Consider the following 121,896-nt stretch of genomic DNA (forward strand, 5'->3'; position numbering starts at 1 on the left):
TCAACCGATGATGCCATCTCCACTGCCCTCCACACAGCCCTCACACACCTGGACACAAAAGATTCTTACATCAGATTGCTGTTCATAGACTTCAGTTCGGCATTTAACACAGTCATCCCCCAACAGCACATTTTAAAACTGGACCACCTCATTGTGCAACTAGCTGCTGGACTTCATGACCAGGAAACCACAGGCAGTGCAGGTCGGCAGGTACACATCCAGCATCGCCACACTGAATACGGGGGCCCCTCAAGGATCTGTGCTGAGCCCCCTCATCTTCACTCTGTTGACCCATGACTGCACACTGTTGTACAGCTCCAACCTGTCATCAAGTTTGCATATGACATGTCTGTGATGGCTCTCATCAGCAACGACTGTGAGACAGACTACAGTCTGAAACGTCTGGCCTTGTAGTGTGAACACAAGAATCTCTCTCTGAACTAGGAGGAAGACAAAGGAGATTGTTGTGGACAATCAGCTTCTTCAGCCTGCTGCACTCAGGAAGGAGCCTGAGGGCCAAGACCAGCAGACTAAGGGACATCTTCGTCCACCAGGCTGTCAGGATGCTGAACCCTCTCCCTGCTCTGCACCACTTCCACACACACACCCTGGACTCTGACATCCCCCGTCAACACTTGAACTTTTTACACCCTCAGGAACAAGAACACAACCCCTTTAATCCCTTTAACCAGACCATGAGCTGCACTGTAACCATAAACATACATTGCACTGACTGAAATTTGCCTCGTCTATTTATTATTGTGTTTTATTAACTAAGTGATAGTACTTGTTTTGTTTATTGGTATATCATGTACCAAGGTTTGAGAGAACCATAACTTCAATTCTCTGTTTGTCCTGTACATGCTACAGAAATGACAATAAAGCTGACTTTGACTTTGACTAAAGAATGTTGCGTTTTGCTAACATTTATTATTTGAGCCTCTGACAACAAATCAGCGTCTACTTTCAAGACAGCACACAACAGCCACTCGGTCTAAGACAAAGACTGTTCAGGGTTGGAAATTGTGCAGGAAAGGAGACAATACAGACCCTCAGAAAGAACTGGATTAACACCAGACGTGTTTCTGTAATAAAAATCACAGCCTAGAACCACAGCTCATTACTGCAGCCACATGCTGTCCTCTCTAGACCTGATGAAGTTTTTCATGTATTTATATACTTATTTCAATTATGGATGATTTTTTTGTTTTTTTAAAGTATTATGAGCCTTTAGTGCTCTTTATTTGAGCAGTAGCTTGAGAGGAAAGAGGGTCAGAGAGAGATATGAATTGCAGCAAAGGATCCCAGGCCAGGACTTGGACCTGGGCCGGCTGCACCGAGGAGCTGTAGCTTCTGTACACGGGGTTGAGCTACACGCTGCCCCAATGATGGATGTTTTAGTCCAAAGAGCAGAGGGATCGTCCAGCTTGTGATATATATAGGCATCCATGATGCTTTGGGGGATACATTAGTGCACATTGTGGTTACTTGTAAGAATATATGCCATTACAAAGAAGTTTTTTTTTTTTTTTATTACTTCTTTTTCTCCTGAGACAGGGAGGTCCAGTTCCAGTCCTCGTGTGCTGCTGACCAGCAGGTTATTTGTTTTCTGCTTCAACACACCTGATTCAGATTAATGAGTCATTAACAGGCTTGGGAAGAATTTGACAGCAAGCTGTTCAGGAGATTCATTTCATTTAAATCAGGTGTGTTGGAGCAGGGAAACATCTGAAACCTGCAGGACTGCGGCCCTCATAGAACCGAATTGAGTAACCCTGAATTATTTTTTAATCATGAGACTAAAAAATATAACAAAAGAGGCTCTGAACTGTTGAGCACAAGACAAAGAAAAAAAAAGTGAGCTTTTAATAAAAATAGTTTTTTTTTACGCTCTGCATTTAACCTGTGCCTATAGATGTACTAGAAAGCAGCAGGCTGCCATATTTTGGTGCCAGGGGAGCAGTTGGGGGATTAGGGGCTCAGGGGGGTAATCAAACATGGTGGTTCACCTCTGTTGCCAGCCCAGGTCCTGCAGACCCAAAACCCTCTCTGTAATCATGAGGCTTCCTTAAACTAATGTAATCTTCATTGCTACTGTCAGACACATACACAGAGCCTTGTGTTTAGATAATTAACAAGTTATCGTTTTCTTCCAGTTAGATAAGATAAGATAACTTTATTAATCCCGAGGGGGGAAACTACATTGCCAAGGACGTTTAACACAAAAACATACAACATCAACACTACATTAATAGACTCTGCTACAAACCATTACAACATAACTGCAACACAGAACACAACCATTAAAACATACAAATACAATGAAAATCATAAAAGGTGCTTATTATAAAAGCACACAGCAGCAGGAACAAAAGATTTCCTTAAACGTTCAGTTGAGCACCGAGGCATCACCATTCGCCCACTAAAAGGGCTTTTAAGTTCACTTAGAACACTGTGGAGAGGATGGTCTGTGAAAGACAGAACAGTTCTTAGTCTGGTTCTCATCCTCTTGTCCACAATAATGTCCACAGAGTCCAAGCTCAGCCCCACCACTGAGCTGGCCTTTTTAATCAGTTTGTTCATCTGAGTTTTGTCTTCCGAGGTGATGCTCCCACCCCAACAAAGTACAGCATAAAACAAGACACTGGCCACGATAAAAGACAGACAGGAGCCTCCTGCTTACATCAAAAGAATGAAGCTTTCTCAGAAAGAACAGTCTGGACTGGGCCTTTCTGAAGACAGCTTCACTGTTCCTCCTCCAGTTCAATTTATGGTCCAGATAAACTCCAAGAGACTTATAACTTTCAACTATTTCAATAGCCTGGCCTTTGATGACCACTGGAGAGACTGTTCCCCCTTTTTTTTTTCCTGAAATCAATAATTAACTCTTGCCTTTTGTCTACATTTAGCTGTAAGAAATTGGCCTCACACCAACCAACAAAAGAGTCAATTTCTTCCCTGTAGACCAGATTATCATCCTGAGAAATCAGGCCCAACAAGGCAGTATCATCAGAAAATTTCTGCATCTGACAGGATGCACGACTTGAGTTGACATAACATGAGTTACTCTGTGCACAGATAACTTGCAAGTTTAAATGTCAGTACTGTGGAATTTATTACATATGTTTGTGCAACTGTTACAGCTGAGATTTGGAGCAGCAGGTGCTTTCCTTTGATTCAAATCCAATAGAAATGATATAAATGGTAAATGGTCTGTATTTATATAACGCTTTACATCATACATCACATTCACCCATTCATTCACGCACTGATGGTGGAAGCTGCCATGCAAGGTGCCGAACCACGACCCATCAGGAGCAGGGTTCGGTGTCAAGGTTACATAAACTTGACTTGGCCGAGGATCAAACAGGCAACCCTCAGGTTACAAGCCAACCGCTCTAGCTTGCCGAGCCGCGCCGCCCATTTAACCCCATATGGTCAAATAAATCAGTTTGCTATCAACACTGGATTAAGGTGTTTTATGTAATTAGACTACTGGATTCTAAAAGAAGAAGGGTGAGGCTATGTTACCTTTGTCATCAGCATTGGATACTGACAAATTTATGTAGGTAATTCCCAAAAACTATAAGTAGGGCAGCCAGCAGTGGTTCTCGAAACAAGAGGCAACAACAACAAATCTTGAGAAGAATTACTGGCCACACCGGTTTGTCTTCTTCCCAGAAGGAACAAGGAAATTCAACCTATTTTCATGCATAGAGCCCAGCACACCCATTGTTCATCTGTGTCTAAACTATTGTTTAATTGTATTAGATAAAAACAACTGATCCTGGAAGATGCCTGTTTTGTATTCAGACTATCTTTAGAAGCATACTCTGCTAGCTCCACTGAGCAGATGCCCCATGTTTGAAACTTTTCCAGCTTTCCATCAGACTGCACTGCTGCTGTTTTACATGAAGAACACACTGAAAGGATCTAAAACAAGCCAGCATGAGAAATCAGATGTGGAAAGCAAAATGCTGTTTGTTGTTTAGTTTAGCATCCGCACCTTTTTCTCTAAGCCAGTGGTCCCCAATCTATTGTTCTTAAGGACTTCACGGCCTTGTTATTATTTCTGTTTTGATATGGGACGTATTATCAACAATGTGGTGTTTTTCAGACATATTTCATTAATGAAATGGTTCAGAGCTAAAAGTTACCAGGATAGGCTTGAACTAGCTCCACTGACCTCAGTAAACCACACATCTGGACACACAAATAAACACAAGGCGTGGCCTAAGCAGGTTTTTGGATGCATGTTCTAAAATATTGTTGTATAGCATATTATGATTACCTCCATTTATTCACTTTACAACTTTGTTTCAAAAGTTTGAGTTTTCAGTTCCCACTCCATATGAAGAAACATCTGAATGATTACAAACATTCACTTCAACTTGTCACTGAGTGGACATTACCTTCATTTTAACAATCATGCAGGCTCTGAACAGTTAAAACCTTGCAGACCCCTTTGCTGTTTGGGGACCTATTAGGGGGGATCAGGGACCCCAACTTGGGAACCACTGCTCTAACATGATGAGATTGGAGGCTGATCTCTTTTGGCTGGCAGGGTTGCACCGTGGAGCAGTAGTTAGCACCTTGCAGCATAAAGGTTCCTGGTTTGGACCTTTCTCTGATGATTGCATGTTCCCTTTGCGTAATCAAGCTTGAACAGTCCAAAAACATGCATGCTAGGTTGATTGGTGTCTCTAAATTCTTCCTTAGGAGTGAGCAAGCATTTTTGTTTTTTCTCTCTGTGTTGGCCCTGCAAAGGTCTGGTGACCTGTCCAGGGTGTACTGTTGGAACAGACCCCCCTGCATTGGAATAAATGCATATAGAAAGTGGATGGATGGATGCTGGGTGGGTGTAAAACCTCCCACCTATTACCTTAATCGTTGCAACTAAAGTTCAGAGTTGAAGAACAAGATATTTTGCAAGTGAAAATGGTGACATCTGCTGGCAAGCATTAGGTACTGCACAAGGAATATTTGTATTATTCCGTAAAGATATACCAAATAAAGCTTATACGTGATATCAGTTGATTTAAATACTATTCTTGACTGATACAGTAGAAGCAAAACTGCTTGTTGTATTTAATCATTTTTTCTATTAAAAGATATTTCTTCTGCAAATATCAAAAAATTAAGCAAAACATCAAAAAGATTATTTGTCATGGTTGTCAGCCTACATATTTATGCTGCTTGAATTGATTTCTGTCTCATAAACTCATTTACATATTAATCTGACAGCTGAGACTGAGCTGGAGTCATCTTACAGACTTTAAAATGTTTCAAAATCAAGTCAAGACGTTTTTTATTATTATTTTTGTACATCAGATTTCATTAACAAGACAATTCAAAGTGCTTCACATAAAAACATTTAAATCATTATGGTGGGGGGGCAGAAGAATTATTGAAAAGTACATTAAAAACAAACTTTAAAAAGGAAATTAAATAAAAAAAAGGAGAAAGTTAAAATAGAATAAGATAAAATACAAGAAATAAAAGTTACAGTTTCAGGAATTAGCAGTTGTTTTGATAGAAACAGCTGAGAATTTCAGCAGACCTGAAGTTTTCTCAAAATCCAAACATATAACAAACATCTTTTAATAAAAGTTGAGATTTAACTGATGATGCTGCACATTTTGATGCACGGCCGACCCGACCTCAGTCACCTGAAGTTGGGTGTTGAGTTGTGGCTGAAAAGATGTGTGGCACTGAGGTTGCTTGTTTGCACTCACTCACCGTGCATTCATATCCCTTAATTTCACTTGACAATTTTTGTGATCTGCTGAGGGCGTCTTGCTACTTTACAAGAATTTAAAAACAAAAACTCACCATCAGTGGAGAAAGTCAAACTTCTTCATTACATTCATCACATCACATCAAAGTTAGTAACTTTAACATAAATGTTTTAGGATGATTTAATCTCTGTGTCCTGTAGTCTTCACACGAACAAGAGGTTCAATTGATCTTTATATGTAGTTTGAATCTTGGAATACCCATGAAGCAGAAACTCTGGGAATCACTGAATCATCCTGTGATGACATAATCCAAAATAAAGATAGACTTGTCCACATTGAACAGGAGGAACCAAAACTTGGACCATCACCCAGTAAAAAAACAAAGAAAAAAATACAGAAACTCTGCTGCAGACAATTAATGGCAAAAATAATAACTGTAACTGATACAGTGGTTAACATTCTTAATAATAAATGATTCAAAAGTAAGATATCTAATGTAAGTTTCATGTTTCACTAATGTAATTAATCCAGGATCTGCAGTCTCTACATCCCACCTCTGATTTCACCATCACATCTTGGTTCACATGCAAGTAGCAAGGAATCTCCATACTATGCCTCCTCCCTCAGATTTCTCCTTACACTGTGCTTTTTGGTTTTACCACAAACAGAATTTGGATTATATGAACATGTGACTTTTTAAGCCACCCTGTTTCCTGACTGCTGGAAACAATGAAACATGAGGAGAAGAAACTTTATCGTAAATGTACATGCAAATGTAGTAATTTGAAAATATTAATGACTGTAAAAACAAAAATTCTCAAGTTATGTATATTTGCCTAAAATTGTACCAAAAATACTTAAGTAGTCTGATAAAGACAACGTTATCACCCCATTGCACTTTATAGAGTGGACTGACTCTAATGTTTATGACCAGGCAAGTACAGCTACTCACTACTTGTCATTATATGAGCATGGCTGACTTTTATAACTATACAACAAAAATACTATTTTACGTATCATTTTCAGTTTTAAATTTACTGAAAAATCTTGTAGTTGTGCACAGTGACCACCAGAGGGCAGAATAACTAGCCTGCATAATTATGATAAGAATATAAACTGCATGAAGAAGATATGTGGTACATATTTATATGCAGTCTATGGATATCAACACATACTATATAGAGAATTAAACAGCAATACATATATATACTTATATATCTCTATATAATTATAAAATATATTAAATAAAATTTTGATTTTTTCTCGCAGACGCATTTTGATGACGTCAAAGCCGCCTTTCCACTCTTGCCTCGCAGCAGTAAACATGGCGAACGGCTAGCGGAGTCGTTGTGTGCACTCAGTCCTGGGAGCTCTGTATTTGCTTTTACGGCTAAAATCAAATACGATTTCATTTGTTTTTGGGTATCCAGAGCTGCATGTAAAGTTTGCAGCTCCCTTCACATCTTTCTTGAATAAAAGGTAAAGGAATCTACAGCCTCTGCCCTGGTGCTAACGCGGGCCTAGCTATAAGTGCATGCTAACGGTGCTAGCTAATCTGCTTTAAACGGTATTTGAAACATTTTATTTGTTCTCTGAATGTTTTTAGTTTCACATGTTAGCTTGAGTAATAATGCTTCATTCGGCATCAACTTTGTTAACCTGTCAGCTAACTGTGGTAAGCTGAAATGTACTAAACGGTGCACTGGTATAGTTTCATTGTGATTGCTACAGAATAACCAAAAAGGTTAGTAAAATGTTGATGGTGATTGGTTTATTCATATAGTTATTGTGTAAATACACAAAATGATGACAATCCCCCATGCCATTATATGAAACATGCTAAGAACATCCTTGTACGGATTTTATAAGTCAGATGATGGCTTAAAATGATCATCGATTTCTGTTATACCTGGATTGTTAAAGTTATGTGATTTTATTTGTGTCGTTACTGGCCATTTGACAGGGTAGAAAAAACGTCCCGCAACAATGGGGCGACGGTCAACCTCTTCCACCAAGAGTGGGAAGTTTATGAACCCCACCGACCAGGCCAGTAAGTACAGATCTCTCAAGAAAGCTGGTTCACTTGGAATTGATCTGTTGGACAACATTTATCAGATGCAAGCATCATGACTAATGTATGCTTAATGTCAACTTTACAGGAAAAGAGGCCAGGAAAAGGGAGTTAAAAAAGGTATGGCTGGTCTTAATTCAAAGTTCATGTATGTGATAGTTTTCATTATGTTTAATTTGGGGATTTTGTTTTTAGAACAAGAAGCAAAGGATGATGGTGAGAGCAGCAGTGCTGAAGATGAAGGACCCCAGACAGATCATCAGAGACATGGAGAAGCTGGATGAGATGGGTGAGGGGTGAAATCTGTGCAGTTTATGTATGTTTTACGGTTTTATAATATTTCATGTAATATTTTTTCTCAAGTTTAAAGGCTTTTGGATTTTTTTTTAACAATTTTTCATTATAAAATATATATGTTCCCTTCTCTGCAGAGTTTAACCCAGTCCAGCAGCCCTTACTGAATGAGAAGGTGTTGAGAGACAAAAGGAAGAAGTTGCGTGAGACATTTGAACGCATTGTTCGTCTGTATGAGAGAGAAAATCCTGATACCTACAAGGAGCTGCGCAAACTGGAACTGGATTATGAGACTAAACGAGGACAGCTGTCTCTTTATTTTGACTCAGTCAAGGTACGTTTGGGTGTTGTGGTTGAAGCCATTGTTTGGTTTTATTTCTTATACTTGTGTGTGTGTGTATTTGTTTCAGTGATACATGTATAGCATGTACAGTACTTTGCAAAAGTATTGAGTCACCCCTCATTTCTTTATATTTTGCTTGCAAATAGCTAGACTTCATTATAATCTTCTAAAATGGTTTTGAGCAAAAGTTGGCCAGACTTTCTGAGGGTCTTTTAGAATTTTTTCTTTTTATGTGGCTGCCTTTTTCATTCACTTTTAATCCAGTCCTTGTACTGGACCATTTTAGATAGTTATCCAATATCGGTGTCAGGCTCCAACATTAACCTGATTCCCAGGCCAGATATCGGGCTAAGAATTATGGAAGCTTAATCATATCAACACATGTTAATGCTGAATCTGTTTATGAAATATATCCATTAGAACTTGCATGTGTGTGTCTGTGCCTGATGGGGAATTACCTGTTTTTGCTACTTTAGTATTTCAGTAATCTGCATATATTTTAGCCTGGAAACATAATAAAAAGCAAGACAGCAACTTGAAACATGTGTAAAGTCAAGGTTTCAGGTTTCTAAGTTAAAGATTTGTTCAGCTAAGAAGGGAAGAGAAAATAGTGCAGCAGAGCAGTAAACTCAAAGCAGACAAAATGAAAGCTGACGGGATTAGCCCAGAGATAGGTTTATCTATTTCATCATTCTGGCCAATCAGTCTGTATTTGTCAAGAAAAACTCTGGAACAGTCTGCTAGCTAAAATGCTATAATCATGCATGGCAGTGCAATTCACATGAAGAAGGTGAAAGAAGACATGGGAATCTCCAGCTTGGGTTGTTTTGCTCATAGCTGCATCTTGTTTAACATGATGGGTTTATTTCACAGTGCCGCGTTAGCAACGCTTTCACTAAAATAGTACATGGTCAGTATTTATATAGCGCTTTTACCCAAAGCGCTTTATATCATACATCACATTCACCTATTCACACACGCTGATGGCGGGAGCCGCCATGCAAGGCGCTCAGCCACGATCCATCAGGAGCAATTTGGGGTTCGGTGTCTTGCTCAGGGACATCTCAACTTGAACTCGACAGGCCGAGGATCAAACCGGCAACCCTCAGGCTACAAGGCGACCGCTCTACCCACTGAGCCACACCCACTAATGCACGTAAAACTGGAGCTTTTTAAACATTCGCAACTAAGACAGTCCTGTTTGTAGGATCTTCAAACTGAACTAAAACTTCTTGCCAATAGGCTCCATGAAGACGTTCTGGCCAGATTGAAGAGCAGCTTCTACAATCAGAAGTCCCCTTCGGCAGAAACAAGTCCTCTGAGCCGATACTGCAGACCACAATCTGTGTGCAGCGCTGTCAGACTATCTAGTGTTCCTAGTATTTTTGATAGATTATGTACCTTACATATTAAAAAATCAGTTGTTACTGCTAAATTATAACTACTCACAGCATGAAGATAGCTGGTTTGAGCCTTTGCTCTGGAAGGTTTGAACAGTGGCCTTTCTGTGCAGAGTTTGCATGTTCTCCCTGTGCATGCGCAGGTTCTCTCCAGGTACTCCAGCTTCATCCCACCGGCCAAAGACATGTTAATTTGTCACTCTAAATTCTCCTGAGGAGTGAATGTGAGTGTGAATGGTTTGTCTTTCTATGTTGGTCCTGCGACAGACTGGCGACCTGTCCAGAGTGTACCCTTCCTCTCGCCTGCTAATTACTGGGATAAGTTCCAGCTTCTCAACTATGAACTGGAAGAAGATGTATAGAAAAAGATTATTATTGTTCATTGGAATTGAACTAAGCAGTATAGAAAAAGAAAAAAAAATTAATTTGATTAGTGTTCATCAGTTGCTCCCTTATTAAGAATTGATGCGTGGTTTATTACAGCCTAATGAAACGTTACATAGTAACACGGGGCTTAAAGTATTCCGGCACCGTGACGGATCTCCGGCTTTTCACAATGATTCAGAGAAAAAAAACTGTTAATTATGGGGTTATAGTGGTTGAGATTCTGAACTGGCTCTGAATTGTAGAAAATGAATTGAACAATGTTAAAGTCGGAAACTACACATATTCATCTGCATATGTTTTCAGTTTTCAGCAAATAGTGACAATATATCACACTTCGTTTTCTCTGCCGAGTTAACCTGTAGTGTGAAGGTTATCTCCGAGTGGACTTGAACGCAGCATCCAAGCTGATGGTTGTTTCACCGAAATCAGATTTAAAAAAAATGGAGAGTAAATTGATGAAGCCAGGGAAAGACGTCCTAATTGACAGTGGCTTTAGAGCCAAATGGCGCTGGGCATGGATAGAAGAAGGGGTGGAGACGGCAAGCTTTTTGGGAGCTGGTGCCAAAAACTAAGAGAGCCAGGTAGGCCTACTTGTTTCTGTGTTGTGCTCGAAGAAGCTGGTGTATGCAACTAGTGGCAAAAAAGTTCTGTGACTCCACGAAGGAGACCCCGGCAGCAGTTCGCGCTCTCAAAAATACAAGTTTTTTTTTCCCAGGTGTTGTGCTCTAAAGTGAATGTCTGCCAGAAGAACCAGTAGTCAAAACCTTGCCATATTTCAGCTTTCCGTGTAGTATGTCATAAAAGAGATTTGGAAAAATGTCAGTAGAGGGATCAAATAGGTGGTCCACAAACAGGACTGATAATCAGTGGCAACAGGTCTGATGGAATGATGACTCCTACCTAGAGCCGGGACCGCAGCATTACTGAAGCAGTTTGGGATTATCGGGACAGAGAACAGATCCAAAGTAGAGCTTTAGAAAGTCCTTCAAGAAGCCTGGAGAACTATTCATGAAGATTTCTTAAAGGAATTACAAAAAAGTTTGTCTAAGAGGTTCAGACTGTGTTAAAGAATAAAGGTGGTCATATCAAATGCTGATGTTTAGCTGGTTTAAATTATACAAACCCCATTTTTTAGTCCTATTTTAATTTATGTTCACTTATGTTTAAAAAACAAAAATATTACTCTACCTCTTTCTTGTTTTCCTTGAATTACTTCATATAAAGAAACGAGGGCTGGTTTAAGTTTTTTAGCACAGTACTAAATATTTTCAGAAACTGGCTTGATGTGTAAATGTAAATTTTCATTAAGGTCTTATCAGTCTTGACCAGCTGAATTGAAACGTTATCATATAATGTTGGGAATCAGTTATTGGAGCAGGAACGTTTAAGTCTATTATTATAATTGATCACATTATTTAGCCCATGTCTTGTGTGTTTTACTCTAACATAGGATATGTACTCCTTTTCAGAATGCAGAGTTAGTGGAGGTTGACAGTATCCCTTTACCAGACATGCCACACGCTCCATCCAATATCCACATCCAGGACATCCCATTACCGGGGGCTCAGCCGCCTTCAATACTAAAGAAGACCTCCACGTTTGGGTAGGCTTTTAATCTGCATTTGAACTCAGCATATGAAGCTGCAGAGTATTACCGCATCACTGCAACATGTTTCTGTCTTTTAGTAAAGGGCAGCTCTCATCCTCCACTGGACCAGCAGTAGTAACGGTGCCAGGTGTCCCACGTTTACCTCCAGGCAGGAAGCCTCCTGGGCCTCCACCCGGCCCTCCACCTCCACAAGTCCTGGCACTGTATGGAATTCCAGCTCGACGAACGTATGGCACAGACACAGGTGAGGTGCAATCAGATTCTGAGAGGGTCCTAAATTTTTTATTTGCTCTCACCCCGTTGTTTACAACAGACCACATTTCCCTTTATTTTATTTTCCTGAACAGAACCCTCCATTCCTGGTTTGGACAAGGACTCGGCTATGGATTTGGGAAGAGATCGGGACAGTGGTAGCGATAGCGATAGAGACGACTTGGATGACGACAACAGTGATTCTGAAGAGGACAGCGAAGAAGAGAGACACGAAGCGGGAGGCGGTGAGCAAAGAGCGCGAGTGGACCAGCACGATGACGACAGGGACGGAAACAGAAACGAACGACATGCTGGTGAGCATCTGCAGCATATTTACACACAACTTCATGACTTAAGAGTTGCCTTTATTTTATGCACTATTGATATCTACTTGTATTAGTATACATTGTCTCTAATTCTTTTTTCTACACTAGCTTGGTCGTTCTCTTGTTTTTTTATCATTTTATTGATATTAAGACTATTTTGTCCTTATTTCTGGCAGAAAATGTTGGCAGTCTTACAGCTTGAAGCAGCTTATGTGACAGGCATCTTACTCTTACTCTAATATATTTCCTGTCTCCTGCAGGACGCAGTGTACGTTTTGCAGATATACTCCCAGAGGCACCTCGTGATGGAAAAAGAAAGAAAAAGAGACTGGTGAAGAAGACCAAGGCCATCACACCTCTGCAAGCCATGATGTTGAGGATGGCAGGTACTGCGGAGTGTTTGAACGCTTCAGCGTAGCTGTTCACGCTGCATGTTTATGATATATACTTTTAAACTTCAGGTCAGTCTATTCCTGAGGATGAGGAAGAAGAGGAGGTAGAGGAGGAATACACAGATGAGTCAGACACCTCTGACACAGAGGACAGAGGACCACCAGGGGACAGTCAGGCTCACATTATGACCAGTCAGCATATGCCTCCTCCTGCTGTGGCAGTGGGACAGCAAGGACCTCCACCCATGCAAGGCCCGCCAATGACAGGGCCTCCACCACTGGGTCCACCTCCAGCTCCACCGATGAGGCCCCCTGGTCCTCCCTCTGGCCCACCTCCTGGCCCCCCACCAGGTTTGTTACACTAATTGGACCAAACATGGTTCCAGCTGTAGTCTGTGGTGGATTCATCCTGTTTATCTCGTTTATGCTCTTTAGGTGCTCCTCCATTCTTGAGGCCTCCTGGTATGCCTGGCGGAATAAGGGGTCTGATGCCTCGTCTCCTGCCTCCTGGTCCTCCACCAGGAAGGCCACCTGGTCCACCACCAGGCCCCCCTCCTGGTCTCCCACCAGGACCTCCACCGCGTGGACCTCCTCCCAGATTACCACCCCCAGCACCACCAGGTAGGCACAGATCTACAAGAGTTTTAATACAAGAAGGTACACTGAGTCAAAATAACACATCTCTTTTGTGATTCATACAGGTATCCCACCTCCTCCCCCAAGAGCGGGAGGGCCCCCACGTCCTCTAGCACCACCACTCTCCCTATTTCCTCCACCTCTCAACTCCAATGTGCTCAGTGCTCCTCCCAACATTGTCCAGAGGCAAAAAGCTCCAGGATCCAGTCAGGACGGCTCACAGAGCAACCTGCCCCCCCCTGCCATGCCTATGCGGCCGGGTGTCATGCAGATGCCCCCTCCTCCTGGGACAGCTGCTGCATCTGCAGGGGCAAATCCTGCCACCATCGAAAAACGCGCCAACATCACCTCTGTTGCAGCTGCTGGAGGTGGCCTGGCAGCAGGAGGCGGCTCTGGTGGCGCCACCATCTCCGCCAAACCGCAGATTATCAACCCCAAAGCGGAGGTCACCCGCTTTGTGCCCACAGCACTGAGGGTGCGTAGGGACAAGAGTGGGGTAATGCTGGGGGCGGCGGCTGGGCCACTTGAGAAAGTGGGGGGTGGTGCTGGAGGAAGGAGGGGAGATGAAGGTTTGGGAATAGGCCAGTGGCAGAAACAGCAGGTGACAGTGGCTCCAACGGGATCAGCTAACCCAACCCAAATGGCGGCCATGTCTCAGCCCAACATGAAGACTAAAGACCAGGTTTATGAAGCCTTTATGAGGGAGATGGAGGGACTTCTTTGAGACTCAAGAGTATTCATAAAAATTAGGTTTCATGGGTTCTCTGAACAGCAAGTGTGTTTATGATGTTTTCTTTGTGGAATTAATGGAGGTTCCTGTTTTCAGAGCATTTAACTAGATCAGTTTCTCTTTAACAAGGACAGACTGCTACACCATGAGTACTGGATTCAGCAGGCTCATAATCACTAGATCCAGACTATTTGTGTTATCAAAGTAAATGTGAACAGAATGAAATAATTTGACAAGAATAAAACATTTAAACATACATTGGTGTGAAGTTAAAGCATTTAGACTGAACACTGCTCTGAACAGAATCGCATTGTTCTGAAGTATGTTTTGTTTTTTACCCCACAACTGTGTTTTACTTCTACTCAGCTATTTGTCAGTTGTCCATGAAAGGCAGTTTTGTATGTTTGCAAACAGAAATGTAGAAATTTTGTCTAGCACTGGCAAAATCCATGTTTTCAAATGTTGGTCTGCAACTTAATAAATGGTCAAAAACTTGTAACTTCATGTTTCACTGTGACTGCCTAAAAGGCTATAAACAGCACATTAACAAAAACACGTTTAGTATGTGGCAATGTCATTTATTACCATTTTTTAACCCCTTCAGTCTTTGTTGACATTGAAAACCACTTGTCTTGACCCACCTCAAAGCCACCACAGACCCTCTGCTGGATCCCCTACCATTCATCTACAGAGCTAACAGATCTGTAGGCAGCGCAGTAAACGTGGCCCTTTGCTTCATCCTCCAGCTTCTGGACTCACCAGGATCTTATGTCAGTAGGACAGGTAGTAGTGGACTACAGTAATGCCTTCAACACAATCATCCCAGCTCTTCTCCGAAACCAGCTCTTCCAGCTGAATGTACTGGAGTCCAGTTGCAGGAGGGTTACAGACTTCCTGACAGACGGGATTTTGTGAGGCTGGACCAGCGTGTCTCTGATTCCCGTTTACAGTACCAGATCCCCTCCAGGTCCTTGTCCTTTCTCCTCTCTTATTCTCTCTGTACACCTACAGCTACACATCACTCTGTCAAACTCCTGAAGTATTCTGATGATAACACCTTCATTCGCCTCATCTCTGATGGGGACAAGTCAGCCTACAGGAGTGAGACGAACTGGCTGGTTCCTTGGTGCAGCTTGAACAACCTGGAGCTCAATGCTCACAAGACAGTGGAGATGATAGTGGATTTTCGGAAGGACCCAGCCGCTTCCCTGATGTCTGCAGCACTCCGGTGTCATCTGTTGAGTCTTTCCGCTTCATCACCCAGGAGCTCAAATGGGAGCAGAAAATCAACTCCCTCACCAAGAAGGCTGGACTGAGGCTGTACTTTCTTTGGCAGCTAAAGAAGTTTCACCTGCCAGTTAAGCTGATGGTGAACTTCTACATGGCCATCACTGAATCCTTCCTTAATTATAGTCTGGTTTACTGCAGCCACAGCCAGAGAAAAGGCCAAGCTGCATCAGCCATTCTGCTGAGAAGGTGATCGGCTGCAACCTCCCAACTCCAGCAACTTCATACTTCCTGGACACAGAAACGTGCAGCCGGGATTGCAGTCGATCCCTCTCCTGGACACAGACTTTTCAGTCCCTACCCGCTGGCAAAAGATACTGCTCCATCAGACCATACCACCAGAACAGTTTTTCCCTGCAGCTGTCAGTCTGCTGAACAGTGTCCCAACTCCCCCCAAGTTTAATTTTATGATTATTTGTGTGTGCGTGTGTGTGTGTGTGTGTGTGTGTGTGTGTGTGTGTGTACATATTTGAAAAACGGGTATTTTTAAATAGCCTTTTCTGTTTGTTTGCACTTTTTGCTTTGTTTTTGCACCTGACACCACAACAAATTCGTTGTACTGTAAATGCCCTTTACCTGGCAATAAAGCTTTTCTGATTCTGATTCTGAAATTATGGGCTATGCAGACACAGGTAATCATTTTGAAAACTCCAATATCCATCATCCATTGCGGTCCAAACTCAAACCTCTTTTCCGCGTCTGCGCAGTGCAGATTGATGACACGCTGGGACGAAAAGCATGGCGGACGACAGCCGGGAAAACGTGAAGGAACACGCAGAAGTGGTTCTTGAAGGTTCTAGTAATGATGATAACGAACAGCTTAATAACGGAGAAAACGGGGAGGCTCTAAAGACTTTCAAGGATTTGGTAGGTTTGTTTCCCGGAGAATTTAACATCGTATTTTAGCAACATTATCACGCAGCAATAAAGCTGTTTGTTAGCTAAACTAAGCTTAGTCTCGTGTAATCAGTTTTAAGAAATTAAACATGGCTGCTGTCAGTCAGTGTTTGAAAAACGGTTGTAAATGCGTTGTAGAACATTAAGCCCATGTTAGAAAAGTTTGTTTCCGTGTTTTTCCCTGACAGGGTGTTACTGAGGTGCTCTGTGAAGCTTGTGATCAGCTGGGATGGAAGAGCCCAACAAAGATTCAGGTGGAAGCCATACCAGTCGCTCTGCAAGGTGATGGATTACAGCTTTCTCTTAGTAAAGATGCCCCTAGTTCCACTTTGTGTTCATATCTGCTTACACCAAGAATCTATGCTAGTTTTACAGAGCTAAAAATAGTAATGTCAGTGTATAAGCACTCACAACAAGTAAAATGTCTGCCACATGTTACATTTTTATACACTGCATGAGTGCTAATTTATTATCATCTTTACTCGATCACCATTTTAAAATGGTGGTAAATTTTAAAATAAACTTGCGTCTCACATATAGATATATATGAAATCTTATATATCTATATGCCTATAGATATACAAAAACATTGTATAGATTACTTGCAACCATGAGCATTATCGGGAATAATCAATGAGAATTCCTAGATTTGCAATAATGTGTTGATGACTTTAACGTGAATTCCTAATCCTGTGTTCTGCATCTAAAACTATTCTTGAAACAAAATTATCAATTACAGTAAAAAGAAAGGACACTACATTTCAGTTCTTTGGTTTTATGTATTTTAATTTAAATATCCTTTTTTTTTTTATGAATTGGACTTTAACAGGTTCTAAACTTTTCTGAATTTAATTTTCGATGACGAACACATGACAAAATATACAACATTGTCATCATATTTCATAATAACTAAGCCCAAATGTAGAAACAGTGTGTGATAAAACTAGGACCATTCCTATATCTTCCTTAGGAACTGGAAAAATAAGTGGCAGCCAGATGCTGCTGATTAAATGGGCTTAACTAATCGATCATTATCAGTGTTAGCACCTCCACAAAAGTAGATGTTTTGTTAGTTTTCTGGTATGGAGCATTCAGAAGTGGGTTACCACAATGCCAATGGATTGAATATATCATCAATGATCTTAGATATGAAATTATTGTAACTTATCAGTCTGGGAAGGGTTATTGGGTCATTTCTAAATAATTTGTAGTCCATTATTCCAAAATAAGAATGATTATTTACAAATGGAAAACTTTCAAAGCTGTTTCTAATCTTCCCAGGAGTGGCCGTCCCAGAAAGTTCAAAATAAAATCAGACTGTTCAGTGCTCACAAAACATGGAAAACGACCAGAAATACACATCGCAGACTCGACACGCCTCAGTTAGCACATTAAATGTTTAACTATTTAACAGTACAATTAGGAAAACACTGAACAAGCATGACTTGTTTAGAAGGGTTGGAGGAGAAAGCCAATTTTCTATATAAAAAAAAGAACATGGCAACACAGCTTAGGCCTGAAAAGGACGCATTTGAACAAACCAAAAGACTTCTGGAAGAACTTCTGGCACTTTAGAGCCGTGTAAAGTTCACATTGCAGTGTGATGGAGGTTGCAAAAGGATGACGTGAACAGCCACAAAAAACTTGGATTTAAGGATAAGACCTGCAGTGTGAACGTAGTCATAGAGCGGAACTGAAGCAACTTTGTAAAGTGATCATTACCTCAAATAATAACTGATTAATAAATGCTGGTGTTGCAGTTTGGCTTCTTTTTTGTTAAATAAATGAACTGGTGTAATATGTCGTGTTGTTAATCTGAGGTTGACTTTAACTTTTTTAAGATCTGATAATACATAATTTTTTTTTTTTATTATTTTATTTATCCTGACATATTAAACCTTACGATTGAAAAGTTTTTTTTTTACATGACCGTATGTTCTGCTGCTGCTGCCTATCATGACTAACTCCTGTCTTCTGCTTGGACTCTTTCCTTGAACTGCAGGCAAAGATGTTATTGGCCTGGCAGAGACTGGTTCAGGAAAGACCGGTGCTTTTGCTCTCCCCATCCTCCAGTCACTTCTGGCTACACCTCAGAGGCTTCATACGCTCGTCCTCACCCCCACCAGAGAGTTGGCGTTTCAGATTTCTGAGCAGTTCGAGGCTCTGGGATCCAGCATCGGCGTTAAGTGTGGTACGTGCTGATAAGCAGCTGATCTGTAGCGGATGAAGAACACTTTCTCCGTTTCTCTAAATTGAACTGGTCTCACCTTTTGTTGCAGCTGTGATAGTTGGTGGGATCGATATGATGTCCCAGTCCTTGGTGTTAGCTAAAAAACCACATGTTGTTATTGGTAAGAGCATCAAGAAATCAGCTGTATTTGCAAGATTTTTACATGTAAACCAACCATTAAATATCCAGATATATTTTTCATATGCTTTGAATTTTAAGCTGTCAATCGACTGTGTTTTCAGCCACACCTGGTCGGTTAATTGATCACATGGAAAACACAAAGGGCTTCTCCCTCCGAGCGCTAAAGTTCCTGGTCATGGATGAAGCAGACAGGATTCTGAACATGGACTTTGAGACTGAGGTGGGTACTAGAATGATTTTTTTGTTTGTTTGTTTAAGGTGCCAAACAGTGATGAGTTGATGCCTTTAGGTCCAGCTGTGTGTCATCCTGGGTGCAATGCTTCAGCTGGAACACCTCGAAAGTGTCAAGAAACAACATTGTATGTCCAGTTTGCTCACACATGCAATCCTTTATAAGAAATCCCTACATTGGCTTACCTGAAGTCAATCTGTCAGTGATGGAGCTGCTGCATGACACCATGGATCCTTTTAATGGGAACAGCAGCAGAAAAGAAAGCATGAAAAATATTGAGTTTTAAGGAGTAGAAGTTATACAAGGTAGTAATTATATTCCAGTAAAATAGTCGGAACATTTAATGCACACTTAGTCCGAGTTATATTTACAGCTGGACTGGCCCTTTTAATTGGACCGCTGTCTTTATCCCTGGATGAACGTACGTGAAGGGATTCAGTGTATTGGCTGTTAATGTCAAGCTTTTTATGTGCTAGATTAGTTTTTATTTTTTACTAATCAAATGCTCGCTGTCCTTGCAGTAATTCAGTTTAAACAATTTTTTTCTGTACTAGCTTCTTCAGCTACTCAGGTCAAAGCCTGGGAAAGGAACCGTTGAGCATGCACAGAGCTCCTAGACTAATTTGAGTCCAGTTACATTTATACATGCATCAGCATTTCAGTTTAGTCTGACTTTGAGAAAATTTCTTTTAGTGTGTTATAAGATGGACTGATGTGTTTACATTTATGTTTAAAGGTTCGGTTTTACTCGAGCTAAAACCGGCTTTTCAAATCGAGGCTGATGCGCCTTCGTTATGATTTCCTAAAGATCTGATGCAGTACAGATTTTCCTCCTGCGAGCTTTTTCACATCAAATCATCACTGCAGCATGAGAGTGGGATGTTGAGATGCTTCTTCTAATCCCTCAACACCTTAATGATTTGTTTTAGGACACAGCTGGTGGGATAAGCCAGCTTGTTTGGGTAACATCTGAACAGGGGCTGACCGTTGCAGCCATGGTGGGACTGACATGTGAAAGGAGCTACTGATGACCTAGCGTAACTTTTACAGTTGGGCAGACAAAACCACATCACTTACAGGACATGGTAGACCTGCAACTGCTGGAAACCTAACCTAACCTAAAGCTATAAAAATCAAACTTGCTTAACTCTGCAGTTTTGAATTCATCCAGAGCCGCCTGTGTCAGGGTTCAAAAAGTCAAGGGCAAAAAGGACACTTTTCTGCTCAGTTCAGCTAAATTCCTATAAAATTATATGTCACAATGTGTGTATGATGTATATTTCTAAATATTTTTATCAGGTGGATAAAATCTTGAAGGTGATTCCCAGAGAAAGACACACCTTCTTGTTCTCTGCAACCATGACCAAAAAGGTAGCTGATGACTTTTCAGTATTTTAACTCAAGTGAATGCAACATGTGACCTCAGTGTTTACAGACCCAAAATGATCCACAGGAGACATTGTTGAAGGGTCTGTTTGCATATTCTAGCATTAATGTTCTCTCGTTGGCTAACAGGTCCAGAAACTGCAGAGAGCTGCTCTGAAAGATCCTGTAAAGTGCGCAGTCTCAACTAAATACTCTACAGTCGACAAGCTGCAGCAGTATTACATCTTCATACCATCCAAGTACAAGGTACTTGTTTCAGATGCAGACGGTCTTTGTACTGTTTGTAGAGATGATGGCTGAATCTGAAGCACTGTTCTGATCCACTGCTTGTTTGGTGGCAGGACTGTTACTTGGTGTCCATCCTGAATGAGCTGGCCGGAAACTCTTTCATCATCTTCTGCAGCACATGCAACAATGCCCAGCGGGTGGCGCTGTTGCTTAGGAACCTGGGCATCACTGCCATCCCACTTCATGGACAGATGAGCCAGGTACAGTTTTGAAGATGTGCTGACTGTTTTAGAACTTGGTGTAGGATGATGTTATTGATCAGCTGGAGTTTTGGGCCTAGAAATGTATTATTTATTTTCACAATCAGTTATGGTTTTATATTTAATACAAACTTATGAATCCATATTAGAAGAAACAACTCTTCTTGTTTATTGTAAATATGAAATATGTGATAAGTATCTGTCTCTCTTTCCGTTTGCTGGTCAGAATAAACGTCTTGGAGCTCTAAACAAGTTCAAATCCAAGTCTCGGTCTGTGCTGCTGGCGACCGACGTGGCCTCCAGAGGACTGGACATCCCTCATGTTGACTGTGTCATCAATTACGACATCCCCACTCACTCAAAGGTAACACAGAGAATATGCTTTATCATCGTGTTATCTTCAGGATCTGTTTGACTGATGTGTGATTTCATCTCTGGCTCTATCTGCCCTCCGCAGGATTACATTCATCGAGTTGGCCGAACAGCCAGAGCCGGGAGGTCTGGGAAATCTATCACATTTGTCACACAGTAAGAAACACATCCAGCATTTTTTTTTTTTAAAGCTGACGGCCAAGTTAACACATCTCTGTTGTCTAAGGTATGATGTGGAGCTTTTCCAGCGAATCGAAAGCTTGATTGGGAAGAAACTTCCAGCTTTTCCTACTCAAGAGGAGGAAGTAATGATGCTGGTGGAGAGGGTGAGCGAGGCGCAGAGATTTGCCAGGCTGGTAAGTCATCTTTGCTTTATGCTGAATTAGCTGCCGTTAGGGGGCACCAATGTACAAAAATCTGTTTATTTCAGTAGTGTAGCTTTAAAAGCAAACGTTGCAACTAAATAGTGCCACTAAATACTGATGCAAACATTCACTCAGTTTTATATTAATTTGATTAAGAACATTTAGAACAAAGAACAAACTATATGATAGGATGTACATACATTTTTTTATTCTGATCCCTATTAATCAATAAACATTAATAAAACAAGAAATTTCTTTTTCAGGAAATGAAGGAAGAAGGTGAAAAAAGGAAGAGGCCGAAAGGAAGAGATGGAGATGAAGATGACACAGAACAAGCAAGTGGAGTGAGGAAGAAAGTTAAAGGAGGATCAGGAGGAGGAGGAGGGAAGAAGAGGGGTGGAGGAGCTTGGAGAGGAGGACGGTGAAGAAATCCACCACTAATAGAAATGTACATAACCACAACACACAATGCCTTTCCTGTTTTTGATGTAAAACTTTAGTAACATGACAGCTTGTTTTCCACTCTTCAATATAGAGCCTAACAACTATTTAATTACAGAAAAAAGTGCTTTTTTTCCCCAACATGTAAAAGTTGTTTCCATTTTAAATAAAACTAAAGTGTAAATCCCAAAGCTGTGATTACATGATTCATGATTTTCTTTTTGCAGCAGATATTTAGATAATTAAATGCATGCACATCATTATAAGAAAAAAGCAACTTTATCTGTATTTTTTAGAGGAAAAGTGTTATGTGTGAGTTCTAACAAAGCAACGGTTGCAACGTGTTATTTTTTGGCTTGCAACAAATTGAGGGGTTTGTTTATCCCAGCCAATGATGGATGAGCAGAGACCGCAAACTGGGCGCCCAATTGTTTTTAGGCTGCTTCTAGTGGGTGTGGGCAATGCATAGATATTTTTGTGATAGGTTTAAAAAGAGACGACCAGCACGGCAAAGTGTGCCAACATTTTTTTTGTATCAAATTCCTTGTTTATAGACCAAATCAGACTGGTTGGCTCCGAAACATATATGGTTCTATTTGTTCCCTTGAGAGCCACAACAGAGTGGCGTATTGATCTGCGTGATCAGTATCTACGTGCGTACAGTCCGTCGTAGGCGGGAGCAGCAGTGGTCAAGTTTGCTCGGTTTAGGAGGGGCCCCACTTTAGAGAGGCAGCACTCCGTGCCTGCGGTGCACACCGAAGCACAAATACATGCTTGCGTCTCAGTTGCGTGTAGCATCTCGTTGCATTCAGGGGACGCATCAGGGGGAGATCGGAGTGCTCGGTGAATAGGATCCAACTGCTGGTTTGCTGAAAACACCAGGTAAGTTTGTTAACATGATGCGCGAGGAATGCAATGATGGAGCGCGTGGTGAACAGACCATCACTGTGTGGACGGACAGGTTTCCAGGAGAGAGGATTGACGGTTGCTACGGAAACTTAGTTTAACTGTTCACCCCCCTTTTTTATGTATATGTTGGTGTTGAGTTCACTGCCAACCTTTTCATGTATTTGACGTCCGTGTCGTGTGTCTTTCTGCATAACTATCAGAGGTAACAAACTAATAAGTCAAACGAGTAGTGGTTTGCTTGTTGTATGCTAGCTTTATGTTTCTTGTATATTTGGGTTAAACATATAAAAATACATAGTTTAAGCTAATTTTTGCTGTTTTTGTCCTAACGGTTGACCTTTTTTTTAACCACGTTCCCCTTTTATTCGCCGTGTAATCGCACATTCTTGGCACCCACTTTACAATTGGCTAGCTATGTCAGACGCACAGGTTTATTTCTGATGATATTACCCCAAATATATATAAGCGGACCCTCAGCAGCGAGTTTTATTCGAGTCCAACGACTGCAGTATGGGACGGGGGTTATTTTCTGTGTAGCAAGGTCTCCCGGAGGAGAAGAGGGGCTTTATAAATGAGCCATTCACGACGTCACTGTCCCGTTTGATCTGCTGCAAGAGCGTGCAGCCTGCGCACTATGCGCATTACTGTTCAACAGACCAGTTCACTGACCAGCCAACACTGTAATTATAAGTTATATATTTATGTGAGACTGAAACATTTGCTAAAATGTTGCCTATTTTTAACTTATTAAACAGGCTTTGAACGATGTGGTTTTCCTGCATCACAGTTTCTTCCGAATTTTGGATAATGTCATCAAACAGAATGAAAAGACGGTTATTGTATTAATTAATTTATTTTTTCATTAGTAATGGACAGATTACAGAATGGGGCTATCGGATCCTAACCCTAAATTTAAGAATTCAAGGGGGCTGTGGCCTACCCCAGAAAGAACCTTTATTAGTCTCTCAATGGGGAAATTGGATTGTTGCAACAGTACAGGTGCAGTAAGCAACACACAGGTGATATCAAACAATAACACACACAAATAATCAATAAAAATATATGTACAGTCATGAGACAACAAACACGAGAAACAAAACAGAGCTAAAAGAAATTAAACATAACGAGGAAACTTTAAATGACATCAAAATAAGCAAGGGATTGCTGTAAACAGATGCAAAATGAGCAAAAGGATACACAAACTGACAGAAAGACATAGAATGGCTTAAAAATATGTCAAAACAACAAAAACTAATCTAAAAACAATAATGCCCTGAATTATATTAAATGAATTACCTCTATAGTGACATTTCACATGTGAATGCATTTTTTTCCAGCATAGACATACCCAGAGAAACTTTGTTTTTATTTGTCTATAGACATGTTTTTTTTTAAGGTTTGAGGAATTATAATACAGACACATGTCCTTATTGTGTACCTTTATTAAGTCTATTACCGTATTAATACCTGTCCCCTATTCTAGGTGGCCACATTGCGCTGATAAATCCCAGATAAGATGTCTCATCGGAGTGGGCAAGAGGACCCGGAGCGGTACCTGTTTGTAGACCGTGCTGTCGTTTACAACCCGGCCACACAGGCCGACTGGACGGCCAAGAAGTTGGTATGGGTCCCCTCAGAGCGCCACGGCTTTGAGGCGGCCAGTATTCGTGAAGAGCGCGGTGAGGAAGTGCTTGTGGAGCTGGCAGAGAATGGTAAGAAGGTGGTGATCAACAAGGATGACATCCAGAAAATGAACCCACCCAAGTTCAGCAAGGTGGAAGACATGGCTGAGCTCACCTGCCTGAATGAGGCATCAGTGCTGCACAACCTGAAGGACCGCTACTACTCTGGACTCATATATGTGAGTATTTTACTTGGAGCCTTTTAAAAACGGCTTGTTTTTAGAGCTGTTTTAGCTTCTTGAACCTGAAAGCTCAGAACTCCGTTGGTCTGCACTGCTAATTTAATTGTCCATCCTGTTCTCATCTCAACATGATGGACAGGTTTTGTGCTTGCATGCGTCCAGATTTCTCATTTTTTAGCCATCTGCCTTTTGCATTCCTCTGTAAGATCTGATATTAATCAGTCTTTGCTTGGGGAGAGGGAGGGCATTGAGCTGTTAGCCCTTGTGAATGCCTCTTGACCACACACACACACACACACACATATTTGCACACAGAATGACTGACAGACCTCTCTTGTTTTTTTAACCATTTCCAGACTTGCTCTTCTTAGTGCCTCCTGGTTACATATTGTTACCTCCCCCATGGCTTGTGTCTCACCTCTGGTACAGGCAGGCCTTTTCCACAAACACTGCTGGTTTCAGTTTGTTTATTTTGTTCTGTGCTCCTACTGGTGGAGCTTATTTGATCACAGGGATGACATGACCCCCCTCGTCAGCAATCCTGCATAAAACTAGACATATTTGACAAAAAATGGAGGCGAAAACAAGAACATTTTTCTTGTCTAATGCTACGGTATACACGAATAAACTGGAAATACAGATATCTACATGTGAAGCTTTGTCCCAGGATAACGTTTTATTACCTTTAGATTTACTTGGGTGAAGTCATGGCCATAGTTTTGTGGTTTATTTCACTGCTTTGGTTTTGTCCCTGTAATCTAATTTAACCAGCAATGAAGCTGCTTTGTGATGTTCTTCTTGTGATCTCGACCCATTTAGTGGCATGTTTTCCAGGAATAGAATATGGGTTATCACCTGAGAGACTCTGGTTCAGGGACTGCAGAGCAAATTGTTGAGCTTATCTATTGTTCTTCCACAAGTTATGCTAAAACGTCACCATGGACTCTGAAAGAGGCGATAACTTGTATGTTTCTGCTGCGTTAACTTATGAAAATTATTATGGTAATATATTATAATTTGTCAATGCCAAGACAGAAGTTTCAGCATTTTCCCATATGGCTGGAGATCTAATCTCATTTCACCAGCTCAGTATTTTTCTCCTACATTTCTCTGTAATGCTGTAGTGTCATGGTTTTTTACTTTTTTGGTTCAGAATTGGCTTTGGAGCTTGTTAATTGTCCCCTTGCCTGTAAGAAATTAAAAACATGTGTTGGACTGTGTTGGTTTTCTATCAAGAAGAGAATTTTTTCCTTTTCAGCTCACTCTTAGAAGATGAAACCCCCCTACTTTCTAAACTTTTTTCATTACGTTTAACCAACCCCCCCAGAGCTCTACAACGTCCACTGCAGACATAATATAACGGCCCCCGCAGGCTGTGCTCTAAGTTAAGGTTATTGGGAAGAGTTATACTGCTGAATCTTTGGTGATCACCGTGGAAATATGGAAGAATCTACTTAAAGTTGTTGTTGTTGCTGTAAAGCTATAAAATCTTTTTATAGGTTTGGCTCTACTGGCCTTGCTTGTCCATCGCTCGCTCACTTTCAGATTTTATAATAGGACCTTGTGCTATTTGGTCTGTTGTGATTAGAACAAATAACAACCAGATTTTTAAAGAGATATGGGTGGTTTGGGGGATTTTAACAAGAAACCGTTTTCCAAATAAAACCAGTTCATGACACTTAGGATTTTGCAATTGCACGCCAGCTAACTTTTCTAGCAACTTGTTTATTGTCCCTTGTATCATTCACTTGATAAAAGGTGACCATGAAGGAAAAAAAATGCACATATTTCACTTATAGTGTGAAAATGATTCATACCTTTCATTAATTCTAAGCTTTAGTCACTCAAACATGATGGAAAAAGAACATCTTAAAATTAGAGCCTCTGAATAAATATTACACATGGCATATTACACAATGTTGTTACTTATTTAACAGAAACTTGGTAAAAATTCAGAAGCAATAAGTAGAAACTCAAGTACACCTGACTGATTTTACAAGGATGAAGATGATACGTATTAGCCAGGTTCAGCTACTTAAGTACACTTGACTAACTGATCATCAGTAACGACGAACACCTCTACAAAAGCAGAAATGTTGGTATTTTGATGGTCTGGAGCATTCAGATGTGTGTTAACATGATGCCAAGGAGAAAAGACATCTGCAGTTATCTAGGAGAATAATTGTTTCCTTAAACAAGGTCGAATTGCAACCGTTAGGGAAACTGCAAGGAAACCCAAAAGCTACATCTCAGACTCTACAGGCCTCAGTTAGCTTGTTAACTCGTAAGAACCCGACGTGACATATTTCTTACATACAATTTCTGAGACATTTTGCTTCAATTTATGGTATAAACTTTGCTCAAAATCCTGTTGAACACAATCTGATACTTGTCTTCTGTCTTCTAATAGATACCCAGAAGCAGAAAACCATATTATAATATTTTTAAAATATCACATGCTAATAAATGGTAGATACCCCCCAAAAAATGTTAATATTTTTGTTACATTTTGTTAAAGGGCCACATAAAAAAAAAAAAAAAAAAGACTTTTCTTACCATTTTTTTCATGGGTCGGGCCTTAAAGGATTAAATATTAAAGGCTATGACAGTATAATTAGAAACTGACTGAACAAGTTACATCAAGATTTCTGGAGCAATTTCCTGCAGACAGATGAGACCAAAGTGGAGATGTTTGATCATAAAGCACAGCAGCATATTTGAGAGCCAAACACAGCATACCAGCACAAACTCCTCACACTAACTGTCAAGCACAGTGGTGGAGGGCTGATGATTTGGGCTTCTTTTTTTGCAGCCACAGGACCTGGACAACTTGCAGCTATCTAGTGGATCATGAACTCTTATTCTAGAGTCAGTTGTGAGGTCATCTCTGACAGTTAAAACCTAACTGGAATTGGGTCATCATGCAGGACACTGATTCCAAACGCAGCAGCAAATGTACAACAGAATGGCTTTACAGAAGAGTGGAAAACTCTTCCGCTACGATAAGAGACTGATAACATGATTAAGAAAACGATTACTTCAAGTTGTCGCTAGTCAAGGTTGTTCTGCGAGCTATTGAATTAATGGGTGTACGTATTTTTTCACACTCTGCTTTCATGTTTGGTTTAGGTTTTACCAAATAAAGACAAGACCTGACTTTTTTTCTCATTTGGTCTTGAATCAAAATGCTTTATTTTTAACATTACTAACATTTTTTTAAGTTGCGACAATATCCTGTCTTATAGATTTCAACCAGACACCTTTCGCTTGCTTGTAAGCCCATTAGACTTGATTTCTCTGACCTACGCTGACTTTTCGTCTGGTTCTCTGCCGTCTGTCAGCTTAATCAGTGTGCAGTCAGTGTGCTTGTCGGGCCAGCTCATTTATTGTTACAGTTTTTTATCTGTAAGGTTGTGAGCCACAGTCCAGCCACAGAGCTACACACAAGGCACACTAGCCAGCCCACAAGCAGTCCTTTGTGCTGTTAGATAAGCCTCAGCTGTCAGAGAGCCTCAGCATTCTTCCATAGCAGAGAGACTGTCCGTCTGTCTGTCTCCTGCCGCCCACTTCAGCTCTGATGCTGCCCAGCTTCTCTTCTATCTCCGTCACCTCTATTACCTCTCCTACAGTTCCTCTGCTTCTCTCCTCCTGCTAGCAGGAATAACAAGATATATGCTGGTCTAACTTCTTCAGTTTCTCCAGCCTTGTTCTATGTAAAGTTTGATCTGTTGTTTCTAGATTTATTCAGTTGTCCTGCTACATCTCACTGTACTGATCATGTTACACCCAGTGTGAAGCATTTGTTAGCTTTATGAAATCAGTGGAGTTGAGCTCTATCAGGGAGATGGCCAAAGTCCTCTGTGCTCCACGCAGATCAATGGCAACCAGGCATCCTCTGCACCCCTGATTGGCCTTCCCAGCCTCCGAAGCAGAGTTCGGTCCTTCTACGTAGGCATGCTGCCTGACTGATCAGAGGCGGCAGATGGGCTCAGCTGTTGTGTCTTCTGTTGCCTGCGTGTTGCTCAGCTGTTACCAGGTCACGGCATCCCCTTCCCTGGATCTGATTTCACAGTGGAAATATCACCTTCTCTTTCCCCGACTGGGCCAGGCATTGCTGTTTGGCAGGCTGTTCTGAGTCAGTTTTCTGCACTTCTTGTTGGCAACAGGGTCAGTGAATGCAGCTCTGAATGCAGCTCGCAGCCACTTCTGCTGCTGGAGGTCTCCACGCTGCCGAACCCAACAGAGAAAACAGAACAGACACTATATATAGCAGTTCCAGTTTGCAGTTGAGGGGAGGATTAATTTTTCATTAGCCTCAAAAAGGAGAGTTGAGAGTTAGAATTTCAGCCTGCTGTCTCTCTCTGAGCTGTACTCCCTTCAGGTAGGGAGCAATTTACACAAAGGCTGAGTCCACCATTCAGTATTGGTTACATCTCTGCCTCTCCGTTCAAATGGACCTCAGGGAGCTCTGTCAGCTGGATCATTTCTCCACTCTTCCTCTCTTCCTCACCTACTCCTTTTTTCTGTATCAGCAGTACAGCATCAGTTGTCCAGTGCTGACTGAGGGCTCTAACTGTGCGGTTACGTAACAGCTACAGTATGCAGTATGCTCTCTGGGGGCACCTTTGTGAACCTATGGCTGCTGAGTCACTCTTGTTCCAGTGCCTCACTCAGTTTTAATTAGGAAGGAGTTGCCAGGATGTTTGATGCTTTGATGTGAAGAGATCAGTGTAGAACATAATATTTACATCTTGCGTTGTTGGTTATAATACTGTATATTTAGTGGAATTGGCAATAACAGAATAAATAGCTTTTGAAATATTAAAGCTTTTTAAAAAAAAGACTCAGACGTTTATCACAGGTGGCACTTATGTACTTTGTTGGTGAACTCCAGTCATCAACTGGCAGTCAGAAGAGGAGAGTTTAAGCTTCATTAGCTTCATGGGGATCTAATTTTCTTATTTTTGACACCTGTTCTATTCAAATTGTGCAGTGGAACAAACAAACATGTTTGTAAGACATATTTAATTGACCATGCAGGCAGCTTTTTAAAAAATTCATACTTGAAAGGGTTCATTTTGCTTTGTTTTTTTGCTATAGATCTATTTAAAAAGAGGTAAAAGACCTTCTGTTCTGTAGGTATGTGCTGTATGCTCACCTCTATGGTAGGCATACAAAGGTAGGGTGGGCCTAACATGCCAGTGATGAAGGCCACAGAACCCTCCACCTTTTCATCATCTCTAGGAGGAATGCAAAGGCCCAATAGCATCTGCAGAATGAGAGATAGGGAGCCATCGCCCCACCAGGGCCTGTCGCTCATTCCTGGCTGCCTTGCTGCCTGTTGTTTCAGTCTACAGCATAGCTGGAAAGCTCTCACATTCTCTGGAGAGAGATTATTGAGCTGAATGCAACACCATGGGTCAGAAAGTAGGTTAAGATCACGCAGTTCGCAATTCTTCAAGTTTTTAAATAAAATTTTGTAGTGCTGTTTTGGACCAGACAACTTTTTTGTGGCCTTCTGTTGCTTCACAAAGACGAGCGTCTGAGTCTCTTATCCCTCAAATCTGTCTGACGGTCTGTTCTGTGTCTGTCACTGTGCTGCATTCCTGTGGTTATGATGTAAGCTCCTGAGAAGTGTGTAATGATAAGTCTTGATGCACTGATGCAGAGCAGCTCAGATGATTTATGAGGACAGGAATGTCCAAACACCTGTATAAAACATGAATAAAGTAGGGAATACCTACAGCAGAATATTGCAGGGGATTTTGGCACATTTTTTGGCAGTATTGTCCACACATTTAGCTGTGTTGCTCATTCTGCAAATGGACTCTCCTTATAAGTTATACCTCATTGTAACAGTGACTAATCAGGCTTTCCAACGATGTATAATACAACCCCAATTGCTATTATTGAAGAGAGGAATTCACCTAAACATGAACTTCCTTTATACACTCAAAGTTCTTCTTAGACTTTCTATTCCTTAAAATCAATACAATTGTGATGCTGAGTTAATTTTCAGATTTTTCCTCCTCATTTATGTATATTTCTTATGTGTGTATTATTGTTTAATGTGTGCTTCCATTTTTTTTTGTCTTTTTAACTTGCAGACTTACTCTGGCCTCTTCTGTGTGGTCATCAACCCCTACAAGAACCTGCCCATCTATTCAGAGAACATCATTGAGATGTACAGAGGGAAGAAGAGGCACGAGATGCCTCCACACATTTATGCCATCTCTGAGTCGGCATACCGCTGCATGCTTCAAGGTAAAATTTACCATTAACTCGCCTCTTTGGTGTTTGATATTATTTGCATTCATAGAAGACAGTGCGATATCTCAGATTATTTTATTAGAGTATCATTACCTCCATTAACAAACAGATGTGGACGCAACAGGCCGTTTAATTCATTCATGCATATTAGTAACTGGTCTATACTTTCTTGGAGTTCAGTTTGCTTGCAAGGAGCATGGGGTTTGCCTGCATGGCACAGGCGATTAATGTGCGAAGATGGTGTGTAAAGTGTGTGTAATGTGTGTGAAAGGTCTCGAGATCAGAGAGGACATCACAGACTAATTCTAAGAAGCGGGCCATCATTAAGGAGGTCAGGTAGCAGATTAAGTTTCTGTTGGTTAATTGTATGCTATGGGAATGCATTGCTGCTTCAACAGTGCAAACAATGGGGGGGGAAGGAATTTAGGACTGAAGTGTTCAGTGGCATTGTTAATACTAAGCTGCCTCTCAGTGTTATTGGGCAGTGGTATGCTTAGGTAACGTTCTGGCTCAAAGTGGAATTATTTATTTAACCCATGAACTTTTTTTTTCAAAATCTTTGCAGCCTTTTTCCGAGCTCGCACAAACTAACACAGAAGTTTAGTTCTTACTGATGTTACTAGCACTTCATACACACTTCTTTAATAAACATTTATACAGTTTTCACTCTCAGATTTAGCTTTTACAGAGATTTAATTATAATAGCACAAATGACTTTTTCCTGATTGTTTAGCCATAAAGATATGCAAACCATTTTTGCAATGTCTCTGCTTTATAAATCCACACATTTTCCCTGCAGAAAAGGAAAAAAAAGCCTTTTTCTTTGATCAGGATAACAGTAACATGCTGTGAAGGTGGGATTTCCTGTAGCGTGAGTGGGGAGAGCTGATGCTCTTAATCAGAGGGATTTATAGAAAAAGTAAGAGGGACAGGGACAAGGGGAAGACAGAGGGAGGCAGAGAAAATAAGTTCTCTTAGCTTCTGTCTTCAAGTTATCATTAACTGGACCTGCTGCAGTGATACCGTAGATTTGGTTTCATCCTACACATTCACCACATAGCTGACTCATGCCTTGAGATGCAGCTGCTGCATACTTGAACTTATAGCCGCTTATGGAAGAGCTGGAGGCATTACCCATCACCTGTTTTTATTGGAGATGAATCATTCAGCTTGTTTTGATGGATTTGTATTGAGGCCTGCATCCCTCTGCACCTTGCTCTGTGTGAATTAAAAAAATGTCACCATATGAGCATGACTGTTAAATCAAGACCGAGAAGACACAGGACTTTAAGCCACACTGGATGCTGATTTTTGTTGACCGTTTTTGAATCTCTGGTGTAGAAGAACCGCTGTATTAAGCAGAACCTTTATCAGAGCCTATCAGTGTTTAGACAGCTTCACCCATTGGCTGTGTGCAGTCACTGTCACTAGACCAGCAGCTCTGGTTCCTCCCTTTTTTTCTCCTGAACACTGTTTTGCATGTGCACAATTTGTTTTATTTTTTAAATAGCTTTATTTAAATTAGCACTGCTTTTCTGATATTGTTTAGCATTTGTAGTATTGTTTTAACAGATTCTCCAGCAGGAAAGTGCAAAATTTCAAGGTTTGTGCATTTGACTGATGCTGGACTGGCTCCCTGTCATTACTAGCCTTGAACCTAGAGGGCTGACCATGATCAAAAACTTTGTTCAAGATCTTTTAGATTTCAATATATTTTAAACTTTTCTCACAAGATGATGCAATTTTTGTGAAAAGTTAATGAAACATCTATATAGTCTATGATTAAAATACATCCATCATTAACAATCATTAATTTACATCTTTAATCACAATGACCTGTTTTCAGGTGTGGAGTGACCCACCCACTCCTCTCCACCCCTCTTTCTTAGCAGGGTCTGCCTTTTTAAGGCGAGTTGTGCTCCATAAACCTGATGTTAAATTATTACTATATAGCAGAGCATATAGTAAAAACCCTGAGAGCTCACACAGTAAGTTGAGCTCATACTACCACTCACCAAACTGAGGCTATGTACACATGTACACAGGTATTTTGATAAAATCACATTTTTCTCTTTGCACGTTTTGTCCACATGCAAACTCAGTTTTGGGCACTGAAAACAAAGCTGTAGGACTAACTCTTGTTTCTGTGGCAACAGCATATGTAGCCTAGATACATTTTACTAATACTAATTTTGTGAATTGGACTTTTTACACGTTTCTAGATATAGAGTCAGTTGTTAGCTATACTGCCATCACAACACGTTAATGAAGACAATGCAACACAGAACAACGCAACTATTTTGTATTTGCCGGATTTTTTTATCTTTTTTTGTCGGGCTCCTGATTGGCCAATGTGGCTTCAGAGGTGGGTTGGACCCCGGCCTTTTGGTTATGGCATGTTTCTGCTGACATTTCTGTCATGTCTGTGCACTTTCACATAGAAAGACAGTTGGTACCGAAACTTTTGTTTATTTGTTTTTTTTTAAGGTACAAATGTCGTGAGTAAATGGTCCAGGTAGATAAAACACCACACCAGCCTACTGACTCCATAACCAGTAGGTTATCTGTTGGTCCACTGCTTGGTATTTGTTTTAAAAACTGTTGCTTATATAGATGGGGATTTACTGAGGTGGCACGTTTATTTTTAAACTGTTGGGTATTGGTATATTAGTTAAATGACAAATGGGAAATCAGAGCATCCAACATCTGACTAGGAAAAAACTGAATGCCAGCAAGAATTTGGATTCCACACTTGATATTACACATTAAAAGTACTGGAGTGCATCTTTAGATCATGTGTTTTTTATTTTTGGTAAACCGCTGATCAGAAGCAAAATAGTTTTGACTTCCAACTTTACAGTTTATAACATGCAGTATAAACTACGCAGTATCATTTATTCCCTCAGTTTGTTCCCCTTTCATTCTTATTACAAGGTGTTCCACATTGTACATGTATGTTTAGATGGAACCAAGGATGGATGGAACAAAGGACACACAATCCCACCATCATATTATCACTGGGCAAGGTGTTTGTTCTGGGTATATAGGACACCTCTCTAGTGCCACCATTCTTCTCTCTGACCCCCCTTTTCCCGCTCATTCTTTTGGACCCTTCACAACAGCCAGTGGAATGAGGTCAGCACCGTTCCAGCTTTCCATACCATGCTGCGCTAAATTCTACAAGCTGAGTCATTGTCAAGTTGTCATAGCTGTCTGAGCAGCCAATTACCCTCCTCTGGACACCCATTAAAAGGGATGCGTCACCGTGGATACCGATGTGTGTATCTGCGTGAGATGAAAATAACCTTCCCCTGGGATCTTGAACAAAGGTGTCACTTGGTGAGTGTATTTCAACTAGCTGCAGTGAGGTGCTGTTGTTTGTGTTATTGTTTGAGCCTCCTTCAGTCTGTTAAATCAGGCCACTGTCTGAACAGACTGTGTCCCTGAATGCTTCAAAGCTCTTGCAAACTATTTGGGATCTCCTACTGTTTTATAATTGCTTGCTTTCTTCTCTCTGTGAGTAAAGTAGCTGGCCTTTCTTACTTCATATTTCCCAGTCCTTTTCTCTTTTTTCTCCCCTTTCTTGGCTTGGAAAACACTGAAGAGGAAAACTCCCCACATCCTTAAAGACATTTTGGCAGCTTTTCACTTAACAAGAAAAAGACAAACCACAGCTCTGCTGGATGCTCCATGGCGGCTCGCTTTGCTTCCTAAGTCTTTGTTGAAGATACACATTCACCTGCTCATCACTTCTTGGTGTCAGGTCATAGCCAGGGTAGCTGTAGTTAGTCTGCATGACAGTTTGTTTCTGAGTTCAGCTCTCATTCACTGATTTGCTTATATTTTTGTGGCTGCTCCTGACAATGCGTGCGTTTTATTAGCTTTTTCTACCATGAAAGCTGTGCAGATCCTTACATTTGGAGCAACACAGATGGCACTGTAGGCACAAGATGTTCTGAACTGACAACAGGAGAAATCCAAACCTCTGTTTGTTTCTATTTTTTTCTTTTTTCTCTCTTTTTTTTGTCAGGGTAGAATTGGTTCACCGAAAATAGTGTGTTAAGCATGACCAGTGATAAAATGTTCAGGTTGAGGTAAATTTATTATTTGTGGTTTGGACCTTTTTTTATGGGAATATTTATTTTTAATCCATTAACATTTGATCTGTATCTGGATAAAGAAAATCTGATGTTAACATAGAGTATGAATACACACAGATCACAATGATATTTGAATAAAATCTGACTCAGCGTCATCATATCTATAGGTGGTCTCAGTTTGTGTTGTGATTGGACGTAAATCTGTCTTATAGGCTCACTTGTGTTTGTAAGATAGAAAACTAAGATTACTGTTTTCATCTTGCATTGTGACCTAGATACTCCTACATATGAAATATCGATTCAGCAGAGCAGAGAAGTCAAAAATGATAAAAACACAAAATCATACAAGCCCATATCTGAAAAAGTTGGAGGAGTATGGAGAAATTTGAAACCAGCTCAACAATTCACATGTTCACAGGTCACTCCTAAAGAGAACAAGTTCTTGTTCATTTCATGCTTTTCTTATCACTCCCTTAAATTCTCCTCATGTTGTACGGAGTGTTAGGAAGTACTGGAACATCAGAGGAGATTCATCCACATCTCTATATGTCTGTTTTATTATGACCATCAAAGCACTCTAAATCATCCAGCATCAAACTCAATGTTCACATGGCAGCAGATAAAATCAACATGTAGCCGTGTATGATAGAAGCAAGGACCGAGTCAGCCTTCTGCACCAAGGCCAGAACAGTTGCTGCTGTTCCAAGCTTTCTATCAAGTCCTTCAGATTCAACAGATTCACTTAGTTTCACTCGTTCATAGCTCTTTTCTTAAACTTTTTCTTTTAATACTTTGATTTTTAGTTTTGTCAGGCCTCTGCTGTGAGTATTTCTGCATAGATCTATATTAGTTGTGTAAATCGAATTCACGATCAGAAAAATGAACATCGCAGATGAACAAGCTCATTTTAACATGTTTAACTGTAGGAAGCCTTCGTCAGGTACTTCAGTTTGAGCTGCGTTTACAAATTCAACTTCAAGCCTATCTTAACCTTGTGTGGTTGTGATTTAAATGTGTCTGCTTGGACGCGTTTACAATGGACCTTCACACATTCTGGTCACACCAGTCAGTACTCTTGATCCTGCTGGAAGAAATGGATCATTTGTGTCCCAGAACAAAGATGAAAAGGACTGTCCAGATTTTATCAGTAAGATGTCTAAAAAGTTGTCCAAAAGTCATCCAAGAACCAGGCTCTATGATGGAGGTTGTGTCAGAGCTCTTAGCAAAAGATCATTTACACTTCAGTAATGGCAGCATTAATGCTAAAAACCTTAATGCAATTTTACTGTCTTCAAGTCCACATATTTTCCAGTGACATCCATGGAAACCATATTAAAGACTTGTCTGAGCAACTGGACTGTTCTGTCTGCAATCCTGATGTGTCCCCAACAATGACCCTGTAACAATTTTTTTCATGTGTTTGCAGGATGAATGGAACAAAATAAATCCTGAAACACTTAATTGCTTGTCATCCTCAAAGCCAGAACATCTTTTTGGTGCTGTGAGGGGGAATAAAAACCTTACTTTCATGGTAAAAATGTTACTGTCTTGACTTTTTGGAATGTGGTACAGAACAGAAATGCAAAAATGGTTGTATATTAATAAATAACTCATGAAAGAAAAGCATCTTGGCTTCATACTGACATCAGTAAAACTGAAGTAAATTGTTGTGGGTATTTGTTTTGCATTTTCCAAATCACTTCCAACTTATTTCTGATTTGAGGTTGTAGAAAGCAACAGAACAATCAGGAGTGGAAAATGCTTTGGAAATGGAGAAGTTTGTGGAATGAAAACAACGGAAAAGAAAGAAGTAATGTCGAAAGTTAACATTTTTCAGATAATGTTGACTTACTAGGATTAAAAAAAATGAGACATCTGGAGGATTGCTAGTAAAGATCTGAGAATGAAGAGTTTGGGATTCAGAGGAAAAAAATGACCAAAACTGAAAAGCAGAGCACGAGACGGGCAAGAGCAAAAGGGGTGCAGAAGTAAAAGAGTTTATGGGGGAAACGGTATAGAGGTACAGGGGAAAGGCAGAGGGGGTGGCCTGCATTGTGCCTCACAATGGGGGCTTTGTGCAGTCTGAAGGGGGCTGGAACCACGGCGCTGTGTGTGTGGGTGCAGACACGGAGGCCTAGAGCAACAGAGTTCCTCCCTGGGAAATGAGGCCGCTTGTTGGGGCAGTGAGAGCTAGAGAGTAGGGCTGCTGAAGGGTGCACCCAGGGTCTGAGTGACAAGACAGGTGTGTGTGAATGTATGCCAGGGACTTTTCACTGCTCTGTTTGTACTGATATGTTCAGGATATATCTTTCAGACAAATGGAGACGCATGTTCCCACACCGAGCCTTCATGTGTATGCTGTGAACACTGTCTCACAGCATCGTGCAGAAATACACTTGAGCAGATGCATCTTTAATGACAAGCAGCTGTAGAGTTCATACAGGATAAAATCATATTTCTCTTTGGGGGTCATGCACAAGTTCTGATTTATGATTATAGCTCTCTCTTACTAAACCTGGATAGGATGATGATCAGAGGGGCTGTTTTATGTCACTCATCATGCAGACATCTGAGATGTTTTATGGAAATCCATGAAACTTGGTTTCTTTACCCATTTTTTAAAAATCGATTATTATTGTAGACATGAGCACATTTCAGTCAGAGTTGAAAATGTTCTTGGTCAGCTCAGCCTTCAGGTTGCAGGTAATGTTTGCGTACTTTGCTTGAGTTGACACGTGTAGATGGTTGTCACAGCTGTGCCATCATAAATCCCAGTTCTGACCTGTGGGTGTCTGTGACATAACCGAGGTTGTGAGGACATGATTTAAGGTGGAGTCACTGTCATGTTTGCCCTCGTTCTTAGATAGTGTTGTCATGAGAAACACATAGCAGTGATGCCTGAAGCCTCGACACAACAGATAGGATTACCTGGCTGATGCCAGGCACCCAAGACAACCCACTGAAGGCCAGGAACAAAAAGCAACAAGCTGTGACCACTTCATCCACTCTTAATCTATCTTAATCTCATCCGTGTGATTAGACCTTGCTAGCACCAGGTTGGTCCCCTTTTACCTTCAGAACTGCATTAAATCTTGGTGTGATATATTCAACACAGTGTTGGAAACATTCCTTAGAAAATTTTTCTCCATATGTAGAATAAATGTTGGCTGTGGTGTTTAAATCATGCCATGTTGGTGCTAAAGGGTCCCCACATCATTACACCCCCACTACTAGCCTGAACTGTTGATACAAGGCAGGATAGATCCACGTTTTCATGTTGTTTCTACCAAATTCTGAGCCTACCATCTGAATGTGGAGCCGAAATGGAGACTCAGCAGACCAGGCAAAGTTTGTCCATCTTCTGTTGTCCAGTGTTGGTGAGTCTGTGTGAATTGTAGCCTCACTTTTATGTTATTAAGTGACAGGAGTGACACCCGATGTGGTCTTCTGCTGCTGTAGCCCATCTGCTTCAAGGCTGGACGTGTTGTCTGTTCAGAGATGCTGTTCTGCGTAGCTTGGTTGGAACCAGTGTTTATTTGACTTTCTGTTGCCTTTCTATCATCTCTAACCAGTCTGCCCATTCTCCTCTGACCTCTGACAACAGCAAGACATTCTGGTCCAGACATCTGCTGCTCACTGGATATTTTCTCTTCTTCTTCTTCTCTGTAAACCCTAGAGATGGTGTGAAAATACCAGTAGATCAGCAGTTTCTAAAATATTCAGACTAACAACCATGCCACCTTCAATGTCACTTCAATCCTCTTTCTTCCTTATTCAGATGCTCAGTTTGAACTTCATCGAGTCATCTTCACCATGTCTGCATGACTAAGTGTGTTGAGTTGCTGCCATTTGATTGGCTGATTAGATATTTGTGTTGTTTGGGTGTGACTGGCCTAATGAAGTGACCAGTGAGTGTATTTACGAACTTTAAAGTAGGGCTGGGCAATGTTATAATAATATATTGATATTTCTTGATCACGATGTAGAGTTTGTTAAGGCCGTCAATTTCAACAGTAACTGATTCATGTTTTGCCCTTCATCAACCGTTTGCACATTATATTTGTTTTTCGTCATTTTTACTTCCATATTACCGACGTAGTGGGCCCGGTTTTTTATCAACTACTTCCCAACTTCCAACTACTTTGGGAAGATAATGTGAGTTTTGTTTCAGTCTCACCATCCACTTTTGTAGTTCCCTTTGGCTACACTCGCCTATGTTTCTTTCTCTGTTTCTTTCCTCATTTCACTAGTAGATCCTTTCAGTATTTTGGGTGGTTTTTTTCTTTGACTTGGCTGTAAAATGTGTCATGCCTATCACCGAGATCAACATAAATTTACTTACAATTTAATTTTAGATCATTTTATCTTACTGTAATGTGAATATTTTATTGCTACATTTTTAAGTGTTCATTTCATGTCCACTTGTTGCTGCTTTTGTGACCCAGTTTGACTCACAGCTAATTTAATCATTCATCAGTTTCATCAGATTCAGTCATACCCTGTCACGTAGTATCACCGAGTCCCTGCTGCCCCTGTGTGTCTGGAATTCCTGTGGGGCTTAGCACTGTTAGAGGTGCCAGAATAACACACACAGGAAAACTGCCTTGTCCCGTTGGATTATGGCAGGCCTAGCCATCACAAAGAACCGCTGTGGACCAAACAAGTCGCCCAACGGCTACCATCTGCAACTGATTACATTGCCAAATACTTTCTGCCACATCTCCTGCAGCAGCTTTCTCTCCCCTTTCATTGGGGTAAAGGCAACACCCAACAACACAAGGCTAATTTTACTCTCTGTAACATCACCTACATGCTACATTCTGCCAGCATGAACAATGCTGTGTGTGTAAAACCTTTGGTTCAGACATCACCTCCAGAGCTACATAGTCTTTAATATATTGAGGCAAAAACAATGCAGTGGAGAAAGATTGTTACGCAGCAACAGCGAAAATGTCTAATTATATTAACACGGTACCCTGAACAGGTAATCTATTCTGACAGTGACAGGCTAGCAGAGCGGATGGATGTGATGAGGGGCGACAGCAGCAAACAGTTAGGGAGTCAGTGATGTTGCACAGGCATGGGTTGAACCTAGGGTGACATGGTTGGGTCTTTCACTTCTCTGCAACTTTATTTTTAATGTTTAGACATGTGGAAATGCTGAAATCCTGATTCAAGATCGAATCACAAAATCAGGGTATTTATCCAGGCTAATAAAAGGATGATCTGAGCGATGACAAGGATGTATCAGCCGCAGAGAATAGACTCCACCCTCAGCCACTATTGTGGGAAATGAGAACACAAGTGTGTGTTTCTGCTATTTTGACACTGCTGGTACTTTGTCTGGCATGACCACTGTGCTCAGTGAACCAAAAAAAGTAGATTATGTTTCAGTGCTGCCATGTCTCTCCCCTCTCCATGTGGTACTCCACTGTTTGTATGTCATCTCTGTTTTCCTTGTGAAGACTGCTTGCTCTACTAAAAATCAAGGTTAAACCTTGTAATTATGCCCATAAGATAGTTTTATTTAAAGTTCTACCAGGAATTTAATGAGCAAAAGCAGCCGTCAGTGTAATAGCTGAAGATTTCTGCAGAGTAACACAGTCTCAGAAAAGCAACGTCAGACATAAGGCTTGGTGGTATGGTTAAAACATTATATTAATTTCATTATAAATTCACATTGATCCTAGTGTTAAATAAACTAAGTTGTGTGGTGTTTAATGGCATGCATTGTAGCTGTATTCATATGTATTTATATGCATTTACAGATATATTGACGTAAATTAAAGAGCACCAGCAGTAGAGGAAGCCTTTCCTCCTTTCTGTCTGACCCTGAAGTTGCTGTATTTTGTGCTTTCCTGAGAAAAAGGCTCTTAAACCATGTGGAAAGGTCTAAATGTTGCAGCAAAAGCGCTTAAGTAGCAAACGGTGTAACTCAACAATCCTTGCTTCTGCAGAATTGATTTATTTATCTCTGCTGCTTATAGACGTGAAGGGATGATGTAGCGTGAATAAGTGTGGGCCTTTCCCCAAAGATGCAGAGAGAAGGACTGAATTGTTGTGCTGCACACAGCTCTATGGTAAAAAAAAATGTTGCTGTTAACAGTTTGGGATGACGAAGGTTCAAGGTCCGTTCTCAGTCTCGGTCCTGCTTTTGCTCTTCTTATCAGGTCCAGTCATTTTCCGACACATGTAGTCAGTCTGCTTCTCCACTTGTAGCTGAGACGATGTTTTGCAGTCATCCACCGAAATTACGTAATATTTATCAACAAGTTCAACATATATTTAACTTTTATTTAACTTTAAGACCATTCTATCATTTTATCAGTTTTTCCGTCTTCTGACGATCAAACTGATAGAACAATTTATCTATTTGAGCTCTGGTCACAATTATTTTGCATGTTCTCTCATAAACCAGGAGTAGGTTAACCGAAGGCTAGGAAGGGCTAGCGAAATAAGGTGCCAACTCCAGATGCTGGGATTTGATCTGTCCAAGCGAGCAGTTGTTGGCCGTTAACTGCTAGCTTCTGGAGACTAGCTGTGTCTGGTGGACAGAAATGTCGGCCTTGGGGCCTTTTCATGAGGAATATTTAGTATAAAACATATCCTGTGAGCTAAAAATGCATCTAAAACCATCTCTTTATTTCTTCCAAAGCTACTGTAATTATATTCTCCTGTAATGATAGCTGTCAATCAAAGTCAAGACAAACATCTGTATTGGTGTGATTAGGCTTAAAATGGACCAATCATGGGATGGTTAGTGCAGTCCTTTGTCTCCCCCACAGCCTCTAAAAAGGCAGTTTGATTTATGTGAGCAAAAATCAACTTCAAGAGCTCCTGAGAGGATGTAAATACCTTCAAACGGTGGTCTACTTGACATTAATCAGATGCAGTAAAGGGGGTACGACTAAGTCTACCTACATATTGTAACTTTCCCACTTGAAAATGTAATGAATTTCCATCCCTCTGTAACCACATACATTTTCTTTGCAGCCACACAGCTGCCACACATCTACTGAACTACAGATATCGAGTACATCAATGCAGTGATATTAAATTCTTAAATTTCAAAGAGTCCTCTAATAAGCTCAAGGTTTTTTCCTCCCCAGTCCAGCACCCATCCTTGTGAAATATGCTTTTTCACTGTTTTCTCTCACTCTAGCGTTCTGTCCCGTCTCCCCCTTTTTTTTTTCCTTCCAGACTTTTCTCGTTTCATCCCTACATGAGAAGCATTTGAAAAATGTGCTTTGTGGGACTTGAAACGGGGGAGACTCCAGAAGCCTAAATGGTCTGCAGAGTCCAGCTCAGTATAACACAAACCCACACAGACCTGAGAACATGAATGTTACACAGAAGAGTCTACTTCTGCAGATTTAGATGAGGGTTCAAAGCCAGTGTTGCATTTTTTTAATCACTATTGCCTTAGTTTTTTATGTCATTTGCTATGAGGGTGTGAAGCAACAAATCATGTAATAACTGCCAATCGTGTGATACCTGTCACCAAGGCCATTTGTTTTGTTTAATTTTTCTTTTTATATTTCTAAATTAAAGTTTATTGTCTATGTTGTATGTTGCAGTTAAGTCCCAAATTTTAGTGTCAGTTCAATAGTTAGAGTTTCAAAAGAGGTCTGAATCATTAAAACAATTTCCTCGAGAAATGTTTGAAAGAAGTTTTAATTAAATGTTTGAAAAGGCCGGGTTATCTTATTTGACAATGCTGCATGAAACTAAGACACTGGCATGAAATTATAAATTTTTAAATATAAGCACATAATAAATGTTTTAAATAAAGATTTTGTCTAACAAATAATGGAGGAGCTGGCTCTCACATCCATGAGAAGAAGAGAGATTTTTATTACGTTATCAGGCTTTATTACGTTAAAAATAGGAAAAATGATTCTGTTATTACAGATTGAGAGGGGAAAAAAGAGACGAGAAGGGTGAATGAATTTCCCAAAGAGGAAGTTCAAGGTGTAGATGGTGATAAAAATGTCTTGCCTGCTTTTATGTGTAGGTGTGTGTTGGATCTATCTTTGCCCTCACACACTCTCCCAGGTGGTCCCTTAAACTCTGCTGTCACTTCCGAGAGGGTGGGGACATTCCACAAACCGTTATGACCGTCTATTTCTGTCTGTGATCTCAGCTGCCAGTTGTAGCCACTATCCAGCAACTGGACCAGAAGTAGTGGAACATCCCTGAAGGTTTCATCTGCAGGAATGTCAGTGGGTGACTTGACAACATCTCTAGCTGCAAATCGCCTATTTCGGTGCTGTTTTTCTTCTTTGTGTCCTGACTCAAATGTGCCACACTGACGTCTTCCTAACTGCTGTTTCCACCCCCCCTTCATCCTGCTATCAGGTCCCTTCCCACCACACCCTTCTATTCCTGACCACGCTCTCTATTCTCTCTGGATTTACTGTAGTCTCACCAGCCATTTGTTCATTTGCAGATGGTGTGAAAGCGATGCATCACTCCAACATGTACTACACTGCTACCTGCTACTCTAGACGCTCTGTTACTAACCTGCACTGATGTTACTTAACCACAGTCACTACAAAAAACAACCTTAAAACTTCCATTTCCCTTTAATGTCACCTTTTTTTACGCCACCAACTCCTGTTCCATACCCCAGAGGCCTCTGTGCTGGGAATGATGGGAAACCAGGACCATACGAATTCCAGCACACATACATACCCTTGTAGATACTGGTGCATGCAGAGGGTCAGGCATCTCCATGGGGATTTCTGCCCTTCTGTTCAAGTGGTTCTCCAAAAGACAGCTGGTTCAACAATGAGTACAGTTGGGCCATTTACTGGAGCTTCTCAGTAGTTGCAGATGGTCATACAGTAAAGTCTCTGTATGTTGGTCAAAATCTCCTCCTGATACCCACTAACTTCTGGCTTTTTAAGCACAGTGTTTAAGTTTTTAAACAACATTCAGTCCCATATCAAATGGTTGCATTAGATGCAGGTTTTAATGGACTCTAACTTGGCTCTGCATCAGTGGGAACATATCACCTGGGTACACGCACTAATTTGATGCAGTCAGGGCATGTAGTAATAGTAGTAGTAGTGGTAATGTATGACGCAAGTAGTAAACTAGAGTTCTTATCTCGAAGAGCCTTTGACAACAAACTAGATTGTGGCCCATGTTTACAAGTCATTATCTATTTATGTATGTATTTATTTCTATGTATAAGTATTCTATCTATTGATGCCGTGGTTTCCTGTTAATTAATGGTTAATAACTTGCTCATTTTTTCTTCTTCTGACCTGTGGCCGACACGTCCTGAATGGGTTTGGATGTTGCTTGTGGGCTTTTTGTTGTTTTTATGCTTTTTTACATTTTTTTATGTTGAGAGTTGAAATAAAATTGTCCGTTGGGGATAAATAAAGTTGTTTTGAATTGAATATTCATTGCTATTTTATTTTATTTTATTTTTATTTTCTTCTTTTTTTGCACATTCAACTGGTCCACCTGCCGTTACACTTTTGCACTTTTGAGTTTGCCGTTACACTTGTTGCTACAGCCCCATTGCTATTATTAGTTATTTAGTATTTAATGGCATTGTATTTGATTGTCTTTTTTCTTTTTTGTTATTTTTTTTACTTATTTCTTGCTGTATTTATTTGGTTTTTATAGAATTGTAAATAAATCCAGGTGTTAAGGGGTTAGGATTTGAAACTTCTGTAGTGTTGCTTTAATGGGCCTGTGACAGTGTTTGAAACAAACCCATTTAAGAACACTGCTTTTGGTATAAAAACAATCTAGGCGAACAAATGTGCATTGTTGTATCCAGGTGAGCTTGAATATCTCAGCACACTGAATGTTCCTAGTTTTTAAGCACCTGACTGCTGAAATTTAATAGTTATATCATATACTGTAAATTCTGCTGTTTAATTGATGGTTAAAAAGCCTTTTGATGTTAATTAAAATCAGAGACCTGTCTGTTTTTACCTACTTTTATTCGTTCACGGTGCTCCAGACCAACTCTCAACAAACCAAAAAACTGAAACGTATGAGCTCCATATTTCTTTTGTTTTTGCAGCTTTTGAAAAGTTTACTTCAGATTTGCTTTGTGAAGCACACCGCTGGTGCATGTGTTCCTTCCTATCTTACAGATTATATCTGCATATTTGATACATTGGCTGTCTTGAGCGAATCAACACCAGGCCTACATTCCCTTCATACTGAACACATTGTTAGACGAGGCTTTCCAGAATCTGAAACCATAATCCGGATGATGTCATCTGAGGTTTCTCGCCATTATCCTGAGGCGAGCATTTTCTTTTATAACAGAAGACTGCCTCCTTTTTCTTCACTTCTTTTAGCAGTGTAGATGAGGGGAAGTGATCACTCGTATTCTCTTAATAACTGCGGTTATGGAGGAGTTATATGTTTGTTTAACAAATTAAAAATCCAAACAACTGTAGGAGGATGTTGCGTTTTCGTCCTTAGAGGTCTGCGTCTTGTTTTCCAAAAGCTTGAATGTGACATTTATACACTGCAGGTATCCTCAGACCACGACACTTTCCAGATCACTACTTCCACTGTCTGGGAATGTGAATGAGCTCTGCCTCTCACACACACATCCACTGAGCTTTGTTTCTCCGATCTTAAGTAGCTGTGGACCCTGTTCTGCCTCAGCTCTAGATCTTTACGAGTAATCAGGGCGCCATATTTATATCACCACTCATGCAATCATCTTATTCTACTGTGACTTGGGAGTTTGTTTTGTGCATGAGAGTGTGCGTTTGTGTAAGTGTGGGTGATTCTCCAACATGTAACAGTTTATGAGAAAGCAGCCTTCTGGCTATCGCTCAGGATTTCTCATGTGTGTGAAGTGGTTGCCATGACGCTAGAATTTTCACTGTGTGCTGTTGCGTTTTACGACTTCTTTTATGAAGCAAATTGTGAGCGTTTGAGCTTCAGTGTGGAAAAAATGTGTCGCGTCCAGTTGCAAAGATCTCAAAAGGCCGAATGTCATGTTGTAGAGCCAGCTTGTGTTAAATAGTTTTTGTAGCTGCATATTTCTAATCAGGAAGTTGGGTTATTTTTGGTTTTGATTAGATAAATAGTGTTGATTTAAAAGCATTAACGTAGATCATATTGCAGAAGGGGGCAAAGATGTGTCAGATTTTCCTCTTTTTACCAGTGAGAGATGCATGAAAAGAGGTATAAATGAAAGCATGGATGGTTTGAAAGCTGGTGGATTCACATCCACAGAACTACAACAAAAGTTTAGAACTATTAGGAGAACAATGTGTGGGCTAGACTTTGAGCTGCAGCCATATTGCTGAGGACCGTTGTCAATAAATGGATGTAATCATGATCTTCGAGCTAAGAATGTTTTTGCATACTAAGGTCTGGTTTCAGCTTGAGATGTGGGGAATGTTTTTGGTGGCTGTGGGTAGGAACCCTGAAATCTTTTCAGCCTAGATTTTCAGTGTGAAATGCTGTTTCACCTCATGTGTATAGCTGATAGCTGCCCAGGAGTTAAAGATAACCTCAGACTTGACTCATAGCATTTAACAACAAATTAAGAACATTATCACAATAACAACAAATCAAGTATAATTTTACCACTTAAGGCTGAATGTTTTAGGTCGATGCTGTTTGTCTTCCAAGAAAAAGAGGGATCTTTATGCAAAGCAGAAAAGTTGAAGGCATTTTACAGTGGTTTAAATGAAAGAAAATAAAACTATAAAGTATGGGACATAGTCAGACGAGGAGTCAGACTACGTGGCTAAGGCCATGTAGGTTAAATATGGTTGATAAGAGAGGGTTGTGGTAATGATTGGGGCTCTCATTGGATGGGGGGTGCTCTGGAATTTAAAGAATGAGGGTTTGTTTTATCCTCATGGGGGATAAATTATCAGCAAAAAAAAGGGAATCCTACTGTGCCAAATGAGCCCACCATCTACTGAAAGAGCCTGAAGTTAGATTTGTACATATGCTCCAGTGTCATATGTCCATCAGGCGTGACATAACACGGAGTCCAATATGATCTGAGAAAAGCATGTTTCCATTTTCTGCACACATGATTTTAATGTATTCTGAGCCCCTAAAGTAAGGCTTACAGCAGCTGTAGACCCTCTAAATATGTCTAAAAATGGCTGTTACACAAATCAATAACATTGCTTATTGAATGTTTCCTTGATTTAGACCCTGATTTGTATTTAGTCTTTGTAAATAAAATGTGGCCTAACCTAGAACTTCCCATTTCATTACCTTCATTATTGGCTGTGAGTTGTTTTCAAGGAAATTACTAAAGCCATAACGATGTGGTTGAATTAAAAGCATCTGTAGCTGACGGAGAAACGAATTTCACCTCCTGCAAAGCACAAGTTTGTTGCTGTGAGAGTAATCCTGCTTTTACTGTGCGTGAAGGAGGGAATGAGGAAATGAGAACAACTGAGGGGAAAGGGAAACACAAAAGAGGTGAAGATTTAGTGAGGCAGTAATGAGCTACTGGAAGGGAAAGGGAACGTTCAGTTTGACTGGTTCACTTACAGTCTATATCAAACCAGCATGGTACTGTGGGTAAATATGACCCAGTAGTTAGTTGCCATGGAAATATAGGAAGCAGCAGCAGCCAAGAGGCCCACAGTAGCAGCATAAACCTGATGGATATATCCACATCACAAACATTCACAGAAGAATGATTAAACCCTGAATTCTAATAAGGTGGAACACTGTGTAAATGAATGAATAAAAACATACTATAATGATTTGCAAAAATTTAATATCCAAAATTTTATTAAAGACAAAACATTAAAAAACATGTCAGATATTGAAAGTAAGACATTTTACTATTTTATGGTAATTATTAGCTCATTTTAAATTTGATGTGAGCAGACTGTCTCCAAACAGGTCAAACAGAGCCAGTTTATTATTTTTAAAAACCCACTGTAAACATATGGGAAGGGATGAGACCTGCTGTTGGACCTGTGAAACAGGAATGTTGTCCCATTTTTGCATGATATAGGATTCTAGCTACTCAGCAGTCCTGGAGCTTTTTTGTATTTTGTGCTTTTATGTTTTGCCAAATGTCATAAAACTGCTCTGAATTGCAAGCCGGCCAGTCAGACATGTTTTCAGACATGGTCTTGCTGACATATGCAACATCTACCTTGAAAAAGACGTCATCTGCATAGAAGCACATCTTGCTTTTACACTCGTTCCTTTCAGCATCGATGGTGGCTTTCCAGATGTACAAGTTGCCAGTTCCATAATGCAGTCTTTTTATGGAAATTCTGATAACAAGCTGGATGGTTCCTCTGGTCTTCGGACTGGACTGGAGATTTGGTTAACCAATCACAGAACAGTTTTCTACTTTGCCTCACTTTATTTTATGTTCATATTTGGCTTCTTCTTTGGAGCTTAACCTGCATACGTGGGCGGCACAGCAAGCTGTGTTCACAAACAATTATTTCTGGAAGTGTTCCTCAGCGCATGCAGTGATGTCCATGAGCGATTCATGCCTGTTTAAACGCAGTTCTTGTCTGAGGAAGCAAAGATCTTGGGCATCCCTTGATCTTCCAAAGTTCCTCCAGTGGTCTTTTATCTTTTAAAAGATTAGTTCCTGTTATCACATTTAAGATGAGCTCATCATTAAATAGTAAATTGTCTCACTTCCAACAACTGATGTGTTTTCTATGCCGCATTCTGTTTTTATTTTCATTATTGGAATAAATATTTCTACAAAGAATCCAACAATAATATCTGCAAGTTAGCTTAAGCACAGTTTGGCCAGAGAAGTTAAGCTCATCTTAGCTTTTTCTGATCCTCCATAGGCAAGATTAAAGGGACAGTTTAAAGAACTGAAAGTGTTTGATATTTACTGAAGAATGGAGGGTCAGAGAAAAAGTATGAGGGCATCAGAGATATGATGGGGAAATAGATATATGATGAGTAAAGAATGAAACAATGTCCATGGGTGTGTATGAGTGTGTATGTGTTGTTATTCCCATCCCTTCTCCCATCCTATCAGCTAGATAGTTTTGTTTACAAGTAACTTGTCTATAAACCCATTCGCACATCTCAGGCACACTTTCAGAGGTCCACCTAATCTTTGTTTGCTTTATACAAACACGAAGCAGAAAAGCCCATCTATCATTTCATGTCGGGTCAGGCGCGGCAGTAGGTGGTGAGGTCACCTTATTCTTTCCTACCGATGAGAGGCAGACGCTTCCAGGAACATCTTTACAGGCCTAAATGACACATTGTTGTATTTTTTTCCTCTGCTGAGTCACTGTCTGCATCCCAGCCTTTACAAACTAGTGACAGCTGCTGTCAAAGAGACAAAATATAGTTCCTGACTAGCTGAGGTGTTTGTGTTTGTTTTCAGGAAGGACTTTTCTGTCACGTGGTTTAATTCACTGACTGTAGTCTAGTGGTTTTTAACAGGAATACAACATTAAACAATGTTCTCATCTTTTGAAGACTGCAAACAGGTGGGAATGTCGGAAGCATGAGGTCACTTATCACATCACTCCTTTGTTTTATGCTGTTTACCTATGAGTGTGTGTTTGCTTTTAATATTCATGGTTTGTTATAGTGCCTTTGTCCAGTGGGATTTGTGGTCTTGTGAAAATTTGCCTTATGTACATCTGATAAGCATCAGATGTCGAACTGGCTTTATAAAAAGAAAAATGAACAGGAAGAGTAATCAAACTTTGACCCAAAGTCTGCCTCATTATCAAGGGAGATCAAAAGATATAAAACGAGCAGCTCATTTATCATCCACTCTAAAAAAAAAAAAAAAAAAAAAAAGTTGTCATCCAGCACAAAGTGTGCATACATTTATTTTATTATAGGCTTTTTTTTGCCTTGTGTAAAAGCAAACTTTCACTGTTCATATAAAGACGAGCAAAGGTCCTGCAGATGCAGCTTTTGTCACCTTAAGGAAATTTACACTTGAGTGCGCAGACAAAAGGTAATTTCTGTGGTGAAAGATAACGCCTCAAGGCTTACGCCAGATGTGAAAACTGACACACATCAACAAAGGTGTGAGTACATTTCTCTGGCAAGCCCTTTGGCTGAACCCCTCATCTCTTTGGAATGGAAGGCTATTAGACGAGCTGCCATATCTCTGGAGAGGAAGTTTAAACCTCGACTCGGCTCGTCTGCACAGGTGTCGACACCCTTAATAAGTCAGCAGTGAGGTGTCCATACTTTAAACGCCACACGTTTTTAAGCCACAGGCCTTTGTTGCTCGCAGAAGATGAGATCATTTCAGTTCATTTACTAATGAAAAATGTGATGTCAAGTTTTATTCTTGCCGCAGCGTACGAGTAGAGTTTAGCAATTTTAGGTCATGACTTCAGGATGCAGCCATAATAAACAGCTACTACAAGACATAATTTATATCAGATGGCTCCTCTCGTGAACAGCTGACTACTTAGAGTCCATTTGTGGGAAAATAGTTTTGCTAATTAGTTTTATGTGAACCAAATTAAACAAAACATTTTTCTTTAAAATGACAAAACAAGGCACTGACTTTGGTAGTTCCATTTGGTACTTTTAGAAGAGGTGTTAAGCTGGGTTATATGGCAAAAGCAAAGATTTACTTACGCTTTGCCACACAATTACTGTTTGTGCTCTGCCTCTGCTTTACCAGGGTGAAATGAAATAGTTTGAAACATTAGAAAAACCCTAAAGAAGTAAAACCAAACTCCGAACAAAGCAACTCAAGTTCAACTTTAAGAGGAAATGCTTCAACCGTGACCACATATGTGATTAATTGTGTTACCTAACATCCATCTATCATCTCTTCGTATAAACATATTATTTGCCATAATGATTTCTTGAAAATAAAATGAAAAGTAAGGCTTAAACATGTCACAAACTGATTTTAACCCACAGATGGTGGCGTAGCTTTGAGTCACAGCAGAGTGAAAAGTGGTTTTAATATCATATGAATGATAAAGACGGCAGTTTGTTGCTGGTTGTCATTGTTAAAAGTGCACAAGGTCATACAAAGTTGAGGTCACCCCTTCCTGTGGGCTGTGCTTACTCTGTCATCTGGACTTGGACTAAGCTCCTCAGTGATGAAAGGGGTGGCAGCTTCGGTTACAACCCTTGGTGTCGGTTTATGGCCATTGCATAGCTTAGCTTAGCAGAGTAGTGTGGATTCTGCAGGCTGGAAATGGCTGTAAAATGTACTTTCAACACACTAATTGGTGTACAGGAAGCAGTGTTTGAAGTAGCATGAAGTTTTTCATGTGGAAACGCCCTTTACTGTCCAGTCTTATGTAGTCTATTCCTTTTTATTCTGTCTGCATCCAACAGCTTAATTATAAAAGGTCATTTTTGTTACTATTCTAGTTAAACTGAAGGACAACTAGTTTAAAAAATGCTCACTGTGCTTTTCTCTTAACAGACCGTGAGGACCAATCTATCCTTTGCACGTGAGTACTGCAACTCTTAACTCTCCTAATTCCTTTCATCTTCTCTTCTCTACTCCTGAGGTTTATGTTTTTAAGTGTTTGTGGTAATATAGCAGTTCAGTGGGCTGTTAAATGAAGCTGTCTCAAGCTAAAGACGATTTATCACCTCACCTTAACCGGCGTATCAAAGGGTATCAGTTCTTGTCCTAAACAGTTATAATAAGAGCCCTTAATCATGACTCCTGCTGTTCCTTTAAATGTGGTTTTCCTGCTTCTTTTATCTCAGTAAAATAAGTCTTTTTCCATTTCCCTCTATGCTTCTCTCATCCTCAGTCACTTGCCAAGTGCCCATTTTCCTGCTGTGTGTTATTTAAAGACCAGTTTCAAATAGCTTTTTTTGCGGATTCTGGGTTGCACAGCGGCTCTACCCAACACTGAGGGAGTTATGAGTGTGGTTTGGTGGCCTGCCCTCATCCTCCATGGCAGAAAGTAATTGAGTGCCACTCTCTTTCAGCATGACACGGGCTTGATGTTGCCAGCAAACAGACAAGTTGCATTATCTGCCCTAAATTTTTTAAAAGACACGCCCTGTTGATGGTGAAGCAGTTTTGCCACCTGATTCAGGTGCTCAGTAGTTTAAAGAAACAACCTCTCTCCATCCAAGGAAAAATATCTTTAATGCAATGAATTGTAAGTTGCACGTCTGCTCTTGGCCTAGCATAGGTCTGACTCTTCCCTGTCATAAAATACAGCAAAAATCCAACAAAGCATGGCGTCATGGCAGGTTTTGCAAAATTATTTTAGTTTCTGTTCACATTAACATTGTGAACAGTCAATTTTTGTTTGTGTTCTTGTAATTACCAATAAAATATTCTGTTATAAATGATTCTACCTAGGTAAAAGCTGTGAAGGAGAAATCAAAGCAGTCAGGAAGACTATGTACTTATATAGACGTCCTTTACATTACAAGCAAAAGAAATCAGATAAATGCTCTTTTGAATGAAGTTCATTTTACGATGCAGTTCACTGTCAAGTGTCAGCGACATCTGGAAACACATACCTGAAAAGGAGCCACTGTGTCATGTCATGTTCACATGTTAAATCCCAAATATTATGACACATAGCTGCCTGAAGGATGGAGAATCTGAGGAATCTCACATGTGAGAGAGAGAATATCTCAAAGTGAATCATCCCATTGGCTGTAATATCTTTAAATGATGTGCATTTTGCCTGATACAGAAAAGATTTGAAGAAAAATATCATTTAAAATCTTCAGTCAGACATTTTTGTAAACATACTGCCAGGCAAAGAAGGAAATGCTTCCCAGTTTGACCCATATTCCTATGCTCAAATTCTGCATTCGAGGACTCGCCCCTCATATTCTAGTGTAGCATCTAAAACTGCTGTCTACTATGTGCATGTAGGAGCTAATAACCAGCTACACTAAAGCCACTGGTATGTAGCTAGATGTGGTGTCACTGGACTGGTTTTGCTGTTGGCCTGTGCTCTCTGGGCTCTGGGACCTGACTGTGGGAACTGTGGAAGGCCCTGCCTGAACACAGCTATCATTAGATACAGCCCAAAAAGCAGGGCCTGGAAACTTGGGAGACTGGCCCGCCAGACCGCAGCATTCTCCAGTCAAACTAACAAATGGATTGATATAAAAAAAACATCAACAACAGATATTCTGATGGTTATTTACTCCGGGAGTCTTTACCATTCATCCAGTCACAATAGACCACAATAATGATAAGTAACAATTATTTTGGTTGTGGTTTCATCTTACACAGATTATCTCTTGTAATGTGACATGTGATTTACATCAATGACGTAAGCTTTCATTTTTTCTCACTCGTCGCTGTCCGAATCCTTTGTTTTTAGAGGTGAATCAGGAGCTGGCAAGACCGAGAACACGAAGAAGGTCATCCAGTACCTGGCCCACGTTGCCTCCTCACACAAAGGACGCAAAGACCACAACATTCCTGTGAGCCTCACTGCTTACGCTTCCCCTCCTCTACCCCCTGCCAAATCTGGGCCTCCACTCTTTCCTTGTCCTCTCTTCTCTCCTTTTAAAACTCATCCCATTTGAACTATATTGACTCACTTGTCCATGATGTCACCTTCAAAGAAAAACCACATGGTGTGTTTGTGAATGACCTTTTTCACATTGTTGTTAAAGAAATGCAATGAAGATTGATAACGCTTTCATGCTTTAGTTTAGCTTAGCTTAGCAATATATAAAGAAGTGTGTGCGTCTTCTCATCTAACATCCTTCCAGAAAGCAAACAAGCTTCATCCAAAATATTTTATTTAAAAAAATGTTTTAGTCTATAGCTAACCTAATAGATGCTTGATTCCATCCAGTGTCTTTCTGCAGCAGTGTAGCCGGTAGGGTGGGGAGGGGTGGAGGGATAATATTCTGTTTCCTTGTGTCTTGACGTAAGCGCTTCAGGTTTTAACACTTGCATTTGTTTATCCGTAACAAACAGCCCGAATCTCCCAAAGCATTCAAGCTACAGGCAAGTGTATCTCTGGCTTTCTTTTGAAAAAAAAAAGAAGAGTGTGTGATCCATTTTGATATCTGTGTGCATTTGCATGCCACTCTCTTTAAACCTCTGCTTCTTTCATAATGATATTGACGGACTAATCTAAGCTTCTTTCATTATGAGGTATTTGTTTGTGCTGGCTCAGTCTTCTCACATGGTTATTTGAAACTCAGTGAATCTGCCTTGAAACCGGCAGGCTTGTGGTATTAAAACACTTTGTTTAATCAGTTGGTTTGGGTTTATTAGAATTAAGATGTTCTATTAGAAACACATGTCAGTCAAATACCTGCTATGAATGTGTTCATATGGAGCCTGAGCCTGCGTGGCCTGTAGCATTCAGCAGTGTGCAGATCAGATCACAGCCGCACTAAACATCTCTCCTCACACTTTATTTTCCCATATTACTAAAATGAATGTTTGTCATTAGAAACCAAATTTTAAAAACTAGTCTTTGCCTTACTCATGCATGTTTTCCATCAGTAATAAGCTTTAGATGCATGTTTGTAGAGAATTTCAGATAATCTCACATGGATTTTCTGATATTAATTCACAATGTTTTGTCCCAGATTAACTTAGGTAAGACCACTCAGCCTCTTCTGGCACAACTACATCTTTTGTTTCTTTGTTTCTCCACAAAATTGACATTTTTTGGCTTTTTTCATCTGGCTACTTTCCCTTCTCCCCCCTGATGTTTCTCTGTCATCTGCAAATCTAATAACTGCAGAAGTTGAGGGAGTCTTATGAGTCCTATCATCCAACATTTTTGAGCAGACAAATACCTGTTTAATATGCTGTGTTTCAGCAGCTGAGAGTTGGAAGCTGCCACTCAGTGCGTCAGCGCTCCCTGGCCGGAGCGCACCATCCACGCTGACCTCCTTAATGCCGCTTTCCCCCTGCATTGCATTACAGCTGCCTCTGGGCAGGGGCCAGAGGAATGTAGGGCCGAGGATTAAGGGAGAAATATATGGTGCGGGAGAGGCGACTGGAAGGAGGTGGAAATTACTCAAAGCAGACTAGAAAAGACCTGACTTTCATAATCCTCTCAATGAGGATGTCAAATGGGCCATTTAAACAGACGTGTATGCATGTCTTTGTGAGAGATAACACTGAGAATGAACTCCTTTGTTATACTGATGAGCTACACCGTTAACACTTTTAGACACAGCAGACTGAACAAAGACAGTGAAAGAAGTTTTCTTAATACTTATATTGTTGCACTGTGTTCCTTGACTTATATGTCTGGGGAGGTAAATGAAATTATTTAGAGCTCAACATTTTTGCAAAATTCTATTTCTGGAGTTTGTTTCCATATTTAGTTGTACTGGTCAAGTTGACTGTTTTCCTAGTTTTACTATTTTATTCCTGTTTTTTCTCAGAAAAAAAAAATAGTGGCGATCCAGGGATGCTTATTCAGTTTAGCTCTTGAGTACTCGTCTGCCTCTGATTTTCTTTGTTTATTTGATTTTCATTGCTCTAATCTGCTTTAATCTAAAGCATTTGGACTGTGCCTTTGGCTTTTTGGTGGGGAAGAGTAGAGATGCAACAAGGAAAGGAGAGGATATCTGAGCAAGGGTCCAGACAGCCAGTAGTTGCAGTGTTGGTGTTTATCTCAGTCTCTGTCAGTATTATTTTTCTGCTATTCTATGCATAACATTTCAAAAAGCCTGTAGGTAGTCTATCTTATTAGATGATGGCTAAAACTGGCCAACCTACAGGAACAACCCGCCTGGTAAAACTTGCTCTGTTCCCTCTGAGCTGGCAGAGTCCAGAAGGGCCAGTTAGGACTATTTTTGTACTCCTGGTGCCCTGGTTAGAGGAAATGGTGTCATGTGTTAAAGAATCTGACGATTTGGGTTCCAGAATGCTTCATCTGCCTGTTAACTCAGGTTTTAGGATTCTGGAGGCAGCTGCACGACCATCCTGGTGGTACACCTTTCGGACACACCATATATGGTAAACGATCACAGCCAGAGGAATGTGCAGACCAGAAGAATGCTCTCACTCATCAGTCCAAGCTAAAACCCCCTCACCATAGCACATGTGGCAAAACACACTCACTTTAGTGCTTTTGTGGTTTCACAAGCTCCATCAAACTGTTTGGTTGTCTTGGCCTCTCAAACTTGTCGAGTTCCCTTGACAAAAATCACGTTGTACTGCAGTTGACTCAAGCAAAGCCAACAGAGCCATGATGAATTGCTGGCTGTCTGAAAGATTGGCTTAACATACTGACTTGGCTTCATTTTTCTCTCTCTGTTTTAAATAATTGATTTAGTCTTTCCAGCTTGTTTATGTTTAAAAAAATAAATAAGTGAATCAGATATAGTGATAGAAAAAGATCCAGTTTGTGCAAGGAGTTATAAGTGTCTGACAGCTTCTTACCTTTGTTTTGTTTTTTGTTTTTTTCTACAGGGTGAGTTGGAGCGCCAGCTCCTGCAAGCCAACCCCATCCTCGAATCATTTGGCAATGCCAAGACAGTGAAAAATGACAACTCATCTCGCTTTGTGAGTTTACATTCTTTAAACGAGAAATGGATTTATGTGTTTCTTAACTATGTACACAAAGTCATATTTATTACCCTAACTCATGAAGCATGTTTTTATTATCAGCGAGCCTTCTAATGTCACACAAACTCAAAGAAATACCATCAGTTTGCATGAGCATCATTAGAAAACGTCTGTTTCCATGCTAGTTCGTGATCTCTTGTTTAATCATTAGATGTCTTGTTTTACATTGAAATCAATTTTATAGTTTTTATAAAGTTTTTATAAGTTTTTATGTTTATAGACTGTAGCTCAGCTGACACACCAGCCACGTCTTCCATAGCTTTGCAGATTAACAGAGTGACCAAAAATTAAATAAATTACTAGAGCTTCTTAAGCTTACAAATCAATTCCCTTTATTTTAAATGCTAGCCATGCAACCAGCAGGAAGTTCCTGCTCCATGCCTGGAAATATTCTGGTTCATAACTCCTGTAAACCACAATTTGTTATTTTTGTCTTGGTTTTTCATATAAAATGTCAATTTGTGAGCTTTTGAGGGTTTAGTAGGTGGATTGAGTTACATTTAGACCAACCCATGGCTCTTAGTTTGCCTTGTTTTTAAATTTTACTCTGAGTGAACGTAGTACCAGCCTTCCCTTCAATCTGACCACAGAAAAATAGTCACCGTAGGTTTTACTATTTCTTAGATATTCATTTTTGGGTTATTTTATTACATAATTTAATAAAATATTTTTTAAAAACATGTGTATTTTATACAAGTAATAAAAAAAGGATGCCGTGCATCTAATATGATCTGTGTTACTAGGATTTCAACCATTTCAAGCTTTTCAGACTTCTTGGTGACTGAGTTAACCACGTGGCTGTGATTAAGCGCCTTGGCGTTCAGGTCCTCACCATTCCTGCTGTTTCAGATAAGAAGCAGTGGGTCCCGGCAGACAGATGGAGCGCACATATTCCCACACACTTACACACATTCACCGTCAGGAAACCACAGACATGCCTCAGATTCCTTCTGACCTGTTAACCTGGTACTTCCTAATAAAGGCATTTTCTTCCTATCTGCATGTCTGTCCTTTGCAAGAATCCACAAAGTGGTGTGTAAAAACCCAAAAGGAGGGAAAAATAGATAGATGACAGCTGCAGACACACACACACACAATTATGCCAGCATGCAGAGAGCAGCCTTTTAAGTTGAGCTCATCTGTTTTTTAACATAAATGTGTTCGTTGTTTCCTGCAGGGGAAGTTCATCAGAATCAACTTTGACGTCACAGGTTACATCGTCGGGGCCAACATTGAAACATGTATCCTCACTGCCGGGCCGAGCGTAGGAGCAGACGGATGAATTGGTGTTTAAAACACAATGAGGAGGGCTGAACCAGAGTGCAGACTGAGTTTAGAGAGCAGTGGGACGGTTGTGCGACTCACCACGGCTTAAGAATGCAGCTTCCATTCTGCATGTTCCCCACGCGAAGCTAGAGGGCATTGAACTGTAAAGAAACAAAGCTTTCTTTGTTATTCCTCACTTTTATTAAAGCTCATTATTCCTGGTGAGGAAAATAACCGGAAAACCTTCTGAGATTTTTTTTTTTTTTTTATAAGGCTTGTAGACATAATTTTGTGGAAATCTAGGAATTTAAGAAATATTTTTAATAAGATTTTTTTTTTAATGGCCCCGCTTCTTAACCGTCTTTTCTCTTTTATAAGATGACAGTTTCATTTTCCCCTGCCAGCCCTTAACTTTTGCTCTCAGATCTCCTGGAGAAGTCGAGGGCCATTAGACAGGCAAAGGATGAGAGGACCTTCCACGTTTTCTACCGCCTGCTGGCAGGAGCTGGAGAGCATCTTCGCAGTGAGTGTCCCAGGAGCAAATAAACAAAAGAATCAAAGCAATGACAGCGAGATTTCCTTTGTGTGCTTGTTTGCTTCAGGCGAGGAACGGAGCTTCAGAGAACTGGTTTATATTAGAACCAGTGCAGCAAAAACTGCCTGTCTGGTTTGCTTTTAATTGACCTCACTGGCACATTGTTTCAGGATGATGCAGAAGATATTTTGTGAACAGTTGGGTCCAACTATTACAACATATTTCCCCTGCAAACCGATTAAGTATTACTTAAGCCCTCCGTGCACTGCACAAACAACCTGGATACCAACAAACACAGCTCTTTAATTTAAAAGATTTGATTGTTTTATGGTGTTATTTATTTAATCTTTTAACTTAAACTTTATTGTGTTTGTAATGAACAGAAAAGGATGGAAATAGTAAAGAAAAACAAAACAGAGGATGTTTTACAAATGATGTGTCACTGAGTAACGTTGCAATTTGGAGGATGAGCTCAACATACATTTGAAAAATTATCTATATATATATATATATAAATAAGTAGAGAAAAATGATCCAGTTTACTTTGCCACAGAGTTATGTCTCATAATTCAGGAAATAATGGATATTTTAATGCATTAGAGTTTTCCACAGCTGCTGCTCTTTATTATAAAGTTCTGTTAGATGGGTCCCTTCCATGTGGTCTGCAGCCATCTTTCAGTGGATCTGCATCCTTCTAATTCACTGCTATCAGTCTTTTTTCCACTTGTTAGAATTAGCTGGTGAACTTTAGACAAAAGTCCTTCAATAAAAGAGTTCAACATGTGTAAAGCCAGCTCACAATGAAGAGGATAGTCAACAAGTTCAGCCAAAGCTGTAGAACATTTTCCCAGAATGTTTGTATTTCTCTGCATGACCAAACCATGTGAATAAGGGTACCCTCGCTCACAGTGCTGAGTTAGTTTAACCCATATTGTACAGTCAAATGTGGATTTCCAGATGGGAAGAGTTTTACAGACATAATCCCATTCAAGGATCTGCCTAAATCAGTTTCCCAGTTCCTCAGAACTTCATTTTCTGAATATTTTCTGAAATATTGTTCAAGAATTTATATGTTTTTGATGTATTTAAAAAAAAAACACAAGTTGAAATTGTTTTAACCCCTTTTTGTCAGTGTTTGCACAGTAATTGATGTGCAATGCTTGTATAAATATATAGATGCTATACATCCACATTACCAGGAGAGAGTCAGCTTAAAGCTTAACAAAGCCAATTTTACGAAAATAAACGGCAATTCAAACCACAAGCACTTGAATAGACAAATGCTGAAAACAAGTAAACAGGGCTTTAGAAACAAAGAGACATAATTATGCTAATACACTTCACAAACACAGAGTCTAAACTAAAATCAGTTCAACATGTAGGAAAACACATATAAGTAGAAAAAAAGAATGTGGTGATATAAATGCCTTTAGATGATTAATTATCCTTAAAAAGCTTTTTTATTTTCTTCTCCAGCGGACCTCCTCCTCGAGGGTTTCAACAACTACCGCTTCCTGTCCAATGGCAACATTCCCATCCCAGGTCAGCAGGACAAGGACAACTTCCAGGAGACGATGGATGCCATGCACATCATGGGTTTCTCCCATGATGAGATAGTCTGTGAGTACAAGTTCCAGATGTGCTCTGAAACATAGCACATCCTCCTTTCACAATAAAACAATTGTTTTTCTTCTTCTTTTTTTTATGTGTTGGCATGACCTTCCTTTCATCTTGCCCCCTCTTTGCCAGGCATGTTGAAGGTGGTCTCGGCGGTGCTTCAGTTTGGCAACGTTGTCTTTAAAAAGGAGAGAAACACGGATCAAGCCTCCATGCCTGAGAACACAGGTAAACACTCCACATCTGTGAGAGGACTCTGACCTTCCTGCTGATAGAAAACAGCCTGCACGTATTACGTGCCGTCATTATTTTCTACTTTGAGCATATGCTTCAGATGAAACATGACTATGCAGAAGATATATTATGTGACTCTTCATATAGGAATGCTTGTAATGTTTGGATCATGTCTGCACCACCAGATGCTCCTAAAATCTCAGCTACATCATTGGCACATAAGGCAAAAGTTGAATGCATTTTATAGTTAGTAATATTAAATTAGCTGTCGCATTTAACACGATGAGAAGAGTTTAGTTAAAGAAATCCCTTCTGAGGTCTCTGACCAGCCAAGATTTGCATTGTGTGGGTGAGACCACACACCTTTGTTAGAACAGCCCACTTCCACCTAATAGTCAACAAAGCCTTGGCCGAAAATAAGAAATTTAAACTAAAAAAAACCCAACAAAAAAGCAGTTTGGTTATAATTTTATTGGGCGGTTATTTGGGTGGAAGGGTGTTAGATACTTTGTAATAAATACACCCCTTTTTTTATTAGTTTAGAGCCAATATAATGACTTAATTTTATTTTTCACTCATATTTTGGTTCTTTAGCTGCTTGTTGGTGTGAAGTCTGTTTAAAACATAAAATCTTTCATTAATTTAAAATATGTTTTACATTAAAGTCTAAAAGTTGCTAAATCTAGCTAAATGAGTAGCTAAATGAGCATTCCCCCCATGCATGATTGTGGATAGATTTGCAGTGTGTGTTTAAATTAAAATTATAAGGGTCAATCTTACCATTCATATGCGAGGGTATAAGACAGAAGCAGGAAATTAGCTGATGTTGTGTATCTACCTTCTGCTTCAGAAGTATCTGATTTTTAATTCAGTTATTTCATCATCACATCAGCTGTAGAGACATACGATAGTGTAAATTTAATATTATAAGAACTAATGTTATCTTCTGTCTGCTGGTAAAAATGTGTATTTGTTCAGTAAGCTGAGTGCTTTGTGTTTTCTGCTTCTCTCAGCGGCACAGAAACTCTGCCACCTGCTTGGGATGAACGTCATGGAGTTCACCCGAGCCATCCTCACCCCCAGGATCAAAGTGGGACGAGACTATGTGCAGAAGGCACAGACTAAAGAGCAGGTGAGCGGTCAGTGTGGGTCAGTTCATCTCTAGATTCATTTTAATTTAATTCAGTTCACTTCAGCTTTATTTGTGTAAGGCAAGGCAAATTTATTTGTATAGCATATTTCATGTACAAGACAATTCGAAGTGCTTTACATAAAACATTAAAAGCATTACAGCAGGGAGCAGCAACGACATTAAAACAACAAAGTCATCTCAAGGCACTTTACAGGTGAAATTACTTCAACCAGTTATTGGATTACACCTCAAAAAGACAGGAAATAATGATAAATATCCCTTAACAGTTTCTAAAACTTGGGTTAATATTTTCTGTCTTGTGTCATATGATCAATAGAATGAGATAAAACTGCTGGACACCAGAACCTGGGACTGCTCAACACTTTTCAGTGAAAACCTTTCATATCAAATGTTATTGCATCTGTTTATAAACTAAGATTCTGCAGTCATTTTCTCAGCTGTTAAACCTGAGAAAGTTGAAGTTTAGTCTGTTCTTTCTGTTTAGACTATACATAAAATCTATAACACATGTTTGGACGGGCCGTTCATGGCACCTGGCTAATTTGTAGCCAGTCTGATGTCCTACTGAGACAAATCTGCGTCCCTACAGACTATAAAACAGCATTACCATGTTTTAAGTCATACACTGCCCTGCTATCTCTCAGGGTTATTTATTATTAACATTTGTGTGTCTTTGCTCTTTGTCTTACCTCAGGCTGATTTTGCAGTGGAAGCCCTGGCCAAGGCGACGTACGAGCGGCTGTTCCGCTGGCTGGTCCACCGCATCAACAAGGCCCTGGACAGGACCAAGCGGCAGGGGGCCTCCTTCATTGGCATACTAGATATCGCTGGCTTTGAGATTTTTGAGGTGATAATGCTTTATTACAATCTTTCATGGGTCTGTAAAGATAAGAAACTAATTTTTTTTTTTTTTTTTTTATTTATTAAGTCAATATATGCCCAATTAGGTGCAGATTTGATCATAGTCTGACTTTGGCTTTTCACTTTTCTTCCAGCTGAACTCATTTGAGCAGCTTTGCATCAACTACACCAACGAGAAGCTGCAGCAGCTCTTCAACCACACCATGTTCATCCTGGAGCAAGAGGAGTACCAGAGGGAGGGCATCGAGTGGAGCTTCATCGACTTTGGCCTCGACCTGCAGCCCTGCATCGACCTCATCGAGAGGCCGGTCGGTGGTCCTCTGTCTGTACATGCGACTGCTCGTCTTCTCTGTAAATGTCCAGCTTTTGACACAATATGTCTTCCCAGAATAATCCACCTGGAATTCTGGCTTTACTGGACGAGGAGTGCTGGTTTCCCAAGGCCACAGACAAGACGTTTGTAGACAAAGTGCTGCAGGAGCAGGGAACGCACACAAAGTTTCAGAAACCACGACAACTCAAGGACAAAGCTGACTTCTGCATCATCCACTACGCAGGAAGGGTACGTTTATAAGATAAGATGAGATAAGATAAGATAAGATAAGATAAGATGTAAAAAATTGAGGAGTTAAAAATAATCTGTGTGTAATTTTGAAAACTAACGATGTCACTTTTCATGAGCTGAAGTTTTTTCATGTTATGCTTTTTTGCGCAGCAGCTTTGCGTCTTCCTCGTCTTTAGTGCAAACTAAGCTGGTCTCATGGCGTAGTTTCCCAGGTCACAGCATAAAAACAAAAGGCCAGTTGTTGTTCTGCTGCTGCAGTAAACCCACATCTGGTTCAGATTGGTGAGACTGAGTCTTTGATGCCTGGTGGTTACATAACTGAAGCTCTGAACTTTCACCTTTGTGTGGAGATCTGGCATCTCCAACGGGAAAAATGATCCACCTCAACATTCCTGAGAAGGTGCCTGTCAGTCATAAGTCTGGTATTACCTCTGCGATGATAGTTTAATTATGGTTTACCTGCGTCTTCTTTTCTTCTTAACAACATGTATTTGCAAATACAGAAAACAAAGAATCAGTCCTGGACTTTATCCTTACCACCGCAAAGAGGTCAAAATGCAAGTTTATTCCCGATCCTGGATCCAGGTTTTATTCGAATTTCACAAAATAAATCCTGAGTGACGGTGATACCGAAGAGGAAAATAAGTGTAAACATTGTGAGTTTGCTTTTCCAGGACTCTGATTAAACCCACATGCAGATCTTCAACTCAGATTACTGCAAGTGTCACTTCTGTTCTGTCTTAATCCAACACTCTCCCCTGGAAATCACATGTCTGAAAAGCACACACAAGTCATTACCGTGTTTCAGTGAACATGATCATTCCACAGGTCCTGACACTGCCACCAGTCAAATGCAATGAGCAGTTAATACCAAACACACACTTTAGCTCTTTTTCATATTTGTAATGTCAGTTTTGCATGCAGCTATTTCATGAGATTTATTAAAAGTCTGACAACTCTTTGGATGGTCCTGGCGTAGCACACTGCACATCTGGTGCCGACAGAAAATCCAAACCACTGCATGGTGGTATGCGGAAACGCTGTTGGAAACAGCAGATCTTAACTGACATTTGAGACATTTGCAGAGGCAGCTGATCAGGGACTAATCTTGTAACAGTGTATTTAGATAATATTTAGATTTTTACGTTGACATCGCTTCGGTATGAGAGTGAGAAAGAAAGAGGATGGGAAATTAAAAAAAGCTTTTCTGTGGTTTGCTTTTTCCGTGTCAGTTTCCCAAATCTTATGTAACCACATCATAACTGAGGTATTTTCTTTCTACTTGAGTCCCTGCCTTAGCATATTTCTAATTCTGACCATTTGATGTAATTTTAATAAATTTAACACTAGAACAGCCTCTATTCTGTAACTACTAGAACAGCCCAAGCAGCTACTTAAACCCTGGTTAATTCCCTTTATAAGTATACAGCTAAGATAATGTTACGTTTAATAATAGCTTAATAATCCATCTATTTTCTATACCACTTACTCTAGTCCATCGCAGGGCCAACACAGAAAGACCAATAACCATTCACACTCACACCTAGGGAGGATTTAGAGTGACCAGTTAACCTAGCATGCATGTATGTGGACATAAGGAGGAAGCTGGAGTCCCAGGAGAGAACACACACATGCTCCATGCAAACTCCACACAGAAAGGCCTCTGTTTGATAAACAGGAGGCTCAAACCAGCGACCTTCTTGCTGTGAGGCCACGGTGCTAACCACCACACCACACCACTGTGCAACCATAGCTAAAATAATGTTTTATAAAATATAGAAACAATTTGTGTAGCCTAAAAAAATATTTGTAGCTTAACAAATAACAATCAGCAGGTGGAATACAGTAATTAAGAACACAGAAAAACACGAGTCAGTAACAAGAGTTATATGAAGGCAAGAATATTTATATGACCATCACTGTTTAGGCTATGATGTAAATCTCCAGTCAGATGACACACAACCGCTGACATGCCAACAAAACCTCGGACCCTCTGCAGGTGTCAGAGGTTTTATTGTTACTGCAGATTCTCCATACCTGACCCCGCCTCCTTTCAGGAGTCTGCCACAACTTTGAATTGTGTTGCAGTCCACTTGTTTCACCTGCCTCACTGGTGTTTCTCCAGTATAAACTCCACCCAAAGTTCCTCTGGCTGCTTCTGTGGAAACGTTCTTTGAGCTGTTTGGGTGCCAGTGCTTGAAGATGATGTGGGCATTTACAGACTTTTATCGTCCATTCATTATAAGTACCAGACATACAGGGGAATCAAAATGCTGTATTTATTCCTACAAGGTTCAGTATGATGTAAAATATATCAGTGCGGCATCTCCGTGTAGTACCCTTTACTGAATATATTCATGTCATCTGACCCAGAAGTCTGAAAATAATCCTGTGTGGTCCAAATGAAATAGATAATAATTAAGATCATCATACTTCCTCTGCTCTTTATTTACTAAATATAAAAAATAATTTAAATGAAAATTCAGACAGTTTCAGAAAAAGCCAGAGACCAGCAAGATTTTATGATTTTATTTGACAAAGTTATTATTTTTAATTGGTCAAAATGGCCATGTTGTTCCGTTGTGGTGTTCAGGGGAATGTAACGCATCAGCACATTTATTGACTACTAAAACACTCATGAGTGACTGTGTGTCTGTAGGTGGACTACAAAGCTGATGAATGGCTCATGAAGAACATGGATCCTCTGAACGATAACGTCGCCACGCTCCTTCACCAGTCCACCGATAAATTTGTGGCTGAGCTCTGGAAAGATGGTGAGAGTCTCTTTTGCTGTTTTTTGTGAAGCTGAACATCATACTGACAGGTTTCATTACACAAAAGTAGTAATAACTCAGCGAATTGTATGTTTAATAAAAGAAAATATGCTTTCTCCCCCCACAAACAGAATTAGTAATCTTAGCATGCGGACTCATCCAATACATTTATATCCCAGAGCTGGATGTTATTAATATCACATATTAAACTGTATGTTGCTTATATTCAGGAAAACGATGATGTAACATTTTCTGGACTAATATGAGAAGCTGTGAAAACACTGATGTACTCATACTGTCATATTTTAGTTGAAGAACTAACATTTGCTTTTCAGTCCTCTGGTTCTAACATCCTCTCAGTGCAGATTTATGCCTGTGGGAGGATGAAGGATGGGTGTTTGTGTTTGCACGCCTGCTCTCTTTTCTCCCTCACTCTCCTGTCTTCTCTCTCTGTTGCTGTAGACATTCAGACGTTTCAGAGAGCCTCTTTCTATGACAATGTGTCTGGGCTCCATGAAGCTCCAGGTGAATGATAGTAACCTCTGTGTGTCGCACACTGCTTCTCGTCCTTCCCTGTCCTGTCACAGCTGCACTCTGCACCCACCTGAAAGCTCTGCTGTGGCTTTGCATGGCTCCAACTTGTGTTTTATTTAAAACCTCTGACTCTAAAAATGTTCATTCCTCTGTTGATGCTAGTGGCTCACTGCCACTGTGAATGTTATAGCAACTATGGCTTAAATGTCAAGTCATGTAAGGCTTTAGAAATACTGTATAATATAATCAAATGATACAGCTGCTGTCTAAAGGCTGAAATCATAAGACTATAAATATGTTTACAGAATGTTTATCTGTTTAAATTGTGCATTTAGGTTCTGCTTATAGGCTCTGATACATTGTGGAGGTTACAGTTAGGACACTTAACTAGTTAATGCATGATCAGAGCCAGTGTCACCACTTCAGATACTCTCGTCTTACTCAGTGTAATGAGTTTAGCTTTCAGAAGCCCCATCTGAACCACCAGCAGATGGAATAGCCATTTCCAAAATGTTCCTTATATATTGGTGCTGTCATTTATTTGTATCAGAAAAACTTAATTTCTCTGCGTGCCAGATATCTGATCCAACTCTATGGCATTAATCATGTTTTATTTTAAAAGATAAATAAATAATATGCTGCAGAAGTGCAAAGTACAAAGATTTTAAAATGTTTACTAAACTTTCATTAATTAGTTATATGATAATTAGGTATCTCAGCAAGACTAGCTCAGAAGATGTGATGTAATGTCAAAAAAACAAACTATTTTTAGAGAAAGTACTTGAACCCCTTTGAGTTTAAAAATTGCTAATTGCATGATGAAATGAGTATATCTCTGCAACCACAAGCTCAATTTAAGAAAAAGAAACACTTCATTTGCTGATTTGCTGAGATGTGTGTCAGTACGTACGTTACTAGTAAAGAATAAATAAAGATGGCACACTACACAAATAAAAACAAATAATTTGAGGATGAAATGCTCTAATCATAAACAAATCATAAAACAGCGTGAACATGATTTCTGCAAAGGCCAGTAAAGTAAAGCAGAACAAATTAGAAATTTTTTAGAACAGATTAGTCTCAATGTCCCCCACTTGGGGACTTCAGGTTTTTAAAAGGTTAAACTGAGATTTTTCTAACTCAGGACTCAAGTCTCATCCTTAGGACATTTTAAAGACGATCAACATCCAGTCAGTGTGTAATCAGGCTTTAAAAAATCTCTGGACTGCTTGTGTGACAGGAGAGCTGTTAGAGCAGAAACTCTTACAACAGTCTGGAAACAATAAGCTGTTAACCCCATGAAATAATGCAGTAAATGACTTTAACAGTTTTCCTTCACCAAAGGTGCATATTAAGATATTCTGTGTAAGTGATTGAGCCATAAGATTCATATAATATTTTTATAAACAATAAATCACATAACAGGACATTTTTGTGTTTATTTTTCTTTGCTTTTTGTCTTTACTGGACAGTTTGCAGGTGAGTGGCCAGACAGATTAAAAGTTGGCGTTAGAGACGCCTAAAACAGGGAGTTGGGTTGCATTCTGATTCATTTTTATTAAAAATGAAGAAAACAGTTCAAACTTCATTCTGATCTACGATATTGAGTTCTTGGTTGCATTTCCTGACTTGTGGACTGAAATTAGATTCCACCGTTAGATAAATTGTAGCACGGGGCAGATAAACCAGCTGTTGGCTAACGTAGCCTGCGTTAATGTTGCGTCTCTTCATGCTTAGAACATAGCAAACCCTCTTCAGCTGAATGTATCAGTCGTTATCGGCAGAATTTCCTGTTCAACATCCATGTCATTTAATCGACAATGAAAGATTTGTTTTGTCAGCTTTTTTTCATTTTTGCATAATTAAAATGATGAATTCAGAAAAGAAGATTAATTTTCTTGAGTAAACGATGTCATTAAAGCCTTTTGTTTTATCACCAGTTGACCGGATTGTGGGTCTGGACCAGGTTGCAGGTATGAACGAGACGGCATTCGGTGCCGCCTACAAGACCAAGAAGGGCATGTTCCGTACCGTGGGACAGCTGTACAAGGAGCAGCTGTCGAAACTGATGGCCACACTCAGAAACACTAACCCCAACTTTGTCCGCTGCATCATCCCCAACCATGAAAAACGAGTGAGTCTTAACACCTGAGCGTTATGAAGTGTTATGTACTTGTATGGGACGCACTCGCTATTACACCTGCTGCTGCACAGACACACGCTGCTAAATGTTGAGCTTATTCAGCCATTTTCCTTCTCCCTCCATTCTCAGGCTGGTAAACTAGACCCCCACCTGGTTCTGGACCAGCTGAGATGTAACGGTGTCCTGGAGGGGATTCGTATCTGCAGACAGGGATTCCCCAACCGTATCGTCTTCCAGGAGTTCAGACAGAGGTACTGATTTAGTAAAACATCACATTATTCATACAATCAGGTTAAAAACATAATTACAGATAAAGGAGTCATCCACTGTCTCTGCTCTGTGTTTAGGTATGAGATTCTCACACCCAATGCCATTCCCAAGGGCTTCATGGATGGAAAACAGGCCTGTGAGAGAATGGTAAGGAATATAAATCACTGCAAACAGCAGTCTGAGCATTAAATATCACTTAGTGAAATTATAATTTCAACTTCTCCTGTTTTCTATCCGTTGGTAGATTCAAGCGCTGGAGCTGGATGGAAACCTCTTCCGTATCGGTCAGAGTAAGATCTTCTTCAGGGCTGGAGTTCTGGCCCACTTGGAGGAAGAGAGGGACCTGAAAATCACTGACATCATCATTTTCTTCCAGGCCGTCTGTCGAGGGTATCTGGCCCGCAAGTAAGAGTTTATTTCCTACCTCCTGTCTGTCAGAGCCATGCCATCGGATCACAAAAATCAGATTTTACTGCTGACTCACTCAGTTTGTTGTCTTCTCTGCTTGTGATGCTTCAGGGCTTTTGCTAAGAAGCAGCAGCAGCTCAGCGCCCTGAAAGTCCTCCAGAGAAACTGTGCTGCCTACTTGAAATTACGTCATTGGCAGTGGTGGAGACTTTTCACTAAGGTGTGTGTTCTCTGTTACAATCTGTCCCAAAACTTAGATCTAGAAGAGAAATGGTCAGATTTATCTCTAGAGATCACACAGTTTAGTTTCTTTACCTCAGCAGTATAAGGATCCTCTAGTATGGCAGGTAGAGTGTGTAAGTGGTTTAATTCGCCCCTGCAGGTGAAGCCTCTGCTGCAGGTGACCAGGCAGGAGGAGGAGATGCAGGCCAAAGATGAAGAGTTGGTGAAAGTCAAGGAGAAGCAGATGAAGGTGGAGGGAGAACTGGTGGAGATGGAGAGGAAACATCAGCAGGTCAGTCACTGCTACAGGAAAAACTGTCCTATTAAATGATGGATTAATTTGCTGCATATTTGAGGCATTAACACTATTAATGTGCAGCTGCTTGAAGAGAAAAACATCCTCGCAGAGCAGCTGCAGGCGGAGACAGAGCTGTTTGCAGAGGCAGAGGAGATGAGAGCTCGTCTGGCATCCAAGAAACAAGAGCTGGAGGAGATTCTGCATGACCTGGAGTCCAGGCTGGAGGAAGAAGAGGAGAGAACCCAAGGCATGCAGAACGAGAAGAAAAAGATGCAGTCCCACATCCAGGTTTGTCCAAGAGTAATGAACCTTATTACACCATCTTAGCTTTGACTCCAACCTGTCTACACGGGTTGGTCGGCGTGGGGGTGGTGGTCTGAGAGCCCTCTGGGCTTCGCCACCTGCAGGCTCCCAGCTAGAACCGGGTCAGTGTTACATGTCATGCTGTTGCTTTTTCATGCCACACACCAGATTAGGAATATTAACAGATTAATCTAGATTAGGGTGGGCATTCGGGTGGTGTTCTGTCTGGATTGATGGCATGTGTGGCTGCAGTGTTCGGGACGTTTTGGGCCCCTGCTGCTTTTCCTCATGTTGCTTAGTGGGACCGTCCTCGCAGACTGTGGTTGGGAGGTTGGCAGGGCAGGGACATAATAAGACAATTATTTATTTATTTAACTTCTTTTTTACTTTGTTATTCTCATATATGTATTTGTTTTCCTTTTTGTCTTACTAGCCGGGTAGGCAGAGTTTTCACTCCATTTAAACTGGGCGATCAGCCGGGGCATGACCCAACTACTTATTTGTTAGGGGGCTCTCTAATAAACACTGCAGACTACAACCTGGAAGAAATATGTACACAATTATCGGTTTATTATTCATTTTTTTGTTGTTTTTATGATCAATTTTGCCCTGAAAGTTTTCACTGGCCAATGCTTTCCTCTACACTTGCACTGTATATTATATTATCACTGTGTGCACAAAAGAAAAAAACAGTATAAATACCACTGAAACACTGGATGCTGAAAATCACATGTAGCTTTTTATTTTAGAGCATAATAATCTCAAACTGTGTAAAAACAAGCTACCTATGGTTGTTGCTGTAATTTGTGTTTTGTAGGACCTGGAAGAACAGTTGGATGAGGAGGAGGCTGCCAGGCAGAAGCTTCAGCTCGAGAAAGTCACAGCTGAAGCTAAAATGAAGAAGTATGAAGAAGACATTTTGCTACTAGAGGACCAGAACTCCAAATTCCTGAAGGTGAGAGGATGCACGCTTTAAAGGAGCCATGGTTGGAGAAAAGTATGTTGTAGAGCCATAAAAAGTAGAGCTAAAATGAGCTTGCTGTCTGCTGACCTGCCTGCATCTCTGCACTCTCCAGGAGAAGAAGCTGTTTGAGGACAGAATCAATGAGGTGACATCGATGCTAACTGAAGAAGAAGAGAAGGCCAAAAATCTGGGAAAGGTCAAAAACAAGCAGGAGATGATGATGGTCGACCTGGAGGGTAAAGAAGCTCAAGTACATGTTCACCGTGCTGCAGTTATCTTTTACTAAACTTTTGTGTCCTTTGATTTCTCATTTAGAGAGACTAAAAAAAGAGGAGAAAACTCGACAGGAGCTCGAAAAGGCGAAGAGGAAGCTGGACGGGGAGACATCCGACTTCCAGGACCAGATATCAGAGCTACAGTCCCAGATTGAAGAGTTTAAAGGTCAGCTGGTCAAGAAGGAAGATGAGCAGCAGATGATGCAGACCAGGTAGGAGATGAAACACCTCCGCTCACTGCAGTGAAAGCAGTTCAGCTTCAGTTCAGTCTTACATAACAGTGTGAGCTAAATGTGGGTTTTAACAGCTTCAGCGCTGTTTCACTCAGATTCTTCTTTACAGTCTGAGTCAGTGTGAGTTTAGAGCATTACAGAGCAGCCTTCATACCTCACTGAAGCAAGGAAAACGCACAACCATTAGTCTGGAAGGTTCTGTTGCAGCAGAAAGACTCCAGACAGGTTTACAGCAGTGATTTTATTATGCTGTAATAATTGTGATATTTTACTTGCTGTTGAGCTTCATTTAGACCTGTTGGAGTAAAAAAAAGAAAACAGATGCTGCCACCCAGCGGAGACTTTACATATTACCATGACTTCCTCTCAGGACCTACATTTGTCTCACACTTTGTTTACTTTTGTTGTTTTTAAAGTGTGTTTTAAATAAAGTTGCAGTTGTAGTTTTTACATTTAGGGAGCCACACTTATAATCTGTTAACCTGGTGTGGAGCAAGACTTCTCGCTGCTTTCCGAAGGTCTTTTAAAGTCTTCTTTTAGACCAGGCATGTCAAACTGGTCCAGCAAAGGGCCGTGTGGCTGCAGGTTTTTGTTCCAGCCAGCCAAGAGCACACAGTTTGACCAATCAGCTGTCTGAAGACTGAGATCAGTTGATTGAATCAGTCAAATCTGGTGTGCTGCTGCTTGGTTGGAACAAAAACCTGCAGCCACACGGCCCTTTGCTGGACCAGTTTGACATATGTGTTTTAGACGTTATTTACAATCCAGTCCTCCGCTAACCATTTTCTTTTTAGTAAAATGTGTTTTGTTTGTTTTTCTTTTTGTTTCTTTCAATTTTATCATTTGTTCATATTTTATTAGTTGTATCTATAAAAAATGGAGAACATAATCCTGAACAGGTACTAGCTGAAAACTTCACTACATACTTAAAACATCTAAAAAACTGGACAAATAGAGGAGAAAAAAGAAGTGGACTAAAAAACTACCTAAAGCAGATGAGCAGTATCTGAAAGTGATGTCTTTAAGAAAAAGGGGAAAAAATCCAACAAAGACCTGACACAAGATCTGAGAGATGCTTCTGGACCATCTGTTTACTGAAGCCTCATCAGAAATGGTCTCTGTGGAAGGGACAAGAAGATGTGCTAAAGGAAGGGAAATGGGAGGAAAAGACTGAGGTTTGCCAAACGACACAAGAACTGGACTAAAGATCAGCGACAACAGGTCCTGATGGAGGAATGAATCCTCCCGAGAGCCCAGACCCCAACATTATTGAAGCATTGTGAGATCATCTGGACAGAAAATAGAACAAAAGGCAGAAAATATAAAAAAAAGGAGTCTGAAGAACTATTACTGAAAACTAAAACAAAAAATCTGCTCATGCCAAACTTTACTTTTATAAAAAATTTTAAGCTCATCAGAAGTATGAAAGCTCTGATTTTGCCTTTATAGACTTTATAAATATTGCACTTTTTTCCAGTTTTTATGGCCATTTATTAAATTAAGTTCAGCTTTGTTTGTTTAGCACCAATTCACAATGAAGTCCCCTCAAGGCACTTTTAAAGATACAGTCCAGTTAATTCTAGTCAAATTATAATGCAATTATAACAAAGTCATTATATGATCTACACTTCATTTTATATATTATATTTTATATTAGCCAATTCATAAAAACTTCCTAACTAAAGAAACCAAATGTTGCTTAAAATCTTCCCTTTGATTTAAATAACAGAGGTGAGGAAGAGGCCACCCAGAAGAACAACGCTCTGAAGCAGGTCAGGGAGCTGCAGGCCCAGCTGTCCGAGCTGCAGGAGGACCTCGAGTCGGAGAAGCAGGCCAGGAACAAGGCTGAGAAACTCAAGAGGGACTTAAGTGAAGAGCTTGAGGCCCTCAAGACGGAACTGGAGGACACCCTGGACACGACTGCAGCCCAGCAGGAGCTCAGGTGTCGTAGTCCTTCTATTACTCTTATTTTAGACAGTGGGCTTCCTGCAAACCTCATACGTTACTGTTTCATTTGTAGGACCAAGCGTGAGCAGGAGGTTGCAGAGCTGAAGAAAGCCATTGAGGAGGAGACTAAAAACCACGAAGCTCAGATCCAGGAGATGCGACAGAGGCACAGCACTGCTCTGGAGGAGCTTTCTGAACAGCTGGAGCAGGCCAAGAGGGTAAGAGACTTTCCCACAATCATCAACCTCACAGCTTTTACAAATGAACCAAAGAGAAGTTAGCATGACTTTATGTTTTCATAACATTGTTGTTTCTACCTAGTTCAAGGCTAATCTGGAGAAAACCAAGCAGAGCCAGGAGAGCGCCAACAAGGAGCTGGCCAGCGAGGTGAAGACCCTCCAGCAGGCAAAGACGGAGTCGGAACATAAGAGGAAGAAGCTGGAAGCTCAGCTGCAGGAGTTTATGGCCAGGGCGACGGAGGGCGAGAGGGTCAAGGGTGAACTGTCCGACCGCACACACAAGCTGCAGGTCAGTCGCACTCATCTGTGTAGCTTCATACAGCAAAATCTTTGGTTTTACCTCCAAATAATGTCATTTCGTGATTTTCGTTAACAACACAGAGGAAGATGAACTGCTATTATACCTGCTGACCATTAAAGAATTACACTTGATGTAAATGTATGCTGTTGTCCATGTTTCATGTCTTGGTTCTGTCCCTCTACTGTGTTATTATATGTTTTCCATGTATTATATCGTTGTGTTCTACTGTTTTTAAGTCCATCTACCGGCCTAGGGACCAAAGATGGAAATTAACAATTGACTATAATCTTGCAGATTTACATGAAAACTTACATTAGAATAGAAATACTTTATTAATGCCTTTGGAGAGTCCTCAGGGAAATTTGGGTAATTTATTAATTATTAGTTATTATTAATATGCCCAGTCCCTATTCTTAAATAAGTAATCAATAATTATTAAAAACTGTGGCTCTTTATTCCAGAAATTTTAGGACAGAACATTTTTCAAATTATTTTAACCTTTTAAATACCTGTTTGATCACATGATGTCACCATTTACATGAAAAAGAAAAACACACAAAACATCAGTTAATTTCTTTCCAACAGATTTTAGGTGGCTGCCAAAAATTCCTTTCCACAAAAACTGCTATAAAAACATGATAGATTAATCACTTTTCCACATCTTTTCCCAAATCCCTCAATTAACTTCATTCCTAATTAAAACTTCTAAATTATTTTCACCATGCCAATTCCAATTTATGCTAATTTAATTGCACGATTTTGCCGTTTTTAAGAAAGAAAAGAAACACTACAAAGCGTTTGGCATATATGTTGTATAAAATATATGTTGGGTCGTAAGTGTACAAAAATGAGTAATAACATTTATTCTCCCTAACATGTATTATATGGAAAATAACTTTTAATTGTTTCATAAAAAAACTGTGACATCATGTGATAAAATTGACATTAAAGGGTTAAAATAATATGAATATTTTGTGATTTTGTTTAGGAGTGAAATTGAAAAAGTGGAAAAGAATATTAATCTGTAATGTTTTATAGCTGTTTTTTGGACACTTTTTTTGTCCCCAAATGAGCCGAAAGGGTGTTAAATGTTTTCCCAGTGTCCTGTACCTTTAAGACAAATTTGAATTGGATCACAAAGTTCTTCAAGAAAAACACTTTCCTACAAAACAAATCATCCCATATTAGGTAACGAAAATGGTGGTCAAAAATTGAGGGAAAATTATCTAGACGGACAAAGAAGTCCCTAATGACCTACAAGGCTTAATTTAGCTCATGTGTTTTAGAGTCTGCAGTAATTTTTTTTATAGAGGATAAGTAGAAGCAGAGATATGCTTATTGGCATCTGAATATTTTATCAATAAATAACCTGGTTTGAACTTCTCCTTGCAGACTGAGTTGGACAACGTGTCTGCGCTGCTGGAAGATGCAGAGAGGAAGGGGATCAAGATGACCAAAGATGTCACTGGTTTAGAGAGTCAGCTGCAGGACACACAGGTGGTGATAAAAAAATTCTTAATGTTAGTAATCACGTTAAAGTTAACAAATCCTCTTGTTTAAACTCCCTGTATCCTCATTTCTGTTCGTGTAGGAACTCCTCCAAGAAGAGACGCGCCAAAAACTCAACCTGAGTAGTCGTATTCGGCAGCTGGAGGAGGAGAAAAACGCTGTGCAGGAGCAGCAGGAGGAGGACGAGGAGGCGCGCAAGAATCTGGAGAAACAGCTGGTGAATCTGCAGGCTCAGGTAGGACGTGTGACAGAGGGTAAATAAGATTGTTCAAATTGGTTCTTGCTCTGATGGAGATGTGGTGTGAATCAAAGCTTTCAGAAAGTAAGAAGAAGGTCGAGGATGACGTTGGAACCATCGAAGGCCTGGAGGAGACGAAGAAGAAACTGCAGAAGGATTTGGAGCTGGCCAGCCAGCGTCTGGAGGAGAAGACGATTGCCTTTGAGAAGATGGAGAAGACGAAGACACGTCTGCAGCAGGAGCTGGACGATCTGACCGTTGACTTGGATCATCAGAGACAAATCGTCTCTAACCTAGAGAAGAAGCAGAAGAAGTTTGACCAGGTTAGATGGCTTTTTATGGACTTAGTTTGTTGTTGGAAGGTTGACATGTGATATGTGAGATATGAGCCACAGTTAACAAGTAGATTTTTACCTCCTGAGCAGATGCTTGCTGAGGAGAAGAGCATCTCAGCTCGCTATGCTGAGGAGCGTGACCGAGCTGAAGCTGAGGCCAGAGAGAAGGAGACCAAAGCTCTGTCCATGACCAGAGCCCTGGACGAGGCGCTGGAGGCCAAAGAGGAGCTGGAGAGGATCAACAAGCAGCTCCGCGCTGAAATGGAAGATCTGATGAGCTCAAAGGACGACGTGGGCAAGAATGTAAGTGTTGCTGTGGTGATGCTTTAGGTCTTCACCTCTCTTCCTGCTCTTCTGTAACTCCCACACATCTCATCCTCTCAGGTCCACGAGCTGGAGAAGTCCAAGCGCACTTTGGAGCAGCAGCTGGAGGAGATGAAGACTCAGCTGGAGGAGCTGGAGGACGAGCTGCAGGCCACAGAGGACGCCAAGCTGCGTCTGGAGGTCAACATGCAGGCCATGAAGGCCCAGTATGAGAGGGACCTCCAGGGCCGAGACGACCAGAACGATGAGAAGAAAAGAGCGCTGGTCAAGCAGGTGCAGAATAAAACTCAACCTCTCAGTTCAATTAAACCTTTCCATTATTTCCTCTCTAAAAAAACTCTGTTACTCGTTCTCCTCCTTTCAGGTTCGAGAAATGGAGGCAGAATTGGAGGATGAGAGGAAGCAGCGAGGTTTGGCTGTCGCTGCTAAAAAGAAGCTGGAGATGGACTTAAAGGACATAGAGGGTCACATAGAAGGAGCCAACAAGGCTCGAGATGAAGCCATCAAGCAGCTGCGCAAGATTCAGGTCCGTATTTTATTCAGCTTAAACTACATTTAACACTTCCTCCTTATTTATTCACAACATTCTGATGCATCCTTCAGGCTCAGATGAAAGACTATCAGAGGGAGCTGGAGGACACCCGAGCTTCCAGAGACGATATTTTTGCCTTGTCAAAGGAGAATGAGAAGAAACTCAAGAGCCTGGAGGCGGAGATTGTACAGCTACACGAGGTCAGCGGACGTTGGATGATGATTGCTGGTTTTTGTGTTGATAATTCACAAGGAAACACTAAAATATCTCATCTGCTCTGCAGGACCTGGCAGCATCTGAGAGGGGTCGGCGCCACGCGGAGCAAGAACGGGATGAGCTGCAAGATGAAATCTCAAACAGCACCTCTGGAAAGTAAGCGGACATCAGGATTTGTTAGTAAAGAGCAGAAAATTGTTGCCTTTAAACGGCCAAACTTCCCTACAAGAGGTTTTATTTAAAGATTTGATTTTTTACTCACATTAAGCTCCATTCACAAATATCTTCTTCAGAATCTGCGAGTCTTCTTAAATTTAAGTTTTTTTATAAAAACCATCCGTCACATTCATGAACGTGTTCATGGGCTGCAAATTGTTTGTATCTCTGATTTTGGTGAATTCCAGTTTCTCTCTCTAAGGTGAAGGGATGTGCCAGATAACGACCATTAAAGCTCATGAATGAGATTTAAATAATATAAAAGCAGTTTTATGTACAAACGGTTCAGCCTGCAGTCTGGTTCTTATGTGGGAGTCATGACGAACGCCCTCATGGTTTAGTAGCTCTTTACATGCTGCACCTTCTACAGCTTGTAATGCAAATTGCTTCCTGCTGTAAAAAAAAACATCCAGCATTCATTTAAGATGCTTTTAGTGCATTCAGGAGCGAGTGGTGCATGAAATAAAACCTCCAGGTGAGTCTGAAGGTTGTTCTGTGGCGTTATTATTTAGGCAGTCAGGGCATAAACTTAATTTCCTAATGTAAGTAATCAGTATAATAAAAAGCTACTGGTGTAGTAAAGTTTGTACCGATAAGCCATGTGCCAGCAGCTGCTTGTTGGAGACAGCTTAGGGAGTCGTGTGCCACTAGACTGAGATAATTTAACCTCCCTTTACTCTACTCTACTCTACTTTACTGTTTGGGCTTGCAGGGAAACCTGCATGAAACATTTTCCACATGTCCAAAAATGGAGTCCTGCTGTTTGTAAATTTGAGCTGGAAGTAACGGATATTTATTGTGTGTCAGGTCTGCTCTGATGGATGAGAAGAGGAGGCTGGAGGCTCGAATCGCCCAGTTGGAGGAGGAGTTGGAGGAGGAGCAGGGAAACATGGAGCTGCTCAACGACCGCTTCAGGAAGACAACCATGCAGGTGGGCCGAGGTTTTGGCATGTTACTCTCATTATTGTGTTAGAATCATATTTCATGATTTATAAGATAGTTCCTGTGTAGCTGTCCAGTGAGATCTCTACTCCCCCCCCCAGGTGGACACCTTGACCACAGAGTTGAGTGCGGAGCGCAGCACAGCACAAAAGAGCGAAAACGCTCGCCAGCAATTGGAGCGTCAAAACAAGGAGCTGCGGGCCAAGCTGGGTGAGCTGGAGGGTTCTGTAAAGAGCAGGTTCAAAGCTACCATCACTGCTCTGGAGGCCAAGATAGCCCAGCTGGAGGAGCAGATGGAGCAGGAGGCCAGGTGAGAAGAAATAACATGAAGGAAAAACACGGCTACAGCCTTTCAGGAACAGTTCAAACAATGAAAGTCACCTGTTTCTCACTAAAGGGAGCGAGCAGCTGCCAACAAGATTGTCAGAAGAACCGAGAAGAAGCTAAAAGAAGTCTGCATGCAGGTGGAGGATGAGCGTCGCCATGCCGACCAGTTTAAGGAGCAAGTATGTCTTTGGCTAACTTGTTAGCTTGCAGGTTTACAAGTCTTCATGTGCATCTGATGCATAATTAAAGCGTGTTTTCAGCTGTTTTTTCCTCTGTTTGTGGGGGAAGGTGGAGAAGGCCAACTCGCGTATGAAGCAGCTGAAGCGGCAGCTGGAGGAGGCTGAAGAGGAGGCCACGAGAGCCAACGCCTCGCGCAGGAAGCTGCAGAGGGAGCTGGATGACGCCACCGAGGCTAGCGAGGGTCTGAGTCGGGAGGTTCACACACTCAAGAACCGCCTCAGGTGCACAAATAAAATCCACTAACGCCATGATTCTCCAACACAGCTGGTCGTCATGCTCCCTCTACTGGTCAGCCGATTAATGTTTCCATTATCAACCAATTTACAGATTGTACAGAGCGTAATGAGGAAATTACAGAAACTTTTTTCTTTTTTAAAGACTTAAATTGAGAAGATTCAGACTATAACTAGTGAATAATCTGCCAGTCAGTAAGATAATTACACCTGGTTAGATTTCCTAAGATTTTTCTCTCAAAGTAAGAAAGAAACATGAAAGGAACATTGACTGGAGAGTTTAATGTTTTTTTACTGTTTCAGGAGATCTTAAATGATCTCACTTGATTAAAATAGTCTGATTCTTCTTTTCCTAATATTAGGTTGCTCATTTTTACAATGTGTGTGAATTGGTACTTGGGTAAAAAATATAATGTGGCTACAAACTCACATCACAGGGAGATGTAACTTAATAAACATGTAAAATAACTAATTAACCAAGAAATAGAATACTTTTCTTTCAAAACAAGATCAAAAAGACTTTTTGGCTGGATGTAAGGTTGCAAGACTTGCTTAAATAGACCATTTTTGTAGATAAAGCAGATCATTTTCAAATAAATGAGTTTCATTCGATGCATTGTTTGTGTGTGAGAGGGCAGAGAAATTGTCCTTTAGGGGTCTGTGTTCGGCACGATCGGATCATTTCTACAGCATCGTAAAAGAAAAGTGCCGTCACCTTCACTGGAAGGTTCAGATCTGAAACTCTTATCAGTTTTATTTAACGTTGATAGACCATGTAAAACTTGAGATATGATAGTTTTTATTTAATGAACATAAAGCTGGGATGGACAGGTGCTGCATTTCTGTAGGTATACTCGTCATTTTTGTCATTTTATTAAACAGAATAAGTGGTGTTTGTGGGTTTTTATTGTTGAAAATGTTACTTTTTTCAATTCAGATTTGCTTATGTTTGTGTATTTTTAGCTGAATATGTTAATAAAGTAGGTTAACGTGAAAAAAAAAAGTCTGATCATGCAGAGGTTGTGCTAAAATAGCGATAGCAAACATTTTATGTGTTACATAAAGGCCTAATCAAACGTAACCTATTCAAACAAGCAAAATAGTGTCAATTCCTTCAGGGTTAACAGGCCTGTGCCCAGGGGAGTTTGAGACAAAGTTTAAATCTCAGTTCTGGTAATAAAGTAATTTTACAACGATAGCTGCCTCTACAATAAATAAGATTTTAATTTGGAACTAACCTGCCTCTGTCTGGACTCTGCCTGATAGAAAAGTGGAGGTCTTTTCTACTGTGTTAGTGTCATAAAGGTGGTTTTGGGAGATCCTCATATCCTCTGAGGTGGTGCATGATGTAAAAACTGTGCATCCTCTCTTCGTGAAAGACTGATTTTTGGTTCTGAACTTGCTTCACCTTCGCTCCTCTTCTCCTGCAGGCGTGGAGGCCCCATCAGCTTCTCCTCCAGTCGCACCGGCAGACGCCCCATGCAGGTAGAGGGAACCTCCTTGGACCTCCTTTCCGATGACGAGCTGGAGAATAAGATTACCGACAACAACGCCAACGAGACCCCAGCTCCCCAGCCGGAGTAGAGGAGCAGAAGCCTTAGCCTTCGCTCTCCCACCTCCACATTGCTCAGACACTCCCTGCTTGAACACTTCTCCCCCCTCCCACCACTTCCACATGTTACCAAATTTTGCAGAAACTCCTGTTTGAGCCTCGAAATTACACTCAGCACAACCTAAGCCAAGCTCCCCTCACCTCTCGACCTTAGCAACACCAGCAGTTGGCCCCTCAACACCCCACTTCACCTTGTAAGAAGCTCTACTCTGCCTTACCCGTCTGTGTGGAGCTGCAGGCGCAGAGCATAGACGCTTTGGTCACGCCCACAAATCCCTGCACACATTAGAAATAAGTAACCCCGCTCAGTGAGGCCACATGTGTCCGGGTGATAATTATCCTCTGCTGGAGCCGTAGTTAGATGTTAAAAACGCTTCAACAATAGCACTGCGATGTTTGAAAGGAGGGGATCGTGACGAAAGCAAACAACCTCCTGACATTATTTTTGTTCAGGGCTCTACAGCATCCTGTTTGTGCTTCATATGAATGATTTTAGTTGAGCCGTGACTGAATGATATATTTTTCCAGCCCCGTGCTGGGATGTTTGGGACGTGACTGCAGAACACGATCCGTTTAAAACGTGACAAACGCTCGACAGTAGGTCAGCTTCGACTTGTAAACTGCTCCTGTCGTCTCTCGCTTGCTTCTTCTTCTTCTTCTTCTTCTTCTGTGCCTTTTTTCGCTCACTTGAAACAGAAATCCCATTTATGCCACATGTATTTTTCATATATTGAACCATGCATAATTTCATAAAGGTATTTTCATACATTTGCGTATTTGATGAAATATTAGTGGAAACCTGATGCTCTTTGAAATGTACGTCTTCCTCTAGCTTTTATGTCGCAATGGTAAAATGAAATGTCAACAGTACGGGATTCTTTGTAGATGGGTGCTATGACTTTTTCTTATTGATAACTTTTGTACTTTTTGAGTTATTAAGATTTAAAAACATTCAAATAGACATCGACTGTATTTATATCTCTGGTGTTGAATACAATACAAACTCCACTCATGTTCCAAAACGCTCAGTATTGCACACTGATTCTGTGACCCTGCACCATTATCCTGACATGTACAGTGATGGAGTCATTAAAGTCTATAGAGCCCGGGTTTATTCATGATGTGATCCATGTCTTTATATTCAAATATTTACTATGATGACATGATCTAGAGGTATTTTCATTTTAGTATGATCCCCATTAGCAGCAGCAAAAAGCTGCAGCTATTCTTCCTGGGGTCCGTCATGTATAATCGTTCAACAATAATCATACAAAAATAACAAGTAATGTAAAGATTTATCATGATAATACCAGACAATGAATATAGGAGCTCCAGCAATAAACATTTACGCATGCACACTATAATAATGATTATAATAACAACCATCACCATATCAATAAAAACAACAGCAGCTTTGGAAATATTATTGGCAGCAATAAATTATTTGCAACAGCATGTCCAGTTAATGTTTATCTTTGCTAAATTTTAAATTTAAATATAGTTTAGAAGGGGTCTTAGTTATAATTAAGTTCCTACCAAATGCTTACAATGAATAAAGTAATTTATGTTTAATAACCAATTTAAATTTCTATACTGTGACATTAGCCCTGTAATTACAACCTAGTTCTGCTCAATTCTGAACCATTTAAATTTTATCTATTAATTCAGATGAAGCACTGGACTGATACTATCAATGCTTGGGTAATTTGTTGTGTTGCATTAGATGTGAAAAATACAGCATTTATCTTAATAGAGGAGATTAAACCCATTTTAGCTGTCATTTTGTTCATGTGTGTATTCCATGTTAGCTTATCATCGATTACTATGCCCAGAAGTTTAGCCTCATGCTGAAGAAGCATACCATTAATATACAGATTCAGTTGTGGGTTATTACTGAGAAAATAAGAACCAAGAACCATGCAGTTGTTTTTTCTTACATTTAAGACCGGCTGATTTTACATACGTGTACATTTCTACATCTTAACCAGCAGGTCCGTGTGGGACACATAGGGGGTTAAATTTGGGCTGCAGATAAGTGGATTGGTTTCCACAGTGGCTTCACCTGTGTTTGCCCATAAAGGTTTCAAGTTGGTTCTGGCTGGCCATATTTAACCCTTGTGGGTCCCACATGGACATGCTTGCAGGGATGTGTGTAGTAATCCTGACCACCTTAACCCTTTGATGCATAGTGTCCACTACAGAGGACACTATATGATGGGACACGGACCGTACATTAGCAACTTCACTGGACATTAGTGAGTCACCAATACTCTGCCACGTATAAAGAATAACTACATTTGATATAGTTTATATACATACATTGTAATTACCAAGTTTACCTCAGTGATAAACAGGAGAAGAAAATCATCCAGGTGTTTTCAGAGAAAATTATATATTAATATGACAAGATATTATTTTATAAATATTTTCATAGATCAAATAGAAAAATCAATACACTTAAAATAAGATTGAAAAACAGAAAAACATCAATGCATGTCTGTAGAAGTAAAATATTTTATTTAAAAAATGGTGGTACTGTTTTGTAATAATGCACTGACTCACCTCATAATACAAACTGAGGTCAGATCATTTCAGAAAGTTCTAACAAGATATGTGTTATTTACCCAGAAAAATACAACGTCACATGGACAAGTTAGGAATTAGATTTACTTTTAACCCTTTCATGCACAGTAAAAAAAAAAAAAAAAATTCTAGTATTTCCCACTTCAGAAAACATTAATAAATATACACTACTGTTCAAAAGTTTGGGGTCACTTTCCTATTGAATCCCATGGCAAAGTGACCCCAAACTTTTGAACGGTAGTGTACATCTGAATATAGACAGATAGATAGATAGATAGATAGATAGATAGATAGATAGATAGATAGATAGATAGATAGATAGATAGATAGATAGATAGACAGATAGATACAGTGTAATGTTTGCCTCAGTGATAAACAGAAAGAAAATGACATAGCTATATTTTTATAGAATGTTTATACTATAGAAATATAGAAAATGTAGAATAAAATAAAGAACTTTTCATTTTAAATTGATAAAAAAATAACATGATTAAGAAATTTTAAAAAGCATCTCTATTGCCGTCTGTAAGAGTGAAATATTGTATGTGGAAAAACACATTCATGCATGAAAGGGTTCATTTTGTTTTGTTTTATGCTATGAATCTTTTTTAATAAAAGAGAAAAGATTTTTTTCTTTATGTTTGTGCTGTGTGCTCACCTCTGTGGAAGGATGGGCCTAACATGCCAGGGATGAAGGTCGTAGTACCAGCCACCTTTTCATCATCTATAGGAGGAATGCAAGGGGAAAAATGGTAGAACAGATCAAAATAAAAGGTAAATATTATTATTATCACTATATATGTTTGTAGAAGTAAAATATTGTGTGGAAAAACATTTAGTTTTTTATTATAATTATTCATTCATGAAACAGTTATAAAAATAGCAGTTAATATCTTATTTGTCATTTGCGTATTGACCACCTTCATCCTTCAGGCCAGATTGGACCCTCTGGTGAGCCGTACATTTCACCCCCTGCACTAGATGTACGTTTCCATCAGAGAAACATCCGTGAAGCGCTGCAGAACCTGAACGATTAAGTAGTGTGTTTGCTTCATTTGATGTTGTTGTGTGACATGCATCAGTTATTTAACCCCCACATGATGAGGACCAGCGGGGAAACGTGAGGATGTTTACTCCAGAAATGAGGTTCCTTCCTACATTACATTAAACTTTTTACTTCATCACTAATTTAACTTATGTGAAAAAAAGATTTGTCATTAAAACATGTTTTATTAAAGAACTACACAAGGGTTTATTCCCTTAAAGATACATAAACAATTATCCAAATGTGTTTGGTTAATGTTTATTTTAAAGTTTAATCTTTTGAAGCTAGACTTACTTGCTCTAATTTTACATTAAACTGGGTTGAAATGCTCATCGTGCAGCTGAGCTTTACTTTAGTGCTACTTTAGTGAGTGAGTGCAGGTATCACAAAGGGACTGAAATTAATAATAATAATAATATATGAACACTTTGCTTAAAGTCAACACAGTAAAATAAAAATGTGCCTCTAAAACCAACTAATGTTAGCCAGTTAAATAAATAAAAACTTTATTTAAAAGCCAAAAGAAAAAAAGTGTGTTCATCTATCCATTTTCTATACCTGCTTAATCCAGCCAATCCCAGCTGCTATCAGGTAAGGTCACCTGTCCATCACAGAGACAAACAATCACTATAGGGTCAGTTCAAGACAACCTGTTGGGACAAATATCAGAATCAGGAATACTTTATTAATCCCCAGGTGGAAATTCTTTTATAACAGCGCTCCATTGGAAATATTGCGAGGTAACTATATAAAGAATTGAAAAATAAAAACATACACTCATTGGTGACTTCATCAGGTCCATCTTGTCTATGATTAGTTGACAACTAATACAGTTGATAACTGCAGGGGTTTCTGGAGGCTGGACCGTCTGTTGTCTACAGTGCTGCCTTAAATCTTGGTGTCTTAGATTCAACAAGGTGTTGGAAACACCTTCATATCTTCTCCATATTGGCATGACAGCATCACACAGTGGCTGCACATCCATGATGAGAATCTCCTGTTGCACCACATCCCGAAGCTGCTCTGGATTGAGATCTGGTGGCTGTGGAGGCCGTTGGAGTCCAGTGAACTCATTGTCAGCTGGAGATGATTTGAGCTTTGTGACATAATAAATCCAACGAACTATAAATAAAGTAGCACAATTTAGACATTAATCACATGTCACGCCAATGATATGATATTGGCATAATGTGGAGCAATACCGGCATTAAAACATAAAGTGAATGTGTGTGTTATGTGCTCTAACAGAGAGGAGATAACGTGTCTAATGCGCAGAGTTGTGGAAACAACTTCTGTAATCCGTTATCATGTGACTCATAGTAATAATCAGTTCATAACGAAGTGAGACGTCTGTCGTGGAGCAGGAGAGAAGCAGAGCTGCTCAGACTGAAAACCTTTACTGACGTCCATCTTCACACTTTTTGGTAAGTGTGCGCATGAGTTAATGTTGTTTTGGGGAAGTTATGGTAGTTACAGATCGCTGCTGAGGGCGTGTTATCTTTTTATAATCAGGTTTGTAGATGTGGGTAAAAACGTGTTTATTCTAAATAGTTTTTACTTGATTAGATAGTTTCATTGTAGTCCAGCAATATTCAAACTTTTTTTCATAAATAGGAGGTGGTGTCTCAGTGGGAATCAGTAATTATCATCCATTTGTCTGTTTGAGTGGGAAAAAAATCTGTGACAATGCGCAGGACTAATTGTAGGGTTCTGACTTTCATTCATCCATCCAAATATTCAAATGCAAATCAGCTGGTGAATCACAGCCCGGAGAGCTGAGCCATAAATACGGACTCAGACCGTCCTGTTCTTCTCGCAGGGCCCCACAGAGGCGATCCTGCTGAGCGGGCGGGGGGGCAGAGACACGTCCGCGGAGTTTTTATTTTTGGAGAGAAGAGGTTCCAAACCGTATGATGTCTGTTGTGGGCGCTCAGCCTTTCATCAAACCAATGCAGACCTCACCTTCGGTTTCGCCCGGTATTCAACGGAGACACACACTTCCCGCGAGCGAAGTCCGGCCGCTTAACACGCAAGATGCCATAAGCGTCTTTGAAATTGAGCGTGAGGGTAAGTGAGCCATCTTACAGGTGAGATATTGACGCAGCAATCTGCTGCGCCAAATCCAAGTGAAAGGAGTTTTTTTAATTCTGTGCGTAAAACCAGTGATTGACTTTATCTTTTTTGTTTGTTTGTTTAATTTATTTTTATTTACATTTCTTTAATTTACCTGTAAAAAGTGCTGTTCGATTTTTTTAAAAATAGGCAACATTCAGTGAAATGTTACATGAGCGCTGGTGGGCGCGCGTAAAATGAGTGCCAAGTCATTATTGCGCATGGACCAATCTTGCCCCCTCCCTCTGTCTCTGTCTCTCTCAGCATTTATCTCAGTGTCAGGTGAATGTCCCCTGCACCTGGATGAGGTGCGTCACTTCCTCACGCTCTGTCCGGAGCTCTCTATGGGCTGGTTTGAGGAAGGCCGCCTGGTGGCTTTCATCATTGGCTCTCTCTGGGACCAGGACAGACTCACTACGGTAATATATTCTACTTAGCTTTCTAAATGAAAAACACTAAAGCTATGACTGACTTTTTACTCTTTCTTTGATTTCTAGGATGCCCTGACCCTGCACAAGCCCTGTGGTTCCACAGTCCACATCCACGTCCTGGCTGTCCACCGCACTTTCAGGCAGCAGGGCAAAGGCCCCATCCTGATGTGGCGCTACCTGCAGTACCTCCGCTGCCTTCCCAACGTGCGCCGAGCGGTGCTGATGTGCGAAGACTTTCTCATCCCCTTCTACCGCAAGTCCGGCTTCAAGGTGCTGGGCCGCTGCGCCATCACCGTGGGTAGCCTGACCTTTACAGAAATGTGGTACCCGATCAGCGGCCACGCCTACATGCGCCGCAACAGCGAGGCAATCCGTTTCCCGCAGCATCCTTTGACTCTGCCACTGGCAAAAACTGATGAGCAAGTTGATGTATGACTTGATTTTGTATTTTATTTGATTTTTTAATGAAATCGGGTTGTTTTGAATCAAAAAAGGAAGAAAAAAAAATTAAAAATCTGTGTTTTCTGTAGGATCCTTCACGGGTTTCTCTGGTTTATTGGACTTCTTCCTCAGATCAATTGAACTTACTTGAGTTAAATATTTTACCGTGTATAATAAAACAAAAATAATGTACTATACTGTAATGTTAAATGTCTTGTGTACTCATGTAAACAAAGTAAAAAGTGTTAAACTCGAAGTCAGTCTGTAACGGGAGTTAGTATGAGTTATTTTTGTTGTGGAGCTATGATTGTACAGTAAGCTCTTTCCTGCTTAACACCTTTGAGTGCTTCCCATACCATGGACTGACGTCAGTAACCAGGCTTTAGTCGCTCAATAACAACTCCTCCAGCTCCTCCAGCTCTATGGGCTTTAGCTGTTGAAGGCGTCCGGGGATTTTGATCCACTCATCAGTTAGCCTGCAGAGCCAATGACCTTAATTAAACCTGCGTGTAACCTACTGGTTTGGTTTGTTTGGAGAGCATTTGCAGATGTGAACATGGACTTTTTCACGTCATTTTCTTCTTCAATTTGTTTCTGTTAAAGTAACAAATTTCAATAAAATGTTTTATACTGTTTTTTTTTAAGATGAGAAACTCTGCTTTTTTCTTGTTTGGTTCAGTTAAAAAATATTTCACCTTCTTTTATTTATTTAGCCAAATCTGACCAAAACTGAAGTCTTACACATTTACACTGCTGGGGCATTTAATGAATGCCTCATTATCACTGATAATATAGAGATTTCCTTTTTTTTAATTATATATATTGAATTCAAACCATTATACTGTCTGAGTGGTACGCTGCAGACACACCAACAAGTGTGTGCACTTGAATGGAGCTTTAATCCATGACACCGTGTCACCGACTCAGATCTAATCCACTAAGGTGGCTGGGTGTCCTCTGAAGGACAAACTGGACTTCAGTTTGCATGGGTACACATAAAGTCCTCAAATTATTTGTTGCTCCTCCGACATAATCACCACTTTTATATTTTAATTCAATTAAAACTCTGTAGCCTACATTACTGTCAGATAGCAGAACCTTTATTTATTAAGCACTTTTTCATGCAAAGAAATTGCAAAACAAAGTTTTACATTAAAAACATAATAAACTTTAAAAAACCATCTTAACCCCTCAAATCCCCAAGACCATAAACCCATGAGTCACACATGTACACACATGTCCTAACCCCCACCAACAGCACCGATGAAACCAAAACACTGAAACTTAAATAAAAGAAGTTAAGCTGAACTAAAAGGGATAAAAACAAAATAAAAGAACAAGATCAGATTTAAAACAAAATGTCGAAGCTGAAGATGGTTTGCAGCATTATTAGTTTATAGAGTTGTTAGAATAAACTGAAGAAGCACAACCACAAAGATAAACACACAAACAGGAGAAGGACTCTCACTGTTGTATCTCAGGTGATAAAATATTATGAATCTCAGGTAAAAATAACAACTTCATTCTCTTGGAGAACATTTGGCTGGAAGAGTCTGTTGATTTGTTTATCACTTCAGTCCAGAAACAGCGCTGGATGCTGGAGGAATTGTGGCTTTTATGTCTAACTTTCTGGAGGGTCATTTATAAAGAACTATAAAAGTGTTCCCACTCTCAACATTAGCAGACTTGTTTGTGATATTGAGCATTGTATGCACTCTATGTAAAGCCCATTAAAATATGAAGAGATTTTACCTTTTATTGTAGCTTTACCTGCATCTTTTTAATCCAACCATTGCATCTTGGGAACAAGAACTCTTCTCAAAGCTAAACACATCTGTAGTTCTGTGTTCTGGAGTAGATTAGTTTTCTACTCTCAAAGTTTAATATTTAAGTTTGACATACACTTCTCTCCAGATTCAATACTTTTTATTTCAGGTTTTGTCAGAGCAGAAAGGAGCATGTTAGTTTTATGTGTGTTTACAGAGATAATAATAAACACCCTGAACCAAAACCCGAGCTGTTATGAGGTATGATTTCCACGGCACGATTATTGCGGTTAAAACCTTTTATAATAATAATTCCAAACCAATTAATTTTTGTTTTTCTGATGTTTAGTGAACTTAAAATATATGGTAAAAATTCTAAATTATCAACACAATTTTGATATTTAATTATTTTAATGTCATGGTTAACGCCAGTATCATTAAATCACGACAAACCAAAATGTTTTTCATCATCACTGCTGGATTTATAAGAAGAAAGATCCAGAATAAAGCTCACTGAGTTTAAGTGCTTTAAATATTAGTTATGCTGTCGACACGTCTACAGTTCGGGCATGCAGAGGGCACCGTCGTCATCACTGATGGTGATTCAGACACAGAAGTGCAGATGCCCACTGGTTCAAACTATTAGTGCTGCAGTCTGGAATTACAGCAACGATAATGGAGCGAAACAAAAAGGAGCAGCCAATTATCACAAGCATTGCTCGGGCAGATGTGCCATTTCAGCCTCTGTGTTGTGTATGTGCTGCTGCCACACTCTGTCCTTCAGCAGGCTTTTTGCAGAGGAAGTGCTTAAAAAATCCTAACTTTATCCAAAAACAAGGTAAAAGATGCCAAACAAAAGGTGTGTTAGGCATCTACTTTAACCCCTTATCGAGCGGGGTCATTTTGGCAAAAACGCCTGTAATATGACCTCCAAATTAGAATTACTGCTGTTATTGAACCCTCTGGATTGTAAGTACAGGCTTGGGCTCTTTGTAAGGGTAACAGTCTCTAGTTTCACCCACAGCAATCAGAATCACTGTAAGTATTACTGATAAAAAGTTATACACTTTAGAACACACAGAAAAAAATATACTTTTTTTGTCCTCACCTAAAATTTTTTGTAAAAATAAAGGGAAATATTGATGTTTGACCTACAGAGGGCCCTCAAAGGTAAGGATAGTCAACATTTAAACTTTCTGCTTTTCTGTAAAAAAGGCTTTAGTGTTGGCACTGTGGTTGTTGTGTGTCAAAATGGTTTATATCACTGGAAAGACGAGACTTAGAGCTTTCATTTGATGTGTATATTGTGGGCATTCATGATGGAGGGGCTTGCACACATGGCTGCAATGTTGTTGATTAGTAGTCATGTACCGGGGCCAGTACGTCTGCATCGTAAGAGGTTAAGGGAGATGACTCAACCATCAGAGAACATCCTTCAACACCTCCCCCTAGAGCGGGGCCACTTCAGCCTTCAGACAGGCTCATGTTTAGTAATCCCGCAAAGTCCTTTCAGTCACCAGGTAATCTGGCAGGTAGACAGGCGCTGCATGCTCTCACATCAGTCTTTTACTCTAACCGCACCGTAGCTGAGGTCTTTCAGGCACTTCTGTCACACCTTTTAACCCTTTTTAAAGAAAACACTCATATTTGAAACTTGTTTAATTAGCTAAAATCTAATCTAAATGTTTCAGGTGTCTGTATTTCCTCAGGGTGGCCCTTGTTCATTTGTCCTTAACCTTAACTCACCACACACTCATGAGTCACATCTAATCTGTATCCTTAATCCATCATTCGAAGATGGATTCGAAGCACATGACTCGCTGCAGTTTACAAGCCGTGTAGAGCAGTTTTGCAGTGAGAGGAGTATTTACAGCTGCAGAGGTCATACGGTGCAAGTAGTTCCTGGAGATGCATCACAGAGTGGACTTCTCTTATATTGATACTAACAACAAGGTTAATAGTTTACAGTCGATGCAGCAGCTCAGGGAGGCTACCCTTTGTCTATTTATGGTGACAAAAAAAAAAAAAAAAACGCTTAAGTGCTTTCCAGCACATGCCACTTGCATCTCAGTGTTACTTTATGAATATATATTTTTTAAAGATAGTTCACCCATTCATGGAACAAACTAACAGCAGCTTATTGTACTGAAAACAAGTCACATCATACAGTCTCATACACTACAATATTAGTTTTTTTATTGTAATATTCATAATAGGGGGCATGTTGACCAGCTATGAGCTGTCCGTTCATTGACCATTTTAATCATCTATCCTCTTCATTCAGGAAAAGGAACAGAATTCTTAGTTTTCCACTGTACAATAAAGGTGTTAAAAAAGTTCTGTTGAGTAAACTTTATAAAAGTAAGGCACCCAGCTGCAAGACTTTTTTGAATAAAGTCAAAAAAGAAGTGTAAAGGAGTGTAAATGCAACTTCTGGTGTTTTGTGAACATGAATAAAGATGGAAACTTAAAGTAGAATCTTAAATTTAACAAAGTTAGGATGGAGATTCAGGTCTATTCATGACATGATGCTTCTTTTTTGTTGAGTTTACTTAAAAATGTTTCACTGCTGGTTGCCTTACTTTTTAAAGTTATCTCAGCTACTCATTCTTTATTTTTGGTGTCTGTATTACTTTCATCCATTTTCTATATTCACTTATTCTAGGGCAGGGTCACAGGGGCCGGTCCCAGTGGCTACTAGGCGATAGGCATTCACACCAAAAGGCTGAGGCTCAAACCAGCAACCTCTTCACTTCCAGTTACCACATTTACAGTCAAATGCCCCTTTAAGTACAGGTTTTCCATACATGCTAGACCTGGAATATCCAAAGTACTTGAAGTAGACTTTTGAGCTAGTTCATGAACCTGTATTCACTCCAGGGTTTAAGCCCTATATGAACAGAGTGTGAGCTAATATAACTGATTATGGCTTTGAAATAACCTGCAATGATGTTGCAATGGAAATATTTAATTGTTGATTATTAGGGGTATTTGAATTCTTTAACACAGACAACATGTCTGCAGGGTCATGTGGTGGTCAGCATCGTTGCCTCACAGCAAGAAGGTTGCTGGTTTGAGCCTTGGCCTTGCTGTGTGGAAAGTGCATGAATAACTTGTCTCTTTAAGACCACTATTCAGATTTATTCATGCAACTTGTGAGCATAAGTTGCCTCAACTTTTTCAGAAGCATTTTCACTTTCACAACATGAGTTGTTCCAGCTCAAAGACGAGAAAAGAGCTGAATAGTTATTCTAACTTTGTTCAAGTTAAGAGTCTACTTTTAGTTAACCTCCTAATTTATGTTCTCGCAGCACCAGAAGTTGAGTTTAGTTCCCTTTGCACCCCTTAGTTGAGTTGTTGAGTTTACTCAAAAAATCTTTGCAGGTGTTTTACTCAACTTTTCTTTTAAGTGCACAGCTTGTGAAAACTGGACTGACAGCATCATCTTTCCTTTTGCATCTTCTAGCTTTAGTCTTGTCTCGAATCCACTGGCTCCTATAAATAATCATCTTTTTCTACACAGGTTGTTCCAGTTCATAGTTGTGGGGAAGCTGGAACCTGTTCCAGCAATTAGCAGACAAGAGGCAGTGCACACCTAGGACAGGTCGCAAGTTCATCACAGAGCCAACATAGGGAGACAAACTTACCCCTACAAAGAATTTAGAAGGACCAATTAACCTAACATGCATGCCTTTGGACTGTGCAAGAAATTCAGTGTACCCAGAGGGAACCAACGCATACATTCATCCTAAGCTGTCTGCCCTAAAACCCCTCTCATTTTGTTCTACTTCACTCTATCAGAGTTGGCCTTTGCAGAAATAATATTCACATATTGTATTTCTACTTATTTAATAGAGATTTAGAATTACAGCTGCATCATTCCAAAGAGACATTAATTTTCATCTTAAATGAAATGTTTTCATTAATGCTGTGTGCCATCTTCTTTTCGTCATCATTAATACATATACTATTTACGCAAAATAAAGACTCCAAAACTATTCAAATAAGTGTTGTTATTGCAGAGATAAGCTCATTTCAACATTCGAATGCAATTTTTAACCAGAGGCCTAAAAATAGGCTCATGGTTTAAATGGTTAATGCGTGGATTTCATGGCTGCCTTGCATATTTTGCTTTAACCCCTTCAGACCTGCATTTTTTCTGCTGGGCAAAAAAATTTTTGTCCAACTGATTTTGGGTTCTCTCTAACATAGAAACAAAGTGGATTTTTGTTTTTTTTGCCAACTCATGTTTATACCAGTATTTTTTAATGTCCATTGCAATGGACGCCACGACTAAACGAGCGTAAAATGTTATTACCTTGTAATTAATCAGGTATGACCTAAACTACTGGATGTCTGCATACAGACTACTACATAAAGGGATTTAAAGAAGGGTCTTGCACCATTTTTGCATTTATTGCACCATTTTTGCATTTTATGTCTTTTACTTTGCAGTATCAGCTCTGAACAAAATATTGTCATACTTATAACAGAGACAATAAAAGATTGACTGATTGATAGTTGCGAGATTGTCTGCAACTTTGAACATGCAAATGAACTTTACAAAGGTATTCCAGCATTGATTGTGAACAGCAATAAGCTAATCACCAGGAAAATCAGAAACTTGCTGGATGAGAGGAAGATGCTATGAAGCAATCTAAACATGAAGTTGAAAGATATATGATTATAGAGAACCAGTTCTGCCTCCAGTAGAGTATCATTTCCAAAAGATAACCATACATATTTTTAGAAGCAGGCCAATGAACAGATCAAACATTTACTTGGACACTTGGAATGTGCCCTGCAGAAGACATCACACTTCTGGATGTTTCCATGGACTCATTTTCGGTGAGCAGCCTTGAAGCAGTTGCGGTGTGGCACAAAGCACAGGTGGATGTTGCACTTGTCACAAAAGACGTGTGTTTTTCCGGTACAGTCTGGCATCTTGCATCTGGTGGCCTCTTTCTTTTCATCATAATTTGGCATGTGGTCAACCATGTCATACTGAACTTCAGGTAGAGGCCTTGAATCCTGAACTGGCCGGTGAGGTGGTCTGTGAGGGGCATTCTGTGGTTCCGGAGACATACTGGGTCTTCCACGTTTTGATGCCACTGTTTTTTGAACTCTCACCAGACATTGGGCCACATTCATCTTGAAATGAAGAAGATCCAAGATGTCTTTTGTTGGGTTATTGGCCCTCTTGGAGTCCAGCCTGTACTCCAACCAACTGTTGACAACAGCAAGGTCAAAAGCATGTGTGATCATTCTCAGAGTCCACTTTTTTGACCGGATTTCTGTGCGGTACAAACTGACGAGTTGATCAAGCAGGTCAACACCAACCATTGCTTCATTGTACAGCTTGACAACCTCTGGACGGGAAACCATCACAAACTGGGCCTTCTTTTTGTCCCACCGCCGGACTTCATCCTGTCTGCCAACACCAACAAAGTTGGAAGCCATGACAACTGGTCTGTTGTCATACCATTTGACCAGTCCCACCTTTCTATCACAGCTTACAACTTCATCATAGCTTCCTCGTGGCTTTTTAGCCATCTCTTTGAATGGCCTGTGACGCCACTTGATTTCTTCCTTCTTAGTAACTGACATCTCCTCCTGATCCTCTGCCACCAAACTGCCTCTCTCCTCTATCTCACACTCAGCTGCCACCTCAAGTTCTTCTGGCATGATCACCTCTCCACTGTCCCTCTCTGAATCTAACAACAAAGCAATCAAATTTTTAACTCATTTTATGCATTATCTTATTAGTATTATTTTCTATTCTAGCATTTCTTTGCTATTATCAATTATCTTATCTTATTCTTTTCTTTATCTTACACATTCCATGCAACTTTTATCTTACATATAAGACATGAAATTGATAAAAACCTTACACTGTGAATTAAAAGCATAATTTATGAACTCACCATCTATATCACTAGTCTCATCTGACTCATTTCCTGAATTCAAGGAGTCGAGTTCAGACAACTCTCCATTTATGAGACGTTCCAAAAAGTCTTCAACTTTATACTCTACAAGAACATTATATACAAAAAATATATAGATTTAACATTATAAAAAAATGAATAAATACACTGTCATAGTAAAATTTAGCTTTGAAAAGCCTACATATATATTGTTTCTTTGCATACTGACACTAAACATGTGGGTGATGGCTAATATCACTAAAGTCCTGATGTCCATTGCAGTGGACGTTAAACTTTAAAAAAATACTACTAATTGGTGATAAAAGTTGCAATCAAAATAACTTGAAATACTATCACTTGTAACAGTTAAGATTATTCTAAGAACAAATTAGTTTGACTAGCATGGCCATAAATTGATACTTTTGATAGAAACTGGGCACTTACTCTTCCCTCTCACCAATTGCTCAGCTATGCTTGTCTTGTCTGAGGTGTCCCACGTTTTCTGAGCATGCTCAAAGTCATGAATTGATTAGATTGGATAATCAGGATCCAATTAGCAATCAGCAATGCTGACATGACTCATTCACTGTGTTTTTATTGGTTTAGAGCAACAAATATGTCATGTCCATTCAAATGGACGCAGGGGCTGAAGGGGTTAAGCATCATTAATGCTACATTTTGGGAGTAACTGGCCGGGGCAGTGTAGGGCTCAGTTTGACCATATGTGAGGTCACAAGGTCGATAGCAGTAAAAGTGACAGAAAGATTAAAAGACAGGGTTGTTGACCAAGTCCAAAATGAGCTGAAATTACCCGCATTTTTATGTACTCGCCATTGTCCTGCCATGCTTGCTTTAGGGGGCTTACATACTACAGCCACTAGTTTTGTCTGGCATGATCTCTATCTGAGCGCTCCAATGCGCCCCCTAGTGGAATCCTCCAGTAACACGAGCTCTATGCACGCAAGCGTGTGAACTACTGCACTCAAGACGGAGCCAAATGCCTACTCTAATACAGGATTAAAAGTTAAGTATATTGTTAGCCTTAAGGCCTCTGATTTATAGGTGAAACAGTCTTCTTAGTCTATAAAAAAATACCTTTACCTGCTTTAATGCTTCAACAAACTGCACAATGGTTAGAGGTGTCAAAGTTGTGTAGAAATTATACAATCACTGGATTGTAAGCATTTCCAAGTCTTGTAGAAATGTTCATTTTCTGCTTTGTTTTGTTTAGATTTGCTCAAAACACAAAAAATAATGAAGGTAATTAAACTTAAACATTTTAGATAAAAAACAAAGATTCATGTGATGTTTGTGAACTTTAATGAGCACATTTAAATGATTTAACTTCACAATGTTGAGAAAACAGTTTATCATATAAAACTAAAATTTAAAATGATCATGTTTTTATTATTATTATTATTATTAGACCAGACCAAAAAATAGTACTGAGATAAAAACCAGATCCACATTTAAAGTTCAACCAAAAACATTTTTTCCTGTTTTTTTTTTCTTTTTTTTTAACAAAAGTAAATTGATAGCTGTGTCGATGTGTTAATAATATGTGTAAATATGACACATCTTCATCTCTTTCTAGACTTTTTGGTTGAAGTGGTAGTTGGAGTACGATGGAGCATTGTCAGCATCGGTGGAGGCTGCAGGAAGCAGAAGGAGCCCAGTGCTGACGTCCCTCCTACACCGATCCATGGCCTGCTTGTAGGATATCTTCTCCTTGGTGAGGGGGTCCAGCAGTTCTTTTGTGTGGGAAGCCTCGTCTTCCAGCTGACTGGCTGCTGTGCTGTCAATCAGCTTGTTGGTGAGAGCCTCTTGAACCGTTTGCCGGCCTGGTTTATTGGGATCCACCAAACCACCGGTCAGGTACTGCGCCTCCATGTACCTTCTGGCATTTTCTTGAGGGATGTATCCTTTCTGCGCTGCCGGCCCAACTGCCAGGCGCACTTTGGACACGGGATCCTCGATTCCGGTGAAGGCCTTCTGGGCGTTCAGCAGTTTGTGCATGAGCCCCGAGTCAATGAGATTGTGCTCAACTGCCTTGTGGACAGAGAGTTTGTCCTTCTTGCCGAGATCAACGATTCCTCCGGAGGCTGCTTGGGCCTCCAGCAGCCTCAGAGCTGTGTCAGGGTCGATGAGTTTGCGAGTCAGCGCGCTTCTCACAGACATGCGGCTTTCGGTGGTGGTGTCATATATGCCAGAGATTGGGAAATATTCATCTGATGTCACAGCGCTGAGGTTGTTCAAACTGCCACTGTGATGAGAGTTCAGGCTGGGGTAGGAGGATCTCAGGGACATAGGCATGGAGTTCAGAGAAGAGGTTGGGACGGGTTTGGTGGGAGATTTTGGGATGGGATTTGGAATGAAAGGCTTTTTTATTTTCCCCGCAACGAGGAGGGCAAACTCGGAAATGGGCATTTTCCCCTGCCTGTAGCTGTTCACATCATGCTGAGTCAAGCGGCCTTCCTTCAGAGCATCCTTGACTGAGTACTGCTTCCCACTTTTGCGATCCTGCAAAATTGTGCTATCCCCATCCGGACCGGTTGAAGTAATCTCCTCCCAGTCGCACTCCAGCTGTGACAGTTGAAGGTAGTTGTTCCGATCAATCAGTCCTTGCAGGTAAGCATCGTAAGGGGACATGTCTTTACCCGTTTCTGGATCCAGGATGGTGATTTTGGTTGAGAGATTTGTCTCTCTGGTGTGAGTTTCAGAGTGATCTTCCTTCCTGATGCTGTTCTGCAGCTCACCGATAAGCGTCTCTTTCTGGTGGATTTTGTCCTTCTCATTCAGGATCTCTTTCTCCAGCCTCTGGACCTCAGATGATGCTTTCAGGCTCCTCTGGCGTGCCAGTTGGTTTCTCTCGCTCATCAGTTTGGACTGTTGTTGGAAGGTTATGCTGATGTTTTGTCTTTCAGACTCAAGTGCTGTGAGCTGTTTGAAGAGATCCTCCTTATCCCTTTGCAGAGTATCTCGGTTTGTCATGAGAGACACCTCCTCCTGAGAAGCAACAGACCTCGTTGACTGTAAGTGGTTGAGTTTAATGTGGATGCTCTGAATGTCGGCTTCCTGATCTCGTCTGAGATTTTTCTCATGCATTACTAGTTCTCTAAGATGATCTCTCTCAGCTTCCACTGCTGGATCTTTCTCTACGCGAACAACTTCTCTGTAAACAACCTTCTCAACCGACTTCTCTTTATGCAGAATGTCCAACTTGAGTTTGATGTTTCGAATTTCTCTTTCCAGACGACTGATCTCGTTATTCTCAGTCTCCAAGTTGACACGTATATCATCGGTGAGTTTTTCCAACTTAGGGTCCCTCTCCACTTTTAGGACTTCCTCGATGATGATTTTTTCCTCAATGGGTGGCGGAGTGCTCTCCAGTTCAAGAATGCGAGATTTTATCTGTCTGAGCTCCGACTCTACTTGGATTTTCTTCTGTCGATCGTCCATCTGTGCCAGGTTATTCTCTTTCTCTTCAATCAGAGCTCTGAGCTGTCGGACCTCTAATTCTAATTTTCTGCGTGCTTTCATTTCTTCATCCAAGGTCTTGTTTAGCTTCTCATGCTCCAGGATCTGCTTCGGGTCCTTCTGAAGATGCACCACCTCCTGCATTATGATCTTCTCCTCTGGCTTTTGTCTCTCTAGCGTGATATACTGGTTCTGCATATCAAAAAGACATTCCTCTATAGTGCGGCGTTGTTGAATTTCTTCTCTTACATTCTTCCGAAGTCTATCAGCCTCTTTCTCCAGAAGAGGGTCGTTCTCATATTTTATGATCTCTGTTGTCACAAGCTTCATCTCCACTTTGGATTTTTCAGCTTTCAGCTCGTCTCTTTCCTTACGTAGGCGGGTTAGCAGTTCAAGGGTGGTGTCATAGTTGCCCTTCAGACGAGCCACTTGGTTGTTCAGCCTTTGTAATTCCCTGACAACCTCTGGGCTTTTCTCTTCTTTGATCACCTCTTGGGTCACCTCTTTGTACTCCACTTTTGGCTTCTGAGCCCGCAGGGTGGTCAGTGTTGTCATCACTGTGTGGGTTTCTTTCTCCAAATCCGCTCGGTTCCGACTCAAATCCTGCAGCTCCTTTTTAAGACGCACCAGCTCAACTTCTGTCTCAGGATCAACTCTGTAAATCTCGTTGATGATCTCCTTGACCTCCACTTTAGGCCTGAGCTTCTCCAGTTCATCATAACGCAGCTGAGAGGTGGTCAGGTCCTTCATCAGGATAACATTCTCGTCTTTCTCCTCCTCCAAGGACATTTTTAGCCTTTTTGACTCCTCAAGCATTTCTGGATTTTGATGGACTTGTTTCACCACCTTGGTGACCATCTTGGGTTGGATGGTGGGGATAACCCTCTCCAAAGTGTTTATCTGGCTCCTGGAGCTGAAAATGCTATCATTGAGAGACTTGCACCGCAATTCTTCCTCTCGAATGTAGTTCTGAAACATGAGAACGGCTTTCAGCATCTCTGGATCTTTTTCCAATCTCACCACTTCTTTTTTAACAATTTTCTCCCGGATCTTTGGTTTCTGTTGAGCCAGAACTGTGAGCTCAGTTTTCACCTGGACCGCCTCCGTATGGCTCGTTTGCAGCTCCAGCCGTATCCTCTGCAACTCATCTCTAATCTTAGCAGCCTCTTTATCAAGCTGAGGGTCCCTCTCGTATTCAGTGAGTATTTTGGTCACCAGTTTAGGCTCGATTTTGGTCATCTGTGTTTCCACCTTGATGATTTTCTCATCAAAAATTTGAATCTCGGACCTGGTTTTGGACCTCTTCAATTCTTCATCTTGAATGCGATTTTTCAGAGACTGGAGTTCAACTTCCAGTTTGGGGTCACGGTAATACTGCACCACCTCCTTTTCCTCCAGCCTCTCCACTCCTCTTCTGCTCTTCAGAGACAAAAACCTCTTACGGTAGGTTTCCAAGTCTTTCTCTGCATGCAAGCGCCTGGCAACCTCCTCGCTTAATTCTTTTTTCATACTATCAACTTCCTCCAGGTTCTTCTTCTGGCTCTGTAGCTGCAGCTGCTGACTGACGACCACCTGACTTACTTTCTCCTCATTCTGCAAGAAGACACAAAAACAAGGTTTGAGTAGGAAACTGACAAATGTGACTTTGAGTAGAGAAAATATCAAAAACATGGGTGCTTAGTTTTTATTCTGTGCCAACATGGAAGGGCTTCATTTTGAGAAACCCACACACAATTAAAAGAAAAAAAAAAAACATGAATAAATAAAAAAAAAACATTGGGAATGGTGTGCTTCTAATTTTGGTTGCAATTCATTACACATGGTTTACAAAAACTGTGACATTTATCCCACATAAATAAATGGGATCCTGCTGAAATATTCCATAAACCAAGCCCACTTTGTAGCCCTATAATTCAGACATTGTTTCACACAGAAACCTCATTCAATGTTTAAATGGACCACAAAGGATCAAACATGTATTCTCTGAAAGGGCATTTTGATATCATTTAAGGGTTTAACACAGTCGAAGTTTAGGTTCTATGAAATTTGGGGATTTAGCCAAGGAATTCACACTTGAGTGGGATGATGTCATGCACTCTAAATTTTGAATGATGAAATTTAAAACAAAAAAAAACCTCAAACAAACTTCAATCGTGGCCATGATTTCTTCTGTGTGTATATATAATTTGGGGTAATTTGTAGTTTTCACATTATTCTGTCAAACTCACTATGAGGCCCCTCCCCCCATGCTGCCCAGGTAATCATCACCATAGCACAATAGCTGTCCACATAAAACGTGTAATAGTTTTATGATGCCATACCCTCGCCAGGATGTTCCTTGCTGTGCCCAGCTGACTAAGCCGCTGGTTGTTCTCAGCAGACACCTCAGAATAAAGGTTCACCAGATCTTTCTCCTGTGGTAAAAGAAAGCAGCATTTGTTTAAAATTTGCAGATGACAGATTTTTTTTTTTATCTTTCTTGTCTTAAGATCATACCGTTCTCTCTACCCCCTCGGCCAGAGTTAAAGTTTGATGTTTCTTTAGAGCTTCTTCGTTGCTGTCATCTTCATGATTTCCGTCATTCTCGTTGTGCAGAGTCCCACGGTAAGTTTTTGACTTAATCTCATATTCCTGAATGGAATTATATTTTATTATTATTTATTATATATTGGAATTTATATTTTTTTAAAAAGGACTGAGGCTGTACTTGGTTGATCATGTTTTCTGAACTCACATTTAAAACACTCTGCAGATCTCGGGACATGTCTTTGACTCGTTGTAAGTCATCTGACTTCTTGTTGATGTCCTCCACCACTTTCTAAACAAGGGACATGAATCAAAACCAGCAGTTTATTACTGAAGCAGAAGACGTCACCACTCAGGACTGATAATCAGAGTCATACTGAGAGTATGTACTGACGCAAAACGAAACTATCATTTACCTTCTGAGAGTTCTGACTGGCTCTCATCTGAGCCACATCATCAGTAGGTTTGATCGTGTGGTTTGGCAAGTTAACCAAGAAAAAATCCAGCGAGTTAACAGCATTTTGGAAATCTTGAGCTTTATTAGTCGCTTGCTGTATGAGAGCTGACCTAAAGCGAAAGAAATGAGCGTGTGAGCTGCAAGAACAAAGACGATGGCCTTAATTCTGTTGATGAGTAGGCTGTTGACCCCCCTCTCCTTACCTCTCCTGGAGCTGATTATTGACATTTGTGTAACGGTTCTTCAGATGTTTCACCTCATTCTCCTGCCGAGGGATGTCAGGGCAGAACTCATTGAAATTCTGCTGCAGGGAGCTGCACGTTTTCTTGGTCAGGTCCAACTCTTTTCCTAATTTATTCAGCTCATCTTTCCTTGAGGCAGCGTCCTTCTGTATGGCCTGTTTGACCACATAATGAGAAGTTAAAAAGACTGATATACACAAAGATTTGTCCCACTTTGAGCTTTCTCATCGTCCTTATCGGCTCTGTTTTTTGTGGTTCATACATCACCTGTAGCTTCTGGTTGCGACTCTGAAGAGCGTTTGGTTCATCTAGAATGACGCCATCTTTTGCTAGCTTCGTCTCAAAGTCAGAAACAACTCCCTCTGCTTTCTCTATCTGTTTCTCCAGGAACATGGAGGCTGTTGCTCTGTAGAAAGGCGACAAACAGTAGAGTTTAATAACAAAAGGCTGTCCACATAGACCTGCTATTTTCTTAAATTAAAGAAACCAAATCCCACTTTTTATGATAAAGATCCATAAGTCTGTTAATGTCGTTAATCTTGTTGTCAGTAGCAGTGAGTTTAAGGTGCAGGGAGGAGGTTGTGGGTCCCAGAGGTCTCTTGGACATAAGAGGATCCATTTCTCTTTGGACAGCCGACTTGTCTGACTCCAGTTTCCTGAGTGTCAGAGCAGATTTCTGCAGGACAGGGACAATATTTAGAAAATCATTCATTTTATTTAATTAGTTCATTTTGGTAAATCCTAACAGTTCATGCTCACCTCATGCTCCTGCAGTCTGTTTGCCAGGTCCTGTGTGGGCCTGCGGTTATCCAGCGGGTTCCTCAGCCTGTTCAGGACTTCTTTTTCACTCTTATCCAGGGCTTTGTTGATCCTGTCTATCTCACTGATGAGCTCTGCAGCTTTGGTATCATCTGGAGAGCTTTTCACAGCAGCTAAGGAGGAAAAACAAGCCTAGTCTGAAAATGTTCAAATTCAGAGCCTGACAAGGAAGAAAAAAGTTTTTTCTCTCACCGGCTTTCTGAGCCCGAACCACCTCCACTACGGGGCTCTTCAATGAGTCCATCAGAGCAGCTCTACGGTTCTTGAGGTCTTTCAGCTTTCTGTCCAGACTGAACAGACACAAATACACAACTTTTGTTAAAATCAGTCACATTAAGTTATGGCTCAAACCTTTCTTCTGCTACAGCTGAGGAGTTTTTATGTACCTGTTGACTGTCTCCAGGGCCTCTGCATCAGGCGGTGGGATCATGAAACATGCCCCTGGGAGGGTTTTGACCTTCCCGCTGTTGTTCTGAAGCTCCCAGTTCTCATTATTAGAGTTAGACTTCAGAATTAGTGTCTCACCACGTGACACAGTGTCCTAAAACACATAAAGAGAATTTCAATTTTCTTAATCTAACTTCTGAAGACATAAAGGGAAAATCTGATGAGATCTTACTTCTTCATCAGCCCAGTCACACAGTGACACCACAGTGGTGGGCTGGGTGGGCTGCAATCTGCGTAACTTCAAAGGCACAATGTTGCTGCACCCCTCCCTGAGGGCAGCCAGGCGTAGCTCGCACCTCCTCAGCCCTGGTTCATCTCCCTGTTAGTGTTATCGAATAGAAAGTGACAGCAGTTAAAAGCACTGAAAGCCTCACCATTAATTCTGCAGATGAAGGAAGAGCGGACTTTTTTCATCCCTTTTAAAGCAAGTCAATTCTACAAGATGAGACACAATATGAGCTTAATGAAGCGAAACATTACATTTCAAATATAGAAAAAAAATTTCTGAGCAAGGGAATGAAATGAATGAATGAATGAAAAATACTTTATTAATCCCAAAGGGAAATTCAATATTGTAGTAGTAGTAATTTTTTTTTTTTTTTTTTTTTTTTTTTAGTAAAACAATCACATTAATTAATTAAGGGCTTTGTTCTTCAGCCTGATAGCTGCTGGAAGGAAGGATCTTCTGTATCTCTCCGTCTTGCATCGGACTTGAACAAGCCTCCCACTGAACACACTCTGTTGTTTCGTCACGGCGTTGTGTAGAGGGTGTGAAGGATCTTCCATTATCTTCGTCAGCTTGTACAGAATTCTTTTTTCGATGATCAACTCCAGCGGCTCCAGAGTTACTCCAAGCACAGAACCAGCTTTCTTGATCAGTTTGTTAATTCTTTTCAAGTCTCTGGTTCTGATGCCGCTGCCCCAGCAGATTGCTGCAAAGCTGATTGCACTTTCAACAACAGACCTGTAGAACATTTGCAACATTTTGGTGCAGACGTTAAAAGATCTCAGCTTCCTTAAGAAGTAGAGTCTGCTCTGACCTTTCTTGTAAATGTACTCAGTGTTGCTTTTCCACTCAAGTCTGTTGTCCAGCTGAACTCCAAGGTACTTGTACTCCTCCACCACCTCCACCTCCTCTCCCATGATGGAAACACTTCTATGTGTGTTCTTGTTCCTCCTGAAGTCAACAATCATCTCCTTTGTTTTCTTGGTATTCAAGATGAGATGATTGTCACCGCACCATTTCACAAACTGACCGACCAGTTCTCTGTACTCTGCTTCTTGTCCATCACTGATACACCCAACAACTGCTGAGTCATCAGAGTATTTCTGCAGATGACAGAACTCAGAGTTGTACTGGAAGTCTGAGGTGTACAGCGTGAATAGAAATCCTAAGGGTTTATAAAAGTGTAATGAAGACTCCAGATGTCAGCTGCAGTTACTATTTTGTTTACTCAATTATAATTTCAAGGAAAAAAAAAACAAGCAAGATAAAAATGGGTGAATTGTCCAGGTGAAGCAAAGAGCAGCTATTAACCCTTTGATGCATAGTCCATATGCATGGGTGTGGATGGTATATTTGCAAATGAGACACTTCATTGGACATTCATGATGCCACTCACTGATGAATAAATAAATATATTATAAAATTTTATATAGGCTTTGCAATTACCAAGTTTGCCTCTGTGATAAACAGGACAATCAAATATGTATATGTCTATATTTTAATAGAATATGTATACTATAAAAATATTACAACATATATGATATTTTTATAGAATTGATTAAATAAACTAAATAAAAAGTCAAATACCATTAAAGTAATTTAAAGCATCACTGTACATGCCTGTAGACAAAAAATATAATGAAAAAAATACGGCACTGTTTTATATAATTCATGCATCAGAGGGTTAACAGCTCTAATGAGGATACTTTAGGCTCTTTAGATATTAAATTTTAAGCAGTCTTTTGAAGTCCTTAACCCCTTAAAGCCCAACCCAAATAAAAATTTGAAAAAAATATCTTTATTTGGCTTTTTTTAAAAAAGATGTAAAATAACAATAATAATAATTTCTGTATATTTACTGTTTTTTTTTTTTGTGATGTCAAAATTGTGCAAAGGATATCCACCAGGGGGCAGAAGACAAGCATCAGATTAATTACAACAGGGTTTTGAGCAAAGGTTTTATCATAAAATGATGGAAAATGCCTCAGAAACTAAAGGGTTCACCCATCCATTTATAAGTGGGATAACAGGTTAGAGTCTATCCCAGCGGCTACTAAGCAAGAGGCAAGGTACACACTGGACAGGTCAGAGTATGTGACTTATCTCTTCATTTATAGATAAAACATTAAATCCATCATTTTGTGAATCTCTCTTGTCCTGAGCCAGTTTTCCATGGTGTGTATTTCATTAGGTGTCAACCACAGAAACAAGATCCAGGAATTCTTATAACCTCATATGTTCTCCATAGTTAAGTTTACTAATCACATTCTACTACTCACATTCTTTCCATCTTCTAGAGCTAGTTGAGGACTGAATCACTCTCGTTCCATCTCAATTTAACATCCATTGATTTAGCATCATTATTCTGCCCTTATACAGTTTAAAAACAACCTTTAAAGCAACACTACATTATAAGGTTTTCAACCTTATAATTTGGTGCTTCTGACTTGTTTTTATGGCACACTGACATTCAATAAGCACATGCCCTGCAGCATCCCAGGGTTGAGAAACTGAACTTCACAACTGTTTTTTTCCAGCTTGGTGCATCACTTTACAGGTGTGTCTTGTTTCACAACACTCCATCACACTCAAGCAACTGCATATCAAAAGAATGGCTGCTTTGAATGTGCCCCATGGCTCATTCAGCAAAGAAACCCAAGAGGACGTTACTGGAGGAAGCAAAGACACCCAAGAGAACAAGAGATAAGACAAGAGTCACCATTAAACTAACTTTTACTGGCTGGAGAGATCTCAGAGAAGAGACAGGATTAAAGATGGATGCTGAATTAGCCGTTGTTAGGGGGCACCAAAGTGAACAAATCTGCTAAGTTCAGTGGTGTTGACATTTATATGCAACCTTATAAATTTCAGTAAAAGATAAATGTCTCAGTGGAAGCTATCTGAACAGATCCCCATTCTTTAGCATAAATTCTCACTTCAGAGATTTTAAAGGATCTTTCCCTCTATTAGTGGGCTTACAGCTGTGTTTCCTTTTTCTCCCCACTTTATGATCCATCACATCAGGTCTGAATCTAAGGACTTATGATTCTTAGAGGACCACATTGCTATGCTATCTCCTTCCAGTGTACAGTTTTTTCTTTAAATTCCTCCATATTTTCAGTTTGTTGTCTATAACACACTTTTCCTCCTTTTGGTCTGAGTAATCTTTCCTATTTGTGTGACCCCGGTTCATTTCAATGTGTTTTTATTAGCTTGATACTCTGAAGAGCACCACCAGTTTATTTCATCTGAGCCGCATGGTAGTGCCTCATGAGATCCTAGTCTGTTTGGAGAAACTTAATGTTTTATATTGTAATCAACTGCTAAGCTGAGTGCAACATTCAGTTAAATGCATGGCATGATATCAGATCATTATTATGTTGTACCTCCAGAGCCAGCAGGATCTCTGGGTTGCTCTTGCCGCTCAGGGACTTTGTGTCCAGAGTGGAACTGAGTCTATCCAAAGAGTCGGACAGCATCTCTGCATCCAGCTGGAACTGCATTAAACAATTACTTCTTAACATGTTTGCATCAGCAGAATTAAAACGAACATGGTTAATCAACTGTGTCGTGGTCTTTTTACCTTCTTGTAATCATCAATGTTGTCCAAGTGTGTTTCCTGTGCGAGACACAGGTTGAGGAAGGCTTGCCACTCAGCCTGCACCGCATCCTTGTGAGCCTGATCAAAGCATTTTTGATAAAAGTACTATCCAAAATACTTGTTACTAATACAAATATGTGTCTTAAATACCGCTATTGTCCTGCTTCCAGGGTGCTTCATTTCAAGAAGATGGTCTCCTTCCTCCTGCAGCTGGTTGCACTCACGTTCATGTACTAGCAGTCCATTCGCTTTGAATTTCTGTGTATAGACAAGCACAAAATGTAGAAAATGTGCTTATCTGGTGCAACTAGCTCTTTAAACATACAGCTTTCCAAAATAATCACAGTAATGAGACAATAAGTAATTAAATAAATGGATTAAAAATTAGTAAGAAACCTTCGATCATACTGCTTCCTCTCACCTCGTACTCTATGCGGACACCCGGGGGGTCCACCATGCGATCACTCCAGTCTCTCTGGAGGACCCGATCCTGCTGGCCTGATAGGTAGACCAGCTCCTTACTGCAGCTCTGCATGTAGTCATACAGAGAGGCCAGGTGGATCTTCCTGCGCCGGGAGCTTTCCTGCAGAGCACACGAGATCCACACAATGTTTAAAGACAACAAGTAGAGCATTAGAAGGGTTAAAAAAAAACAAAACTACTCACAAGAAGTTGAGCATATTTCTCTTTGAGGATGGCGTACTGCTCCTGAAGACAAACAAGATAAAGAAAATGTTGAACCTGCATCACATCGTGCAGCATTTACACCCGTGTTGCTTTGTGCTGTTACCTTTGAAGTGGTGCTGGGCTGCAACTGGCTGCTGTAGGCCTCGATCTCTTGGTGCAGGATGTTATGCTCTGCAATCTGCTTCTCTACATCAGACAGGTTGGGGCCGTAGGCCTTCTCCTTCAATTGGCTCTGCACAATCCATCACACAACAGCCACCTTTCATGCAAAAGCCTGACAGTGAATGAGTTCCAGCTTGCAGAAATGCTGAAGAAACTGACCAGTTTTTTATCGAGCAGAGGGTCCCAGTTGATCTTCTGTGTCAAGTCCAAGTCTAGAACCTGATCGTATAGATCCCTGTAGGCTGCGCAGTCGTTAACCCAGCGATCATGGAGATTTTTCACACTGAGAACAGACCAGTGAAAGGGAATGTCAACATGACAGCTTATCTCACTTCTGTGTGACGTGTCGAGTTTCAAGTGTGTTTTCTTTTTTCTGTAACACGCCAGTAAAAACTTACTCTCTCTCTATCTCTACAGCCTGTGGGTGATTCAGCTTCTTGGCTTTGTCCACATCCATGAAAAGATCCTTCAGCAGCACCTCAGCCTCTGCCAGGTTTTCTGAGTTCTCCTGCCGATGGATGAGCTGCTGGCTCTTCTGGCTTTGCTCTCCATCCTGCAGCAAGAAACAGGGTGAAACGCTGCTCTTGTGTTTGGTAAAAATGATGATGAAGGGATTAAGTATGGATGGATTTAGAAGCAGCAGTTTAGCCTAGTTTACTTTTAAAGGCAACTTGAAAGCTCAAGAAAAGTCATTTTCAGATTAACCCTTTTAAGCCTGACCCAAGAAAAAATAGAGGTAAAAAAATCACATTTTTGTATATTTAACATTGATTACTGTGAGATATGTAAAAATGACTGTAGTACAAAAGAAATCCGGGTGCAGAACACAAGTATCAGACTGTGTACAACAGGGTTTTAAGTTTTACGTTTTTCACCATAAAGTGATGCAAAAGGTCTCAGAAACTGCATGTATCAAATATGATACACAGGGCACTAAAGGATTAAATTATTAATATTTTACAACTCAGAACAGACGTGAATCTTTATTTCTGTGCTCTAAGGCCTCCAACTGTGATGCTTGCAGGTTTCTTACCAAACACAGCAGCTCTTCGGCTCGCAGGATATTCTTTTCCACCTGATCGGCGTTTTTCTGCATGCGAGCGATCAGCAAAGCCAGGTCGTTGACCTGAGACCTGGAAAAAAGACAGAAAACAATAAAACATCTGTGATTAGATTATTAGTTAGTTTGTAAGTTCTGGTGTCGATAATGAAGAAAAGCAGAAGCAAACAGCATAAAAAACACTGTTAGAAATTAGACGTATCAGTGTTTAAATGCACCCTTGTTGTTAAAATGCAGCATTTAAATCTTGTTTTTCTTAATCTTCAAAGTAATTATGAATTATTGCAGACAATTCATTGCAAAACTAGAAGTTTAAACTAGCAGAAACGTGAGGCAGAATTTAAAAAAATCTATTTGGCTATGGTTGTGCAGTAAAAATCAGACATTGTGTCTAGACTAGTCATTTTCCACTGATAGGTTAGAATGTACAAAGCTTCATATCAAATACTCAAGTTAAACCACCTTTGAAAACATTGTTTGGTATTTTTGGTAAACAAAGATGCTGCACGACGGCCTCTGACAGCTCAGACAAAGAAATCCTTCAGCAGAGGTTTTCGCTACCAGTCGACCTGTTTGGGCGCTCTGGCTGTTTGTTCTGTGATTTCTCCGCTGCCAACTCCTGAAAGCCAACTATTTATGGTGGCACACCCAGATTACAACCTTGGGGACGCTTAGTGAGCGGAGGGGAGTGTCCCCATGTTGCCTCCCAGGAGCAGCCGTGGAATGCTGTTGGTGTGTGACAGACATTCCTGCTGAACCCACACAAACTGACACAGTGTCAGTCATGAGCAGCAGGTTTTTGACAGGTCAAGTTAGACATTTGTAGGCAGGTTTGTAGTAGGCAGACTGATGGTAATCCATTTTTTGTAGGGGTGTGGCAATGCATCCATCTACATCCATATTGATTCCTTGATCAATTCTGGAAAAAATCAATCACTATGTGGGCAACATGACTCAGCAACGCTCACTTTTTCTTTACATAAACACAATGAACAATTTGCACCCCTATTTATGCTCCAGAAAGAGCAATTTAACTCATTATTAAGGAGGTTTCTAAACAACTTTCTGATTTCATCCTTGGCAGCTTTAAGCTCTTAAAGTTCTTAAAGAAGAAGCTTATAAGAAGAGTATATATACAGATTATATAACAGCAGAGGAGAATTAATAGATTTTGTATAAAAACTGTTTAATTTTTCTTTGCAAAAGTTTGACATCTATAAAAAAAAAAGTTTAACACTTAAATTATGTGTGTAATATGTTTAATCTGTTTATTTTGCAGCAGCATAGCAGTAACACTGGTCCATTTTCTCCTGCATGTAAAACTTAATCCTCTCAAACCTGAGGTCCTCAGACTGGGGGACTTTAAGAACAGCTGGTGCCAAACTCCTAAAATGGCCATTTTGAAGACCTCGCCTGAAGCGTCTGTACTAAAACCTCTCCGACCTTGCTCTGCGTCACTGTATCAGAGTTGACCTTTGCAGAGATAATGTTCACATATTGCACTATGATCTGATGGAGGTTTAAAGCTACACCTGCATCATTCCAGAGATATTTACCCTGAAAGTGTTTATTTCTTTAGGCAAGCCTGAAACTTTTTCACTTGTGCTATGTGCCATCTTCATTCATTCTTCCGCAGTAACACGTATACTCACAACTACACATCGTAACAAATCTTCCTTTAAGGTCAGAAGTATTCAAATAGACCCTGAGGTTGCAGAGATTTACTAGTTTCATTATGGGTGTATAATTATTTGAGCAGAGGCCAAAAAGCAGGCGCAGAGCTGAATGCGTTGAAGTAAAACTCTTTTAGTATTTACACTCCTTCCAGTGCAGAACTTTGACCTGTAATGATGTATCTCTACAAGAATAGAAGTAGTACTTTACTCAGATATAAGACTTGACAACTTCTTTCAACACTGTCTCCTTTTATTGTGTACTCGGGCTCTTATGTCTGCTGCTTCCACATTGCAAACACACTGCACTGCCAAATCTCAGCTGCTTCTCATCATAATCAGGACTGTTTGACAACATGTGTCAGACATAAGCTGAACATTCACTCACTTCCACTTAAGCTCAAGTGTCACGGTGCCGCTCCCTTTACTTCCGTGAAACACGCCCTGTTGTGAAAGAACAGTAATGTTCAACATTACATGCCCCTTCATCGAGATATACACCTGCTCAGAGCAGAGGTGCTGTTGCACCGTCACAGTCCAAATATATCCCCGCATGTGAAAGCATGAGGCCACCCTCAGCTCTACTCAAACTGCAAAGCACTGACAACAAGCTGCACTATAAAATATCTGGCTGAGGGAATACTGTTGACCCATCTGCTTAATGAGTCAGAGCACTGGTCTACTGAGTTTAATAAGTCAGTAAACACTGATGATACACCCTTTGGGCAAAGATAGCCAACAAATAACAGAACAGTAGTTATGTAAAGGAGTCAGCTGAGGAGATAAGTAAGCAGAACTTAAAAAGTTCGTTATCATGAGGGCAAACAGAGAAAAGTCATGTTAAAGAAGGATTTGCTCATTTTCTAAAACTCAAAGGCGCTCTTTGCTTTTTATGAATGAATTTTACGTTGTATTTAAACACTCTTATGATTGTGACCTTCATGTTGTACCTGAGGGCCATTATCATTGTCCATAAAGACTAAATCGTTCTGTGTAAACAAATGGGATCTTGGTACAGAACATTCAAGAAAAGATCTGCCCTTCAGCATAAAAAATAGGAGAAAGAAGCCTAGACAAGGAAATCTGACACACACACACACTCATTCACAAATAGAAAATCCCAACTCACTTGCTTATCCTAACTGGGTTGGTTTCCTTTTTCTTCGACATCTTGGGGGACTGTGTGGACCTGTTGGTGTAATCTGAGTTCTTCCCACCTCTCTCCTCTCCTCTTCCTCTGTCTCTCATTCACCAGGTCTCCCTTCAGATAAGAAGCGTCCACCTGTCTCAGCTCCTCCCAGGCCAACAGGTGTGTCATGAGTAAAAGCAGCAGAAGAGGAGCAGACCGGGTGGACCTGTTTCATTTCCCTGCCTCCTTTAATTCTTCAAGCAGGCTTTATGTTCCAGGAGATCACCCCCCCACCCTCTTTTTTATTTTTTATTTTTTCTCATTTGTTTTCACAGAAATGTTTTTATGTTTTTATTTTAAACTAAAGATAAGGAAACGGGATCAGATGCATGTTTGAGCTGTAATGACTACATATTACTTTTGCACCTTTCTGTATAACTTAAAAAATTAGTGGTTATAAAACATGATGAAGCCTCTTCTGTGTTATCAGGAAGCATGAGAGGTAATAGTCCATTATAAAACACGTACTGTCTTCACAGTGATAATAGCAAAGGAATGTAGAGTAACTTGAAGGCTATCACTGACCAAAGTTTTTAACTGCAAAGCCTCACAAAGCTGAAACACTGTAGGTTTTCATTCGAGGTGTTCAGTATAGTAGAAAAAGGATTAAATAACATTCACATAAATGTTTAGGAAAACACAAAAACACATAGAAGTGTTAGTATTTATTACATTTATGCTTTTTAACTTTGAGTCTGTTTGTCTTCCAGAGCCAGAGAAGTGAAAAGTATTAATTTCTAGGTATCGGTACTTATCTGACACACACCCTGCTTAATTACACAAGAGTCAAACTCTAATCTGAGGAATGCAAAGTTCACATTCAGCTAGAGAAAAGACTGAGAGAAAAAATGCTGATTAGGAAGACTGAATGAAAGATGCAGCACCTGCATATGTGTGAGTATGTGTGTGTGTGTGTGTGTTTGTTTAGGTACGGCTGCTTATAGTAAGGTGGGTGGTGGGAGCTGAAAGCTCCTTTTTGCTTGTGGAGTCAAACAATTTAACTTCTTTCCACGTCAGTGGAAATAAATCGGTGCAGCATGCTGCCATGCCTCATGCTTGCTGTGGGTGTGTGTGATGCACACCCAGAATAACAACTTCTACAACCCACACCTACATACCCGCAGGGAGGGGGGGAGGGGTTGAGAAGAAACAAAGAGGTATAAGGGACTGAGGTTACACATGGACAAGAAAAAGTAGAGGGATAGCAAAAGTCTCAATAGCTTATCAGCTTATCTTAAGGCTGCTGAAATCTAAATTTTAATAACAGTTCATTTCTGATCATTTCTATATATTGTCTTTCACCAGAATAAAATCACCTCAAGGCAGATTAAACCAAGAATGACCATTTAACATATTAAAGGATTTGTTCGTAGTAATGAACCTGCATTTCTCCAATCCAGAACAAACCTCTATATAAACCACACACTGACACACCTGCGCTGCACCTGTCTTGCACAGGTAGCTACTAGCTAACTAGCTGCACCGCTCACAAAAATGTTAAGATATTTGGCTTTTTGCATGATGTCAGAATCATGCAACCTTTACAGGTAACTTGAATTAACTTTCTCTAAACTTTTGAATCCACATGTACGGCTGTTTAAGTACTTATTTCACAACACGCTGTTCTTTAATAAGGTGATTAACCACAAAATGAAGAAAGAAGAAGAAGAAGAAGAAGTGTCTGAACCATGAATCAACCACTAGGTGTTCTGGTTCAGTGACAGCTTGTATCTAAACAGTCCTCTTCATCATCCTCTTCACATGGCAGGTTTTTAAGACATCAATTTTTAATCTTGTGCTGTACCTGCCAGCGTAGGTTCATTTCAATAAATTGTTTGAGATGAAGGAATTACCATTGCATGATTCTACTGCAATACCCTACATTAGTGATGTAATATCAGTGTAACATGAACTTATTATAGTCCACGTAAATTTCACCTGGAACTATGTTTGTTTCAGCTACACTCAAAGTGACCAAAAGCAACCAAGAAAATGCTTACAGCTTTCATCATTTCACTTAAATGTCAAGTTATTCCTCCTAAAAGGCAACAAATACACTATTTCCTTTTATGGACAATCAAAAACAAATATATATTGAATACTTGACCATAAAACACCAGTCCTCAAGAACTTTGTTCATCTCAAATAAAGGCAAATATGCTTGGTGTGAATTGGTGTGAATCTTGGCAGGTTTATCAAATGCATGGACTCCACAGTGAGGCATAGAGGTGGGAGTGTGTTAATATGGGCCTGCACGCGTGACAAGGTGTTGAGATGATTTTATAGATGATCCTGTTAATCCTTGTGGTTATAATGAAATAATATTAGTATCCAAAGGGTTGAAAGCTTATTTACACTAAATACAAAATCACAAATATCTAAAGACAGGAGATAAGCTTTATCCTGACCAACAGAGTTTTATATTTAAGATTAAAAAAAGAAAAACCATAAAACCACATTACCTTTCCCGTGGAGAAATTTGAATTTGAAAAGGAATTTGAAATGAGTTGTTTCTCCAAACCGAGGACCGAGATTTCCATCTTACTGAAATTAAGTAATATTAAACTGTTATGTTTTAATTCTACATAAGCACAAACACCCTAAAGATAAATTTGAAATAATGCAAGTAATGTACAGTGGTAATATTTTGAGTCATACACCCACTGGCCACTTTATTAGGTATATGGGTTCAACTGACTGTCAGCACAAATATTTAATCATTCAGTCATGTAGAGACGGTCGGGATTATTTACTGAACTTCAAGCTGAGCATCCGAGTGAGAAAAAAAGGGAAAGTAAGTGACTTTGACGATCTGAGTATTTCTACTGCTGATTTACTGGGATGTTCACACACAACCATCTCTAGGGTTTACAGAAAATGGTCTGAAGAAGAGAAAATATCCAGTGAGCAGCAACAGAGTTCTGGTGTTTTCTGTTAGAGGTGTAGCAGCTGGTTATCCGGTTTACTCTGGATTTGATGGTACAGTCTTTCTTTTCCAACTTTTGTGTTTGTCTCCACTTTCTTGTCCTCACTCTCCCTTTCCGTGTTCCACCTGTCAGGTCCAGCATTCATATATACATTCAGCTATAAACAAAATAAAATAGAAAATAATACTTTAAGCCTTATATCCACAAACCTTTATTGCCCGTATATCCATTAATTTTCCCTGTTGGCAAAGCAAATTTGCTCAGCAGAACAGAGCATCATTCAGCTGAACAGTTGGGAGATTCTCATCATGGATCTGCAGCAGCTGTGTGATGCTTATCGTTATGGAGCAAAATCTCTGAGGAATGATTCTAACTTGTTGGATCTATGCCACCAAGATTTAAGCCGGTTCTGAAGCAAAAAATGGGTCCAACCCAGTGCTAGCAAGGCAGACCTGATAGACGGTGAGTGTACACCGGTGACTTTGTAATGCACATGTGACGACTACAGACCAAATCTTATAAACTTACAAATGTGCCTTTTATTAATAGATTACAGTAAAGAAACATCACACCCTGGTCTTTAATTGAACTGTTTTTGTCACTTTAGTTTCATTTCATCATTTCGTCTCACACAAAAAATGCTCATACAAGCCCAACGTGTTTTAAGTGAAAAGGTGCTGTCAACAGCGGGGTGGGACTGTCACATACCAGGATGGAGGGAAAGTCATTGTCTGACTCAGTAACTCAGTAATATTTATTCAGTGAGCGTTCCACGCATACTTCCAGGCCCCAGTTCTGTACATATCTAATCCTAATCAGCCACACCCTCAACATCTGACTGTGACCAATAGGGACAAATTACTGAGTGCTTTAAGCCCTTATCAGTGGGTATTGGCCTGCAACCAGGCTGTCTTTGGTATAAAGTATGTGAGGTAAAGCAGCAGCTTTCTGCTGATATGGCCTTGAACCTTCTCTCACTTTTTGTCAGACCTCAACGTATTAGTAAATTTCAAGCTACTGTTTAACTTCAACTCTGAACATGAAAACTAGTCAAACATAAATAAAACTTGAAAATAGGCATTTTAAATCATGTCCCACTATGTCTCTAAAATAAGTTCGCATGGGAACAGAAAATATTTTTGCAAAGCAGAAGTGCCTGAATTCTCTGAAATGTATTCAGGCTGAATAAACCATAAACTTGGCTTTGATTTACCCATCTTCAAGCACCCAATTTAGCAGCACTTGACTTGCAATCAAAGAAGCCTGACTCAATATGATATATTTTCCCTCAGGGGATTAATATTTTTTCATAAAGCAGATGTGATCAAACGTGGCCATTTACAACATCCCTGTTTACTTCAACTCAAGTTAAGATTGCAGTGATGAAAATCACAATTTGAAAACATGAAAAATGTCACATTTCCATCAATCCCGCTCAACTAATTTTCCAACCCATTTAGCAGAAACTCAATTTTCATTTATCAATACTGACACCTAGTGGACAGTGAAAGTATTGACCACTTAAAAGATGGGAATGTCCAGATGTTCAAATAAACCTGGGGTGGGGGACAAAACAAAAACAAAAAAAACATACAACCCACAAAACTTGTTTTTAGGGGTTTATTTCAAAGATCATGCAGTGCAGTTCCAAGGTCGGAGGACATCACTTTCAAATGGTACACATGAACTAATACACAATATAACCTAGTACAAAAAAAAAAAAAGAAAAGAAAAAAAAAAGGGAGGGAATGTAACAAATTAAATAGGAAAAAATGTGTGCAACACTACTGCTGCACTGCAGATCTTAAAAAGGCTTTATACTTTGCTGCTTTAACCCTGTTGTGTAAATACAAAACCATTTGGAGCGAGTATAGAACTTAAAAAGACAAAAAAAAGCAATAAATTACTTCTTTCAAGTGTATGGTGCATTTACTGAGGGAACTGAGGAGGCATGGGGTATGGCACCAATGGTGGAGGATGCTGTTGTGGAGCCTGTGCCTGGGGGAAGGGGAACGAGGGGTGGCTTGCACCGTTTTGTGTGACAGCCTTGTTGGGGGCAAACTGGGGCTGGAAGTTGTTCTGGCCATTAAAGACACCTGTTTGGTTGTTGAAGTTGGACTGTCCACCATTGTAGCCATAGCCATTGGTGCTGCCGTTACTCCCTCCAAAGCCTCCATTCTGTGAATTTGTGCCATAGGTCTTATTTGGTCCATTGTCAAAGCCTCTGTTATCCCTGTCCCTCCCAAAATCCCGTCTGCCAGAATACCTATCCCGACGGTCATAGTCACCACCTCTGCCGCCCCTTGAACGACCTGAAGAGGAGAAAATAAACTTAGGAAGTTTTGAATATCTTCATAATTTTACCAAGATATACCCTTACACAGATGAAACCTGCAGGGCAAGAAAAAAATTAAATTAAGGCTGCCACTTACAGCACCATTTTTGTATCTCACCAATTAGATTTACCTCCTCTGTCTTCTGCCATCTGGAGGAGCTTCGGATTAATTGCCTGGTTGGCCTCACGAAGGACAGAGATGAGGTCACCAGCCTGCCGCATGTTGTTGGGTGTGAAGAAAGTGTAGGCTGTGCCTGTCTTTTGGCTACGAGCTGTTCTGCCAATGCGGTGAATATAGTCCTCAGAGTTGTTGGGGTAGTCAAAGTTGATGACAAATTTCACGTCTTCAACATCTGTAAGATTACGTTGCAGTGTGGCAGAAAAGAGAAGGGCAGCACACAAGAGGAGTGTGCCATTGCCACCACAACCACATCGAAAACAGAAACAAGGCACATTAGTCCTGTCAAGGAGGTGGAAACACTTGTTAAACTGGAGGAAAAGAAAATAAATCCATGGTGAGGCTACGATGGGAAAAGAGAAACGATGCAGACTCCTTTAGATGCCAATACAGTTTTTAAAAAACTTTCCCCCCACCCACCCTTAAAGAAGGGATCAGCAGTATTACCATTATCTGGAGTATGCATTCACTAGTCCATTCCCATTGCAGCACACACCCAACATACTTTAATGTTACCCCCATAAGGTCTATACAGAAACACTGCTTAGTGCACTAAAACTTAACCAATGACCCTTTTGCACACTTAAGCAATGCTGACTATTAAGCTCACATTTCAGTTTCTTGCCAAGAACTTTTAGACCTGAACCCATTTGCAGGAGGTCTACAGTGCAACCCCTTCTCAGCATGGTAAGCTTTTTCCAGACCCAGTGTTCACTTGACCATACTGTCTCTCGTTGGCAGGTCTCGACATGACTTTGAAACGCAGGCGAGGGAGGAGTGTGAGCTTGGATTTTGTCCTGTGTCCAACTGCCATGTCCCACTGTCACCAAAAGCGCCAGTAGCCATGTCATTACAGAGGTGAAGATATGATCGATATCATGGACTGCTCTTCAAACCAAAGTTTAGGAAACTGCTTCATTACCACCACCCATGCTTCACAAAAGTAAACAAAAAGTGTCTTCTAAAAAAAAAAGAAAAAAAAAAAAGAAAAAAAAAAAAAAAAGAAAAAAAAATGAGTCAAATGACTTGCAGTGCCCAAATATACACGCAAGACCATAGGAGACAATGAAGCTGGGCTTTGAGCTGGGACAGTTAAGAGCCTGGGTGAATAAAACAGCAGTCCAAACCATTGCCAGAGAACACACGAGCTTTTGGGGGCGGAACTGTGGCCAGCCCTTGACTCGCCGCCGTTTTAGGCAGGCCAGTGCGTTGTGCTGCACTTGGGCCTGGTCACCTCTGTACATCTGCACGACTGTGAGACCCGTGCCTCGCCAGTCAGGACACCTCCAAGAATCCTCCTTCCCCCTCTGGATACCTGGGCTTGTCATGCCAAGGCCCTGCCATACAGACTGCTCCTTCAGGTCAGGGGAGAAACTCAGAAAGAAGCAGAAGAGTTAAAGAAAGCAAATTCACTTTCTTTTTTAAATAGATTAAAGTATAAAGAGCTCAAGACAGATACTGACCTAGACCTCGGGATGCCACATCTGTAGCAATGAGAATTGGGGCCTTCCCAAATTTGAACTCTGGATGAAAAATCATAATCAGAAATCAGACAGTCACATTTGTTTAACATTTTAGATTTTTAAACATCTAATAAAGCTTACCATTGAGAACCCAGTCTCTCTCTTGTTGGCTTTTATCACCATGGATTCCCATAGCTGGCCACCTAAGAACAATGAAGGATTCAGCATCATATAAGGACCACAATAAAAATAAATAAATAAATAAAAAAAAAGTATTCATGTTAAATACCAGTCTAAACACTTACCCATCCCTTCTCATTCTCCGAGTAAGGTCATCACACCGTCTCTTTGTTTCCACAAAGATGATGGTCTTGTTCTCTTTCTCACTCATGATTTCCTCCAGAAGACGGATGAGCCTGAAGAGAATCAAATCATTCAAGGTCAAAATGCCAAATATTAAAACACACTAAGTTTGTTTCTGACACACACAAAGTACTTACTTGTTCTCCTTCTCTCCATCATTGCAAACATCCACAATCTGGAGGATGTTATGGTTGGCACTGAGCTGCAGCGCCCCGATGTTGATCTGCACATACTCCTTCAGGAAGTCCTCTGCCAGCTGGCGAACCTCTTTAGGCCAAGTTGCACTCCACATCAGAGTCTGACGGTCAGGCTACAAAACAATGAAATAATTGATCAGATGTTAGAAAAGCGTATCCAGTCACTGTGACTGTCTTTATATATAAAAATGCTTACCCTGATTTGGTCGACAATTTTACGGATCTGTGGTTCAAAGCCCATGTCCAGCATCCTGTCTGCTTCGTCAAGTACAAGGTAAGTGCATCTGCGTAGGTTTGTCTTCCCTGCTTCAAGGAAGTCGATGAGTCTGCCCGGAGTGGCAATGCAGATTTCCACGCCTATATCCAAAAAGGTATTAGAGGCCATCTTTCTTTTTTGAAGGCAATTTACAAGGGCTTGAGCCAAAAGAAAAAGCTTCCAGTACCTCTTTCCAGGTCACGGATCTGCGGTCCCTTAGGTGCTCCCCCATAAATGCAGGTGGACTTTAAGCGAGAAGCTCTGCCATATTCTGCAGCCACCTGTTGTACCTGCTGTGCCAGCTCACGAGTTGGGGCAAGCACTAAACACTGTGGAGAAAAACCCAGACGGCTGTGACCCATCTTTCCTTTGAAAACAGTAAAATACAGCTAATACTGCAAGTGACCAGAACAAATGAAATGAAATAAAATGAAAAACAACTTACGATTGGGCCATCCCCACGTTCCAAGAAAGGCTGGTGGTTAATATGGACAATTGCAGGTAGCAAGTACTGGAAAAACAAGATTTTACACCCAAAAAAAAAAAAAAAAAAAAGAAAAAAAAAAAAAAGAAAGCAAAACCAACTGCTCTGATCCACATGTACAAAGCTGCAGATACTTCAATATCAAAACTTTCTAACTTACAGAGAGAGTCTTGCCAGAACCCGTCTGTGCAATGCCAACCATGTCCTTTCCACTCAGCGCCAGAGGCCAGCCCTGAGCCTGGATAGGTGTTGGTTCGGTAAAGTTCTGTTTGTCGATCACCTCCATCACATAGGCTGAAACGAGCATGTACAAATTAAGATTCAAAGAATCAATTTGAGGTATCCCCCCACCCCCCAAAAATATGTAAAACTTACAGGGGAAGTTTGCTTCACCAAACTTTAAGATGGGATTTGGACAGTCTCGCCCCTTATATGTAATAGTTCTGGATCTTCTGTATTGGTCAACTTCTTGCTGCAAGTCAAAGAGTAATTTCAGTGGTCACGGACGATTACATAACTCCAAAACACGTGTAGAACATGGCTCAAGTATAGTCAGTTGTGTTACGTAACACATACCGGCGATCTGCGTGCCACGTCGGGATGTTGCTGGTAAAAGTTTTTCTCAAACTTCGGGAGCTCGTCCAGGTTCCAATGTTTTTTCCGCAGCCGGTCACCGGGGTTGCCAAACTTCCCTCCACCACCACCTCCACCACGGCTTCCACCAAAGCGGGGAGCTCCACCACCATAGCTGCAATCACAGTTCAACAGACTTTACCAATTAAATTGGGTCTAGTATGACAGCTTATAATTTTTTAAGACCGGGTTTCACTGTGTCGTTTCGTGTTATTTGGGTTGCCGTGTTTTCCAGTCAGCATGAGAACAATGGGGGGAAAGCCGGCATTTTGTATCCGCATTCACGCCGCCACATGGCGAAAAGCCGACTAGCCAGCTATGCTAGCATTACCAACATCTGAGTTTCTATTGACCACAAATATGACATGCAGAACTTAGATTTAATGCTAAAATAAATATAAGTCACAATGAATCGTTAAATGTAATCCTGTTTTGTAATCTAAAGTTCAATGAATGAGATAAACGTAAATGCAATTTTGTTGGAGTTGAGGCTAAAAAAAAATGCTAACATATATCCGGGCACGGGCGTATTGGCACGAGGCCAAACAAGGCCTCGAGCCAAAGCCAACGTCGACGGTTTCTTTTAGTTTTTTTTCCAACAGTATAATCAGCATTGTTTTCATGTCAAATTTTAAATTTTTAACTTTTCGTCTGAACTCCTGAAACACAGAAAAAAAGTTTTACCAATTACGGCAATTTTTATTTTACATAACCGGCTTATTTTCTGCCGGTTTTAAGTCTTGTCAGCCATTTCACGCGACGGTAAAAACCCGTTTTTAAGATGTATGAAAATGCGCTTACCCTCTATCTCTGCCGCGGTCTCTATCAGAATATCCAGGCATGTTGTAAACGAAATATATATATATTTAAAAAAAAGTACAGATAAATGGAGTATGACTTTTACTGCCGTTAGAAACTGAAGCCGGCAGTGGTGCTGAAATACCGGTAAGGAGAAACGAGGCCCGGTTTATATGGAAAGAGGAAGTCTCTTTCTGATGTATTCATCCGCTGCACGAGTTTCGACTCCGGCGTTCCACTATGAACATAGTGATGAATGCATCGAGTGAAAGAAATACAAGCTCTTGGAAAAAGTGATACCCAAAAAGGGTTTATATACTATGACCTAAAACAACGTTTTCTATTTTAAAATTAATAAATGAAAACATTAATGTACTTTTTAAAAATGTTATACTGGAAAACACCAGCCTGAAATGTCTACTTGATGAACAAATGTTAGCGGATGAATATGTACTAGACATAAACTGGTGATTCGGTTAGCAGCCGAACAGTACAGTAAATGACGTCACGAGGACCAACCTAAACAGAAAATCTTTTTTCTTTGTAAAAAATAAATTTAAAAAAGTCTTTCAACATTCATTCTTATGGTATGCATTTTTGTGTTTAAATTTATCCTATTAAAATTAATCAGACCTGATTTTATTTCATATGCGATTAAAGTTTTAGTCAGCACTTGAAATGAGAAAGTTTCGGAAATATTGTAGATTGCTTTTGGCAGTAGTCTTTTGTTTATTTTTTTATAACTATAAGTGACTATACTATTTACTAAAAAAATGCACATAAAGAATAATAATAAAAATGAAACATTTACAAAAAGTTGGATATACTGACTGTAAATTATAGCTATAAATCGGGGGAAATGAATA

At 40.3% G+C, this 121,896-nt stretch overlaps 7 protein-coding genes across 14 annotated transcripts; 4 read left to right on the forward strand and 3 right to left on the reverse strand.

Annotated features, from left to right (window-relative positions):
- Positions 1–7,035: 7,035 nt before the first annotated feature.
- LOC121631799 (WW domain-binding protein 11) lies at positions 7,036–14,672 on the forward strand. 3 transcript variants are annotated; one of them, XM_041972890.1, is made up of 12 exons: positions 7,036–7,217; positions 7,690–7,788; positions 7,898–7,929; positions 8,005–8,098; positions 8,241–8,437; positions 11,703–11,836; positions 11,920–12,086; positions 12,190–12,408; positions 12,681–12,806; positions 12,882–13,163; positions 13,248–13,433; positions 13,514–14,672. In XM_041972890.1, exons 2-12 carry the CDS (start codon positions 7,725–7,727, stop codon positions 14,170–14,172), a joined length of 2,160 nt encoding a protein of 719 aa, XP_041828824.1. In that variant the 5' UTR covers positions 7,036–7,217; positions 7,690–7,724; the 3' UTR covers positions 14,173–14,672. The 3 variants fall into 3 exon arrangements, with proteins under 3 accessions (XP_041828824.1, XP_041828806.1, XP_041828815.1); XM_041972872.1 differs by having other exon boundaries at positions 7,702–7,788; XM_041972881.1 differs by lacking the exon at positions 7,036–7,217 and adding an exon at positions 7,279–7,305 and having other exon boundaries at positions 7,702–7,788.
- Positions 14,673–16,167: 1,495 nt separating this feature from the next.
- Positions 16,168–22,201, forward strand: ddx47 (DEAD (Asp-Glu-Ala-Asp) box polypeptide 47). Its single transcript, XM_041996702.1, has 12 exons — positions 16,168–16,332; positions 16,551–16,644; positions 18,365–18,553; positions 18,642–18,713; positions 18,835–18,953; positions 20,265–20,336; positions 20,481–20,597; positions 20,693–20,839; positions 21,066–21,203; positions 21,297–21,367; positions 21,438–21,567; positions 21,840–22,201. The coding sequence occupies exons 1-12, from the start codon at positions 16,204–16,206 to the stop codon at positions 21,999–22,001; spliced, it is 1,440 nt and encodes a 479-aa protein (XP_041852636.1). The 5' UTR covers positions 16,168–16,203; the 3' UTR covers positions 22,002–22,201.
- Positions 22,202–22,635: 434 nt separating this feature from the next.
- Positions 22,636–81,642, forward strand: LOC121647328 (myosin-10). Of its 5 annotated transcripts, none has more exons than XM_041996660.1 (43): positions 22,636–22,899; positions 24,410–24,787; positions 30,898–31,054; positions 51,545–51,572; positions 53,433–53,535; positions 54,041–54,070; positions 56,507–56,599; positions 57,840–57,903; positions 58,353–58,451; positions 59,940–60,083; positions 60,213–60,308; positions 61,328–61,446; positions 62,162–62,314; positions 62,463–62,636; positions 62,717–62,890; positions 65,553–65,667; positions 66,130–66,192; positions 68,142–68,335; positions 68,474–68,595; positions 68,692–68,761; positions 68,859–69,019; positions 69,134–69,242; positions 69,405–69,536; positions 69,624–69,830; positions 70,663–70,800; positions 70,922–71,045; positions 71,125–71,296; positions 73,047–73,259; positions 73,338–73,482; positions 73,586–73,792; positions 75,197–75,301; positions 75,396–75,548; positions 75,626–75,874; positions 75,977–76,189; positions 76,271–76,483; positions 76,575–76,736; positions 76,814–76,942; positions 77,026–77,114; positions 77,982–78,105; positions 78,218–78,426; positions 78,514–78,622; positions 78,732–78,904; positions 80,347–81,642. In XM_041996660.1, the coding sequence occupies exons 2-43, from the start codon at positions 24,443–24,445 to the stop codon at positions 80,498–80,500; spliced, it is 6,033 nt and encodes a 2,010-aa protein (XP_041852594.1). In that variant the 5' UTR covers positions 22,636–22,899; positions 24,410–24,442; the 3' UTR covers positions 80,501–81,642. The 5 variants fall into 5 exon arrangements, with proteins under 5 accessions (XP_041852594.1, XP_041852608.1, XP_041852618.1 ...); XM_041996666.1 differs by lacking the exon at positions 22,636–22,899 and adding an exon at positions 23,080–23,128; XM_041996674.1 differs by lacking the exon at positions 54,041–54,070.
- Positions 81,643–85,775: 4,133 nt separating this feature from the next.
- On the forward strand, positions 85,776–87,456 carry LOC121630236 (serotonin N-acetyltransferase-like). Its single transcript, XM_041970396.1, has 3 exons — positions 85,776–86,223; positions 86,533–86,687; positions 86,766–87,456. The coding sequence occupies exons 1-3, from the start codon at positions 86,067–86,069 to the stop codon at positions 87,132–87,134; spliced, it is 681 nt and encodes a 226-aa protein (XP_041826330.1). The 5' UTR covers positions 85,776–86,066; the 3' UTR covers positions 87,135–87,456.
- Positions 87,457–93,045: 5,589 nt separating this feature from the next.
- Positions 93,046–95,509, reverse strand: LOC121647609 (piggyBac transposable element-derived protein 2-like). The gene is made up of 2 exons (XM_041997177.1): positions 93,822–95,509; positions 93,046–93,773 (listed from the first exon to the last, which is right to left on the reverse strand). The coding sequence occupies exons 1-2, from the start codon at positions 94,589–94,591 to the stop codon at positions 93,746–93,748; spliced, it is 798 nt and encodes a 265-aa protein (XP_041853111.1). The 5' UTR covers positions 94,592–95,509; the 3' UTR covers positions 93,046–93,745.
- A 789-nt stretch (positions 95,510–96,298) lies between these two features.
- On the reverse strand, positions 96,299–111,454 carry evplb (envoplakin b). The gene is made up of 22 exons (XM_041975991.1): positions 111,337–111,454; positions 108,508–108,607; positions 107,873–108,027; positions 107,634–107,757; positions 107,416–107,544; positions 107,292–107,333; positions 107,047–107,208; positions 106,776–106,883; positions 106,608–106,703; positions 106,411–106,521; positions 102,971–103,117; positions 102,738–102,892; positions 102,544–102,641; positions 102,292–102,464; positions 102,030–102,208; positions 101,800–101,938; positions 101,494–101,687; positions 101,250–101,400; positions 101,042–101,125; positions 100,804–100,938; positions 100,629–100,721; positions 96,299–99,900 (listed from the first exon to the last, which is right to left on the reverse strand). The coding sequence occupies exons 1-22, from the start codon at positions 111,375–111,377 to the stop codon at positions 96,421–96,423; spliced, it is 6,096 nt and encodes a 2,031-aa protein (XP_041831925.1). The 5' UTR covers positions 111,378–111,454; the 3' UTR covers positions 96,299–96,420.
- A 4,475-nt stretch (positions 111,455–115,929) lies between these two features.
- On the reverse strand, positions 115,930–121,192 carry ddx5 (DEAD (Asp-Glu-Ala-Asp) box helicase 5). Of its 2 annotated transcripts, none has more exons than XM_042011523.1 (13): positions 121,034–121,189; positions 120,176–120,347; positions 119,975–120,071; positions 119,760–119,893; positions 119,561–119,626; positions 119,303–119,444; positions 119,056–119,216; positions 118,800–118,972; positions 118,605–118,715; positions 118,441–118,502; positions 118,300–118,359; positions 116,790–117,011; positions 115,930–116,635 (listed from the first exon to the last, which is right to left on the reverse strand). In XM_042011523.1, the coding sequence occupies exons 1-13, from the start codon at positions 121,072–121,074 to the stop codon at positions 116,253–116,255; spliced, it is 1,824 nt and encodes a 607-aa protein (XP_041867457.1). In that variant the 5' UTR covers positions 121,075–121,189; the 3' UTR covers positions 115,930–116,252. The 2 variants fall into 2 exon arrangements, with proteins under 2 accessions (XP_041867457.1, XP_041867465.1); XM_042011531.1 differs by having other exon boundaries at positions 116,471–116,635; positions 116,777–117,011; positions 121,034–121,192.
- Between the last annotated feature and the right edge of the window lie 704 nt (positions 121,193–121,896).

This window comes from Melanotaenia boesemani, chromosome 2 (assembly GCF_017639745.1).
Source record: "Melanotaenia boesemani isolate fMelBoe1 chromosome 2, fMelBoe1.pri, whole genome shotgun sequence".
Lineage (NCBI taxonomy): Eukaryota > Metazoa > Chordata > Actinopteri > Atheriniformes > Melanotaeniidae > Melanotaenia > Melanotaenia boesemani.

Bases quoted from the DNA above. Each gene is read 5' to 3' on its own strand.
- ddx5 (XM_042011523.1), bottom strand. From the start codon at position 121,074: ATGCCTGGATATTCTGATAGAGACCGCGGCAGAGATAGAGG. The intron at 119,894-119,974 runs GTAAGTTTTACA...TGCTCGTTTCAG, and splicing joins TGGTGAAGCAAACTTCCCCT to CCTATGTGATGGAGGTGATC. The intron at 118,360-118,440 runs GTAAGCTTTATT...TTTTTCATCCAG, and splicing joins GAGAGACTGGGTTCTCAATG to AGTTCAAATTTGGGAAGGCC.
- LOC121647328 (XM_041996660.1), top strand. From the start codon at position 24,443: ATGTCTCATCGGAGTGGGCAAGAGGACCCGGAGCGGTACCTGTTTGTA. The intron at 70,801-70,921 runs GTGAGAGGATGC...TGCACTCTCCAG, and splicing joins AGAACTCCAAATTCCTGAAG to GAGAAGAAGCTGTTTGAGGA. The intron at 77,115-77,981 runs GTAAGCGGACAT...ATTGTGTGTCAG, and splicing joins TCAAACAGCACCTCTGGAAA to GTCTGCTCTGATGGATGAGA.
- LOC121647609 (XM_041997177.1), bottom strand. From the start codon at position 94,591: ATGCCAGAAGAACTTGAGGTGGCAGCTGAGTGTGAGATAGAGGAGAGA. The intron at 93,774-93,821 runs CTTTTGTGACAA...GCCACACCGCAA, and splicing joins TGTACCGGAAAAACACACGT to CTGCTTCAAGGCTGCTCACC.
- LOC121631799 (XM_041972890.1), top strand. From the start codon at position 7,725: ATGGGGCGACGGTCAACCTCTTCCACCAAGAGTGGGAAGTTTATGAAC. The intron at 12,807-12,881 runs GTACTGCGGAGT...TTTAAACTTCAG, and splicing joins CATGATGTTGAGGATGGCAG to GTCAGTCTATTCCTGAGGAT. The intron at 13,434-13,513 runs GTAGGCACAGAT...TGATTCATACAG, and splicing joins ACCACCCCCAGCACCACCAG to GTATCCCACCTCCTCCCCCA.
- ddx47 (XM_041996702.1), top strand. From the start codon at position 16,204: ATGGCGGACGACAGCCGGGAAAACGTGAAGGAACACGCAGAAGTGGTT. The intron at 18,714-18,834 runs GTAAGAGCATCA...CTGTGTTTTCAG, and splicing joins AAAACCACATGTTGTTATTG to CCACACCTGGTCGGTTAATT. The intron at 20,840-21,065 runs GTACAGTTTTGA...TTTGCTGGTCAG, and splicing joins TTCATGGACAGATGAGCCAG to AATAAACGTCTTGGAGCTCT.
- LOC121630236 (XM_041970396.1), top strand. From the start codon at position 86,067: ATGATGTCTGTTGTGGGCGCTCAGCCTTTCATCAAACCAATGCAGACC. The intron at 86,224-86,532 runs GTAAGTGAGCCA...TGTCTCTCTCAG, and splicing joins CTTTGAAATTGAGCGTGAGG to CATTTATCTCAGTGTCAGGT. The intron at 86,688-86,765 runs GTAATATATTCT...TTTGATTTCTAG, and splicing joins ACCAGGACAGACTCACTACG to GATGCCCTGACCCTGCACAA.
- evplb (XM_041975991.1), bottom strand. From the start codon at position 111,377: ATGTCGAAGAAAAAGGAAACCAACCCAGTTAGGATAAGCAA. The intron at 107,334-107,415 runs GTAACAGCACAA...GTTTGTCTTCAG, and splicing joins AGCCCAGCACCACTTCAAAG to GAGCAGTACGCCATCCTCAA. The intron at 107,209-107,291 runs GTGAGTAGTTTT...TGTGCTCTGCAG, and splicing joins AGAAATATGCTCAACTTCTT to GAAAGCTCCCGGCGCAGGAA.